Source organism: Mesoplodon densirostris, chromosome 16 (assembly GCF_025265405.1).
Source record: "Mesoplodon densirostris isolate mMesDen1 chromosome 16, mMesDen1 primary haplotype, whole genome shotgun sequence".
Lineage (NCBI taxonomy): Eukaryota > Metazoa > Chordata > Mammalia > Artiodactyla > Ziphiidae > Mesoplodon > Mesoplodon densirostris.
Window position 1 is genome coordinate 59,569,576 of NC_082676.1, and position 144,179 is coordinate 59,713,754.

Here is a 144,179-nt window from a genome sequence, read left to right on the forward strand (position 1 = left end):
AGGCAAAAAAAAAAAAAAAGAAAAGGTGCATCCTTCTTTGGGTCTCAAGGAACTGTCTTCTGGTCTCTAACCAGGATGAATGGGTGTAGCAGAACAAATGTGGTTTTGTACTCAGAAGAATTGGGATCTGTATTAATCACATCTTTTTTATTCTATATGTTTGATGCTTTGATATCTTAAAGCCTGGCTGCTCCAGGAAGGACTGCCCTTCCCAGGGTTAGCTGACACTTAAAGGAAGCAAACAGCTCCCTGGAAAATACAAGTTTCAGATGCAAACCAGCCAAGTCAGAGCCCACACCCCAATCACCTCCTGAGTCAGGGTCTTACCTGCCCTCTGGGCCACTCTCCCCTTGCCCGAATTGCCCCAGCGCCAGGCACCGGACTACTAGGGGCTGCAGAGCCCACTGAAATTATTCCAACTAGCCAACCGTAAGCCTGCTTAGCCTGCCTCGAAACCACAATAAAGGCTCACGCCCACACTCTCCCCTCACTCCCTCTGCCTCCTGACCAACCCTGGTGCTTCCCTATGTGGCCCTGCATGACATGCCCTGCTTCCAGTTTCTAGGGAGTATAAAAAAATTCTTCCTTTGTGCAAGTCATTTCTGTGTCTGTGTATCTTACCATACTGGATTCAAACAAATCCCAGATACCCTTAAAACCAGTTCTAGGGCTTCCCTGGTGGCGCAGTGGTTGAGAGTCCGCCTGCCGATGCAGGGGACACGGGTTCGTGTCCCGGTCCGGGAAGATCCCACATGCCACGGAGCGGCTGGGCCCGTAAGCCATGGCCGCTGAGCCTGTGCTCCACAACGGGAGAGGCCACAGCAGTGAGAGGCCCGCGTACCGCAAAAAAAAAAACCGGTTCTAATCCAGTCAAGTGACTGGACAAGCACCTTCTTCTACAGCTGCCTCAATCTCCCATCTACAAATTAGAAATAACAGCTCCTTCCTGTTGTTGATGTGCTGAGGTTTCACATGGAAATGAAGTGTTATGCATGGGCCTGGCACACGGGGGATTGGGGTGGGTAATTCCCCAGAGCCCCACTAAGGGAAGGGATGTGAGGAGGTGTGGAAGAAAAAAAAAAAAAGGTGGTAAGAAAAAAATGAAGAGCTGCTTTGACAGGGGGTGCTGACTGGCTGGAAAGAGGTACCTGAAATGTGATGCCAACACAGGAAGTGATCCTCCTGCCAGGGCAGCCCTGGAATGCCCTGAATCTGTGACAAAGAGGGGTCCTCCCTGTGAGCCCAATCTGAGAGCCACAATTGACACCTCTTACCACTCTGGAAGAAGGAGCCCCAGGCCCACAATTACGGCATGGAAAGGAGGACCCCTGGGCTCGCCGCTTGGCTCTGGAGTAAATGCCCCAGAGAATCACTTAGAGAAGTCCTAACATTCTACAACATCGCCTCTCTGGGTCTCAGTTTTCTCGTCCCTGGAGTGAATCATAAAATATGCAACTACTTATATTGCAGAGATGCTGCAGGGCTCAAGGGGAGAATGTGCAAAATCGATGTCTTTGTCATCCTCCAAATGCCATACAGATGGGGGCAAATGCCAGTGCCTTGTTGTCAAACACTCTGCTTCCCCCAGATGATCCTCAGGTTTGAAAAGTTCCAGCCACTTGACTCAACACTCCAAAGGCAACTATCTTTTCTATGCACTGTCTCAGGCCCATAAATGCTCCAGAAACTATCTACCCATGCTTGGAACTCATTTACTTTCAGGCCATCTGAATCACTTTGCTGTACACCTGAAACTAACAAAACATTGTAAATCAACTATACTTCAATTTTTAAAAAAAATCATTGCAATGACAACTATACCTCAATTAAAAAAAAAAAAAAAAAGCAAAACCAAAACAAGAACTCATGCGCTTGAAACTTAGAAAGCCAACAAATGTCTCCCTGTGCCTTCAAACTAGAATGGTGACATTTAGAGCAGAACAGAAGCAAAACTTATAAAGTACAGGTTTGCATACATACATACATGTTTACATAAGTGTACACATGTGTATGTACAAAAGTATGTACATACGCAAGGGATGGAGAGGGGCATCCTGGGGAAAAAAATTCTTGAACTCTTAAGAGTTATTGCCGATGTCATTAGTTATATTAAGATAAGGTTATTCTGGAGGAGGGTGGGCCCTTAATCAAATATGACTGGTGTCCTCATTAAAAGAGGAGAAGAGATACAGAGACACACAGGGACAAGGTGGCCAGGTGATGACAGAGGCAGACTGGAGTGAAGCAGCTACAAGCCAAGGAACTCCAAGGATTGCTGGTCGGAAAAACAACGAGGCATTCTCTCCTGCAGGGGGCGCAGGGGCTGCTGACACCTTGCCTTTGGACTTCTAGCCTCCAGAACTGTGAGACTATAAATTTCTGTCGCTTTAAGCTACTGGCTTTGTGGTACTTTGTTCCGGACGCTGTAGGAAATAGATGCAACATCCCACAGTCCAAAAGGTCAGGCAGAAGTTGCACACATAATCCGAACATCATAATCCCAGTTCACATACCCTTTCCGACCTCCCTGCCCTTGCATATGCTGTTCCCTCCACCTGGAAAGCCTATTTCTCCTATTCCAAGCCAACAAAATTCTACTTCATTTTTTAAGGTACAGCTCAGATGTCACTTCCCCCAGGAAACCCCTGACCACCCACGTGCCTCAACACCACCACTGTTCTTGTGCTTTTCACATGGGACAGTTGTCTGTTCATGGGTGTGCCTCGCCTGCCGGCCTGTGAGTCCATGGAAGAGGAAGCTCTCTTATTCCTATCACTGCCCCCAGCATCCACAAAGGACCTGGCACAGAACCACCCATCAGAACCAAAATTCAACTGCATTTGTGATTAAATAGCTTCGCCTTAGCTGTAACTGTAATAGTTTCTTCCTCCTGTAAAGAAGAGATGTGAAGAAAATATGACAAAATGTTAACTGTCAACTCCAGAGGGTGAGCACGCGGGTGTCATGTTATTTCCTGTACCTTTCTGAAGATTTGAAATAGTTCATAATGGAAAGGTTTTCAACCTGAAAAACAGAACGTAACGGGCTATCTTGGGACACGACCAGTCCATCGGAGCATGGTTTACATTGGGAAAGGCATTTCTAATTCAAAACATGTCCTGTGAACACATTTTTAGAGCTCAGCCCACTCATGTTTTTGGGGCAGAGTAAAATGTCTTAAGGACCCACCACACACTCCGTAATTACGCTAGTCTTGTTTTCATCGTTACTGCAATCCTATGAGATTATATGATTATTCGTTCTTTTCAAAAGAGGGAACTAAAGCTCTGGGATTTGCCGAAGGTTGTACAGCTAATTCATTTTGGATCTAGGATTGAAACCAAGTCTATGTTTTTCCAAAGCTAAATAACAGTAGCAGTAATTCACACGGTCTTAACCGTGTGCTGGGACATACTAGCTTATTTCAGCCTCAGAACAACCTTGAGAGGACCCTCATACACAGTTGGTGGGACTGTAAGTTGATGCAGACACTATGGAAATCAGTATGGAGGTTACTCAAAAAATTAAAAACAGAACTACCATATGATTCAACAATTCCAGTCCTGGTAATATCCAAAAATACCAAAAACACTAATTCGAAAAGATACATGCACCCCAATGTTCACAGCAGCATTATTTACAATAGCCATGCACAGCACCATGCACAGCACCATGCACAGCACCATGCACAGCACAAGAGGGCCAGAGCCCTAGTTTTTGCCATCATATCACAGGTGTAATGCATTCACATCCACATGGTCTGCAGGAAAATGCCCTCTCTGGTCCCTTTGTAAGTCTACAGCAGCCCTGAGGATCACACAGCTGTAAATAAGAATAACAACCAATACATATCCTGTGTTTGCTTTGTGCCGGGGCAATCAGGTAAGATGTTACAATAATCCAGGAGAGAAAGAAGGGTTGTTTGCTTTACGGTGTAGCAGTAAAGGAGGTGCCTTGAAGTCGTGGCATCCCAGGTGGATTCTGTTGTAGGAAGGTCTGAAAGGATTCACTAATGGACTGGCTTTGGATGAGAAAAGAGGGAAATCAAGGATGAATCCCAGATTTGGGATCTTCTCACGTACATGAGTGGCATTTTTTCAGATACAGGGATGGTTTGTGGGAGCAGTGGAGTGGGACGAGATGAGAAATCCAAAATCCTGTTTGGGCCATGTTAAGCCTGAGATGCTGATTCGACTTTGAAGCAGAGAAGGCAATTGAATTCACGAGTTTTGTGCTGTAGATAAAACATTGGAGTCACCAATCTAGAAAAGGCATTTAAAGATGAGGTTGTAAAGGCATTCTAGAGGACTGGGGGATGCACACAGGCAGAGGGCTGGCAGGAGAGAAGGAGTCGGCAAAAAGAGATTGAGGGGCTTCCCTGGTGGCGCAGTGGTTGAGAGTCCGCCTGCCGATGCAGAGGACACGGGTTCGTGCCCCGGTCTGGGAAGATCCCACATGCCGCGGAGCGGCTGGGCCCGTGAGCCATGGCCGCTGAGCCTGAGCGTCCGGAGCCTGTGCTCTGCAACCGGAGAGGTCACAACAGTGAGAGGCCCGCGTACCGCAAAAAAAAAAGAAGAAGAAACGACAAAGCATCACTGAGTGGGAGCCGGTTCAGACTTGCTTACTCCACCCTAACCTCTTTACATGTCACTGATCTGTCTCACTTCACCAGCTTAAAGTACAAAAGGAGGTCAGAGTCCTTTTTAATATTCAAATTCAATTACTCTGGGGGCAGAAATTGGTTCAACCTTTTTGGTGGGCAGTTGGATAGCACCTCCCCAAATTTGAAATGTGCTTCCCTTTGAACTCAGGAATTCTCCCTCCAGGAATTCCTCCTACAGAAAGACTTGCCCAAATACATAAAGACCTAAGAGTTTGTTAAAATGTGTTTGTTGCAGCACTGTATGGGAAAGCTGGGAAAGAAATGGGAGCAACTTGATTGCCAATTCACAGAATGAGGTGGGTATAAGTGTGCTTGGTCCAGAAAACTTTCTAGACCATCATCTAGGGATAAGAGAAAGCCACATAACCACCCAGACAACACAATGGCATTCGTATTTAAAAATACACTCTCTGTATCTATTTATACCTATAGATATGTCTACACCTTTATCTATGTCTGTGTCTTTATCCAAATCTGTATCTACATATATAGAGATGTCCACACCTAAGCTATAGCTATCTATCTATATCTACATCTGTTTATATCTATCTGTGTCTAGATCTATATTCACACTTATATAATAGTCTGAGATAGAAAATACCAATAAGGGACAAAGTGAAAGGAAACGTTCATGGATCACTCAAAATATTTCTGTGTTGTTGGAGTTTTTTCATCTATTTGTATGTTACTGGTGTAATTTTCAAATTCACATGGCCCTGAGTCATGTCCTGTATCCCAGTGAGGGGTCTTTCTTCTTGCCCCAGGGACCCCCAGCCACGATTGCACCGGGAATGCCAGTCCTGGTCAGTGTCACGGGAGAGGGAAATGGGGCCACGCGGCGGCCTGTCCAGGGGCACACTGCCATGAGGCCAGCCATGCGCAGCCCAGGGCCAGCTCCATCTCCTCAAGGAAGATACCCACCAGGGGCACAGAGCACGTGGCAGCTCTGCTCATGCTCCTGGAAGGAGCTCAGAAGTGGGGGACCCCTTCAGAGAGCAACAGGCCTCTCCGTGCCGCGACGGAGCTGCTGAGGTTGGCCCCTGCAGTGACCAAGACAAGCTGGACCAGAAAAACGTTGCCACCTTGACTTGCAGGAACCAGACCCAAGGACCAGAAAAACCAGGTCATCTCAGCCAGGAAAGGTGGTGGCACACAGCCGTGACCCCATCAGGTCTCATCTCACAGAGGCCCCAGTCCCAGGGGGAGGAGCTGGTGAGGACGCCACAGACGAAGGTGATGGCCAGTCTACAAGGCAACAGGCTGAGGGCTCAATTCAGGCATGAAGTTACCTTGCTCACACAGCAGAAATTGTGAGCCGAGATCTTTACACTGCACAATGCACACACACACACACACACGTGCACATGTGCGTGCCAGTGGTCAAGACTCGCTCGCCAAGCCCTGTCTCAGAAGCAGATCCTGAGATGGAAATTCAAGTGCCAGGTGCTTACCTGGGACAGGATCCCAGGAAACACAGGCAGGGCATGAGAAATGAGACCGGGCAGGGCAGCCAGTATAGGATGTGCTTGTCACAGGTGATCACCATGGCAAACCGGGCCCCACCTCGCCAGCGCCCTCTGGGAGACAGGGTACACCACCAGGGAGCCAGGGGACTTATCCACCAGCTCCCATCAATCACCGGTGGAAGGATGTTCCCTGCACGTGGGAGTGTGTGTTAGCCCCCTGTGTTAGTTTCCTGTGGCTGCTGAACAAAGTAGCACACACTGGGCAGTTTCAACAACAGACACTTACTGTCTCCCAGTCCTGGAGGCTGGATGTCCAGGGTCAAAGTGTCAGCAGAGTTGGTTGCTTCTGAGGGTCGGGAGGGAGACTGCATGCCATAAGTCTCTCCTAGCCTCTGGGGGGTTTGTTGGTGATCGTTGGCATTCCTTGGCTCATAGGTGCATCATCTTGATCTCTGCCTTCATCTTCACAAAGTGTTTTTCCCATGTGCATGTCCAAATTTCCCGTTTTTCATAAGATCAAAATTGTATTGAATGAGGGCCCACCCTAATGACCTCATCTTAACTTGGTTACCTGCAAAGTCCCTATTTCCAACAGTCATAGGTACGGGGATAGGACTTCAACACAATTCAACTCATAACATCCCCCCAGCTCTCCCAGCCATGCAAAGGCCAGCAAGGAAAGCCCTAGGCAGAGTCTCAGGTGTCACAGGTGCTCAAAGATTGAAGATCCTGGGACCAAGGGGACATGGGCAGGACACCAAGAGCATCTGCTCCAGCCTTGAAGCTTGTGAGGCATATTCTCCTGGCTGCATTTACAAAGCAGAGCAAATTGGGTTAGAGCCGAAAAGGCCATCAAGCCCTCAAGCATGACTAAAAGAGTAAGCGTAGTGCCTTAAAACCAAAACCCAAGTGTTTGTTCAGCTCAGCTGCCAAGCGGTTATCTGCCCAGTGACGGGAAGTGTCTCCTAATGGCCCTTCAAATCATTTTATTAAAAGTTGCAGTGATGTCTACAGCTGAATCCGAGTCGTGCCGGGAAGGCCATTAGGTTAATCAAAGTACGAGGACAGCTCACCGTCTACTCTTAATTAACAAATTAGGTCCCACTGCCAACTCAGCAAAACGGAGAGCTGGCCAACGACCCTTGGGGCGGTCAAGATGCTCAGAGCATCCTTCCATCACTGACAGCCAGTCAGAATGTAAAGGGGGACCTCAGTGCCTGGGCAGGTGAGTTGGAAGACCCCCAAGACAGCTTTTTTACCACCAAATACCTACCACACTCTAATATTTGTTTATCTGTCTCCCCCATGCTAAAATGCAAGCTCCAGAGGGTGACCACCCATCTTAGTTTGCACAGGACTAGGGAGTTTCCTGCAACAATGGAACTTCAACGCTAAAACCAGGGCACTCCAGGGCACACACCAGGACACTTGGTCACTCCAGCTGCATGAAAGAGCAATTTAGTCTGTTTTGTTCAGGGCTGTATCCCCAGGGCTACAATGCCTGACACGTAGCAGACCTTAAATCAATATTAATTGAATGAAAACATGAATGAGCAAATGAATGAATGACATTATGAATAAACAAATGAATGAATGAGTTTCTCCCACTCACCAATCCCACAAAGAAACCAATTCAAACAGCCTGGAATGTATTCTTTCACACTTTGCTTTTCTTTATGCACACAGACACACACACACACACACAGATGGGTACACATATTATAGTGTTAGGGAACTGTTGACCAAAACCACCTGCTGTGGCCAGGCCTGCTTGCCTGAGTTGTCTCACAGCAGGAGGTCCTGATAAGGAATAGGGTGCTGCTGAAAACTAACCAGGAGAATTCAGGAGAGGCCAAAAGAGGGAGGAGATGACCAACCTCCCAGAAGCCCTCACCCTGGAATCCATCTTGGCTGAGAGATGCTCGCGCCACCAGGAAGGACCCTGAGTCAGACTATGGGCCAAGCAAGACAACTGGCCAGAGACAACCCGGAAACGAACCTCATCACCAGAAAACCCAAGACTGCGAGCCACATGGCAGAGCAGGTCTCCTGGGTTCCCTTACCTGCTGCTCTCCGCTCAGGCGTCCCTTCCCAATAAAGTCTCTTGCTTTGTCAGCACGTGTGTCTCTTCGGACGATTCATTTCCGAGTGCTAGACAAGAGTCCACTCTGGGGCCCTGGAAGGGGTCCCCCTTCCTGCAACAATAGGAGGGCTTTTTCCTAAAAAGAAAAACAAAAAGAAATCACGTCACAGGCATGAATCAGCAATTTGCTTTTTCACTTAATAATGTATAGTACAACTCTCTCCAGATCAATACATACAGATCTACCTAATTCTTTTTAACGGTTTGTGATGCACCATAATACTGAATGCACAATACTTTATTCTATTATTCACCTATTGGAAAAGTTACGTTTCCAATTTTTTCCAGGGCAAACAATGCACCAATAAACATCTTTGCACCCATATCCTAGCATGCTGGCAATTTTTTTGTATTGGGATAGAGTCCTAAAGGTCAAGGGGACGGTGCATTTAAACAGACATCAGGGCTGACCTGGGTTAAGACAAAGCAGAGAAAGGTCACCCCAGCCTGGTCCCAGCAAGAGTGTAAGATAAGAAATCCCGTAGCTAAACCTCTCGGATGTTCACTTCCCCCGCCCTCATGCAGGACCGAGGTATACATAAGGGATTGATAATGCCCTGGGGATGCAAATAAAATATAATGTGGTCCTTGCTCTAAAAAACTCCACTGTCCAAGAAAAGGGAGCAGGGAGGGAGAGCTATCATGTGCTGAACCTCCACTGGGAGCCGGTGCTTGTTCTAGGTGCTTCTATACATAGGATGCTTACTGCAACATTCATTCCATCTTTAAACAATCCTGCAAGGGAGGGAAGATTATCTCAATTCTACAGACTAGGAACTGTGGGCCAGAGAAGTGATATGCCTTGTCCAGGGACAAACAGCTAGTAAGTGATAAAGCTGAGATTTGAACTTGGGTCTGGCTAACCCCAGAACTACTTTAGACTACACCAGTGGGCGCGACCTTGGATATACTGGAATCACCTGGGGAGTCTTAACAAACCATAAAAGCTGGTTCCAACCCTAAGGGGCCTGATGTCATGGGTCTGGGCTGTGGTGCCCACTTCAAGGCTTTAAAAAACCAGGTGAACGATTCCAATGTGTGGCTGAGGCTGAAAACAGCTACGGGACCCCACTGGTCCTCACACTTGGGCATGCATCACACCCACCTGGAGGGCTTGTTAAGGGCCAACTGCAACCCTCAACCCCAGTGTCTGATTCAGGGGATTGGGGGTGGCTCCCCAGAATATGCATTTCTAAGAAGCTTCCAGGTGATGCTGCTGCTGCTGGTCTGAAGTCCATGCTTTGGAAACACTGCCCTGCACCATGGACCGGTCTGTGATATTTCTCCATCCCGTCTTCACGGATGGAATCATCACTGATCAAGACAACACGGGCAGCCGTTGGGGGCAGTCATACAGTCTCGCCTCGCAGGTTTCTTTGAGGTTTTAGAGGCTAAGAGAGTGTCATTTGTAGGTCCTTGGTGCCCACTCACGGCTCAGTCTTACCATTTTCTTTCTGCCTGGTATCTGTCGTGCACTTAACGGGCCTGCCTTTAATTAAAGAAAGCCCTGGCTTTTTTTTCACCATTAATTCCTCTATAAACACATACGTTTTTTCTTTATCACTCCTAACCACAAGGAGTGATAAAGGGAACACGCTGAAACTCCAGAATGACAGCCACCGCAACGAGGGGAAGATTTTCATTTTATTTCATCTCCAGGGAAAGGGGGCTGCTCTACCAAACTCCCGGCTGCTGCCTGCTAGTTCCGGGCAGCTCATCCCCGAGTCTCCCTCTGCAAAAAAGAGCTGAGATTCACCGGGCAGAAAAGACCCTCGGAAGTCATCTCGTCCATCTCCCCAACGTCTCCCATCTCCTGGCAGGACGCAGCTGCACCACTTCCCGCCACCCAGACGAAAGCGGTCCCCGGCGCGCCCTGCTGGCTGAGTTGGGAATGGCTGCACAGCCGAAATTAACAGGGACTTCCAAGCTCTCTGCTACCCGGGCTCCCAGCTCTCCCTGCCACCTCTTGAAGGACGCAAATTCCCCTGGAAGGGGCTTCAATCTTTCCAAAAGCACCTTGAGCACCTGCAATATGCCTGCGTGATCACATACCTATTTACAACTATTTCCCACAATTGTATCTCTAAGAGAGAGATAGACATTCATTATCTCACTGGAGGCTACAAAGGTCCAGCCTTCCGTGAGGCACTCAGAATATAAAGGAAATAACACATGTTTTGGAGACATTCACAGTCCAACACAGAGGTTGGAAAACTATGGCCAACTGGCCACATCCAGCCAGTTGTGTTTTTGTGCAACCCACAAGTAAGAATTGTTTTTACATCTTCAATTTGTTTTAAAAATCAAAAGAATATTTTGTGACATGAAAATGATAGGAAATTCAACTCTCCAAGTGCACACTGTTGAATCGGATGAACACAGCACATTCATTTGTTTGCATACTGTCTGTGGCTGTTTTCCTGCTGCAACAGCAGAGTTGAACAGCTGCAGCAGAGACTGTGTGGCCCGCAGAGCCTAAAATATTTACTCTCTGTCCCTTTCCAGAAAAAGTGTGCCAATCCCTGGCATACTAGAAAGAAAGGAGAGTTAAGAGAGAACTGGGTTTAGTTGAGCACCTGCTATATGTCAGTTTTTGGGCCAGGCGCTCGCTCTACAGATATGATCTTCTGAATCCCCAGTATAGCCAAGCAGGACCCTATGAGGTCTTCCCAGAATAGACCTCCCCCCATGTCCTCTGCCTGCCTTTTGTCTGTAGAAAAACTTTAGTCAAAGAATAAATTTAATCAGAGAAGTGAGAAAATGCAGAAAGAAAGAAAACAGTCAAGCAAGACAAAATGATACTTTAGCCATTAAACCAAGTCAAGGACCTTTAGTTCCTCCTCAAGGACTATAGATAATATTCTGAGCCATGTCCTTTGAGCTGTTTTGCAGATACTGAAACCCAGGTGGAAGAAGTTAACTGCATGCTGCCCACCAGCACATAGACCCCAGACCGGTTGGAACCAGTAGGTTGATGATAACTCCTGATTACCTCACTACGAACCAGTCAGAAGAATATGCACGAGCAGGTCACGCGCTGCTCCTTGAACACTCTAAGACTCCTCACTACTCCCCTCCAGGGCGGGACACACAGGATTGAGGGCATTAGCCCGCTGTGGCCTCCTTTGCCTGGCAAAGCAATAAGGCTATTTTCTTTCTACTTCACCCAAAACTCTGCCTCCGAGAATTAATCTGGCACCAAATTTTGGCAACAGCAGGACAACCTTAGAGGCTGCCCTGATTACCCACATGTTACAGGTAAGGAAACTGAGAGAGGCGACTCCAGGTACCCAAGGCCACACAGCTAAGAGGTGGCAGAGCTGAATTCACACTCAGGTCTCTCTGACTCCAAAACTCGTGTTTATTCTACTCCCCTAAGCTGTCTCCCAGCTCACAAATCTTAGCATCGATTCCCACTTTATGGATGAGAAATCTGTGGCTCACAGAGGTCAGGGGACTTGCTCGCAGGGCACCCAGCTAGTGGTGGAGGAAGGCCTTGAACCCCAGCATCCGACTGCAATCCAGCGCTCCATCCTAGACTGAGTCTCTGAACATGTGATTGGTAATCAGTATATCAAGAATATTACAGATTCTCTGTAATAATGAAAACTTGAAACATAAGAGTAGGCACCAAGATGGAAACAAGTGACGGATTTCACATTATTACTGCCAGCCCCAGACAGACGGTTCTTCTGCAAAATGGGTATAACCCTCCGGTGCCGTGGTTCATAACCTGTGCTCTAGGGAAAGCACCAAGGGCCGACAGGTTAGGTGAGAATAAGGATGTCAAAATAGTGGAAGCAAGCGGCTCCTCCCTCCCCTTCAATCAACTGGAATAATCCTGATTTTCTGTTTGGTCCACTAAGCTGTCAGATAAGCCTTCATTTGGAAAAGACAGCTGGGTGGTTAAGGAAATAAAGCTTGAAAAGGACCATTTGCACGAGTCATTCTGAGCTGGCTCAGGGGTCCCGGAGCAGAGTGGGGGTGCGCATTAGTCTCAGGGGCTCACAGCAAGGTACTGCTGACTACGGGGCAGCTTCAGCAACAGATATGTATCCTCTCACAGTCCTGGAGGCTGGATGTCCACGATCAAGGTGTTGGCTGGTTGGTTTCTTCTGAGGTCTCTCTCTCTTCGGCTTGCAGGTGGCCGCCTGTGTGTTTACATGGTGTTTTCCCTCTCTCCGTGTCTATGTCCAAATCTCCTCTTCTCATAAGGACACCAGTCATATTAGATCAGGGCCCACTCTTATGACCTCATTTTAGCGTAATTCCCTCTCCACAGACCCCATCTCCAAATAGAGTCACATTCTGAGGTTCTGGGGTGGGGAGGACATTTTAGCTCATAACAGAGTATATTAGGGCAATCAGGGTCACCTGACTCCTCTCTCCCACAGGGTCCATCCAAAGGGACAGGAGGGATTGCAAAGCAGGGGAAAGGCCCAGAGGGTCCACTTAGCGGGCAGGGCTGCTAATGGCCAGAGCAGGGTCCAGCATGGCTGCATCTGATGCTCAGCCTCCCAGGCACCCAGACTTAGGTGAATAGGATTTATTACCACAGTCACCAGGGTCATTAGAGAGAAGCAGGCTGTCAGGGGCAGGTCCCAAGGACAGTATTTCAGCCACGACTCCCTTGCCCAAGCCCCTCCATGCTCCATGAGGTATCACCCCGCACCCTCAGGCCTCACCTCCCACCCCAGGCTGTGCAGAGATGGGTATATGTCTTTATGAAGGGCTTTTCAAGGTCGTCTGAGCAGCCTGCCCTGGTCACTCTCTCTGAGGGGAGCCCCTACCTGACGGGCCTCCAGCTCAGCTGCACCTCCACAGGTCTGATTCAATGGATCTGGGGTACGGGGCTAAGAGTGCCACAGCCGTTCTCCCAGGACCCCAACTCCAGATCTGAGCAGAGAACTGCCCAAGTTCAGATCCCGCCTAGCTGGCTCCAAGTTCTCTCTCTCTCTGTCTCTCTCTCATCGCAAGCAGGAAGCCACATTAAAAAGTGTCTTCGCGGGCTTCCCTGGTGGCGCAGTGGTTGGGAGTTCGCCTGCCGATGCAGGGGACACGGGTTCGTGCCCCGGTCTGGGAAGATCCCACATGCCGCGGAGCAGCTAGGCCCGTGAGCCATGGTCGCTGAGCCTGCGCATCCAGAACCTGTGCTCCGCAACGGGAAAGGCCACAACAGTGAGAGGCCCGCGTACTGCAAAAAAAAAAAAAAAAAAAGTGTCTTCGCCTCCCCTGCTGGGCTCCCATCCTAGCCCTGGACCCCCTCCCCCTCCCCCAACCTCTCCTTTTTTGTATCCCCTCCCCAGGTGAGAGGCCACCTCTCAAGCCTCTGGCTTCCATCCCTGGTCCCGTGCTCCACAAGACTCAGACAGCCCCTCTGGGAAGATATCTCATCCGGGCCCTTCACCCTGATGGGTCACCAAGAAGATGTGAGCTGTGAATCAGGAAGAGATGGGGGCCCTCATGTCCACCTGGAACCTCAAAGGGTGACCTTATGTAGAAATAGTGTCTTTACAGATGCAATAGTTAAGATGAGGTCATATTGGATTGGGGGGAGGGGAAGGCCCTCAATCAAATGATTGGTTTCTTTATAAGAAAAGGGATATTTGGACACAGAACACAGGGAGAGCACCACGTGAGAACGGGCAGAGATGGAGCGAGGCCACTACCAGTCCAGGAGCACCCAGGATCGCTGGCACCCCCGGAAGCCGGGAGCGAGCCGGGGGATAGATTCTCCCTCAGAGCCCCCCAGAAGGAACCCACCCTGTGGACACGCTGATTTTGATTTTCTGGCCTCCAGAACTGCAAGAGAATGAACTCCTGTTGTTTGAAGCCCCTCAGTCTGTGGTCTTTTGTTACGGCAGCGCCAGGAAACTGATACAGGGCCCAAGAGGAGGTGCAGCCAGAAAACCCCAAACAGACCGGGAACAAAGCTGACCTCAGACTTTGACAGCCAAGGGGTGGGGAACAGTCCCAGAGAAACTGGCCTGCGTGCTACCAAGTGAGAGGTACCAGGGATGCACCCCCAACAAAAAGACACATGATTCAGGGGAGTCCTGGTGTCCAAACGCGGGGCTAAGAAGGATGTGGCGGCTGGGAGGTTTGCATGAGATCCGGATGCTCGCTCAGCCCCAGGTCCTCCTCCCCGAATTGGGGTGTGAGCATCTGCCTCACCGGCTGCGGCATGGTTGGCAGGCAGGTCAGCGTGTAGTTGATGCCCAGACCTCAAGGATGATGTGAGGTGCAGCTCTGGGACCGGGGAGGAGGGGTTGGGAGGTCAGTGTCAGGATTTCATCCGGTATTAAATCACTCTAAGACACAGCTAACACGGGAACCCTCTGCCCCCAGCCCATCTTTAAATACCTGGCAGTTCCGTTACTGTCTGTACCAGGCGGACACCTCATAGGTAGAATTTACTTTGAGGGTTTTAATAAAAAGGGATCTTATGTGAGCTTCAACTGATATCCCCAAAGCAGAAGGCTCAGAGCAACGTGGGTTACCCAGAAAATTACATAGAAAAATGTCATGAAGTTCGATTGCTGGACTTCCCTGGTGGTCCAGTGGTTAAGAATCTGCCTGCCAATGCGGGGGACAAGGGTTCAATCCCTAGTCGGGGAAGATCCCACATGCCATGGAGCAACTAAGCCCGTGCAACACCGCTAGTGAGCCTACACGCCGCAACAACTGAAGCCCGCGTGCTCTAGGGCCCACATGCTGCAACAAGAGAAGCTACTGCAATGAGAAGCCGGAGCACAGCAACGAAGAGTAGCCCCCGCTCACCGCAACTGGAGAAAGCCCGCACGCAGCTACAAAGCCCCAGCTCAGCCAAAAATCATAAATAAATAAATAAAAAGCTCGATTGCTGACAATTCCATATTCCTTGGCCTCTTGGAGAAGAGTTTCAGTGGGAACACAGTGATTTATGCCTGAGTGAGAGCCACACCCCGGATTAGAAAAATTCCTAAGTGTGAGGTAGAGACCTGTCAGTGGCAAGAGCAGCATCGGCCTGTATCGATCATGATGGGGCATCAGGTAGGTATCAGAGCCCACGATGCAGGACGTGCTGGAGAGCGCGCTGGGTTCTTCCTGCACCTGAACTCTAAGGCTCGTCCACAGCCCAGCGGGTCGGGGAGCAGCTGCCCTGATGGAGGCAATAAGAGGCTGTATCTCATCTGTACAGAGCTGAAGCCGAGAACGAAATCGACCACAAGGTGGACTGCTTTTTATCCTCACCATCGCAGTACTCTTCCCCCAAAATATCTTCCTTGGCCTAAGTTCCAAACAGTTGCTGCCGTTAGCTACCGCTGAGTTTTCATAATATACACATACACTTCAAAGCAGCATGTTTTTATTACTGATACTTGTCCCTTCATAAACATTGTATTCTAAATGGCAATTCATTCTGAGAACACCCAGCCACACAGCCAGACAGACTCAGCTCCCCACATTTGTTTTGGGAGTAAATTCCTAGATGCTGGGCGTCACCCTCTCCGGATGCAGGTCGAGTCACTGACGCCCCCCTGGTGTTTAGTACGGCTGCGTGCGAACAGCAGAGTCCATGTAAACAAGGGGGGCCCCAAGACGAGGACGCCAAGCTGGAGTTACTTCCTAAAATCTTGGCATTTTGATGTGTGTGGACAGTTTTGGTTTTGGTTTTGGTTTTGGTTTTTGGCCGCGTGGATCGTCATGTGGGATCTAGTTCCCTGACCGGGGATTGAACTCGTGCCCCCTGCATTGGGAGCTTGGAGTCTTAACCACTGGACCACCAGGGAAGTCCCTGTGTGGACAGTTTAGGACAGTGAGACGGGGGAAACCTTGAGGTGTCCTATTTTTGTTTCAATACGTGCAAATTCTATTTCACACATGAAACACCTTACTGAATTCAGATAACATCTTTAAAAATGAAACATTTGTTTCTCTTTTAGTTGTTACTCACTTGTTTTAAAACCAAAGAACCAATCCAGAAGATGATGATTGTTACCGACTTCACAGAAGATCATCTTGTCATAAAGAGGAGGTGCTAGTGTCATTAAGGCCACTTAAAAATGGTCAAAATGCTAAATCATGCAATATATATTTCATCACGTTTTTAAATTACTATGCCAAAAAACATTGAATTGTACTTTCAATGGGTGAATTATATAGAATGTGGATTATATCTGAATAAAGCCATTTCTAATAAGGTAGGGGGGAAGGAGTATTTTTTTTTTTTAAATGACCCACTCCAGGCATCATATAAGCTAGATATGCCACTAGGTGGTGGTATTGCTGTTTTATAGAAGAGGAAACAGAGGCTCAGAAAGGTGAAGTGACTTGCTCAAGGTCCCACAGCTGGTAAGTGGCAGAATCTGGATTCCAAGTCAGGTCTGTGTGAGCCCTTTCTGCTCTCCCATCCCGCAGCCTTCTTTTTTTTCTTTTTTTTTTTGAATTTTTGAATTTTATTTTATTTTTTTATACAGCAGGTTCTTATTAGTCATCCCTTTTATACATATTAGTGTATATATGTCAATCCCAATCTCCCAATTCATCCCACCACCACCCACTCCCCGCCACTTTCCCCCCCTTGGTGTCCATACGTTTGTTCTCTCCATCTGTGTCACTATTATCCTGCAGACTTCTGCACCTGCCGTGGCCCCCTCCCACAGAGACCTTGACAGTGGGGGGGGGGGTAGCCAAAGCAGCTACTCCACAGCTCACCTGGAGAAGGGAGTCAGGGCCAAGCATGGCAACTGAGGGAACAGGAGGTGATGTGCCATGGAGATGCGCATCCAGGACAGGGAGTGGGCCCACACTTGGGTTTCTGGGGCAGCACCTGATAGCTTAGAATTTAGACGTGACTGACACCAGGTACATCAGCCCCCTTGGCCAGAGTCCAAGCCATGGAGAATTCAGGAGACCCTTGGCACTTAGTTTGTTCACTGGGTTCCAGGGAGAGACAGGAAGGCCGAGGATACGCAGTAGTTACCCATCTGCTGAGGCAGCTTTTGGAAGCCGAGACACAGGCCATAGGCCGCTGTCACTTGTGTTTATCCAAAGCCCAAAAGAAGGGGTCTCAATGAGAGGAACCTCCAGGTTTAACAAGCACCCACCCTGTGATCTTGCAGGTGCTCTGAGACCCACACGGGCAGAACAGGCCAACATTCTTCTTGGCCTCGGTGCCCATTCCCACTCTTCTGCCAGCTCACGGTTCAACCCCATGGAAACTGAGAAGGGGGCGGAGTACAGGCCAGAAGAAATGCGGGTGATGTGGTGCAGCCTGGCTTCCCAGCCCTGGGGACAGTCAGCCCTGATTACTTGCTCGTGTTGGCCAGAGACAGAGAGAGACAGTTGATGAGAGAGACTGAGGGATGAAGAAGGGGACAGGCCAGAGGTTCTCCAGGCTCCTGTGTCCCCCAGGGGGCAGCTAGCAGTGTCTGGAGACAATCTGTGTTGTCACATCTGGGGAGGGGGTGCTATTGGCATCTAGTGGGTGGAGGCCAGGGATGCTGCTCAACATCCCAAAGTGCCCAGGACGGCCCCACAGCAAAGAAGGATGCAGCCCCAAATGTCAATATTGCTGGAGTCAAGACAGGGATAGGGAGACAGAACAGAGAAACAGCAAGTGACACAGAGACACAGACACAGGAACTGGCATCATTTGGGGAGAACAAAACCAGGAAGGAACTCAGGGTTGGGGGTGGGGGGCCGTGAGGAGGGGAAGAACTGGAGAAGGAGGGATGGGGAAGGGAGGGATGGGGGAGAGATGGGCGTGAGGAAAAGAATTTGGTCCAAAGGCCCCATCGGATTCAAGTTCCATATTCAACAGACTAATGTTTCAAAGATTTAACTAATAATAAGAATGCCTGCTCTTCAACAGAATATATTATCTGTATCCAACCCAAAGGCTGGCAGAGATATGCCAGCAGCAGTGCAGGAGAAGGCAAATGAACTAAATTCAGCCACCGGTGGGCACAGGAGAAAATGAGACCCAGGCGAACAGTGGGTTTCAATCACCCCTAGGAAAAAAAGTTTTAAGTCATGTCTAATAAATAAGACTCTAGATGTTGAAAGGGTGTATCTGTCTGCTTCCAAAAGCTTTCAGAGCACCCATTTCTGGTCCCAAACTAAGAAGACCCAGATACAACCCCAAGAACTCCCCAGATCTGGCCCCTTTGCAAAGCCCCAACATCCCCCAAGTACAGGGTTGAGCTCTTTGAGGTCTGGACTGTCCCCAGTACCAGACAGTTCCTGGGACAAGGCAGAGCCCAAAAAATATGAGTGGAATGTTTGCAATGGCTAAACTTGAACTCTTTGTAAGTCCAAGATCCTTCCAGCAGCCTCTGTCCCTCTCTGCCTTCACTTCCGCCTCTTTTCTCTGCTCCCCTGCTCTCCTCCAGCCACACTGGCTTCCATCCTGTCCCTCAAACCCACCAGGCACCCTCCTGCCCCAGGGCCTTTGCACGTTCTGTGCCCTCATGGCTCACTCCCTCCTCCCCTTCAGGTCTTTAAATTGCCACCCCCTCTCTTTCCCTTTCTACCTCCTTCCCATTCTTTGCTTTGTTTTCCCTGCAGCACTTACATCCTTCCCACTTGCTAAATAAGTCCCTCATTCATTTGTTTAATGTTTATCTCTAGATAGACTCCTGCAGTAAAAGACCGCAATATATATTTGTTGAATGAATAAATGGGCTTTAAGCCTCATAATGACTCTCTGTGACGGGGAATATCATTCACCCCATTTAAAGATGGGAAAACTGTAGCTCGGGGACCTGAAGTTGGTCACCCAAGATCACACATCCAAGAAGTGAAGTCAGGATTCTGACTACAAGCCAAGCCTCGGTGCAGGACAAGGGTCACAGCCACCCTCGGAGGAATGGCCTTGAGATGGACAACAATTGGCTGACCCTTCGTGAACACTCGCTGCTCTCCAGGCACAGTCCTGAGCACCCGGTAAATGGCCCTTCTTTTTTAAAAAAAAATTTTTTTAAATAGGATGATTATTTATTTATTTATTTTGGCTGCGCCGCACGGGCATGCGGGATCCTAGTTCCCTGACCAGGGATGGAACCCGTGCCCCCTGCAGTGGAAGTGCAGAGTCTTAACCACTGGACCGCCAGGGAAGTCCCCAATATGGCCCTTCCTCTGATCCTCGTGATTGGGAGGAAACTGAGGCTCAGAGAGGTCATGCGACCTGCTCAAGGTCACGAAGCTAGCGAGTTCCACAGCCAGATTCCAGCTTAGGCAGGTGACCCAAGGTTTTCCTTCACAACCTGTGGCTATGGGGCCTCCCAGGCAAAGCCTTTCCCCAGAGTCCTGTTCTGTCCCTGGACCGGGACCTTGGGCAGGTTCCTTGCCCTGGGCCTCCTCACCTGGAAAGGGGGCCGTCTGGATTCTTCAAAGATCCTTCAATGATTCCCGCACTAGAGATTTCGTAAGATTCACGTGCATCCGGCAGCCCCCTTTCACATGGGTAAATACAGAGCTCTAGAGAGATGTGATGTGGAATGTGGAAAGTTAGAGAGAGCTGGGTGCTAGTCCCCGCTGGCCAGCCATACACTGTGGGACCTCCTTTGAGGAGGGTGGATGCTTGGGCCCCCTCCCCAAAAGATGTCAAAGTCCTCACTCTCAGGACCTTGGAATGTGACTATATTTGAAGATATCAGATTAACCGAGATAATCAATTTCAAATGAGGTCATTAGGGTGGGCCCTAATCCAATATGATTGATGTCTTTATAAAAAGGGGAAATTTGGACATAAAGACACAAAGGGAAGACAATGCAAAGACACAGGGAGAAGACGGCCATAAGTCAAGAAACACCTCAGGCCACCAGAAGTTGGAAGCAAGGCCTGGAGCCGTTTCTCCCTCTTTTCCCCCATAGGGAGCCCCACTCAGCACCTGGATTTTAGCCTCCCAGCCTCCTGAACTGTGAGAATAAATGTCTTTTCTTCCAGCCAGCCAGTTTGTGGTCATGTGTTACAGCAGCCCTAATCCAGTGGATACCCCAATAAATTTTGGGTTCTGCGGAAAGTGAAGAAAAAGAGAAGGGGGTCACTGCATACGTGCTGAAATCACACACAGTCAGGGACTTCTCTGGCTGTCCAGTGGTTAGGACTCGGTGCTTCCACTGCAGGGGGTACAGGTTCAATCCCTGGTTGGGAATTAAGATCCCGCATGCCACACAGTGCAGCCAAAATAAAATAAAATAAAATAGAATTTACAGCATGAGAAAGAAATATTATTCACACACACACAAAAAAAAAACCCCACAGTCAACTTGACTCAAATTCTTAAGGCAAAGTCCTTGTTCTATTTGAACTTCAATTCTATCCTTGACTCCTGGCTGGATGGTTCCTGCACTCTGTTCTCAGAAATTCTCTTGGCTTTTAGCTCTAGATCCACTCTTCTGATTCTTCATGGTTTCCCATTAAGACACAAGGCAGGGACTAACCTGGTGGTGCAGTGGTTAAGAATCTGCCTGCCAATGCAGGGGACACGGGTTCGAGCCCTGGTCTAGGAAGATCCCACATACCTTGGAGCAACTAAGCCCATGCACCACAACTACTGAACCTGCGCTCTAGAGCCCGTGCACCACAACTACTGAGCCTGCACTCTAGAGCCCACGAGCCACAACTATTGAGCCCGCGTGCCACAACTACTGCAGCCCATGCGCCTAGAGCCTGTGCTCTGCAACAAGAGAAGCCACCGCAATGAGAAGCGCGCACACCGTAACGAAGAGTAGCCTCCGCTCGACACAACTAGAGAAAACCCATGCGCAGCAACGAAAACCCAACCCAGCCAAAAAAATAAATAAATAAAAATTAAAAATCCCTTAAAAAAAAAAAAAAACACACAAGGCAAGGTGTCTGATCACAAGCGACTTACGGAACATGACTTACTAGATTTATTCTTGCCCAGATACTGGGGATGCTTTAATAACAACCAAAAGACTTCATAAATAGGGATGGGTGCCTTATCAAGCACATTAAAAGGATTCGGTACCTGTCCTTCAGGGAAGGGCAGCTAAAACCTTGATATGGATTTTTGGCCTAAAGAAAAGTAATCAGACAAAAGACAAGAACAAGAGGGACGACGAATAGGAATTTCACTTCACACAACTTAATTTTAAGAAAAGCATGGTTATCTCAATAAATGAAGCTAAAGTTTCTCCTGGACCCCAGAACTCGAACCATATTTATAAGTATATAATTCAGCTACCATTTAGTTTAAATGGGCCTGTTGGGCTAGCTTGGGAAATGTTATTATTTTACTATTTTCTACAGAGAATATAGTTTCCAATTTACCTACCAAACAATTGATGGGCTGTTAAAATACAACCCATTTAAAAATGGAGTTAACAGGGCTTCCCTGATGGTGCAGTGGTTGAGAGTCCGCCTGCCGACGCACAGGACACGGGTTCGTGCCCCGGTCCACGAAGATCCCACATGCCGCAGAGCGGCTGGATCCGTGAGCCATGGCTGCTGAGCCTGCACGTCCGGAGCCTGTGCTCCGCAACGGGAGAGGCCACAGCAGTGAGAGAGGCCCGCGTACAGCAAAAAAAAAAAAAAAAAAAAAAAAAAAAAAAAATTGAGTTAACATATAAAATACTGCTTTATGCCATAATAAAAATATTAGTACTTACAGGTTTTTAAAAAATTATATCAATGTAGACTATTAATAGGCTTTATCCACTCCCCCAAATGGTACATTTAATATTGTTGATTTTGAAGGGTTTTTTTAAACATTAAAGAGTAACCATCTTGATTTTTATCTTCTCTTTCCTTTCATCCATTGATAACAAATCTTGTTACAATTTTCTTCCTTCAGTTTTACTCTGCTTGTGCTTTTTCCCTTGGGATTCCTTAGGAATCAAGGTTTGCATTCTAAAGACTCGCAGTATTTTGCAGAATCAAAATACTGAAAACGTGAGAGCTAAACGGGATCTTAGAAACAGCTGAGTCAAACAAATGTTAATTGGACACAGTAGATATCACTGAATATTTGATAAATAGACCACCCATAGGTTACAAAGCACAAAGCTGAACTGCGGCCATTGACTCTGGGAAAACATTCCAACATGTTTTCTAAAACAGAGAAAGCCAAGGAGAAGAATACACCTAAATTGTTTTGAAAGGCTGGGTTTCAAATGTGGAATAATGGAGCTATGTGTTTGTAAACACAGCTCTTTAAAAGAATGTATGCTGCCTGCCAATGCAGGGGACACGGGTTCGAGCCCTGATCCGGGAAGATCCCACATGCCATGAAGCAACTAAGCCCATGCGCCACAACTACTGAAGTCCACACCCCTAAAGCCTGTGCTTCACAACAAGAGAAGCCACCGAAGACCCAATGCAGCCAAAAATAAATAAATAAATAATAAAATTTTAAAAATAAAAGAATGTATGACTTACCTTGCAATTAAAATACCATGCAAACTTGGGAAAGCTGAGCTTTGTCAGCTAAAACTAGTCAACAGAAGAGCGCAAATGAAATCATTTCTAACTGAATTCGTTGTTTATGATGATGATACTGTTGGGGTTTTTTTGGTTGTTTATTTTGTTTTGTTTTTGGCCGCACCACGTGGCTTGCGGGGTCTTAGTTCCCCAACCAAGGATTGAACCCAGGCCCTTGGCAGTGAAAGCGCAGAGTCCTAACCACTAGACCGCCAGGGAATTCCCAGATACTATTTATTGTTTGGAGCCAACACAGTCCTGATCATGTTTCTTTCCGGAAGGACTCCCCTCTAGAGCTCTCATTGGAGATGAGGGACAGCTATTATAATTAGATGCTAGAGAAGTTACAACAAGAAGCTAACATTTACTGAGTGTTGATGATGTGCTAGCTCTTGCAATAAGCAAGTTGTACATAGTCTCTCATTTAATCTTTCCAAGAACTCTATGAGGTCATGCATTTAATAGGCCTAAATTCAGTTACAAGTAACAGAGACCCAAAATGACAGTGGCCTAAACCAGATAGAAGTTTACTTTTCTGTGACATAAAAATCTGTTATGGAGTGGTCCAGGGCTGGTGTGGCAGCTCCACAGTATCAGAGAAACAACTTTCTTCTGTCTTGTCCATCTACTATGCATGCCCTCCATTCTCCATTCCTAAAACGACTTCATGTTCCAGACGGCTGCTCCATCTCCAGCCATTGCACCTGCAGTCCAGCTCAGGGGAAGGAGGAAAGGGGAGGAGAAGGGCAACAACCCGTCCCAGAAGTTCCCCACATCACTTAACGCCCTATTGGTCAGAACTTGGTCACAAGGCTAAACATAGCTGCAAAGGAAACAGAAATGTAGTCTTCATTTGGCATAGCCCTGGCTAAAATTCAGGGGAGAAAGGATCTTGGGGGAAAATGAGCAGTCTTTGCCACAGGTAAGATATTCTTGTGAATCCTCTTTCACAGATGAGCAAACTTAGAAGTTAGTAACTTGACCAAGGTCACAGCATTAATAGGTCATGAGCTAGGATTTGCAAAATCCTATTTTGTGACACTTCTTCTCATGTACCTGGCAATGGTAAGGTATTAGTTACTAACTTTACTATGTTGCTGAGAAGAGAGAAGTTATACAAACACAGTGCATTTAGAATTTTACTCTATTACACTCAAATCACTGCTTATTTTATCAATCAGAAATTTTTAAAGTGCAGCTATCCCCATGACAGAGAATAGTGAACAGACTAACAAAAAATAGGGTTTCCCCCTTCTCCAGGGTATGTGGGCGCAAGAGCCAGCCCCACTCATGCCCCAGAGGGTTTATGAGCAGCAGATCAGCACTCTCTCTCTCCAGGGCTCACTGTGGCTATGGCTGCAGCATCTCACACCCTTCACAAAAATTAACCCAAAATGGATCATACACCTAAATGTAAAATGTAAAACTCTTAAAACTCCTAGAAGATAACACAGGAGAAAACCTAGATAGATGATATTGGGCATAGTAATAACTTTAAAAATATAACACCAAAGGCACAATCCATGAAAGAAATAATTGATAAGCTAGACTTCATTAAAATTAAAGACTTCTGCTCTACAAAAGACAGTGTCAAGAGAATTAGAAGACAAGCCACAGACTGGGAGAAACTGCAAATGACACATCTGATAAAGGTCTGTTATCCAAAATATACAAAGAACTCCTAAAACTCAACAATAAGGAAATAAATAACCTTATTAAAAAATGGGCCAGGACTTCCCTGGTGACACAGAGGTTAAGGATCTGCCTACCATTGCAGGGGACATGGGTTCAATCCCTGGTCCAGGAAGATCCCACATGCCACGGAGCAACTAAAGCCATGCGCCACAACTACTAAGCCTGTGCTCTAGAGCCCGTGAGCCACAACTACTGAGCCCATGCGTCACAACTACTGAAGCTCACGCACCTACAGCCCGTGCTCCACAGCAAGAGAAGCCACCGCAATGAGAAGCCCGCGCACCACAACGAAGAGTAGCCCCTGGGGCTTCCCTGGTGGCGCAGTGGTTGAGAGTCTGCCTGCCAATGCAGGGGACACAGGTTCGTGCCCCGGTCCGGGAGGATCCCACATGGCGCGGAGTGGCTAGGCCCGTGAGCCATGGCCGCTGAGCCTGCGCGTCCGGAGCCTGTGCTCCGCAATGGGAGAGGCCACAACAGTGAGAGGCCCGCGTACTGCAAAAAAAAAAAAAACAAAAGAGTAGCCCCTGCTCGCCGCATCTAGAGAAAGCCTGCGAGAAGCAACAAAGCAACAATGCAGCCAAAAATAAATAAATAGGGCTTCCCTGGTGGCGCAGTGGTTGAGAGTCTGCCTGCCAATGCAGGGGACACAGGTTCGTGCCCCGGTCCGGGAGGATCCCACATGGCGCGGAGTGGCTAGGCCCGTGAGCCATGGCCGCTGAGCCTGCGCGTCCGGAGCCTGTGCTCCGCAATGGGAGAGGCCACAACAGTGAGAGGCCCGCGTACTGCAAAAAAAAAAAAAAAAAAAAGAGTAGCCCCTGCTCGCCACATCTAGAGAAAGCCTGCGAGAAGCAACAAAGCAACAATGCAGCCAAAAATAAATAAATAGGGCTTCCCTGGTGGCGCAGTGGTTGAGAATCTGCCTGCTAATGCAGGGGACACGGGTTTGAGCCCTGGTCTGGGAGGATCCCACATGCTGCAGAGCAACTAGGCCCGTGAGCCACAACTACTGAGCCTGCGCGTCTGGAGCCTGTACTCCGCAACAAGAGAGGCCGCCATAGTGAGAGGCCCACGCACCGCGATGAAGAGTGGCCCCCGCTTGCCACAACTAGAGAAAGCCCTCGCACAGAAATGAAGACCCAACACAGCAAAAATAAATAAATTAATTAATAAACCCCTACCCCCAACATCTTCTTTAAAAAAAAAAAAGAAAGAAAGAAAGAAAGAAATTTATATTAAATAAATGGGCCAAAGATCTTAATAGACACCTCACCAAAGAAGAAACACAGATGGCAAATAAGCATATGAAAAAATGCTCCACATCATATGTCATCAGGGAAATGCAAATTACAACAACAGTGAATACCATTACATACTTACTTAAATGGCCAAGATCTGAAATATTGACAGCATTAAATGCTGGTGAGGATGTGGAGCAACAGGAATTCTCATACATTGTTGTTGGGAATGCAAAATGGTACACAGCTACTTTGGAAGACAGTCTGGTGGTTTCTTACAAAACTGAACATACTCTTACCATTCAATATCCAGAATCTTGCTCCTTGGTATTTACCCAAAGGAACTAAACACTTAGATCCCCACAAAAACCTGCACGTGGATGTTTACAGTAGCTTTATTTATAAGCTGTGGTACATCCGGACAATAGGATATTATTCGGCACTAAAAAGAAATGAGCTATCAAGCCATGAAAAGACATGGAGAAATCTTAAATGCATATTATTAAGTGAGAGGAGCCAGTCTGGAAAGGCTATGTACTATATGACCTTCTGGAAAAAGCAAAATTAGGGAGACAGTAAAAAGATCAGTGTTTTCCAGGGGTTGTGGTGGAGGGAGGAATGAATAGGTGGAGCACAGGGGATTTGGGGGGCAGCAAAATACTCTGTATGATACTATAATGATGGATACCTGTCATTATTCTTATGTCCAAACCCATAGAATATACACCACCAGATGAACCTGAATGTAAACTATAGACTTTGGACAATTATGATGTGTCAGTCTAAGTTCATAAGATGTACCACTCTGTAGGGGATGTTGATAATGGGAAAGGCTACCTGGTGGTGGGGGGTGGGTATAATATGGGAATCTCTGTACTTGCTCTCAATTTTGCTTACCTAAAACTGCTCTTTAAAACGTCTTAAAATGGAGTCAAGGAACCTCCTAAAATATATCTATCCATATGTATGTTTCTAGGATCAAAGGCTCTATGCCAAGCTCTGACCCCCATTAAATTATAAAATATCAATGGTCTATCGATAGTTCTCAAACTTCAATGTGCCACAGACGTAGAGAACAAACGTATGGATACCAAGGGGGAAAGGGGCGGGCGGGATGAACTGGGAGATTGGGATTGACATATATACACTATTGATACTACGTATAAATAGATAACTAATGAGAACCTACTGTGTAGCACGGGGAACTCTACTCACTGCTCTGTGGTGACCTAAATGGGAAGGAAATCCAAAAAGGAGGGGATATATGTATGCATATAGCTGATTTACTCTGCTGTACAGTAGAAACTAACACAACATTGTAAAGCAACTACACTCTAATAAAAATTAAAAACAAAAACACACTTCAATGTGCATCAGAATCACCTAAGGAGCATGTTAAAATTCTAGCTATTCAGCACCCCTGCCCACCACCTCCCCCCAGCAAGGTCTGATTCAGGGGGATTGGGAAGTACCCTGGATCTTTACTATTAAGTCTCCCACCAGCTGACACTGATGCAGGTTCAAGGGCCACATTTTAAGAAACGCGGCCCCAAAGGCTTCCTTGATCCCTGTAAGGATCTTGACCTAAGAGTCTTTCTAGCACTGACCAAGCAGACCTCCCATGGGGCGGGGTGCAGGGTTGACTGGGCCCTCTCCACCCCTGGGGCTGGAGCCCAGTGTCAGAGGGAGGGGCTGCAAGGGACCGCTGCCCTGTGGGCCAGGGGCCTCTAGATGGCAGTGCTCAGCCAGAAACAGAGCCAGCTGATGGTCCAGGGACCCCCCGCAGGGGAAAGGAGCCTGGGACCACTGCTCTACAACCTTCCCCAAATGGCTCACACAGGGTGGACCAGGCAAGGAGCCGGAACACTGATACGTGTGCAACTGAGCGATGAATGAATGAATGATCATTTGAGGGTCTGACATCATCAGTAATGATAGTAGCTCACATTTACTGAAAACTAGCTGCCAGGCACTGTTCTAGCCAAATTAAGATCGTGCTGCATACATTTCCCATTATATTATGAGCATTTCCTCATTTCTTGAAATAGTCAAGAGCATGCTTTATAAAGACTTCATAATTTTCCACCTAATGAAACTAATAAGATGTGTCTATCAGTCCCCTATCACTAGGTTTTTGTATTATTTCTTTGTGTCTTCTATTCCAAATAATACTACACTTCATATTGTTGCATAAGAAGCAGTTTCCACAACTCTGATTATTCCCCTCTTGGGGTAAATGTTTAGAAGTGGAATTATAGGATCAAAAGCTAGGACCATTTTTAAAGATCTTGATACAGATGGCCAACTAAGTTTTTGGAATATTGGAAGTTTGCCTTCTCAGGAGCAGCATGTATGAAGGTACATCATCCCGGACTTCCCAGTGCTGAGTAGTACCCACTTACCATTTCAAAACTGTATTCAAAACGCAGTATCTCTTTTTAAAATTTGGATTTCACAAAGTAAGGTTGAACTTTCTATTCATATATTGATTCGTCATTTGTATTTCTGCCTGTGAATTCCCTGTTCCTATTTCTCCTTTCTGGTGTATTACATGTCACAGTCCCATTTTCCTTTCAATTTTGTTCATATTGGTGATGAACAAGAGTTTAAATTTATGCTCACAATCAATTTTTTATTTTAAAATAATATTGTCCATTTCTTTACGCTTATAAGGTTAAGCATTCACAAACATTTTCCTTGTTTATGTTTTACATTTAACTTTTTAATCTCTCAATATATCTGGGAGCATGAGATGATGTTCTAACAATTTTCCCCCCAAATATTGTTTTCCCTGACACCACCTGTTGACTAATCCATCCCTTCCATCATTTGTGGTATTTTCTGATGGAATACCAAGTATATTTTCTGGAGTATCTATCCTGTTTCATTGTGCCAACACCTAACCTTTTTTTTTTTTTTTGCCATGCCTCCCAGCTTGCTGGATCTTAGTTCCCTAACCAGGGATCGAACCCGCGCTCTCAGCAGTGAAAGTGCGGAGTCCTAACCACTGGACCGCCAGGGAATTCCCAACACCTAACTTTTAATTATTACCATTTTATAAGTTTTAAATTCTTTTATTTCAAAATTTCCTTAGCTAATCTCAGCTGTGAATTCTTTCAGCTGAACTTAAATAGCAATATTTCTGATGCGTTTCCAAAAATCCCTTCAGACTTTTATGAGAACTATAAATTCAACTTTGTACCATAAATTCAAAGTTAATTTGGCAAGATTCAACCTTCAAGTGTGGAGACAATATGGGAAAATGGGTGCTTGCAGACATTGCTGGGGGTAGTATAAAATGGGCTTTAAAAAAAATCTTTATTGGAGTATAATTGCTTTACAACATTCTGTTAGTTTCTGCTGTACAACAAAGTGAATCAGCTAGACGTATACATATATCCCCATATCCCCTCCCTCTTGCGTCTCCTTCCCACCCTCCCTTTCCCACCCCTCTAGGTGGTCACAAAGCACCGAGCTGATCTCCCTGTGCTATGCAGCAGCTTCCCACTAGCCATCCATTTCACATTTGGTAGTGTATATATGTCAATGCTACTCTCTCACTTCGTCCCAGCTTACCCTTCCCCGCTGTGTCCTCAAGTCTGCTCTCTACGTCTGCATCTTTATTCCTGCCCTGCCCCTAGGTTCATTAGTACCGTTTTTTTTAGATTCCATATATGTGCATTAATATACGGTATTTGTTTTCCTCTTTCTGACTTACTTCACTCTGTATGACAGACTCTAGGTCCATCCACCTCATTACAAATAACTCAATTTTGTTCCTTTTTATGGTTGAGTAATATTCCATTGTATACATGTGCCACATCTTCTTTATCCATTCATCTGTTGATGGACACTTAGGTTGCTTCCATGTCCTGGCTATTGTAAGTAATGCTGCAGTGAACACTGTGGTACATGTATCTTTTTCAATTATGGTAAACTGGCCTTTTGAGAAGATTTGATAGTCTCCATCCAACTCTTAAACGTATGTATGCTTTGACCCAGAATTTCTATTTCTTGGTATCTAGAAATCTCACACATATACACAAAAGGATCACTGCAGCACTTTTTGCAATAGACTACAGGGAAATAAACTAAATGACCTCACAGAGATGGGCTAATAAATTATGGGATGGCCAAATTCTGAAATACTAGCAGCAGGCTGGTCTGCGTGCAGAGAGATCTTTTTTTTCCTTCTTTTTTTTTTTTTGGCCATGCCACGCGGCTTGAGGGATCTTAGTTCCCCAACCAGGGATTGAACCCGGGCCCTCTGCAGTGAATGCACCGAGTCCCAACCACTGGACCACCAGGGAATTCCCAAGGAGGTCCTTGATTTAATATTAAGTGAAGAAAAGCAAACTGCTAAACAAATGCCTACAATATAATTCCTTTTTTTTTTTTTTTAATGATAAATGGTCTAGAGCAGAGGTCAGCTTTCTGTAAAGGACCAGAGAGTAAACATTTTGGGTTTTGTGAACCATAAGGTCACAACTATCCAACTCTGCAAATGCAGCCCTAGACCATATGTAAGCAAACGAATGTAAATAAAACTTTATTCACAAAACCAGGTGGGGGCAGAATTTGGCCCTTAGTCTACATACAGGCTGTAGTTACTGATTCCTGGTCCAGAAATATAGGTACCAAAATAATGTCAAAACTATTGCCTCTGCGATAAAAGTGGGAGGGGGTGGAGGAGGGTTCTTAGGGAAAAAGAGCAGGACTGCGGGATCTGGTGGCAGACTCCCTGGACCCAAATCCTGACTCCAGGGTTCCTGGGCCCACTCATCAGTACCCACTCACCACCATGAATCCCCAAGACAAGCCTGCCCTAGGGGTTTGAGGGACCAAGGGGGCTATTAACTCTATCTGTTATGGGTGAGGACCCTTCCTTTTTTGGGGGGGCTATGACACGCGGCTTGTGGGATCTTAGTTTACCGCCCAGGAATCGAACCTGCCTCCACCCCCGGCAGTGCTAATGTGAAGCCTCAACCACTGGACCGCCAGGGAATTCCCCCTTCCATAGTATATTTATCCATTCTATCACAGTAAAAAAAAAACCACTACTATAGTGCTTACTAAGTGGCAAATGCTACTATAAGAACTTTAGATTATTAAGTCATTAACTCCATTTAAGCCTCATAACAACTTATCCACATTTTAGATGAGAAAACTGAGGCACAGAGCAGTTAAGTGGGTTTGCTCAAGGTCACACAGCTCATCAGTGGTGGAGCCAGGATATTCAAATCCTGTGTCCAGAGATTGTACATCAGCATTACTTTTTTTAGTCCTGCTATGTTGTTCTGTTTCTTTAAATAGTGTGCCAGCCATTCTAATAAAGAATTCCATTTTTATACTAAAGAAAAGGCATGATTGAGTGGAAAAGAAGCTATTCTCTCTCTTTATGCTGAGACCACGAAACATCACCATTTAACTGGAGTGAATATAAACCAAAGTTAAACACATAAAATGATCCTGAATGACACACTCCCCACCAGATCACAGGTTCCATGGCAACAAGGATTGTGCCTTGATCAGGTAAAGGAAAGTCACACAGATGAAGTCTGGACTAGAGAGATGAAATTCCAAGTTTGAGTGCCAGCTGGGTATCCTCAGACAAGTCACTCAACCTTTCTGAGCAGCAGCTTCTCCACTGGAAAAACAGACACATACACATGCCTTAGGAGTTGCAATAACCTTGCAATGGGATATATGCACGTAAAGCACCCAAGAGACAGTGGAGAAATGGGGTTACCAGCACAACTGGCCTTTCATCTCCCTGTGAGCACAGCACAAATTCCTGCAGGATTGGCGGACTTCCTGTTTGTTTTGGCCAAGAAGCCCAAGCCTGCTTTGCCCACAGCCATGTGTTTGTCTCCTGCACAGGCTAATGGAAGGATTACAGCCACAGCTGGGACTAGGAAGGACTTCTGAGGCAAAGCCCTGGAGGGCAGACCCAAGGAACTACCAGAACCCTGGCACAGTCTGGGGATGGGAGGGAGTTTGCAGGGGCAGGGTTGGGGGGGGAGGCGTGTGGTCCAGGAGCAGGGACTAAACCCCGAGAATAAGGAAGTGCAAGTTACAGTTCATGGATTCCTGAGTATCCCAAGCCAGGACCCCAAATCCAGGGCCGGTGAGAGGGCCCATTTTAGAGGTGGGCAAGGTGAGGAGCCTGAAGGAACCTGGAAGGGCATCCACCCATTCTCCCAGGCGCCCTGACCCAAGGGAAGCCAAAGCCAGCCCCACCCACAGAAGGTGCTCAGTTGGGCCAACAGCCTGTGTTGAACTCAAGCTTCCTTAAACAGTTGTGCATTCTGCAATTCACCTTCATCCTGGGGATGCCAGCTTCACTCATGGATCTGACCCCGTCAGCATCTGAATGGACCACCCCCAACAAACAGGACTTCATGGAATTTTCACAGTCAGCCTAGGGTACTGTTACCCAGTTTGACAATGAAGGCCCAGACCAAAGTTCAACAGAATTAGGGAGTGAGGTCCTGGCAGTGTGGGTCCCTCCAAAATAGTCCGGCAGTTGGACTGGGCACTGGGAGGTGGTGCAGGGTGGGAGGGGGCTTGGGGTGGTGTTCTTAGGGGAAAAGAGCAGCACTGCGGGATCTGGCGGCAGGCTCCCTGGGCTCAAATCCAGACACCAGGGTCGCTGGGCCCATTCATCAGCACCCACTCAGAGCCAGGAATCCCCGGTACAAGCCCTGCCCTAGGAGGACTGTCCCTTTAAGGCTCTGGTGGGCGGGCCCAGCCATTTCCAAGGAGCTGACCCTGGCTGTTTTTCAACCTTCCAAACTCCAGGCCCAAACAGGAAGTGAGTCGCTGCAGGAGAATGCCAGGCTCCCAGCCTTAAGGGGATATTCAAGGACGACCCTAGGTGCCCCCGGGGGAGGGGTGGGGGCCCAGGACTTTGCGGGGTGCATGGCTCTGCAGGTGAGGGAACACGATTTCAGCATCTGCTTGCATCACTGAATGGTGTGTGTCTGAAGGAAGTTCTCAAACTCAATCCAAGTTCGTCCAGTTGACCGGGTCATGCAGCTCACATGGGCATCCTCCAGTCCCTGGCCAGGCCCCCAAAACAAGAAGTTGTTGCCTACAACCCCAGGAGGTAGTTAACCAGTGTCATCCCTATTTTGCATGAGGAAACTGAGGCTCAGGTTAAGGTAACCTGCTCAAGGTCCCAATCCTCTTGAATTTGAACCCGAGCTTCAGCTGGACAAGGAATGCTCACAAGTACATTCTAGACAGGGCAGAAGCAGGCAGATATGGGTTCAGCTCCTGGTTTGGGCACCCCCTTAACCTTTCAGTGCCTCTGTCTTCTCATATGTAAAATGGGGATCCCCTCATCCCATCAACTATGGTTAAGGATTTCCACTCGGTGACAGGCACAATGACAGTGAATAACACACATGGCCTCCAGGAAAGGCAGACACAGCACAAAAGTAAACCAGTAAATAAAATCACGACGGGATGAGAAACAAGGGGCAGAGAGGATGATGGGCGAGGAGAGCGTCCTATGAGATGACATGGAAGACGAACCAAAAAGAATAAAGTGACAGCCTTCTCAACAGTGGGTGAAAGGGCACCCCAGGGGGCAGACATAAATCAAAAGAATTCCAGTATTTGCACAACTTGGAGCAAATGTTCACAAGGAGAGGCCTCTGGGGAAGGTTCCAGTGGGGTGGCCCCCGAGCCCTGCTAGGTCATGCCCAAGAAGGGAAACCCTCATCGCTGGCACCTGCTGAGAACACCAGCTGGGGTGACAGCTGACCCCAGCCTCAGACGGGGCCACCTCGGCGCCCAGGGCCTGGAAATAACTCCCTCGGCCTTCAAGCCCCCCACCCCTGCCTGCCGTGAGCCTGTACCGGCGGTGACCCCGCTGGTCGCCTACCCAAGCCGGGACATCTGGAGGGGAGCCCACTATGTGGGGTCGCGGGCAGCCGCCAGGCGCGCAGAGCCAGCCAATTTAAAACGGGTTTCATTGGACAGTTTAGTCTCCGGGACGTCAGGTCTCAGGACGTCGGGCCCCAGGCGGCTCCGCGGAGTCCACCTGCCGCGCTCGTGCTGTCCTTGGGTGGAGGCCCAGGCCTTACCTTCGGGGCAGGTCCGTCGTCCCAGTGCCTCTCTCCGCCGCCCTCGGCGGCCCCCTCCTCCCCCAGAGCGCCCTCCTCTGGCCTGGGGGCCTCAGCGTCCCCCGCTGTCACCACCTTCCGTCCTCAGGACAGCCGCTCTGGCTCCCCTGGAGAAATGGAGAACGCTCTCTTGCGGCCCCGGTACCAGGATGAAGAACTCGGTGCTCACCGTGAGGCAGGTATCCTTCCATGAGGCGGATATCCTTCCGTGTGAGGCGGATATCCTTCCGTGTGAGGCGGGTATCCTTCCGTGTGAGGCGGGTATCCTTCCGTGAGGCGGGTATCCTTCCGTGTGAGGCGGATATCCTTCCGTGTGAGGCGGATATCCTTCCGTGAGGCGGGTATCCTTCCGTGTGAGGCGGATATCCTTCCGTGTGAGGCGGGTATCCTTCCGTGTGAGGCGGATATCCTTCCGTGAGGCGGGTATCCTTCCGTGTGAGGCATCACACCATTTCATCCTCCCTTACGGACGGGGAGACCGAGGCAGAGTGGCCAACACTTGCCCAGGTGAGTGGGTGACTATACCCACGAGGCTCCATGTTGTCCAAGCACAGTGGCCAGCGCAGCCCCGAGGGCTCCCCAGGAGCCCGCTGCGCACCCAGCCCTGCACAGGGCAGTGGCCACAATGCCAGGCACCCAAGCTCCACTCTCCTCATCCGGAAAATGGAGCTGGCGGACCTGCCCCACAAGCTGGCAGGTATCCTCACCCTTTTTCATTACAGTATTCATTACTAATACAAGGTACAGATCTGTACAGGCTAGCAAGGGAAGAGCTCCAACTTACTTTTTTATAAATTTATTTACTTATGGCTGCATTGGGTCTTCGTTGCTGTGTGTGGGCTTTTCTCTAGTTGCGAGGAGCGGGGGCTACTCTTCCTCGCAGTGTGTGGGCTTCTCATTGCGGTGGCTTCTCTTGTCGCGGAGCACGGGCTCTAGGCGCGCAGGCTCAGTAGTTGTGGCTCACGGGCTCTATAGAGCGCAGGCTCAGTAGTTGTGGCACATGGGCTCAGTAGTTGTGGCTCATGGGCTCTAGAGAGCGCAGGCTCAGTAGTTGTGGTGCACGGCTTAGTTGCTCCACGGCATGTGGGATCTTCCCGGGCTAGGGATCGAACCCATGTCCCCCTGCATTGGCAGGCGGATTCTTAACCCTTGCGCCACCAGGGAAGCCCTCCAACTTATTTTAACTGAAGACAAAAATTGCAGTTGAAAGTTTATGTGACCCTTTTTGTATAGTTTTCAGGAATACGTATTTTTAAGTACATGTACAGCAATTCTCTTTAAAGTGCGCCCAGTAACTCTTGACAAGGTAGGGAGACTGGGGGTCTGCACCCCACCCTGATTTCCTGCAACGAGGAACTGCTCCTTGAAACAGGATTCCAAGCTGAGTGAATGCAATGGCTGGCATGCTCTGGGACCAAGGTCCTTCGTTTCCTGCTGTGCCCATCAGCCCCGGCCTTGGTCCAGCTTCCCTCAGTGGCAGGAGGCCGCACAACTCCAGGCTCAACTCCACACACGACAACATCCCGGAGGAGACAGCTCAGGAAGACTTGTCACCTTGAAACCTTTCTGTACTATTTCCCCAAGTGCATGTGTTATCAATAAAAATTTTTTTAATGTAAACAGAGGTAACCAGGTAGTAGGACTTAGGACCCACTTTTATTTTTTAATTTGCCTTCTTTTAAAAATAGAAACCCTGGGCTTCCCTGGTGGCGCAGTGGTTGAGAGTCCACCTGCCGATGCAGGGGACACGGGTTCGTGCCCCGATCCCGGAAGATCCCACATGCCGCGGAGCAGCTGGGCCCATGAGCCATGGCTGCTGAGCCTGCGCTCCGCAACGGGAGAGGCCGTAACAGTGAGAGGCCCACGTACCACAAAAAAAAAAAAAAAAAAAAAAAAATTAGAAACCATGTCCCCACCCCAGAACTTTGGATTGTGTGTGTAGGTGGGGAGTCCAGCAATCTGTATTTTTAAACCTCTCCCAAGGTGACACAGCCCCACCAGGTGCAGGAGAGTCATCTCCTGGGGCAGGACAGCTGGGTCACTCTGGCGAGTCATGATTCACAGCGCCCTGGGGCCTTGTGAGTGCAAACTTCCCCCTGCCATGCCCAGTAAAACAGCTTTCCCCAGAAGAATGCACTGGTTATGTCCAGACTTCCTAAAGGCCTAAGGGACTGAAGGTGGCTGGGCAGGCAGCTAAGGGGAGGGGCGGGGTCTTCTGACAGGACCAGCTGCCCTCAGCCTCAGGGCTGGTCTGAGAGCCCGGTGCTCCTGGCCACCTGCCCAATAAACAATCTGGAAAGGGCCAAAGAACCATTCCCCTCTGGATTCTCTGAAGAACCCACCAGAGGTCCTTGGACAGTTGGTTCTCACTAGAGGAGCTTGAAAAATCCTAGTGCCTGGGTCCCACCCCAAGGAGTCTCATCTAGTGTGTCTGGGGCACACCTGACCATGGCTGATTCTAATGTTCAGGTAAGTTGAGAACCACGGAATTGGCGAGGAGAGGAAATAGTGAAAGGAGCTGGAGGCGAGCGTAGAACCCAGGAGAGATCCTTCTCACACTCTGAAAGGGGATTTTATCCAGCCAGGTGGACAGTGGAGGTGACCATATTGAGCGGCTCCTGGGTGTGCTTCCCACGTGCAGCTGTCGTCCCAGGCATCTTCACCTCACCTTGGACAGGAGACAGCGCTCACCTCACTGACCACCATACCCTGGTTCTTGACAGACTGTGAAGGTCCATAGGGAAAAAGAGGGACTTTTCATGAAAATCTAGAAAACTTCAAGCCACCTTTATCTACTCACTCATTCAAGAAATGTCCAAGTTCCTACACTTTGTGCCAGGCGCTGATATCCAGAGCTCCCAGGTTTTCAAACTGGGTGGGAAATCAGTGTAGTAGTTCACAGACAGCATACTGTTCAGAGAAATAGCAAGAAACCATAAAGTCAAGTGCACCAGACACAAAAAGGTAACAATTCTCTACAACTTGTTTCAGTTGTGGGGTGTGTGTGTGTCCATGTGTGTCCACACTAGGTCTTGAAGGGAAAGGTGTTTCTTACTGTGGATCACAGTCCAAACGCTCGAGAAACACTGAGACGGGCAAGAGACAAGCCTTAACGTACCAAATATAACTGTGTAAGCAAACACAGTTCTGTAGACATTTATGTTAACCCAAGAAGCCCCCAACAGCACATCAGAACTTCGTGGTAGTTACAAACTTCTAGATACACCTTGAAATCAACACTGCCTTTGTGGTCGGGAGACTCACTGTAGAAGAGATAGGTGAAAAGAACAATCAACCTCCTCCATGATTTGATGAATGTTCTCCTCTCCCCCAGGAATTTCAGCCCAGCATCACCACCACCCCTAAGGAACAGATACCAATGGTCTGAGAATCCTTCCACAAATCCCAAAGGTACAGTGGCACATACCTTGGTGGACTTACGGGGGTCATCTGGATTAGGAGCCCATCGGGCCCGGGGGGCTGAAAGCACCCCAGGGAAACCAGTGGGGGCGGGCTGCCCCAGCACCCCCAGCCCTTCTTCCTCAGGCTGCACACCTGCTGAGCCTTCCTCATTGCTGCAGCTGGATAAAGCCTAGGACTCCTGGCGCTGTCAATGACAACTCCATGAATGACCAGAACCCTAAACACTTCAGGCAGCTCAAAGCACACACCCACCAGATCCACAGGAGAGGACTACCCCAGCCCTACCAAGTGCTGCTGTGCTGCAACCAAGCACAACTGGGACCTGCACTGAACGCAGAGCGGACACGCCCACCCAGCACCCGGTCCCCTGGATTCTGAAGGCCTGGCTCCCCAACTCGAGGATTAAGGACTCATAAAGGAAGGCCACCTGTACTTGCTGGCCTGTGGCATCCTAGGTAGGCATTCAACTTCATTCTTGAAAGTAGGATCTCGCGAACATGTGGACAAGCTTTTGCCCTAAAATCTAGTCATTACACAGACCGCAAGCTTCACCTTGTGCTTGGTACCTACCCCTCTGGTCTCAAACTGTCCCAGGACATGGTGAAATCAGCCCATTTTCAAGCCTGGAGCTTCCACGTTCCAGTCTCTCACATCACTCAAATGTGTCCAGCACAGCTGAGTGGCCACACGCATGAAGGACTTATAAACCGACAGAAAATTGTTTGGAAGGTTACTCTCCAAAACTATCCAGTTTTTACCTTTGGAGAGGGCTGAAAAGCCTTTACACTAATGTTTGACATTTTAATTTTCTTTATAAAAACGCGTATGTTAATCTTTTCAATGGCACATTAAAAAAAAAAAACAAAACTATCAGCCACATTCCAGAGTTAATAAGGGCTCCACTGATGGAAGGCAGATTATAAATGCAGATGTAAATGTATCCACAGAATTCAAGTCACTAAGCTTCGCATCATTTTTTTCTATTTCACAGATGATGAAACTGAGCCCAGAGTGGCAAACTTACCCAGGCTCCCACACCTAGTGAGTGGAGGGGTCAGCATTCAAATCCACATGATTTCAAGCAAAGGTTCCTCCTTCATACAAGGGGGCAAAAGGCAATGGAAATCGTGAGATCATTTCCCTCTGCAAGTAGTACAGCTACCCAACACTGGCTAAGATGTAGGAGGAAAGGCACTCTTATAACCATGTTGATGGAAGTATTAGCCGATCCTCCTTCTTTGTTAGGACATATCAATATTTTAATATTGAATTTTAATATGAAATTTAATATGAATTCCTTTGAACCAACAACTTTACCTGCAGAAATTTATCCCATAGGAACCTAAAAAAAACTTGACTGTTCACTGCTACTAACTATGGAAAAAACTGGGACCCACCATAAAGGCCCAGACATACCATGGAATTCTAGTCACAAAATATCACCATATATATTCTTATGCAGCTGGACTTTGGCAGTTAAAAAAAATTTTTTTAAGCATTAACTCCACACAAATAAAATGAGGGGCCATCAGAAATTTGGAATAACATCAATGAAACTTCCCAGTTTTGCTGAGGGCCACAAAATTTGTGCTGGACTCTCAAAACCCTCTTGCATCACAGGCTACTCTGTGCTGGACTCCACAGAGAACATGCAGGTCCCATCACAGGAAGTAAAACCCTGTCAAGTGCATCAGTACAACACAAAGTGACCCCACTAAAACATCGCACACCTCACAAACATTCCAGCGTGGGGTGTGGAAGCAAGACATACCAGGTGAGGTCATCTGAACTGATCAAAGTTGTAACAGCTTTCAAGGAGGGAGCAGGTACTTTAACAACATCTGATCAGAATAACCTCCTAAACTTAGCTAAATTAAACATATGAATCTTAAGTTTAAAATAAACAAGGGTTTCTTCTGGTGGAAGCTTTCACGTCACTGCACTCCAAGAGTCCAGAACCTATGAAAGATTCCCAGCCTCCTAACTAGACACCTAAATAATCAATCTAATGGATGAAGTGGCAGGTAGTAGCAAGCTATACAAAATAAAATGTCATGAGACTGATCTGCTAACAGTCACTATACCCCTCAAAAAGTTCAGGTAGTAATGGTGCCAAAAACTTACTGATCCACTCATAATCATTTTCTGAAATTAACTGTGCTGCCTGTGTCCCCAGCTAAAGGCCCATTTCCAAATCATCTCTTGGCATCTTTCACCTTCACTGCACTGAGGCTACTAGCTCACCCTCTTGGCCAGGCCTTGGCGACCGCCCTTACTGTTCAGCAAATTAAATTAGCCCAGCTTTCACTGCTGTACGGCAACCTTAAGGCCCAAAAGCTACAGTGACTCAAGTTTAATGAGTTCCAGCAGCCCTTGGGAAAAATATTTCGGCTAGTTATTTTTTAAGCCTGAACTTCATTTGATTATGTCAAAGTTGTTCAGATGTGATGACCAAAACAAAACTGCAGACAAGGGCCTCCCTGGTGGCGCAAGTGGTTGAGAGTCCGCCTGCCGATGCAGGGGATACGGGTTCGTGCCCCGGTCTGGGAGGATCCCATATGCCGCGGAGCGGCTGGGCCCGTGAGCCATGGCCGCTGAGCCTGCGCGTCCGGAGCCTGCGCGTCCAGAGCCTGTGCTCCGCAACGGGGGAGGCCACAACAGTGAGAGGCCCGCATACCGCAAAAAAAAAAAAAAAAAAAAAAAAAACTGCAGACAAGCCCCATAGTTTTTCGTTTTTTTAAATTATTTATTCATTGAATGATTTAAGGTGTGTACCACTACTCCAGTTGGGTAAACCACATTGAAGAATTTGACTGCAGGTCTTTAGATTCAGCCAAATGCTTTCCATTAATTTTGCTCTATAAAATACCAAACATTATATACTTAAGTTTTTAATGCTTCAGCCATGCTCAGAACACTGCAGTTTAAGGATAACTCAACCCACTCATGCCAAGTTAGGGTAACAGGAACAGAACTCATGAGCTATGACGTCTAAAAGAATCAGAGAATCTAGCTTAAGATGAAAAGAGGTTCTGTTCCCCCAAAGTAAACTGTCAGCCTACACTGTTCTCAAGAGACTGAAAAAAAAAATTATTAAAAAGTATCACACAAATATGCAATCTTCTATGATTTGTTTTGCATCTAAAATGGCACAAAGAAAGGCTGCAAAAATCTAGCAGTCAGAACTAAGTTTTCCTAAGAGAAATCATTTCCCTTTCTACTCCTAGGTCTTGGTTTATTCTGTGCTCGGGTGGCACAGGAGAGCAACGGGACGGAGATGGGGGGAAGAGTTACTGCTGGGTGACAGAGCATTTAGAATTCAATGCAATGGAAAAAAATAACAAATGCTAAAGTTTTCAAAAAGTTTAATGGAGCCAATAAGATATATAACTTGTGTTCTGGCAGACGTGAAGAACTGCTTTCTCTTACCAAAGAAAATGGCACGTGTTTTATCAAAATTTGACAATCGAGAGTAAAGGGTATTGAGATTAAGCTTCAGAGCACCAACTAAAACAAAAACCACCAAAAAAATTTTTTGTTGTTGTTACTAACTTGGAAAGAGGAACTAGAACCAAGGCATAAAGGGGAGATTAAATATGTGTTCCTCAGCCTCAAAATCCTTTAGGAAGAGTTCTGGCTGCTTGTGAGCAACGCTTCACACCACCAAACCCAATTCCAGAATCTAAATTTACAACGATAGAAAAACAAAGATAACTCCAGATTCATTTCTTGATGTATTCCAAAGGGAAGCCTGAAAGTATTCATAATACATAGGCTCACCCGTTTCCGGTAAAATGATACATTGCTATAATTCTTCCTATCATATTCAAACAAAAAAAATGATCTACTTTTGCAAAAATTTAGAAATGCCTCACTTTCATTCCTAGGTTTAGTATGGAATTGACTTTTTTCAAATAAGGGCTGTATCTATAGTGAATACAGAACTTCTTCAGTTCACACATTACATTCACATCCCACCCAGTCAATGAATATTATGGTTAACTTAGCAAAGTTTCTTCACAGAAAGATTATTAAATGGCTGAAGAAATTGCAAACTTTAACAAAGTGCTGTGAGTAATTACTGGAAAAACCCTTACACTGATTTGCAATGGTCTTTTAAGGATAAAAACAGAAAGTAACTGATACTGAGCTACAAGTTTGCAAGGAAACATTTTCACTGTCCTACCTGATACATTTATAATAATATGATAGAATAAATTACAGTACCTGGCAGGCTGACATCAGTTCTTCATCTAAAAAAAGACTACCATTCAGTTCAAGATATTAAAAATGAAGATGAAACATGCTCTAAAACATTGTAGGTACAAGAGGTCTTATATTTACTCAAAAGAGGAATCTATTGAGAACTTTTATTTAAGTCTACCTAACAACTAGAGAACCTCCATGCGATTCCATCTTTTCCAGAATGAGATTCCAAACTGCATTTTATGAGAGGGATTGGAGAGTTGGGTTTTGCTGTTTAAGGTGTGATCACATTATTAGCAGATAAAAGACCTTTATCTTCCACCCATTCCAATGGAAACTGCACAAAGTAGAACATTCATGAAAAATGTTAAACAGAATATAACAGACTAGAATACCTACCCTCCCACCATCCATCTTGCTCTAATACTGAACCAAAAAGGAAGCCCATAAAGTTCATGACCTCTCTACTTTAGGTCACCATGAATGCAGTCTACATGTTTACATTTACCATAAGGACAGTACCCTGCATGGGAAGTAGTACTTGTCTTAAAAATGAGTATTTTAATCCTACAAGGTTAATCTGGGGGCAATTTAATAATATTGCTACTTTTAGAGCACTAACACACACAAAGTGAATCCAATAAAGTTGTGTATTGATTCGATATTAAGTATTAATTGCATGATCATCATAGCACCTCTTTACATCACACAATCACCAGAATTAGAAACTGCTTTGAAAGCTAAAAATAGGGCACAGCTCAATAATCAGAAGTTGCACACTGTTACTAGAGAGAAACCAGGTGCATGGTACAGTGCTGCTGCAAAAATGGAAGCCTGGGGCTTCCCTGGTGGCGCAGTGGTTGGGAGTCCATCTGCCGATTCAGGGGACGCGGGTTCGTGCCCTGGTCCGGGAGGATCCCACGTGTCGTGGAGCGGCTGGGCCTGTGAGCCATGGCCGCTGAGCCTGCGCATCTGGAGCCTGTGCTCCGCAGCGGGAGAGGCCACAGCAGTGAGAGGCCCGCGTACCACAAAAAAAAAAAAAAAGGAAGCCTGGCAATTTGACGAGGAAGCCGAATCACGTGTTTTAGACAATTTTAGGAACCTGGCAATACTGTTGAAGCAAAATACTCAACACAGCAAGAAATGGAGCCCCCCCCCAAAAAAAGCGTTCTATAACCAAATAAACATCTGATACTTCCTTTCCCTTTGAGAATAAATACAGTTAAGGTCACTTTTAGCCTTGAAACGGATATATGTTTGCCTATGATGATCTTGCTAACGACTACACGATATCTGATGTCCTCTGCTAGGACTATAGTTTTAAGAAAGCCATAGTTACAAGAGTCATCTACTGTTAATACCTAGAACTTCCTTTTATGGCAACCACTATAGAATTCACTTGTCTTAAAACAGTGAACAAGGGAAGATGGCCTCATGTTTCCTTTGCAATAATAGTATATGTTGAGGATCAAGTGGCTTTCAAGCAGCATGGTGGGTGTGAAAATGTTTGCAGTTTAGATCATTCTGTTGCGTTTATGGGTTGGTGAGTCTGTAATGACATCGCCACACTGGGCTGAGGTACGCTTTCTAGTTCCACCATTGTCCAAGTGGAGTGCCATTTCTTCTGATATGAAAGTGTTCAAATCGACATCATGGAGTCCATTTCTCCTTCGACTAGCATTCGATCCACTGCTTACATGTGTAGGAGAGCCTGGGGTACTCGAACGCACGCTTATACTAGCCATTGCACCACTAAGACCTAGGAAGAAGAAAAAAGGTTTTAGAGTTGCTCGATTATTTAACCCTCTTGAAAGCAACCCAACTTTACTTTCAACGTTGTCATGGCGTCAAAGGATGTCTGCCTATTTTCCTTGCAAGGGGGGTCACCAGGCAGCAGTTTTTTCCTGGAAGAACGAATCATCTGGCTTTGACACAGATGTTCGCTGGTAATACTACCAATATTTACAATATCGGTTACTACCAATTACTGGAAGCTTTTTATGCGGCAGGCACCGTGCTAGGTGTTCGACTCCATTATGAAATCCTGCCGTCTACTCTACTAGGTACGGACTACATGTAACTTAGAGCTGAGGAAGGAGGTGCTTGCTTTAACAGGAGAACATTTTGGTTATCCAAAGTCACCGTTCCAATAGATCCCTGTGCTGTGTGTGTGTGCAAACAGGGGAGCATGCAGTCACTTGCAGGCCTGAGTGGGCTTATTCTGACATTTCTATAGATAAGGTGACTTTTTAATTTAGCATCTAAAACAGTACACTACTGAACGTGAAAAAGGGTCACTATTAAAAATGATCCTGGGACATCAAATACAAAGTGATTCTGCTCTGGACAAATCAGGCTATATGATCACCCCAAGGTCTGGACTATACTATACTTGGTAGATACTCCTTAGGGCAGCCTCACTCAGCATCATCTCTAATCCTTTGGGAGGCGGGAGAACAAGGGTGGTGTAAAAAATCCTGCTGCCTTGCCTTCAAGGTTAAGAGTTACTAAATCCAGAGTATTCCAGCACTCATGGTCGGACACTCATTCCTTAGACCCCTGAACAGTTAAAGGAGACCAATGTATGTTCTGCTTCTAAATGTTCAGGATACACCTGTGAAAGGCATGAGAGAGGCCTGAAAACAAACCACAGCATTAAATTTAATAACCTGACATCACTGCCTGTGGATTTTCCTTCTTACGGATTCCCCCTTGGGCTATCCTAGCCTCATATATGGATTTTGTTAGTGCTTGACTAAACTGATATGATCTAGTGTAATCAGTGTTTCCCAAGAATAGGACTTGTACCTTAAAGTAAGCTTAGAGAGGTTGGTTTCGTAGGGGCCCATTCTCATTTACTCCATAAACGTACTTTAAATTTGAACATTAAGTTGAAAAAGGATTCTCTGCTTCCTACCACACCGAAGCTATTGAATTCCCTTTGACATTGTTCTCACTCTACAAATACTGTGAACATTCCCAAACCCTTGGCCTCAACCACCTCCCATATACGCTGATCAAGTTCTGCAGTCCACACTTCCTTTCTGAACTGCTCTCAACTCCCTACACTAGGAACCAACCAGTCCCCTCACTGCTCTCCCTGTACAAGATGCATTCTTCTCTCCCTTCCGCCAGAGGAAATCTGATCTCACTCCTTTCCAAGGCTAGTGACTACTATTAAAAATAAATAGGGCCTCCCTGGTGGCGCAAGTGGTTGAGAGTCCGCCTGCCGATGCAGGGGATACGGGTTCGTGCCCCGGTCTGGGAGGATCCCATATGCCGCGGAGCGGCTGGGCCCGTGAGCCATGGCCGCTGAGCCTGCGCGTCCGGAGCCTGCGCGTCCGGAGCCTGTGCTCCGCAACGGGGGAGGCCACAACAGTGAGAGGCCCGCATACCACACACACAAAAAATAATAAATAAATAAATAAATAAATAAATAAATAAATAAATAAAAGCACGAATACTGGGATACTTCCTATGTCAGGCACTGTATTAATAAGCACTTTTTAATTTCATCCTCAAACTAAGCCTATGATATTTGTTATCTCCTTCTTTGCAGATGAAAAGCCAAGGTTAAATGGTTGAGTAAGGCACTCAAGGTCACAGAGCTAGTAAGCAAGAGCTGGGACCCAAGACTCAAACAGAATTTAAATTCCTACTCATGTTATGCTACCCACCTCTTCGGGCCTAAATTATTTCAGCCTCAGGATCTAGGGCCCGGCCTGCCTCGCAGCTCTGTCTCTGGACAACTAAAGCTAACTCTCTCCCTTCTGCCCTCTTCACTCCCATCCTAAGGCTTTATAATCATGCACTGCCAATATCAACTCATCTGCAGTTCCTAAAAATGGCCCGGGCTGCACCTGCCTCCCAACATCTGCTCCTCACTGCCTGAGGCCCTAGTTCCTCCAGCACCGCCTCCCAGTCTGGGGCTACTTTCCTGGTTCTCCTCCCTCTCCTTTGAAACTCTCCTCTTTGCTGTTCTCCAGCCTGCCTGCTCCTTCCTCACTGGTCTTTGCAGGCTTCTCTTCTGCCCCTCACAGGCTGATGTCACCCAGGTGAGAGCCTTGCCCTCTTAGCTTACCCACAGGCATCATTTTCCACATCCGTGCCACAGGAGCAGACATTTTTCCTGAGATCAAGGGCCCATCCATATTTCTAACTGCCTGTTGGCCCTCTCAAACCAAACATCTTCAGAAAAAAACCATGCTGCTTCTTCCCCAGCCCACACAACTTTATTAAAAGTTAAAAAGAAGGGAAAGAAACGCCTCGGGCTGATTTCACATAGCACAGCACCATTGCTCATCTCTTCCTATAGACACTGTGTCTTTACATCTGTCTCATGGACACAGTGCCTGGCACATAACAGAACGCTTCAGAGCCCTATCCGTCACTCTGAAATCCAAAGCTGTTGATGTTTATTCACCTCTCCAATGCCAGGAAATAAATACCCAGGTGGCTCTCTTCACTTAAATCTTTGCCATGAAGTTAAAACTCAATTATTCCCAACTTGCTGGGTTTGGTTTTTTCTTTTTCTAAGTTCTCCACCAAGACTGTAAACTCCTTGAGGGGAGAGCTGTGCCTTTTTTCCTAATCTCGCAGCCTGTAACATACTGAAAGGTGTCTGCATACTTGAGACCACCTCTTCGTACCTGTTTCATAATGCAGGAGATTCTACGGTAATTATGCTGCCAAATGTGGGCCCTCAGCAATAAAGCGGGCTACTTCAGTAATTAAACTCAGGATCCCCTAAGCATTTGATACCCAAAAAAGAACTCAACAAACCCTGCTCCAATGCCCCTCTTGTTAATGTAGGAGCCATGTAGCTGTATGTTTAACACCCAAGGCTCAAAACGCTCCATCAGAAGTGAAGAGGCACCTCAAGCAAATCCTTCAACTGCTATCCTCCATAAAAAAAGAAGAGAGATTAAACATCAATTTGGTCAATTTGAAAATTCCCCAGTAACTTCCAGAAAACCACAATCTTTTTTCTGTTGGGTGTGTGACTCTGGGCTTAGTTTGACAGCTAAAGCAAAATCACAATGTGCAACATTACCTATTTATTATTATCTACTCTCAGCAGTGAAAATTCTTTTCAAAGTTTAACTATCTAATCTTCCCCCAAAAGACTTTTCACAAGTGTCAAAAAAAATTAAGATTAACAACCAAAAAATATATATTTTCAACAACCCAAATTTTATTTTATAAACCAATGACAGCTACTAGAAGATGCTTTAGGAAACCTTAGCTAAGCCACATGAACAATCAGGCCTATACAAGTACAGAGAATCTAAACATGCTTCAGAACTAAAAACTAAGTTGTATGGCCCAAGGGCATACAACTTAATTTCTACCAAAAACACTTTTTCAAAAGGGCTATGGGAATATCAATTGACAAAAAGCAGTAGAACAAGTAGTATGATTAGACAGAAAAGTCTCCATTGCTTAATACAAGATAAACTTATCAGTTTTAAAAGTTTCTGCATTCATTTTAAAGGATTAGTGCAGGGGTGGGAAAAAGATCAGGAGGATTTAATCATACTTTGAAAAGAAAGCTCCCACATGAGCTAAAACAAAGTTACAGTCCAAGTTATAGGAATCTAGGTTACATGGCAAATTGTTAAAAAGTAGCACAGAACTATTATTTTCATACCAAGGTCATGCTTAGGGTCATAAGAAAATCCTGTTTTCAGAATTAATTACATGTAATTCCAGTTTACCAGCACATAGTTAGGTCACACAGGAAGAGCAAATGCAGAGCCCAGCCAGCCTCCCTTCCTCCATCCGGCAGCCCTGGAAGTGGCCTAGAGGCCGCCTCTACCCTTTCTGAGACTCGCCCTGGAGGAGACAAGGCAGACTGTTTACTGTGGTTCCACTCAGCACAGGTCCAGGACCCTCTGCAGGTCTGCGCCACCAGCTCTCTCATCTCCGGCAGAAGGGGGATGTGAAATCCCCGCAACTTGGACAAAGTGATTAACATTCTGACTGGAAACCCTAAGAAACAGGCATTCTTGCATTTGAAATGAATTGCACTATTCAAATGGACATACACTCCCTTTGCACAAAGTTGTATTCTGAGGTTTTAAGCAAGCAAGCACTTGTGTGTAAATGTCGTGGTTTTAAGTGCACCAGGGGAGGAGTTCAATCCTGGAAAAGTGAATTCTACTAGGAAAATTTGGGTAATTTGAAGTAGATACCACTCCCCACCCCAATCTGTAAATTGTAATACTGAACTTTTATTGAAGTAAAGCACACTAAATCAAACCAATTACAAAGATACATGTGTCACACCAAGAAAACATTTTCAGTTATGCTGACAGCCCAAAATGCTTTCAATTTTTCAAAGACAGTTTTAATGCCATGGGAAAAATGCTCACGACGTTAAAATGAAAAAAGCAAGATACAGTACCATATATGCATGATCTCAACTATGAAATAATTTTAATATTTATACATTGAAAAAAAAGACTGGAAGAAAATGCACCAAACATTTAACTGCAGTTATCTCTGTATAGTGAGAAAACAAGATACTGAATTTTTTACTTTTTGGAAATTTTCAAATTTCCCAAGAAAGTAGTATTTATAAATCAGAAAACTAGTGAAAAAAAATAAAACTTAAATGTTAAACTACCAATGGATTATTAAGGAAGTACTAGGTGAGTAAACTGGCTTTGAGGCATGGCTACATGGACTTCTTCACCTCAATGAAAAAAATGTCCAAGAAAATTTTACTGCAAATTCGTAACAGTTTTGTATTATTAATGTTGGAAGCTTTAGTTAAGTCCTACCCACAGAAACTTCAGTAGCTAATATCTAATCTTAATATACAGAAAATGCCAACTTTTCATCAAAAATTTAATGCTATCTTAATTGCCTTAATTGTTCTTGTTCTTCGAGGCTGGTCTGAACAAAGGGTATAATTTAAAAATTCCAGCCTTCACAAGAGTTTCCATTAAAGAAGATTACTTGAAATAATCAAGCTTAAGCAATTAAGAGATGAGATTTGCTTTTGGTGCATTAATCTCTTACATCTTGATTTCCAAATAAGTTTTTAAAACATTTTACTGTTAAATGACTATTGACAGTTCTGTTATTTCAAGAAGATGCAGAATGCAACATTCAACAAGCATTTATTAAGAATCTACTGTGTTCCGCACTTTGTGCTAGGAGTGTGGGCAAGAGGAGGACAAGGGATTCTGACAGGTGGCTGGATATAAATCCCCCACAGGTCAGTTCTAATTAATTCTCTACAACAGAAAATTGCCAAGAAGTTTCTTTCATACTGTACCATCGGGTTAAAAGCACTTAACCTAAGTATCTGTGTGGCTGTCAATGTTTGTTTCTATATATTTAGCTTTATCAACGGAAGGAATCAAGAGTGATAGAAAAGGGGAGAGACACAGAACCAAGCATAAATAATCAAATTTCTTCTTAAATGTACAGATCTCAATTTTATCAGGAAGATTTGTACTCACCAAAATTTGGTAACTTCTCTACTACACACAGGCCAAAGAATGTTCTGACAAAATAACAAAAGCTACAAAACCTGTGGCTCGAAGGAGCAAGAAAATCCTATTGGTCCATGCTGCCTCAAATCACAGCTTTCCAAAACTCTAGAAGAAGGGATCCATTTTATGACAAATTCGGAATCTGCCTTACATTTTTTTCTAAGTAAAAATTCCTAGCTGACCTTACACCCCTGAATATGGCATCAAATGAATGCATTTTTCTTATATGGCCCTATACCCAGTCTCTCCAGATCCAAGAATCTTGTCAAGCAATTTAATGATTTAAGAGACTAAGGATCACCACATATGCCAGAAAAAGACTTTGTTAGACAAAAGAGAGGCCAGATATAGATGTAGAGCCTATTAACTCCTAAAGTGATGGCACTGTGCCTCAATCTGATTGGCTGGGATTACGCTTCAAACTGTCTAATAATACAATTCTATTGGGCTAGAAACTCCTTGAGAGATTATGTGATTCATCTTTGTATCACCTGCCCCTATCACTAGCCTCTAATAAATAGAATGCTTGGCTGTTTACTGTGTTCAGTAAATGTTGGGCAATAGGAAAGGCTACAGAATGCAAGATACACTTGCATTTTTAAATGACCGCACCTTCCACAGAAGGAGTTGCAGAAATCAGAACTCATAACACCACAGCCAGCCAAAAACAAACACACACACACACACACACACACACACACACACACGTTTCCAGACTAAAAAGCTTCAGACTTTAACCCTAGCTAAAAAAAAACTATCTTTTAACACACACAGTGTTTTCTGAAAAACAGACAAACAAAACAAAACAAAACACCTTTTCTTTTGTTACTTTCCTTTTTCAGGGGAAATTCTCCAATATCATATTAAAGGCTAGACTGCCTGAATTTGCTTAAGACCCTTTCAGTACTTACAAATGTAGTAGCCCACTGTCTTTTTTTACCTTTTGTTGTTTAAACACAAAAGGAACTTGAACTTGAGCAAGGAGATACCTTAAAGCCAAATGCCAATGACGGCAATGGCTCCCAGCAGTGACTAGTTTAACACCCAGACCCTGTGTGAACTGATGAATTTTACAGAGGGTCAACCCAGTCCCAATGGGGTTTTAGTTCCCTGTACTACAGTCAAGAATGCCATCAAAATGACTTTTAGAACTACCAATAAAACCAAGCGTCTCCAATTTCTATGGAACAGTCTGAACCAGGGCCAAAAACCTACGAAGTCCACCGATGAAATGACTGAGTGAGAGCAGGTTTTTTTTTTTTTTTTTTTTGTGGTATGCGGGCCTCTCACTGTTGTGGCCTCCCCCGTTGCGGAGCACAGGCTCCGGACGCGCAGGCTCCGGACGCGCAGGCTCAGCGGCCATGGCTCACGGGCCCAGCCGCTCCGCGGCATATGGGATCCTCCCAGACCGGGGCACGAACCCGTATCCCCTGCATCGGCAGGCGGACTCTCAACCACTTGCGCCACCAGGGAGGCCCTAGAGCAGGTTTTTAATAAAGTTAGCAAATGAGTGAAGTCTGACTTGGCATCTGGCTTCCTCCTCCCATCGAGGTCTCTATCTTCCACATATGTGCCCCATTCTAGCTCTGGACCCTTTTTACCTAATCCCTATGATGACAAACAGAACTCAAAATGAGGAAACCAGATTTCAATCTAAGGCTTTCTAGACACAGCACTAGATTGGGCAAGTCAGCTCAGAATCTCTCCACCCAGTAGACAGAGAGAACATCACCAACTTCACCAGTTTATACCAACATAAATGAAGCTCAAGATCTTAGCAAGCAATATAAGTAGGTAGTTAACACTATGTTTTAAATTATCCCTTCCTCTGGAATGATTATCTGCAATTTAAAAAGCCACCCTTCCTGAAAAGGGAGAAAAACTATCCTCAAAGGCCACCTGACCTCCAGGTCTGTTTTTGCAGTAATGCCATCCAGAGGCAAAGAAGGCACTCAGGACTGAGAACTAACCAGAAGTCCTCTTTCTCTCAAGGCAAAGAACACTTTGTTGAAGGGTGGGTACTTTGCTTCTCACTTTATGTATCTCCTTTTCACAGAGGAGACTGCCTTGGAGAGGTTAGCCATCTTGCCCAAGGTCATGCTGGGAACGCAGCCTACATACAAAGCCTAAATACTCTTCCTGCTAAAATGAACCAGAAATACAGGTCAAAAGCCATTCATCTTCAAGCCTACTTATCCAGATTCACTTATGGGGAAAAACCCCAGCAAGAAATACCAAACTTATGTATACAGTCTGATGTCTTTAGGGAAGAAAAATAAGCCTAGAGACCTTTCCCACGCCACCCACCAGCCCTACTAAAGGGGGGAAGGAAAGAAACCCCAATGTACCCATGTAGAGGTACTGAATTGGGGAGCCAGACAGATCTGGAATATCTGTTCTACCATTTACTGACCTGGTCTATTTTAGCCAAATAAGCCTCCTTCATCAATAAGACGGCAATAATCCAGGGGAAATAGTAGTTTTAAATGAGACCCTCCTCAGCAGGATGCTGAGGTGAAGTAAACACTGAAAGAACCGCTCTAAAGGTACATCACCCTCAGGCCCCACTCCAAGACTCAGCTGTCCAGCGTGAAGAGCTGACTTTGCAGCACTCCTAATATACACCCGCTCTGTTCTCCATTCTCCTCACCCTCCTCATCCTGCAGTCACCTGGGGATCTATAAGCCTCAACTCTTTGGAAAGGTTCTCTGCCCCAACTGTGTTGACTTAGCAGACCTCTGAACCCCTGTGTTAAGCTCAGAACACATCTATGCCAGGTTCTGTTAAAGCCAGAAGCTCCAAGACACGGCCCCTGCACCACTGTAGCCCCTGTCTATGGGAAGGGATAGCTATGGAAGCAAAGCAAAAGGGGAGAGCAGATACCCAGCTCAGGGAAGGTTGGAGAAAATGGGGAGAACTGAAGGAAAGCTTCGTCACAGATGATCGATCAGTCTGAAGGGATGAACAGGCAGAAGGAAAAGCTTAGAAAAGAGCATGAAGGTATTCAAAAGATTACACAGTACAGCTATGATATCTGACCCAAGGTCAGATCAAATCTCAAGGGCCTTACAATGTGCTCAGTTCAGACTTCACCCTAGAGGACACAGGGATACAAAGGTTATTTTTCAGTGAAGCAACAAAATCAGAAAGATCACTCCAGTGGTCCCAGAAAAGATGGACTGGTGAATGGGTCAACTCAGGACTGGGAAGCAAGAGCAGGAAGATTATTCCAAGCGCCCGGAACTCACCTCCTCCAGAATAGCCTTCTCTGAACCCATGGCCAGGTCGCACTGTGAAATGTCCTTGTCTGACCCCAGAACACCTTACATATGACATCAAAATAAATTATCCAAGTATGCATTGGCCTCAACAGAAAAGGAAGCACCCTATTCAACCATATATTCCCTAGAAACTGCACAGAATCTGCCACGTACGCATCTGCTGAGTGGCAAGGTGAAGAAAAGATCTGTTTTTGCCGTTGTTGAGGCTGGAAAGATGAGTCCGCTCTGAACGCCTGCAGGAGATGTCCACCAGGGGACAATGGGGCATACGTGTTTAGCAGTCAGGAGACAGGGTCTAAACTATAAGGACCAATTTTGGAAATTAAGACTGAAGTGGCCCTTAAAGGGATTGCAGGAAAAGGTGGCTAAGGGCTAAATCCTGGGGAATGTAACCTAAGTCACTGAAAGGTCAGAGGTCAAAGTAGCCTAAAGAGAAGACAAGAAAAGTCTCTAGAAGAGAAAGGATGACTAAGAGGAATAATCAGAAAGGCAGGCAGGGAACCACAAAATGGTCCAGATGATTTTTGGTCTATCTGAAATTTGTTTACATAAAAACAAGGTGCCAGCTATTAATCCAGTTCTCAGTAAATTTTCGATCATGTTCTTATTTTAAGACAAGGATGAATAAGGAAAGGACAGAAATCAACTTAGCACATGCATACGCATTTCTCTGATTACTCTGTTGAGTTTTAACATCCAGATGAGGAGATATCATGTTACACAGAAAATAAACAACATATGTTGCAAACAAGTGCCAAAATAAAGCACTGGATTATATTCCTTAAACCTCCATAACCATTAGTTGACAATTTTGATTGAAACTGATAATCATTAATTGATGTGCTTTTAATTGCAATACTTAAGTCTAAGGCTCATGAGGGTACTGATCAAAGGATCTTATCACACCCTCACTGTCTACATGAAAAACTCTACAATTATCTTATATCTTGCCATCTGTCTTCATATAAGGAACATATTTTAAGCACATATGGGTGGCATTTGGTGGAAGTGAGAATTTAGGAGCCGATAAAGAAAAAAAGAAAAAATTACAGGGGTAACTGTCCTCTTTTAAGGACGTGAGGTTGTTTATGGATAAGAATAAATCATGTGACTCCTACACTAATGTTTGCTTTGATTATAAACTTAAGTCAGCCTCAGTATACCAATTCTTTTCCTGTCTCCCCCTGGCACCCCAAAACTTCATGAATTTAGACTCTCCCTCCAACGTAGAACCCCAAGAACTTCAATTTGACCTCACATTCCATAGATCTGGCTAAGCAAGTTCTATGCAAAACCAAATTCTGACTAGTATGTACCCTGATTAAGATGAATTTCCAAATATTTTTTATTTTTTAGCGGTACGAGGGCCTCTCACTGCCGTGGCCTCTCCCATCGCGGAGCACAGGCTCCGGACGCGCAGGCTCAGCGGCCATGGCTCACGGGCCCAGCCGCTCCGTGGCATGTGGGATCCTCCCAGACCGGGGCACGAACCCATGTCCCCTGCATCGGCAGGCGGACTCTCAACTACTGAGCCACCAGGGAAGCCCCCAAATATATTTTAAAAGATCTGAACAGTTTTGACTTCAATTTACAGCTATTCAATAAATCAGATCATGAGGACACCTGGTTACAAAGTTAGTCATTAATCTGCTTTACAATTCAGTTAACAATGCCCTATTATTAGAAATCATTCAAATTACTAAAAATACTCAAGTCAGACTAGCATTCCCAACACAGAACACAAAACTCAGTATGTAATTTGTTTCTGTGTACTCTTTTCAAGGGGCCCTATTACTGCATAGCAACTTCATGTTTTAACTACATGAATTCAGTTTATGAACCCTAGGAATCCAATGTATTCTGGATTGGCACTACTTCGTAAGTTTATTGAAGGGAAAGGTTATTTTTCTATAGCTTTATAATTAAACTTTTTTAAACCCTCACAATTTAAACGTAAGTCAAAATTATAAATAGTACCTTCCTAAATCTACATCACCACTAAAACTCCCAAAGTTCAGTAAAATAATAAATCACAAGTTGAATAAACTCAATTTAAGAAAATGTAATGGGATTTGGAGAATATAGTAGTTGCAGCGGGGAGGGCTGCTGGCTTTGCCCTTTTTACAATGTATACAACTGCATTAAGATTTTATAACAAGAGTGGCATTTATGTTTCTTAAAACTACCTTCTATAGTAGAGTATAATACAGAAAAAAAGACACTTTAACAAGAGAAATATGGAATGAATCATAAATCCACTTGATGACAAAGGAAATCAAAATGCTTAAGGAAAACACAACTACATCAAATACTACCATGCACTAAAATTAATCTGACAAACTATGTACACTTCTAGTAATTTTTTTCAAACAATGGTAAAAGATGTGAAACTCTAGTTCAGTAGGAACAGATCAATCTCTATTTTGCCTGAGTTTCAAACTTCTGACAGCATCAACTATTCCACTACATTAGAAACAGCAAGCAGTCTTACGTACTGCATCCATACATCATGGACTTTCTTGCAATAAAATGCTTTTGTGTTTTAACTTATCGTAAACAAACTCACAATCAGGAGGGGGAAAAAAACAACACTTTTCCCAACTCCCATGTTCTGAATGGGGTTTTAGATAAAGAATCAATGTTTGCCAAAGAGAACAAGAATCTCTGAAGTATTATAGTTTCGATGATATAGAAGCCCTTTGTATACATACCAGTTTTTATCACCAGGTTATTTTATTTTAGATGACCTACACTATGGCTCAGAAATATGTTAACTTTTAACAGGACTCATGACCTAACTCACGAATTACTTCTATCTGTTTAGTCACTTGTACAATCCATGTTTTCATCTTGGCTTCCACCAAGTCTCATTATTTTGTTGTTTTATTTTTACAGCAGTATTGAATGTCCTATAAGTACCTCTCCCAGTTCTATCTGGAAGCCTGTATTAGAGAACAAGCAACAACAAACTTACTGACTACATACCCCAGGCTTCTCGAATAATACTTAAACCCCTCAGCCAAGAATGTCTTTTTATGGCAGGTCTGGCCTGGGGAGATGGTGATGGACCTGTTCTCTAACAGTCCTGACTATCAAAGTAAGGCCCTAAGGGACAACAGACATAAGGAAAGTCAATTTAATTATCCTTACATCTGTCCACTCCCTCTTGGGCCATCAACGCTCAGGTTCTACAGGCACACTCAATAACTTAAGGTGTCAAAGGGAGTTCCCATGAGAACTAGCCCAACAGTTATCTGCCTCACTTGTCCATAACTGACTAGGCTCTCCAGGTAATTACAAATGCAATAGAATTCTTAAGACACAAGAACTTCCTCTTTGACTCAGAAGAGTAAGGAAACATGTACAGTATAAGTGTGTAAAGCAATAAATTCTAATCAATGTTGCAAAAAATGCTGTTATTGTAACACCAATCAGCTCAAACTAACTTTCTAAAAACATTTTTTTAGGATAGGCTGGCTAACATTCAAAAATTGCCCATATAAGTTCTTAGCTTACATTCTATTTAAACATTTCTAGAGCAAGTAGTAACTAGAATAGACACAAAACAGACAATATATCTGGACCTAAACCTAAATGTGAAATTGGGTCCACAGGCACATTCTTAACCATTTTTCCAAAGAAATATGTTTAAACGGCTTTACCATGCAGAGCTATGGCTTCCCGGAAGGGTTGCAAATCAGTCTCTACAGATGAGCTAGTTTCCGTTGAAGTAGCTCGGTTAGGGGACACTACAGTCAGTCTTGGGGGAGCTCTAGAGTTTCGCGGTGGAGGAACTTTTCCACACAGGAAGCTGATCAAATCTTCTCTACGAATAGTTCTTCTGCGCTTTTTAACCCAAGCCAACACATCCTTATTGCGTCGCTGATAGCCAATTTGAATTCCAATATCAAAACTTCGCTGATGGGTATCCACGCTTTCTGTTAGGAAAAAAGAAGAAGAAGAAGATACATGATGATCAGTAGAGCCAAGCTGCATTCTCTCCTAAAGAAAAACACCATTTTACAAGTTCACCAAAATGAATATCATGAAGTACGGGGCTCTTTAAGTCTATCAGTAATCTATTAAACTGAACTTCATTCATGTTTAAAATATCATACCTGACACCTAATCATAATGTTCTAAATTCAGTAAACACATCACATAATCCTAGAGCTTCTGCCTTGTTCTTTAAAAAAAAAACTCAATAGATAAAAAACAGAGGGACTACTTATTGTTAACCGAAAAATTACATTTTAATAATGCTATTTCGAGCTAGTTTATTTAGTAATGCTAACAATAGGTGAATTATTTTGTGTGTGTGAATAGGTGAATTATTAAATGCTTATTGGTACTATACCCAGCTTCCCCTGAGAAAAAAGGTACACGAATACCTTGAGAGCAGTACTACTGTCCCCTCATTACAACTGAGCAAACAGACACTGAGTAACTCTACCACAGTATTCAAGAGCTGGAATTTTTGTTCCAGAGTCTGTGGTTCTTAACCACTAAGCTTTGAGAAAAAAAGGAATTCTCAGGAGTTCTGAACAGGAGCATTCACATCATTCACCAGATGACTATACACCACAACAAATCACTCAGGCGGTGCTCACCTTGCATGTACCATGTCATTTCGGAGGTGTACTCCTACTGACAGGTTCAGAACCAAGAACTGGAAACACACTAAATAAAAGCAGTAGCAAACATTTTAGAAATAATAAGGGAAAATTAATTCTGACTGACTGCTCAACAAAGCCAAACAGCACTGTGGAAACAAGAAGCTTCATTCATTTTCCCAGGCACGTTTTCAATCCCAGGCACGTTTTCAATCTGCTTCCAGTTCCCAACAGTTTTCTGTAACTTATAACCATTTCCAAAAGACCCTGTCTTAAAATCTCTCAGACTGGTCTCCTATTCTCCCTGTAGATACTGCCCCCTGTACATACTGAACCCAGATTTTCAATAAAATGATGCCTGCCCCTTTAGTGGCTTTACACGGTTGAAAACAATATCAATACCTGGAAACTTAAGTCACTGCAATTTATTTTTAGTTGAGCTGCTGTGCTAGCAGGAAAATCACCAATATATCATCATTCCTCTATTACTTTTCCTGACCTGGATTTTAATTGTCTGCGACATCTAAAGTAGATGCTGAAAGGATAAACCAGTGAATGAAGACCTGTGTCCCAGAAAGACAATAATCCAGACATCACAGAGGCTCCCAAGCTGCATGAATTTGCATTATTAAAAAAGATGGCAGGGCTTCCCTGGTGGCGCAGTGGTTGAGAGTCCGCCTGCCGATGCAGGGGACACGGGTTCGTGCCCCGGTCTGGGAAGATCCCACATGCCGCCGAGCGGCTAGGCCCGTGAGCCATGGCCGCTGAGCCTGTGCGTCCAGAGCCTGTGCTCCACAACGGGAGAGGCCACAACAGTGAGAGGCCCACGTACCACAAAAAAAAAAAAAAAAAAGATGGCAAGAGGGCAGCACAAACAGAACTTTACAACAAGGCCTATTCCTTAGATGATCAGTTCTTATTGCTAAAAAGTTTAAAAAAAAATGAAAGAAGTTACCCACAGGAGTACTCTTAAATATTAAACTCCATCACAACTTTCTAATTTTACAAATATCAAAAAAGCTACTCGTGGGACTTCCCTGGTGGCGCAGTGGTTAATAAGACACCGCCTTCCAATGCAGGGGGCCCAGGGTTTGATCCCTGATCAGGGAACTAGATCCCACGTGCATGCCTCAACTAAGAGTTCGCATGCCACAGCTAAGGAGCCCGCCTGCCACAGCTAAGACCCGGTGCAACCTAAATAAATAAATAAATAAATAAATAAATGCGTCTAAAAGAAAAAGCTACTCATGAATGAAGCACCAGTGTCTCACTACTAGAATGCCCAAGTTACAATGTGAATCAATGTGTTCTGATTTCTCATTTCATCATAAACAAAACAAGCAAGAACCCCATTTCAAAGGTAAATAGCATTTAAGAGGCTAATACAGCGCTTTCCCATCTCTTAGTCTTAAAGACTTAGATGAAGCCAACCTTAAAGGATGCATAATCTCTAAGATGACCTTGTAAAGTTATATGTAGACCTTAAGTGATTCTGAAAGAGCTGGAAGCATTTTAAGAGAAATCAAATCATTGAGTAAACTAAGCCCATCCCATGGGACCACAGAAAGGAGGATAACCGTCCACTGTTATGGATCTACAAGGAACTAGGTTTCTACAAAGCTGCCCTACCGGAGAGCTGTTAAAAATCAAGCTCTTAACCAGAGAAGTTTGTTTCCAAAAAGAATAACTCAGGAAATTTTATTTTTCGAGAACCAAATGGAGGCAGGTCCAGAATTGGAAGTATAGAGAGAGAAAAAAAAGTTGAAAGGGGTACAAGAAACAAGTTTGAAGCAAGCATGGATAGTGCAAAGTAAGATGAAGCAGGCATGTAAATGTACACCTAGCAAACCAGACAGCAAATAAGAAAAGCTGAACTTGATACAAAACTCAAGAGCCAAAGGGAAGGAACCAGATGAGGCAGTTAAAAAAACAAACCAAAAAAACCCTGACAATCCTGGGAGGAAAGAGCTTTGATTTGTTTTGATTGAGGACACAAGGAAAGCCCAAAAGTCAGATCGGCAACAGGCTGATGCTTTAATCACAGAGTTGAACAAAGTTGGAAAACTCAATATTCATACTTTAGAAGGAAGGCAGTTATATAAGTAGTTGTGAACCTCTTTTAAAATGTATGCAACTGACCAGTCATTTCACCTCAAAAATTCTGCACAAGTCTCAACAACACAACCAACCAAGAACACGCTAAAAATCAAGTATTTTGTAAACAGACTTTTACAGACTAAGAAGTACAGGAGGAGAAAAGCAGATTTAACATTTAAGGTCTTCGGGTACATACATGCTTTTGCACTGTCTGGGCATAATTTGGTCTTATACCATTAACATATCCTGAAAGCCAAATCCAATTACTTTACCGCCCAGATTAATCCAATCTCAGTTATTTCCTTAAACAGAGAATCTCATATTGACACTAAAACATAGTTTAAAATATAGTTCTTATGTTTGAGAACTTTCAAGAGTTACTTGGTTGAAAATAAAACCCTCCTATCACATCTTGCACTAAGTAGAAGAGATCTAAATGCTTATTGAAGAATCTTAGGAATGACCAGACTAGATTTTAATCACTGGTTAATTTAGTGTCCAGTAAAATAATAAACGTACAAAGATGGCCTCCAGAAGGCTCTCTGCCAAAGACTGCTTTGAATACTCCTGAACCTTCCAATTAGACACCCAAATTCTAGAAATGCAGAGCACAGAAAACTGTGGGGACAGTCTTGTGTCCAACACTTTTACTGATGCCAAAGCCACTGTGGAAAACGGCCATGATCTCGAAGGTTAGGCAAAGCCCAAGGGCATCAAAATGTCAATCTAACCTTTAATCACAACACATTCATTTCCTTATTCAAGAAATAAACTGATTCATACAACTCACAGTAGACATCTATGTTTCCTATTTTTTTAAAACCGTTTTTATATAAATACCTGAAATTGAATTCAAGGGATTTTTATTAGTCTCATTTTCCCACTGCTGGCAAGGGGCAGTAGGCAAAGAACCATATTGATTTCTGAAAGGAAGACCAAATGCAGAACTTTCTTACATCAAACAAACACGATCAGATTTCACTATCTATAGTTTTTTGATACTCACAAACCTTATGTGAGTTAGCCAAAGCAGGTATCTCAATTTCATAAACAAGGAATTGGAACTGAGGCTCAAAGGGCCTTGCCCTAAAAAGTTACTAAACAGCAAAAGTTCTTTCTACAATCGATTTCTTCCTCAACAATAGAGAAGTCATCTCCCATTCTCCTTAGAGGATCTACAAACCAGAAAATCACACTGCTAGATCAGGGTACATTTCCAAGGAATACTAGGAACTACAAAACATTTGAACTTAGAACTCAATTTGCACTAACCAACTAGTCTGCTGTAGGAAAAAATACGTATTTTAACTGTTTAATTAGAAACAAATATCTAGGGACTTTCCTGGTGGCGCAGTGGTTAAGAATGGGCCTGCCAATGCAGGAGACACGGGTTCGAGCCCTGGTCCGGGAAAATCCCACATGTCGCAGAGCAACTAAGCCCATCTGCCACAACTACTGAGCCCACATGCCACAACTACTGAAGCCCGCAAGCCTAGAGCCTGTGCTCCGCAACAAGAGAAGCCACCACAACGAGAAGCCCACGCACCACAACAAAGAGTAGCCCCCGCGCGCTGCAACCAGAGAAAGCCTGCACACAGCAACGAAGACCCAAAGCAGCCAAAAATAATAATAATAAATTTTAAAAAAAGGAGAAGATATGAATCATGATCAAAATAAAACTGCTTGGGCCTCCCTGGTGGCGCAGTGGTTGGGAGTCCGCCTGCCAATGCAGGGGATGCGGGTTCGTGCCCCGGTCTGGGAGGATCCCGTATGCCGCGGAGCGGCTGGGCCCGTGGGCCGTGGCCGCTGGGCCTGCGCGTCCGGAGCCTGTGCTCCGCAGCGGGAGAGGCCACAACAGTGAGAGGCCCACATACCGCAAAAAGAAAAAAAAAAAGAAAAAAAAAAAAAAATAAAACTGCTTTTCAACTGTTTTGGTTTTTTAAATATTTACTTATTTATTTATATTTTATTTGGCAGTGTCGGATCTTAGTTGAGGCACGTGGGATCTTCACTGTGGCATGCGGGATCTTTAGATGCAGCATGCTAACTCTTAGTTGCTGTACGTGGGATCTAATTCCCTGACCGGAGATTGAACCGGGACCCCCTGCATTGGGAGTGCAGAGTCTTAGCCACTGGACCACCAGGGAAGCCCATTTTTCAATTGATTTAAGAAAATAATTTCTATCTTCTTTAAGAAAGTGGTATCCAAAGATAAACACACAAACTTCTAGGTAACTTACACACTGACTTAAATCTTCACCTAGCACATACAAACAGCAGGAACCAGGGAAGGATCAGAGTGGCCACGGTTCCCTACCATCCAGTCCTGGTCCTCCCTTTCCTAAAGGTACTCCCAAGTTTTTGTTTGGATAGCTCTGAAGAAAAGCTTCCTCCACATTTGCTCAAGTGGTGAAACTTGTAATTTAGTCCCAAACAAATCTGCATAACCCCAAAACTGTGGCTACGATACTGGTTCTGAATAACCATGTGACCCAATTCTGGCCCAGAGACATAAGTCCTTTACTGGTAGCTCCTGGGAAAGAAGCTTCTGGGCTCTTCTAACCTTCCGTGAGTGACCCTAAGATGTGAGGTGTGAGCTGCCAACACACTGAAACTAGCCTAATGACAAAGCTGGTATGTGCAGGCCCACACATGGAGTACAGAGAGCTGCAGAGCAGGGAGGCCTGAGCCACTGGATTCAATCAAGCCCACCTTCAGGCTTCAAGGCAGAGAGCAGCCAATCCATGTCCAGCCTGACTTGTGTTTTCTGCTATTTGCAGCCAAAACATCCTTTTACAGAGAAGTTCCACATCAGAAACTGACCGTCTTCTATAAAAATTCACAAAAAATCTATAAATGGTATTAGTAATGACTGAGGCTGCTGCTTAGTAAAATAAAACTGAGGGTATTCAACTGCAATCCATACTAAGGTTTTTTGAACACTCTCAAAGTTCAATAGTTTTCTGCAGCAGGAGTCACAAACCAACCCCAGAAAGCCAAAACATAAACTGAAATTTCATTATTTGCCTCCAGGTAGAACATGCTTTCTCTGACCAGCTGTTTATACACCAATCACTCATCCACAAATTTTCAGTATGTTCCGTTCACTTTCAGTTCACAGAGAAGCCCAAGAAGGCCACAATGAAGTGACTACACACTATAAAGAGGATCTGGCATCAAGATGTCTCAAAAATAAGGACTTTAAAGGGCATCACACTATTTTTCTCCTGTCAATGCTATTTACTTTCAGTCCTTTCAGGGAAACATGAAGACACACCACAAAGGTTATTCCGACAGAAATTTTAAAAAAAGACAAAAAATAATAAGAATTTCTTCCCTTCATCTTAAGCACTGCCCATAGCCAAAAACATCATCTGAAAAACAGAACCTGACCACCAACACAGTCCATGCTTGAAGACTCACTGCATGACACACTAAGAGCCTGCACTCTAAGTTGTGCGTACTTACTCCTACTTCCAATTGAGAAAATGAAGGCTTACAATAGTGAAATATTTTTTGTTCCATTATCTGTCTCCAGGACCATACAACTAAGAAAAAGTAACAGTCTAAAATCTGAACTAGAACAATCTATCAGACGACTCCATGATAATGATGCTGCTGGCCTTCTCCAAGTACTGCTAGAGTCACACCTTGGGGCAAATGCTGTTCAAGGAGAAAACCAGAAACATCTTAAACATAAACAGTATCAAAAGAAAGCTCTTAACATACGTGGGAGAAATCGGTATGCAACTAAAGTTTCAGACAGTTTTAAAATGCAGAGGAGCTTAGCATAAAACAACAAAAAAATTGGAGCTTAACATAAAACAAAAATCAAAAAAGAAAAATACTACAAAGTTGAGGGAAATGACAATGAGAGAAGCAGTGAGAAGTGGCTCTGGGGGATGTGGGTGAGCACTGGCTCCCAGGCAGCTGCTGCAGACCAAGCAGGGCCCCAGCGCCCACCTCCGCTGACCACGAGACTCCAAAGGACGGCTAGCCTCTACTGAGCAAGTAACCCCACACAGTAGAAGGAATTTAGAATTATTTTCCTAATGAGGAGTCAGGAGAGAGGTTGAAACCAGTCACCCAAGGAAATGGGAGGTGGATTTAAGAGGCAGAAAGAGATGAGCTTGACAAAGCATTTTTCAGATAAGCATCAAGCAGGCTAGTTAAAACCACCTCAATAACTTCACTCCCTTTGCTGCAGACATCAAAAAACGTACTAAGCCAAGGGACACAACACCACTGAATATTTAACAAACATTACTTCCTTTAGAGTTATCAAAGCAAAGTAAAAACAAAAACCAGCCATCAGAATTTTCTTCCCTTCCAAAAAAGGATGCCAATGTCTGACTAAACTTACTATGTGGAGTAGAAGGAACTCCATTTTGCCGAATTCTGCCCACACTGAGGACATCCCAATTCACTCTCCTCCAAGTCTCCAGCCACCTTCAACCAAACCAACTGCATCGTTCAATGTTTCAAAACGCCACAGGCAATCAAAAGGGGCCCTCTTCTAGACTTTTACCTCAATTCTGACCTTCCTATGTGCTCATCTTAGGTGTTATCAGGAAGCTGGTAAAAGTACCAACCTCTCCCCAGGCTGGGTGAGGCAAAATGAGCCATCTTTAGCTTGTCAGTTAAGTGCTTAATCATACAAACTGCAAGAGCATTGCCCATTTACAAGGATCCTCCAAAAACTCCCCCCATCCCCGCCCCCATAAATTACATTTAGACACTGAATAAGAACTGTGAACACTCTAAATTTACCACTACTTACAGCTGCATGCACTGTGACACTACCTTGCTAATTTTATTGGCTCTATTTAAGGTGCCCAATTATTCCTACAGCTGCATTCTTGCTCTCTAAAGACCACACCCCGAAAAGGAGGAAGAATGTGAGGATCTGCAGAGCTTATCCACAGTTAGCTAGGAACAGAATAATGTTGCTATACTACCAAATTCCACAAACCACAATTAACCATTCCTCAGGTAAAAGGGGATATATTTCATTTTACAGAAATAGGACACAAAATAAAACTAAGGTTGTACTGACAATCCAGCTTTGCCATAATGCAAGAACTTCATGTTTATTTAAATAGAAATTTAATGTCTTTCATTACATTTTCTGAATAAAGAAAACTAATACATTATAAGAAGCATTTTCAAATCAAGAAATCAAATTAGGGATTATTTCAGAGTTCAGCTTCTGAGCCCACTTTTTTATATGAAGAATTAAAACTAAAGAAAACCGTCAGCTACAGTCCTAAAGAGATGCATTCCAGGGGCGCACAACAGCACCAAAAACTGAGAAGTCAGAGAACATTCATATTTTTCTACGGCCTAGTCGAAGAGCCCGGCACACAGACGGACTAAAAATATGTGTTGCCTTCCCCTTAAAGCAAAAAATAATTGCAAAACCTGAATGGATAAACCGTGATACCTCCACACACCACAACACTAGTCAGAAAAAAAAAAAAAAAAGAATAGCACTGAACTATTTATTAATACCTGCAATGTGAACTGAATGGATCAATCTCAGAAACATTATGAAAAGTGGATAGAAGAACCCAAACACAAAAGGCTACCTACTATAAAGTTCTATTTATTACATTGTGGAAACACAAAAACCATATATACAGAAATCAGATCAGCGGTTGCCCGGGGTGGTGGTGGGGAACAGATATATTCCATTTACTAACAATGTATGTTTGTTAAATTCACGCCATACACCTTAAAACGGTGATTTTACTGTATGTAAATTTTAGTCCAAGAATGCAGAGTTTTCCAAAAATATGAGTTTCAAGTATTATTTCAAAATTCCCTGTCTGGGTGAAACCAAGAGCCATTCCTGAGAATGTTAAAACCCTCAAGCAGTAATGAATGTTAGAGTCAAAATTTAAGGAACTCAGCTACATAAAATCAAAGCTGACCACTGGGGCACCATTTCATTAGGTTTCCCTTTTCTCAGTAAGCCTAGACTATTAGTTCCTCATTCCCTGAAATTAACATTCTATTCACCAGGTTCAGTTTACGTTCTCAAATTACCATCCCAAAAAACTGCAAGGTCTACCAAGGAAATCCAAAATAAGGGATTTTGTCCCCTGAAGAATGCTATCTTAATTTGCTCACTCTCATGCAGATAAGAATCTGAGAATCAAGTCACTCCACAGCCTGTTTCAACCTATTTAGATAATTCTGAAAAACACAAAGCTCTACTGCAACTATCAACAGCTTCTAGCAGTTTAAAAGCATTTATTTAAATTACATTTTCACTAAAATTAACACTCAAATTCAAATCCTTTTCCCACAGAAACCTTGCCAAAAATCAAACCCAAATTTCCAAATCTTCAAAACAAATAAAGTACAAAATCTAAACCCACTGTTGCTGAGAGAACACGATGGGCAAGAACATTTACTCACATATCTTCACATGGGGGGCGGGGATTAACTGCAGAAAAGCACTGCCATGAAACACAAATCTTGATTATCAACTCAAACTGATCAGATTTCCTGCCAACAATGTACGGTCAGGCAGAAAGTAGCTTGGAAGGCAAATATTTGATGGAGTTGTAGGGAAGAGCAACTCCATCAAATATCTGCACGTTAATAATATGCGTACAGATTATTCCAATTAGCTAGTTTTCGACGCACTTAAATTATGCTGTGCCACCATCATGCTCGAAATTGCCTAACTCAAGAAAACCTATTCCAAGAGGTGCTTTTCCACAAACAAGCTGTCCCTCCCACCTCTGTGCGAGACACTCCTCTTCCCTGGGTGCCTAAGAAGCACATCTCACGGTCTGGAGCTCTGGGTCTCTCAACCTCGGCACTACTGACATTTGGGGGGTGGGGAGGCTGTCTCGTGCACCGAGGACAGTTAGCGGCCTCCTCTCAGTGATGACACTCTGGAGTGCCCCAGACATTGTCAAATATCGCCATGGGTGAGGGAACCAAACGCCCCCGGCTGAGAACCCGTTGTCTAGATATAACATCACACCGCCAGAATTCTCAAGTTGCAAGGTACTGAGAGTTAGTGGCTGGATTCAGAAGCAGAAAACACTCGGGAGATACCTCCAGGTCAAGGTGGCCAATGCACTAAAGAACGCAGGAATTAAACATTGACGCAGGCCGCCCTTCCCCTTAACCGGCAATGCAGCAAAGTTGTCCTTACCTTTGTAAAGGTTGGTGACGGCAGTGGCTGCATTTTGGAAGGGAACCCAGAGAGAAAGTCCTGGCTGCTGACACACTCGGTCTGAAAAACGACGAAAGGAAGGGGGAAAAACAAAAAAGGAGAAAGAAACACACAAAGACAAGAAAAGAAAATGAAAAAGCAATGTTATTTGGGCGTCAATCACTCCGGAACGGCCATATTAGGTTTCGCCATTTTGTTCAAGGGTTCCGGGATCCCGCGCTAGGTGGGGAGCGGGCAAGAAGGGGATCGCGGCGGAGCCGGAGGGGGAGCCGCGGGGCCCCCGGGCGCAGCCGGGGCAGAGGCGCGGCAGAGGGAGGCACCCCTTCGCAGTCCCCGCCCCGAGGCCGGCTCCGGCACAATAGGGCCCCCGGGCCGCCTCCCTTCGCCATTTTGTGAACGGGGGCTCCTCCCCTGCCCTCCCCGGCCCGGAGGCACCCAGCGGCCCGGCCCCAGGAGCGGGAGGGCCCCCCGGGCGGCCCCAAGCCCGGCCGCCCCCCGCGCCGGCCCCCGGCCGCCCCCCGAGGGCCCGCCTCCCGCGGCGCCATCTTGCGGGAAGGGGGCGGTAGGGCCGCGTTGCGACCCGGAGCCCAGCCAACCGGCCCCCGGGCTCTCCGCCGACGGCCGGGCGCGAGGCGGGGGCGGCGGCGCAAAATGGCGTCGGCGGCGGCCCTCACCTTTGTAGAGCTGGGCCACGGCGGTGGCCGAGTTCTGGAAGAGGTGCCACAGCTTCTGCTGCTTGTGCTCGGGCTGCGCGGCCGCTGCCGCCTCCTCCTGCAGCTCAGGGGGCAACTGCTCGTCCTGCTCGGCCTCGGCCAGGCACTGCCGCTCCCACTTCGAGAACCAGTGCTCGGGCCCGTGCTCCTGGATCTCGGCCTCGCCCTCCTCCTTCCGCTCCTCCATCCTCCGCGGCCTCCCGCGGCCTCGCAGCCGCCGCGGCCGCGTCCTGCTCAGGCGGGGCCCCCGCGGGAGCGTCGTCGTCAAGCGGCCCGGCGGCGGAGCCCAGCGGCCTGCGGCGGCTCCTCGCGGCGGCCCAGGCCTCCTGCACCCCGACGGCCTGCGAGCCCCGCCCCGCGGCCCCGCGTTGCCCGCGACGACCCCCGCCCCGGTCCTCCCCACCCCAGGCCCCTGCCGAAGGGTGCTGCGGACCGGATGAACACCGCCGCCTCTCGCCTCGCCGGCCTGAGCACGTCTACCGCCCCGCCATGGCGCCGCGGCCTCCCTAGGGCCACCGCCGACCGCTCCACGAAGCCCTGCCGGCGCCGCCGAGCCTACCCCGATGACTGAGGAACGTCGTAGTCGCTACCGCTGTCGTCAACGCCTCTGCACTGCTGGTCCCCACCCACATGCTGACGCAGAAGCACCGCCCACTCGGTCCCGCCTCCCTTGCCCGGTTGGGGCGCGCCGAATCCGAGGGCTCCTATTGGTCCAACCCGACCGGTTCCGCTTGCCGGCCTCTAAACGCAGCGCCGTGATTGGCTCATCGGCGTGTCCGCCTGACGTAACCAAAGGGCGAGGGGAAGGGAGTGAAAGGAAGGGTGAAGATGGGGGAGGAGCTGACAGTGGTTGCGTCCGAGCCAACCTAAGGAGGGAGGGGTGGGGGGGGAGGGAGAGAGAGAGAGAGAGAGAGAGAGAGAGAGAGAGAGAGAGAGGAAGGCAGGGGGAGGGAGGGAGAGAAAGAAGGGGAGGGAGGGAGAGAAAAAGGGGGAGGGAGGGAGAGGGAGGGAGAGAAAGAGGGAGAGGGAGGGAGAGGGAGAGAGGGAGAGGTAAAGAGCTAGAGAGGAAGGGAGGGGGGAGAGAGAGAGAGAGAGGGGAGAGAGAGAGAGGAGAGGAGAGAGGAGAGAGAGAGAGAGAGAGACAGGTAAAGAGCTAGAGAGGAAGGGAGGGGGAGGGAGGGGGGAGAGAGGGAGAGAGGAGAGAGAGGAGAGAGAGAGGGAGGGGAGAAGGAGGGGAGGGGGGAGGGAGAGGGAGGGGAGAGGGAGATGGAGGGAGGGAGAGGGAGGGAGGGATGGGGGGGAGAGAGAGAGAGAGAGAGAGAGAGAGAGAGAGAGAGAGAGAGAGAGAGAGAAATTGCGCATGCGCACTTGCTCGCTGGCCAGAGGCAGCGGGCAGGAGTCACGTGACCCGGGGCTCCGAGACCGCACCCCACAGGAGGGCTGTTTCAGTGCTTCCAGGCCGCAGGGGACGCAAAATCAACTCCCGTGACCACTCTGCGGGGACGGAAGGGTGTGGTGGGTGGCATCCCGCTACTCCAGCCCCTTGGGCTTCCAAAGGGAGGAGGGAATTGAAGAAAGTGAATTAAACGCCCAACTTGAATGCAAGTTGGCAAAGTGCTTCGCCAGCTGTTTATTTCAGGCCCATTTCTTAGATTGGCAAGTTGAGCCTCAGAGTCCAAAGAAAAAATTCCGAGATGCGAGGCCCGCGGGCTCGCACCAGCCTTCTGGGCAAACAGCAGGCACGCGGCTCGCTGCGCGTTGCGCGTGGGGGACCCTCAGGCCCCCCCCCGAAGCCGCCCTGGCGCCCTCCGAGGACACCGTCCCTTGACTAGACCGCAGCAGCCGCGAAACTGAAAATAAAACTGAGTGGGAGACGGGGTGCCGAGGCCCGGCTGCGTCTGCGCCTTCGCGAACTTTGCGGCCCCCGCACCTGTCCCGAAAAGCACACTCCTGGGCCACGTGCGGCCGCCTGCCTCACGTGCCAGCCCCCGCCCCCCCCACCACTGCCGGAATCCGCGTAGCCGCGCCGAGTGGGAGGCCCCGCTTCCAGGGGTAAAGTTATGCGCCGACTTCTTGTTCAGTCTCCGTGCGCAATCGTCTGGTCATCCTCCGCAGACCCGGGCTGCGCGACTGCTGTGGGCCAGGCGCGGGAATGCGCGCTGCGGTCACCCAGCCGGGCGTGTCCCCAGGGGCTCAGGGTCTGAGGAGGAAGCCGCCACTTAAAGGGGCGATGACTGCACAGAGGCAAAACTGGCCGTCACAGGCTGGCAGCGGAGGCATGAGCCACTGGGGCTTGGAGAAGTCCCACGAGCTGCAAGAAAACCCTTCTACAAAGCAATTTGGCTGTAAAGCAATCACCTTGGGAATAAAATCTGACCTCCTCTCTGTGGGCTACAAGTCCCTGCAGGACCTGGCCCCGCCTCCTCTGTGTTCATCTCAACGCGTCTCTGCTTGGCTTGGGCTGACCAGCCACACTGGCCTTCTTTCTGTTTCCTCGGAAACTGCCTTTGCCCTCGCAGTTCCCTCTCTCTCTGGAATCTTTTCCTTCTCGTCGTCATTCTTCAAGGTTCCTCTCAAATGGCCCGCGAGCAGAGAGCCTTTGTCAGACCAGCCTCGTTAAAGCACCACCCTCTACACTCTCCTATTGCCTGTTTTGTTTTTTCATAGCCTGTATCAGTATCTGAAATGATTACTTATGTGTCTCCTTTCACCAAAAAGTAAGTTCTTAGAGGGCAGGGATCTTGGCAGTCTTGTTCCTGGTTGAATCTTAAAAAGATAAGGTTTAGAAAGAAAGGGGGCCATGGCAGGAAGGACATGCCAGGCAAAAGTAGGGCTTATAGGGGCGTCCCTGGTGGCGCAGTGGTTGAGAGTCCGCTTGCCGATGCAGGGGACACGTGTTCGTGCCCCGGTCCGGGAAGATCCCACATGCCGCGGAGCAGCTGGGCCCGGGAGCCTTGGCCGCGGAGCCTGTGCTCTGCAACGGGAGAGGCCACAACAGTGAGAGGCCCGCGTACCAAAAAAAAAAAAAAAAAGTAGGAATCCCAAGTTCTTTAGGTCGACCAGAATGCGAGGGAGCAGCAGGCAGGGCACTTGCCCACTCAGTATTAGAGGAACACAGCCTAGGGTCTGTTTTGTACAGGCACTACAAAAACAATTTATTGATTCTATAACATGAAAATGTTTTTTCAATACAATAGGAAAAATCTTCAGTTATTTTTACAACAAATAATTATCATCGTCATCATCATCATCTGAATGCATTGTAACATTTTCTGTGGTAAGTGAGATTCTTCTGGGAGCTACCAAGGTCTTAAATGAATCTCTCTCTCTCTCTCTCTCTCTCTCTCTCTCTCTCTCTCTTTTTCTCCGTCCCACACAAACACACACACACATACACACAAAATGACTGGAGACCAGGCTACTGGCTACTGGCAAATGAGTTTTGTTTTTTTCATTCTAAACTGCCTTTCTTAAAACCTAAGCAACATTATTACACATCAACACCTGGTGGGTGCTCATAGCCAACCTGCAAAAGCTGTGGGGTGAGTCTCACAAGTGGCCACCGTGAAAAGCAGCGTGAGCATATGCCAAATGGTATTTCCCAGTGATGAGAATCAGAGAGGGCTTCCTGGGGGAGGAAGCGTTGTAGCTAAGCCGTGAAGCACAGGCAAGGCTCCCTGAAGGGAGAGGCCCCTCAGAGTGGAGGGACCCATAGATTCAAAGGCACAGAAGTAGAAAGGGCTCCAGGAACCAGGAATGATCTGGTCTGACTTGAACTACATTCTCTTTCTGATGATGGTGAGATGGTGCCATCTCATTTGGCTTTCTAAATAATTGTACAGGCACTTCCCAGCTGAGTGTCCTTGGGCTAATTACTAAGCCTCTCTGAGCATAATAAATGGAGATGATGTTATAAAGTCATAGGGTTAAAAAAAGGGGTTAAAAGTCTCAGGATTGAATGGTAAAAAGTGAGGAGAGAACCAACTCCTACAATCCCAGCACACAAAATCACTCAACAAAGACTAGCACTCAAGGGGCCTGGGAAAATGCTCCTGGATTAGCCTCCAGCCTTGGAATTGGGAGGCTGTATGAGCCACAGTGACTATAACACCTTTCAGCTAAGATCTGGAAACTTCAATCCATTTAAAGTAACCAGAAGGATTTCCCTGGCAGTCCAGTGGTTAGGACTCGGTGCTTTCACTGCTGAGGGCCCGGGTTCAATCCCTGGTCGGGTAACTAAGATCCTGCAAGCCTCAAGGTGTGGCCAAAAAAAAATTTTTTTTTAATAAATAAAGCTTCTGAGTTTTGCATCAAGCTTAAAAAGGCCTTCCCCACTCCAAGATTGTTAATGTGATTGAATTAAAACCACAATGGCAGCCCATCTTTTTCCTCACCTATTTGACTACCGAGCAGAAATGTCAAGAGAATAAAGGATACCAATAGCTTCTCACGATACATAATGCATGCATTCATCACAGTGGGCAGCAAAAGTGGTCTCATGGATTAATTACTGCTAGAAAGGTCAAAGTTAGACTCAAGGACATGAGACAAAAGACATAAGAAAAGTCAAATCATATTCTAAGCACAAAAGGCAATACTAATAACAAGATAAAATAAAACATCTTTTATTTAACATTTAACAGCATACAGGGACTTCCCTGGTGGTCCAGTGGCTAAGACTCCTTGCTTCCACTGAAGGAGGCATGGGTTCGATCCCTGGTCAGGGAACTAAGATCCCACTTGACACAGCCAAAATAAATAAATAAATAAATAAATTTAAACAGTAAATAAATTAAAAAGTGAGTTAAAATTCACATCACATGAAATTAGCCATCTTGCATACATTTTAAAAAATAATTTTGTCACAAAAATGCAAACAGCATCTTAAAAAAAAAACACCTAGCAAAAACATTGCTGAAATCTAATATTGTTGCAATCAGAAGAGAGAAAAATAATCATGATGATCATTTCTCGAGTGCTGACTAAGCACCATGCACAGAACTAAATGACTTAGGTCAGCAGTTCTCAACTGGGGGTGATATTGCCCCCTCACGGGACATTTGCTAATGTCTAGGAACAGTTTGGTTGTTGTAACTGGATAGGGGAGACATTGTTACTGGCATCTAGTGGGTAGAGACCAGGGATGCTGCTAAACATCCTACAATGTACAGGACAGCCCCACAACAAAGGATATCTGGCCCAAATGTCAGTAATGCTGAGGTTGAGAAACCCTGATGTATATCCATCAATTGTCTGATTTTACAGATGAGGAGACTGAGGCTTAGAGAGGTTAAATAACTCATATAAAACCACCCAGCTCGGACTTCCCTGGTGGTGCAGTGGTTAAGAATCTGCCTGCCAATGCAAGAGACAGGGTTCAAGCCCTGGTCTGGGAAGATCTCACATGCCACGGAGAAACTAAGCCCGTGCGCCACAACTACTGAAGCCCACGTGCCTAGAGCCCGTGCTCCTCAACAAGAGAAGCCACCACAAAGAGAAGCCTGCCACTGCAACAAAGAGTAGCCCGGCTCTCCACAACTGGAGAAAGCCCACACACAGCAACAAAGATCCAACACAGCCATAAATAAATAAATAAATAAATTTTTAAAAAGCAAAAAAACCCACTTGGCTTGTAGGCAGTAGAACCAGGATTGAAACTCAGGCAGCCTGTCTCCAGAATCACCATCCTTTGCTGAAGCAAAGACAGCAGGAGGGGGATGACTTAGTGAGAAGATCTCTTGGAGAAGAAGGAATCCAAACATCTCACTGAGAAGACACATATTCCCAGTCCACAGTCTGATCTTTCAATGAACCAGGATGGTGAAATGAACAGATGAGGAGCCTCAGGCTCTCCACAGGCTGCTTGAGTGTCCTTAAGACATGGCTTCCCCAAAAGTGAGTGAGTTGAGAATACCAGGCAGAAGTTACCCTTTTCATGACCTAGCCTCAAAAGCCGCACACCATCATTCTGTCACATTCTATTCCTTAGAAACAACACACTAAGTCTGGGCCACATTCAAGGGGACCGGGGAATTAGACCCCATCTTTTGAAGAGAGGAGTGTCATAGATTTGGAGGACATGTTTTATTTTATTTTTTTAAGAGTTCTTTGATGCGCACCATTTTTAAAGTCTTTATTGAATTTGTCACAATATTGTTCTGCTTTATGTTTTGGTTTTTTGGCCACAAGGCATGTGGGATCTTAGCTCCCTGACTAGGGATTGAACCTGCACCCCCTGCATTGGAAGGCGAAGTCTTAACCACTGGACCACCAGGGAAGTCCATGGAGAACATGCTTTAAAACCACCAGATCTAGATTTCACCCAGGCTGCATTCAGCTCTCTAATGAAGGTGGGATTCTCTGATTGTTCAAAAAGTCTTAGGGCTTCCCTGGTGGCGCAGTGGTTGAGAGTCCGCCTGCCGATGCAGGGGACACAGGTTCGTGTCCCGGTCCGGGAAGATCCCACATGCCGCGGAGTGGCTGGGCCCGTGAGCCATGGCCGCTGAGCCTGTGCGTCTGGAGCCTGTGCTCTGCAATGGGAGAGGCCACAACAGTGAGAGGCCTGTGTACCGCCAAAAAAAAAAAAAAAAAAGTCTTAGACTCCAAGGGTGACCCAGAAGGCCCACAACTCACCTTCCAAAGTCATCTTGTACAGGAACAGGAGGTGAGTGTTCCAGCAAGTAGGGAAGGAAGGTGGAAGAGGTGTGTTCTGATTCCCCTTTTTGGTGCCTTTCTGAGAGCAGAAATGGCATGCTCCTGATTGGATCCAGTTATAACCCACTTACCTCATTTGGTAAATTGAAGGTAAACTCTTGTTTTAAACAGTAACACAGATTGAAAACAAAGTTAAGTTTTAAAGAAAGAAATTTTTAACAGAAATTGGAAGCCTTATATGTTCTCCTCCCCTTGTTATGAAATACAGCTAACCTAGGGCAAGTAAATTCTACCTGCCTTAACAAACAATAGAAAATAGTGCTGCTAGTCTGTTATCTATGAGTCAAAAAATCTTTGACCCAGACGTGTCACAGAATCTCAGACCTCGTGGGGGAAATGGTGGATTTTCCTAAGGATCTCTCAAAACTGAGCACGGAATGGGATAATATATATAACAGAGTCTGCTAGCTCCTTTCCCAATTATCATTCCACAGTTGTTCTTTGCTAACAGAGCCTAAATGTTATTCAAGTGGGCAATGTGCCCTTTTTTTTTTTTTTTCAGGTATGAAAACACAACATTTTATTGGGATAATGGTTCAGATGGCTCCTTTTGAGTCATTATTATGTCCAAGGCCATTTTATTTTGGAGGAGAGCTTTTTTTATTAGAGTCATTCCAGTGTTCAAGAAGAATGGGCTTTGTTGGCCATCATTTAAGCTTTTTTGGGTGAATTTAGCAAGAGCTATCAAGTCCTCCAGGCCAATGGAGGGAACAAAGATGGCAACCAAATGATCGTACCTGTGGGAAACCGAACGTGCCCAGTTGGCCTTAAAGAGAAGGGGGTTGGCAGCTTTAGGAACTTAATGTGTCTGTCTTAAGAACTACATTTCCCAGCATCCCTTGAAATTAAGGGAGGATGATGAAATAATAAGAGGAAGTCATTGGGTGGGGCTTCCAGGAAAGCTATTTAGAGGGAACTGACTTAACTTGCCCACTTGCTACTTCCTTCTTCCTTCTACCTGGAACACAAGCAAGATTGCAAGGGCTGCACCAGCCATCTTTGACCATGAGGTAACCTTAAGGAAGGAAGCTATATGATAAGGATGGTGGAACAGAAAGGAGGAAATCACTGATGAATTTGTGGGTGTCCCTGGGCTATCCCTAGACATTTTTTTAAAATAAATTTATTTATTTATTTTACTTTTTGGCTGCGTTGGGCCTTCGTTGCCGCACACCGGACTCTCTCTAATTGTGGCAAGCGGGAGCTACTCTTCGTTGCGGTGCACGGGCTTCTCATTGCAGTGGCTTCTCTTGTTGCAGAGCATGGGCTCTAAGCATGCGGGCTTCAGTAGTTGTGGCACGTGGGCTCTAGTTGTGGCTCGTGGGCTCTAGAGCGCAGGCTCAGTAGTTGTTGTGCACGGGCTTAGTTGCTCCGCGGCATGTGGGATCTTCCTGGACCAGGGCTCGAACCTGTGTCCCCTACATTGGCAGGCGGATTCTTAACCATTGCACCACCATGGAAGTCCTAAACTTTTTTTTTAAGTAAAGAAAGAAACCCTGTAGTTTATATAAGCAACTGTAGTCAGGTCTCTGTACTAACAGCCAAACACAATCCATTACCCATTACAGTTTGTAAAGCTCATGGTAATTTGCACAGTGCAAAAATAATGATATTTGGGGACGTTTGTGCTTTTGCTTTGCTTTCACCCACTGTTTATGCAACTTTTCTCCATTGCAAGGATATGTTCCTTCCATGGCTGGTCCTCAGCCTGGATCTGTAGTTGCAAGTTGCTGCCGGTTATGAGATCATAGTCAGGTTAAGAATATGATCCCGGGGCTTCCCTGGTGGCGCAGTGGTTAAGAATCCGCCTGCCAATGCAGTGGACATGGGTTCTAGCCCTGGTCCGGGAAGATCCCATATGCCACAGAGCAACTAAGCCTGTGCACCACAACTACTGAGCCTGTGCTCTAGAGCCTGTGAGCCACAAATGCTGAAGCCTGCGCACCTAGAGCCCGTGCTCCGCAACAAGAGAAGCCACCGCAATGAGAAGCTCGCGCACCGCAACAAAGAGTAGCCCTGCTCGCTACAACTAGAGAAAGCCGGCGCACAGCAACGAAGACCCAACACAACCAAAAATAAGTAAATAAAATAAATTAAAAAAAAAAAAAGAATATGATCCCTCATTCTGAATTGCAGGCAATTAAATGAGTTTTCAGAAAGACGGCCTGTGGCCTTCCCGACTAGCCTCAACTTTACAGGCAGTACCCAGGCCTGGATTGGAGGCACTCTTCAGCACAATGGTGATATTACCTTATAAGATGCCTCATAATAGACTGTGTTTCTCAGGTCTCTTGCTTCTGACTGCTAAATGATTCCTTGATTTTCCCAAAAACTATGACACTGCTCTAAAAACAAAAACAAAGGCTCAGGTCCCTTTGCCAATGTGGGTAGCACAAGAGAACCAGCTTCTCACTGAGACAAGATGTTTACACATCAGTCGCACTGTCTGACCACAGCCTGCATCCTGAAACAGCAGTAACTCCGGCCTTCTTATGCAATCTACTACCCGACACAAATCACCTGGCAGTTGCATTCAAATGCAGAATCCGGTTCTGTGGAGCTGGGGTGGGCCTGAGAGCCTGCATTTCTAACAAGCACCCAGGTGATGCTGCTGCTGCTGGTCCTCAGACTGCATCTTCAGTAGGAAGGCACTTCCTGGCTGTTCTCACAGCACAGGTCCCAGGTTCTCTCAGGCTCCCTCTTGTCAATCAAGTCTCAGTTCAAATGTCACTTCCTTCAGGCAGCCCTCCCTGACCAGCCAGTCCAAAAATGGAGCTCCTCAACCTCCCTTTCCCAACCCCATCACTTTGAGCACTTCACCCAGATTTCTCTTTATGGTGCTTATCAAACTTGGGGTGAACGAGGCATATTCATTCTCTCACTCCCACTAGAATGTTCCACAGGAGCAGAGGCCACGTCTGTTTGCTGCCCTGTTCACCTATATCTCCGGTGCCTAGAACAGTGCCTGGCACACAGTAGGCACTTGATAAATACCTTCAACCTCTCCTTCAGCCAGAATCTGCTTCCAGAGGTGAGGTGATCATTCTCAGATATCTCAAGACATGAAAAAAATGTTTATTTTTCTGATGAGGAAAATACTGTGTCAACTATGAAACTATTTCACAAAGTGGGAAAAAGAGACAGTTACCTAGTTGGGTTCTCCCAGAAGCAGAACCTGACACAAGGATGAGAGAGCAAGTCGTTGGTTTGGGAGGCGACCCAAGGACAGGGAAGGAAGGCAGAGACAGGGAGGACCCAATCTGTGGTGTATTAATGAGCAGGTTACTGTTGTGGGCAACTGGGGTTCAGTCCCGCTGGGGACCTCCAGGAGTCAGGAAGCTGGGGTCCAGGCTGTCATTGGTCAAGGTCCGGTGAGTGGTGGTAATGCCACCCATTGGGTCAAGCCCACTTCCACAGAGCAAGTCTTCACCAAGGAATCACAGGTGCTAGAAGAGAGATGATGTCACAGGCAAGGTGAAAGCCAAGGAGTTAGAGGTGGGTGCCAGCAGGGTCTCAGAGAGTCTATCCAGTATAGAACCTTCTTGTCTTTTCCAGGAACTGCCTGCCCACCACCCCATCCCCAGGCCACCAAGATGAAACCCTAGAAGCCTTATTTTGGAGACCACTGCCAACCCATACATTTGCAGGCTGTGTGCAAACTAGGACAGAGGACACCTTCCAAAAATTAATTTTTTTATTGAGATATAATTCACAGACCATTAAATCCACCGTTTTAAAGTGTACAGTTCAGTGGTTTTAGTATATTCATTGTATTGTACAACCATCACCACCGTCTAATTCCAGAACATTTTCATGACCCTTATAAGAAGCCCTACACTCATTGGCACTCACTCCCAGTTTGCCCTCTCCTCCCAGCCCCTGGCCACCACTAATCTACTTTCTGTCTATGGATTTGCCTATTCTGGACATTTCATAGAAAAGGGATGATAGGATGATACCATATGTGGCCTTTTGTGTCTGGTTTCTTTCATTTACCTTAATGTTTCCAAGGTTCATCCCCATTGCAGCATGTATCACTACTTCAAATTTTTATGGCTGAATAATATTCCATTGTATGGAGAGACCACAATTTGTTTATCCATTCATCCATTTGTGGACATTTGGGTTGTTTCCATTTTTTGGCTACTATGAATAATGCTGCTATGAATATTTGTGTACAAGTTTTTGTGTGAACATATGTTTTCAATTCTCTTGAGTGTCTCAAATGATTTTTGGGCCTCTCGCTGTTGTGGCCTCTCCCGTTGCGGAGCACAGGCTCCAGACGCGCAGGCTCAGCAGCCATGGCTCACGGGCCCAGCCACTCCACGGCATGTGGGATCTTCCCAGACCAGGACACGAACCCGTGTCCCCTGCATCGGCAGGCGGACTCTCAACTGCTGCGCCACCAGGGAAGCCGAAGCCCCTCAAAGGATTATTTATTTATTTATTTATTTTACTTTTGGCTGCGTTGGGTCCCTGTTGCTGCATGTGGACTTTCTCTAGTTGCAGTGAACGGGGGTTACTCTTTGTTGCGGTGCATGGGCTTCTCATTGCAGTGGCTTCTCTTGTTGCAGAGCATGGGCTCTAGGCAAGCGGGCTTCAGTAGTTGTGGCACATGGGCTCAGTAGTTGTCGCTCGCGGGCTCAGTAGCTGTGGCACACGGGCTTAGTTGCTCCACGGCACGTGGGATCTTCCTGGACCAGGGAGCGAAACCGTGTCCCCTGCATTGGCAGGCGGACCCTCAACCACTGCGCTACCAGGGAAGTCCTCAAATGATTTTTTTTAAACAGTTTTAAGTACATTCCTGTAGCCAGGTGGACAGCAGCCCTGGTTGAGGGTCAAATACTTTTACCCACTTGAAGGCGTCCCAGGACATATATGTATCACCAGCAGTGGTGATACCCCACTGCCCTCTCCCCCAGGTGGAACCATCATGTCAGCTTCAGAGTCAGGGTTGAGGGGGCGGAATTGGGCCTCTGAGAAAGGTGGAGCTTAGGGGATGCCCAGCCACGTATGTGCATATATAACAGGACCACGTGTGTCTGTGTGCTCTCCAGAATGTGTACATGGGCAGCAGTCCATGGGGTTTATAAAGGAGGGTATACCCCCCCTGCCTCAGGACTCAGAAGACCAGAATCTCTGAGCCTGCCTGCGTTCTTTCATACAAGCTCACGTGTGTCTGTGATGTAAATGGCACATGCCCCAGATGTGCCACCTTCATGCAGTTCACCGCCTGAACACCTACACTTTATGGGTCCCCAATACCCAGAATGTTTCTATGCACCATTCCCCAGACTCCTGCCACAATTAACATAACATTTCTTCAACTGATGCTCTCAGTCAGGAATCTGGAAGCTGGACTGAGACCGGAAATTGGGAGCTGCATCATATTAATAGCCAGGTTATTCTACTCATCCTTGGAGGACATCAACTAGCCCAGGAGCTAGCCCTCTAATTCATCTCTTCTTAAGCTGGAGGTAGCTTGAAATCAGCCACCATGGAAACTGGCACATGTGACAAATCAGAGATTTTCTTTTCTGAGAGTTGGTTGTTAAACATTTACCAGCACACCACTGATTTTACTTACATTTACTTATTCACGTGCTCAGCAACTATTTAATGCTCTTCTAAAGAATACCAGGAGCTTACAACCTAGTAAATGGAGACAGACGATATATAAGTATACATATAAACAAACCAGATAATTCTAGGTAGTGGTAAAGTACAAAGACAATTAAATGAAACAGCTGATATGTTGAATATACTTCTTTTATACTTTTTTTTCCTGTACATCATATCATGAACAATTCCCCAAGTTATAAAAAGGTCTAAGGACCATTCTTTTTTTTTTCTCATTTAGTTGATTTACAATGTTGTGTTTACCTTCAGGTATACAGCAAAGTGATTCTGATATTTCAGATATATATAAATATATATATATATATCTGAAAAAGAATATATATATTATTTTCCAGATTCTTTCCATTATAGGTTATTACAAGATATTGAATATAGTTCCCTGTGCTATACAGTAGGTCCTTGTTATCTCTTTTATGTATAGTATAAGGAGCATTCTTCTTTTTTTTGAAAAAATTTTTTTATATTTTATACAATTTTTAAAGGTTACTTTCATTTACAGAATATTGACTATTGTTGTACAAGGAGCATTCTTCTTAATGGCTGCATAATATTTATTCCTTGTGGGAATCTTCTAATTTATTTAACCATTCTCCTATAGTGCTGGGTTTGTCAACACTGGCACTACTGACATTTTGGGTCAAATAATTATTTCTAATTAATTTCTAATAATCATACCTGTCCTATGCATCATAGGATATTGAGCAGCATCCCTGACTTCTACTCACTAATGGCCAGAACCAGTTATGACAATCAAAAATGTCTCCGGATTTTGTCCCCTAGGGGGAAAAATCACATCAGTGGAAAAATCACATCAGTTGAAAAATCACTGCCATGGTTGAACTTCCCATTGTCAAATAAAAGGTTCCAATCCGGAGGTGAGTCTCAGAGTGTGACCCTTGGCCCAGCATCATCAGCACCACGTGGGAACTTGTTAGAAATGAAAATTCTCAGGTACCTCTCCAGATAGAAGAATTCAGATAGAAGAAATCAGAATCGCTAGGGGTGGGACCAGGCACACTGGGTCTTAACAAGCCCTCAGGGGATTCTGATGCACTCTTCAGTTTAGTAGGGGGCAGGGGATGAAGGTTTTAGAAATCAAAATAGTGTTTGAGGTGGGAAGCTCCCACAATGCGTGTTTGTGGTTGCATCGTGAGGACGGTTTCCTCTCTGGCTGATCCGCGGCTGGCATAGGCGATTAGTGCAAATTAGCTGAGTTCAGGTGTACTTTTGACTTAAGTACCCCCTTTCAGCGCAGGATTACCAAACACCGCTTATTTTTTTCCCCAGGGAGGCTCTGGGAGGCTCCAGGACCAAAGACAAAATTAAGAATAGAAAGCAAATGGGTCAGCTGACTCTAGGCTCTAACCACCACTTGGGTTTCACCACTGCATGTAAACCTTAGTTCTTTAAATAAAGACCATTTTGGTCTTTTCAGATACTGAAGAACCACAGAATGCAAGGCCAAGCCAAGATGTGCTACTAGCAGTTACCTCTCGCTCTTGTGATCATCTTGGACCTCAGGCTACCGTGAATTCAGTTCAGAAATATGGGGGTTTATAGGTTTTCTTCCATGGTTCCTAAATGGGGATGGATCCTTGCCTAGCGCTGGAACCAAAGAACCTCTGGTCCAGTGGGTCTCAATAGTGACAGCACTGCCCCATCCCAGGGGACATTTGTAAAGGGGGCTGGGGGCTGGGGGCTGGGTTATCACAATGAGAGGGACCTCTGGCATTTAGTGAGTTAGTGCAGTGATTGTTAAACATCCTGTTAGAGTGCTTGTGGGAATGTAAACTGGTGTAATCACTTTGAAAAATAATTCAAGAGTTTCTTTTAAAATTCAACATATGGGGGGAATTCCCTGGTGGCGCAGTGGTTAAGAGTCCGCCTGCCAATGCAGGGGACACAGGTTAGAGCCCTGGTCTGGGAAGATCCCACATGCCGCGGAGCAACTAAGCCCGTGCTCCACAACTACTGAGCCTGCGCTCTGGAGACTGAGAGCCACAGCTACAAGCCCACGAGCCGCAACTACTGAAGACCGCACGCCTAGAGCCCGTGCTCCGCAACAAGAGAATCCACTGCAGTGAGAAGCCCGCGCACCGCAAGGAAGAGTAGCCCCCGCTCGCCGCAACTGGAGAAACCTCACGCACAGCAACCAAAGACCCAACACAGCCAAAAATTATAAATAAATAAATAAATTTATAAAAAATAAAATAAAATTCAACATACACTTATGATATGACCTAGCCACTCCTAGATATTTATCAGAGAGAAAAGAAAGCCTACGTGCACATTTATACACAAATGTTTATACCAGCTCTATTTGTAACAGCCCCAAATTGGAGGCAACCTTAATGTCCATCAACAGGTGAAAGATACAGGGGCTATTGTACATCCGTACAGTGGACCCGGCGATCCACAGCGATATGAAGGATGGACTATTGGTGCCTAATACGACGCGGATGAATCTCAAGATAATTGTGTTGAGTGAAAGAAGCCAGACAAAAAAGAGTACGTGCTTTATGATTCATTTCCTTTACATACAGTTTTGAAAAAATGCAAGCTAATCTATAGTCACAGAATACAGATCAAAAGTTGCTGGGGGGGCTTCCCTGGTGGCGCAGTGGTTGAGAGTCCGCCTGCCGATGCAGGGCACACGAGTTCGTGCACCAGTCCGGGAAGATCCCACATGCCGCGGAGCGGCTGGGCCCGTGAGCCATGGCCGCTGAGCCTGCGCGTCCGGAGCCTGTGCTCCGCAACGGGAGAGGCCACAACAGTGAGAGGCCCGCGTACAGCAAAAAAAAAAAAAAAAAAAAAAAAAAAAAAAAAAAAAAAAAAAAAAAAAAAAAAAAAGTTGCTGGGGGGCTTCCCTGGTGGCGCAGTGGTTGAGAGTCCGCCTGCCGCTGCAGGGGACACGGGTTCGTGCCCCGGTCCGGGAGGATCCCACATGCCGCGGAACGGCTGGGTCCGTGGGCCATGGCCACTGAGCATGCGCGTCCGGAGCCTGTGCTCCGCAACGGGAGAGGCCACAACAGTGAGAGGCCCGCGTACTGCAAAAAAAAAAGTTGCTGGGGACGTGGAAGGGGGAGGGGTATGTATGACGGGAGGGCTTACAGCGGGGATCCCATTGTAATCTCCTTTGAGAAAGGAAACAGTTTGGGTGATAATTATGTTAATTAACTCCCCGTGGCGCAACTCGAGACCTGGCAGCTGGTTTCTTTCAACGGAGGGAGAGAGAGAAAGAGGGTGTTGTTCAAGACTTTTGATAGCGCTAAAATCCCCAGCTTCCCTCCACCCCTTCCTGGAGGTCGACGGTTGGATGCTAAGAGTTCTAACCCTCCCACCACTTGGTCTTTTTGGTGAGCAACCCCATCCTGAGGCTGTCTAGAGGCCCCACGCTAAGCCGCCTCATTAGCCTAAACTCAGGTGTGATTGCAAGGGGCTTCTTGTGAATAACAGAAGCCACCCCTGTCACTCAGGAAATTCCAAGGGCTTTAGATCTGTGCCAGGAAGCAGGGATGAAGACCAAATATATTTCTTATTATACTATAGAGGTTAAACAACTGAAACAAGCTCCCGTGGCCCTTGGCTGGCTGTCCTCTGGCCACCCTTCCAGGTCCACTCTGCACATTCTTCTCTCGGCTCCCAGCACAGGAAGGTTAACCAGTGTAGCCCATGTCCACAAACTGGGATATGCCCTGTCATCTCCAGTAGTCTAGACGACGGGAGCCCAAAAAGAGAGCAGAGGGAGGGACATGAGTCAGGGTACTTATGCCCCCAGCTCTTTACCGGTGGGGTGGCAGCAGGCTACCCATTCTGACTACTGGTGACCACTCCCTCTCCTTGCCTTTCCAGCACAGGAGAGGTAACTCAGCTGTCATTGGCCTCCAAGTACAACATGATCCCCTGTACTGCTCTCTCCTCAACTCACCCGATTTGAGCGGCCACCTCTCTGGTGCAGGGACCCTGGCTGATACAGAAAATAAGCAGTAGGGACTTCCCTGTCAGTCCAGTGGTTAAGACTCCACACTTCCACTGGGTGGAGGCCGGGGGGGGGGGGGGGGGTTCTGATCCCTGGTCCCCGGTCATGGAACTAAGAACTAAGATCCTGCATGCCTCGGGGTGTGGAAAAAAGAAAAAAGCAGTAGACCTGGGATTGGCCTAGTGTGATGATATAATTATTTGTCAGGTTCCTTTCTAAAGTGCACTTTGATGGCTAAATACATAGAAATCACATTATTCAATGTAGTAGATCAAAAATAACTTTAAAAATTAAAACTGATTTTTTCTTATGACAAAATCAAAACCTAGTCATTGTAAGGAAATGTAAAAATACAAATAAATGGAAAGAAACCAAACTCTTGGCCCACAACTCAAAAAACAAATGTAATATTTTCATACATATCTTTCCATTATTTTTTCTATGCAAATACATATATACATTTGTTTTACAAAATTAGAATTTTCCTATCAGCTCTGTTTTTCATCTTCTTTTCCCTGCCATAAATTGTGATTAGCTACTCACACCTTTACATCCTTTTAAATGGTTGGTTGGCATTGGGTTCTGGGGTTATGTCATCGATTTTAAAGCTAATTTTCTATTTGGGGCACTTAGGTTATTTTCGATTTTTGGTTCCTACAAATATACCATACTGAGTTGGATTGAGGATTTTTCTTTGTTTTGGTCAAATCTTGGCATATGTATTTGTTTTCTTCATATAAATTTCTAAACGTAGAACTGATGGATTCAGGTGGCACATTTTAAGACTTTGGGTGTGAAATGTCAAACTTCCTCCCCATCTTGACCCTAACTCCAGACGGCCTATGAAATGTCTGTTTCTCTACATCCCCACCAACACTGCATATTAAATATTTGCTTAAAAATCTCTACAAATCACTTCAGTGTGATATTTTAATGTAATTAAATGTCTTCTATCTGAAAAAAATAAAAGGTCTCTCTTTAAAGCATGAATTCAAATCAAATAAGTTAAAACCAGCCTTCCTTTGAATAGATCTATGCAGCAAAAATTAATGTCAGAATTACAACCACACAGCCAAAGAGGAAATTGATGCAACAGTCTATTAAAATTAGGGCACATTACAGTGTGGAAATCTGACAGACACCATCTCCGCCAGGTGATCAAAGTTCACATCAAGTGTGAGAAATCATACTGGTAGCATACACCTTCAACGCGGGCAATGAGAAGATACTTTACCTCTATGGTTTTCCTCCCCAGAACCCATAACAGTAGCATTGTCATGAGAAACACGTGAAGGACATTCTACAAAATACCTAAGCAGTACTCCTTAAAGTTATTAAGGAAAGTCATAGCAGCCAAAAGTGAGTATGTCCATCATTGATAAATCCACATTTTGGATAACCAAAATGTGCTATATCCCTTCAGTGGAATATTATTCAGTCATGAAAAAGGAACAAAGGGTTGATACCTGCTACAACACAGATGAACCTTGAAGACGTCATTCTTAGAGAAAGAAGCCAGACACAAAAGGCCACCTGTTGTATGATTCCACTTATATGAAATTTCCAGAATAGGCAAATCCATAGAGACAGAAAGTAGATTAGTGGTTGCTGGGAGCTGGGGGCTGGGGCCATGCAGATTGAGTGCTACGTGGGTGTGTGTTTTCTTACAGAGGTGAAGAAAATGTTCAGGGACTAGTAGTGATGACTGCACAGTTTTTGAAGATACTAAAACCCACTGAAGTGTACACTTTGAAAGAATGGATATTGTAGTATATGAATTACATCTCAAATGGAAAAAACAAAAAACCAAGAAAGTCTGAGAAACTGTCACAACCAAGAGGCATCTAGGGAGCCATGATGCCTCCATGTAATTATGTGTGTCCTGTGTGGGATTCTGGACCAGAAAAAGTGCATTTGGTAAAAACTAAGGAAATCTGAACACAGTATAGACTTAAGTAAAAATGTATCAATATTGGTCCATTAACTGTAGCATATATATGGGAATAATGTAAGACGTTTATAATGCAGGAAAATCATAGAGTAAAGTGGATGTGGGTTATACGGGAAATCTCTACTATCTTTGCAACTTTGCTGTAAATCTAAAAGAGTTGTAACTTTAAGAGTTTATTTTAAAAAAAACAATCAAGTCATACCCAATGGTGATAATTTGGGCCACTTTAAAAAAACACAAGGGTTCTTGCCTCTGGCTTTGAGGACTCAGTATATTCTGATTTTGTCATCAGGAAAACTGCCCATTTGGTAACTGAACCCAGCGTTGGCACATCAGGTCACCAGGGAAGCTGTTGGCTGAGCTAAGGATAAACACCAGTGATTCTATTCTCAGTAAGTGGTTCTCACCACTAACCATCCTTCCTTTCCCTTCGGTTTGTCTGTATCATGTCCGGGCCTGAGGGTAAGTCCTGATTCTGGTGATTTTTGGTTTGAAAAATATTGGGAGATTTCAGTGGATTTGCCTAAAAATAAAATCTTACTTTAAAAAAAAAAAAAAACAGGTGGCTAACTTCAACATTAATGCCAATGCTTATGACCAAGGAAATCAGATGATGCAAAGCTAAGCAGAATTTTCAAATGACATGAGACTCTAGGTGACATCCAGGACACTTGTTTGCAAGGGTGCCCTGGTGCACAGCCCTGAGAAGCAAGCTACTCTTGCAGAAACACCCAGGATATTGAAATATTAAATAGAAAATAACCCCCCCAAACTTGGAAGTTAGGGTCTTGTAAAAGTTTATATTAGGAGAAATTGTACTCAAAGTCTATGGAAAAACAGTGTTGTGGACTTCACATCTGTGAACATTCTGAGAAATCACTTAAATTCACTAAAATTATTATTTGAACAACAATAAAAATAGTCCTGGGTAACATTTTCTGCACATGCAGCAATGCTATGTTTGTTCCCTTTTTAAAAGAAATCCTGTGACCTCTCTCTCCACAAAACCAAGTATTGAGGCTGAGGCCTGAATCATTCTGGATACACCCCTTGGAGAAGCTTGACCCAAAGCAATTCAAAAAACAGAAAGTGCCAAAGAGCTAAATTCTTGGCTTTTATGAGTTCCTAAGCAGGCTTTTGAAATTCATGGCAGAGACAATAATCTTGAAAGCCAAGGCTTTTGATTTGCAGGATTTGTAAAAGAGAGGCTTTTTTTTTTTAAAGGTCTCTAAACTTTCGTTTTGAGTATCAAAACTTTGGATTCAAAAGCAAATCCCTGATGAAATTTTGGAATAAAGTTTATGCCATAACAAACAATATGTTTGCAGGGGAATTGATGAAAAGTCAGATTATCCTGTCCTTGAGGTTGAAATTCTTCAACAAAAAAAAAAAAAGAAAAGAAATCCTGGAGTGGAGGAATTAAAAATCCCAGGGGTCCGGGGAGTGGGTAAAACTGGATTGGCCATAAGCTGATTAGCTGATTGTTGTTGAAATTATGTTCATTATTTTCTTCTCTCTACTTTTGTCTATTTTTTGAAATTTTTCCACAATAAAAATTTTGCTCTTGTGAGTTTTAATGTGGAAGCTGGGAGACCAGCCATCAGTTTACTGATACACCTGAAACTAACACAACACTGTTAATCAACTATACTCCAATATAAAATAAAAACAATTTCAAATAAAAAAATTAATTATGTAATTTTTTTAAAAAAAGAGGGACTTCCCTGGCGGTCCAGTGGTTAACACTGGGCACTTCCACTGCAGTGGGCATGGGTTTGATCCAAGTTGGGGAATTAAGATCCCACATGCTGCCTGGTGCAGCCCCAAAATTTTTTTTAAATTAAAATAAATTAAATTTAAAAAAAGAAGTTTATTTAAATTATGTAGGCAGGACTTCCTTAGTGGCTCAGTGGTTAAGAATGCGCCTGCCAATGCAGGGCACGTGGGTTTGAGCCCTGGGCGGGGAAGATCCCACATGCCTCGGAGCAACTAAGCCTGTGCACCACAACTACTGAGCCTGCGCTCTAGAGATCACGAGCCACAGCTACTGAGCTGACATGCCACAACTACTGAAGCCCATGCGCCTAGAGCCTGTGCTCTGCAACAAGAGAAGCCACCGCAATGAGAAGTCCGTGCACCGCAATGAAGAGTAAGCTCCGTTCTCTTGCAACTAGAGAAAAACCCGTGCACAGCAATGAAGACCCAATGCAGCCAAAAAGAAATAAACAAACAAACAAATAAATAAATAATACAGGCAAGAGGTGGTGGTGCCTGGATAGGGCAGCCGTGATAGAGAGGAGAAAAGAGGCTGGAGAGAGGCGTTTGGATTCAAAATATATCTGGTGGGGTCACACTGGATTATTGCAACATCTCACGCCCTAAATCCCCCGTGCATTTTCCCTCCTCCTTCATGCTGAGAGCTTACTGTCCCAGGCACTTGACTTTGGGGAGAGAAGATGGGTTGCGAGAGAAACGATATGGATGGGGCTAGCCCCTGGGCTGGGTTCCTGAGAAGGGTCTCTGTCCTGGATACCATCTACAGCCTGCGGGACTTTAGAAAACATCCAGGTGCCTGTGGGCTTTAGTCTAGGAGCTGTGGGAACCTCAAAGGGTCTTCAGTAGGCTGTGGCCTGAGCTGATTTTAAAAGTCCCTCAACCTCAGCTACTGCATGGAGCAGTTTGGAGTGGGCTGTCTGTGGAAATGGACCAGTTATGAAAGGCTGAAGCATTCTGAGTACTTTACATAAAGGTGCTCTTTCACTCCTCTGAGCAATCTTGTGAAATGGGGATCATTATCCTCATTTTGAACACAGGAAATCTGAGATCAGACAGATTGAGTGAGTACTCATGGTCACAAAGCAATTACCTGTAAGGTTGCCAGATAAAATACAACAAAACCTGGCATGGAACACGGTGATACTAAAAAATTATTCACTGTTTATCTGAAATTTAAATATAACTGGGTGACCTATATTTTTATTTGCTAAATCTGGCAACCTTAATTACTGACCAAGCCAAGATTTGAGTCCAGGATCTGGCTCCAAAATCCTGGTCCTTCCCCCAAACTACCCAGATTCTATGGCAAGAGTTTACACTGGTTCATCTCCATACCCTGCTCATGGCCTCACTGGGGCCTTGTCAACAGACAGAGAGTCCCTGGCAAATGTTTACTGAGTGAATATATAGAAGGACATGCAATGTCAGAGAACCTGGGGGGCTTTCTGGGCAATCAAAAATTCCAGTATAGTGAGTCTCCTATAGTGGGTAAGAGCGTAGGTTCTGATATCAACCCCCTGGGTTCAGATCCTGCTACCATTATTTACCCACCAGCAGCATGATTTAGGACAAATCACTTAAGCCCTGGGCCTCAGTTTCCTCATCTGTAAAATGGGGATGATAAAAATAGCACTAATAATAGTATTTTGCTCAGAGGTCTGTTTTGAGGATTAAATTAGCAATGCCAGTGCCATGCTTCACAGAGAGTAAGACCTCGGGAAATGTTGGCTATGATAGAGGTCAAGAGGAAGATAAAGAAGTAAGTTAAATGCTGCAAACCCTCCTCACACTTCCAGAAATACTCAGTGTTTTCTTTCAGGGTGGGAACTGAGTTTCCTTCCCCATCTTCCCTGGTGTGGTCACAGAGCCCTGCTCCTGGTAGGGGGTGCAGTAAATACTGATTCAATCAATAAATGAGCCAGGAGCAGAGTTTGTAAGGGGATCAGAATTGACCTCTAAAAATAACCCAAAACTGCACAGAGAACTATATTCAATATCTTGTAATAACCTATAATGGAAAAGAATCTGAAAAAGAATAGAATCACTTTGCTGTACACCTGAAACATGGCAAATAAATCAGACTTCAATTTAAAAAAAATTTTTTTAATCCAAAAACAAAAAGAGAAAAACAAAAACTATATTAGAGGGAAGTAATTTGAGGGACAGTTCCAGAATGTGACAGTGAGTGAGTCAAAGCATCTATTATTGAAAAGTTTGTATTTTGAGAGAAACATTTTCTTTTTAATAAATTTTATTTATTTATTTATTTATTTGGCTGAGTTGGGTTTTCGTTTCTGTGCGAGGGCTTTCTCTAGTTGCGGTGAGTGGGGGCCACTCTTCATCGCAGTGCGCGGGACTCTCACTGTCGTGGCCTCTCCTGTTGAAGAGCACAGGCTCCAGGTGCACAGGCTCAGTAGTTGTGGCTCATGGGCCCAGTTGCTCCGCGGCATGTGGGATCTTCCCAGACCAGGGCTCGAACCCATGTCCCCTGCATTGGCAGGCAGATTCTCAACCACTGCACCACCAGGGAGCCCGAGAGAAACATTTTGATCGCTCAGAAAAAGCAAAAATGTTTTGGGGGTGGCAAGTCACAGCTGACCCTGTCATTAAAGCAAAATTAGTAAAGATATTAAATTCCAAGGGTTATAAAACAGCCTGGCTGAGGACATTTATGCCTAGATAATTGTGCCTAACAATTACCTTGACTAATTAGAACAAAGGTTTTGGAGTACATTTCTATTTCCAGACATTGTCATCAGTGACCCAGAATAAATCATTTCACTCTATTTGCGTCTTGGATCATCCACATGGAAGCACTCTTGGCCAACCCCTCACAGAAATTCCAAAGGCTTCATTAATTATTATTTGGAAACAGTATAATTTGTATACGTCAGGAGTATAGAAATATGATATCAGTATGTTTTGTACGGTGGGTTCATTTATTTAATTACACAGCTCTTATTAGCCTCCTATTCTGAGCCACGCCCTGAGGTAGGAACTGGGAGTGCAATAGTAAACAAGACAGATGGACTGCTGTCCTCATGAAGCTGGAGTCTAGTGGTGGAGACAGATGATAAATCAGTAAAGCAACAAATAAAATAATTGCAAACTGTTAAGTGCTATGAGGAAAGCTAATAGAATTCTGCCATACATAGCAGCAGGAGGCGTCTACTTTTGATGGATGGTCATGGAAGGTTTCTTAGGGGAGGTGATCCCCAAGCTGAGACCAGCCAGGTTGAGTTGGTGCTCAGTAAGTATGGAAGGCACGAAAGGAAGCAAAACAGAGTGGGCAAGAGTAGTAAGTGGTCGTGACAAGCATAGACTTTCTGGGTTTGAATCCTGCACTGCTAGGACTTGCTGTGTCGTCTTGTGCAAGCTGTTTGCCGTTCTCCCATGCCTCAGTTTCTCCATCTGTAAAATGGGGGTGACAGCAACACTTGCTTCATGGGGCTGTCATGAGGAATCCATGAATTGATATTTATAAGGCACGTGCATGTTTGCCCAGCCTGAATCAAGCATCACGCACGTAAGCGTCCCAGAGGCTGTTGACTCTTGTTACATCCTCTCCTTCACCTGAGCTCTAAACTGCACCTCTCCTCTTCTCTACCTGAGGGCGCTCTCCAACTCAACCCAACACAGGCTCACCCTGGAAACGTGGGGGGAGTTCAAGTCCTGAGGGCTTCCCTCAACCAGGAAGGACAGACGGTGAATAAATGCCTCAGGCTCTCTGCTCTCCATTGGAGTCACAGTGACCTGCACCCCACACAGACTCTCAGGGGACCCCCAGGGAAACAGGCCCTGTTGTCCAACATGGTACCCTGCCCATTAACACACCCTTTATTGGTTCTTCTCCCTTCCCTGTCTCACTTCTCTCCCTCTCGGTGCTTCCTGGAATCAGCTCCCAGGGCTGGGATGGGGCATGCGATGTGTCTAGAGGGTAAAGCATAAGAATGCAGTTCAACTGATGAAGGGATAAACACATTTGGTCTATCCCTATGATGGAATAATATTCTGCCATAAAAAGGAATGAAGTTCTGATGCATGCCACAATGTGGATGAACCTCAAAAACATCACAATAAGTGAAAGAAGCCAGACACAAAAGGTCACATATTGTATGCTTCCATTTATATGAAATGTCTGGAAGAGGTAAATCTATAGACAGAAGGCAGACTAGTGGTTTTCAGGGGTTTGGGAGGAGGAGGAATGAGGAGTGAGTGCTTAGTGGGTACAGGAATTTTTTGGGGTGCTGAAAATGTCTTGAAACTAGATAGAGGTGATGGTTGTACAACACTGTGAATGTATTAAACGTCACTGAATTGGGACTTCCCTGGTGGTGCAGTGGTTGGGACTCCACGCTCCCGATGCAGGGGGCCCAGGTTCAATCCCTGGTGGGGGAACTAGATCCCACATGCATGCCGAAACTAAGAGTTCGCATGCCACAACTAAGGAGCCAGCGAGCTGCAACTAAGGCGCCTGCCTGCCGCAACTATGACCCAGCGCAACCAAATAAATAAATTAAATAAATAATAAATAAAATAAATATTAAGAAAAAAAAGTCACTGAATTGTTGGGACTTCGCTGGTGCTCCAGTGGGTAAGACTCTGCTCTCCCAATGCAGGGGGCAACTAGATCCCGCCTGCCTGACACAACTAAGACCCAGCGAAGCCAAAATAAATAATAATAAATAAATATTTTTTTTAAAAAGAGTTACTTTCTATTAAAAAAAAGTCACTGAATTTTTCACTTTTTCTTTTTTTTAATTGGCTGAGATGCATGCTGCATCTTAAGTTCCATGTCCCCTGCAATGGAAGCTCAGATTCCTAGCCACTGGATCGCCAGGGAATTCCCTGAACTGTTCACTTTTAAATGGTTAATGGTAACTTTATGTTGTATGAACTTCACCTCAATTAAAAAATATATTAAACGCACACACACGCACACCCTGAACAGCTTTCCCCTCCACTGCTCCGAGGCGGGGAATCCTCAGCCAGTCCTGGGACCCTGTGTGGGAATTGTCACCTGGCATCTCCTCCAGGGAGGGGAAGCCTCTTCAGGGCTGAAAACCATGTGGTCCTTCCTTCCTAAACCTGCAAGAAAGGGAATTCATATTTCTTCACTGAGGCTCTACTATGTGCAGGCCCCGTGCTAGACACTGGAAACTGTTTCCTTCAACCCTCTTTTTTTTTTTTTTTTCTTCAATTTGGCTGCATCGGGTCCTAGTTGTGACACGTGGGATCCTTGTTGCAGCATGTGGGATCCTTCACTGCGGCATACGGACTTCTCTCTAGTTGTGGCGTGCGGGCTCAGTAGTTGCAGCACGAGGGCTTAGTTGCCCCATGGCATGTGGGATCCTAGTTCCCCGACCAGGGATCCAACCCGCGTCCCCTGCATTGGAAGGCGGATTCTTACCTACTGGACCACCAGGGAAGTACTCCTTCAACCCTCTTGACCCTCTCTTGCCTCATCCATTTAATTTTTCTTAACACCAACTGACATTACATTATATATACATGTTTTCTCCCACTAGGACGTAAGTTTCACAGGTGCCAGAAGTTTGTCTGTCTTGTTTATTACCATATCCCTCTCACCTGGCACATAGTAGGTGCGCAATAAATACTGATCAGGTGAAGGAACCTAGCAAGATAGGCATTAGCATCTCCAGGTTACAGGTGGGGAAATGCAGGCTCAGTGATTTGTCAAAATCCCATGACTAGTAAGTAAGAGATTGAATTTGAACTCAAGGCCATCTGGGGGCACAGCCCATGTGGCAGGGAGCGGTCAGTCCTTCATCAGCTTTCTATGCATGGCTGGGATGAGTTAGAAGTCTGAAAATTAAAGGCATCAAGGTGATGACTCATCTCTTAGGCAAAGAAGCAGGGAATGGTGACCCGGAGCTGAGTCACTGTTTCCGCTTCCCTTTGTGCTGACTTGCTCAAACCTCCAGTTCTTGGCCGCCCTGAGCTCTTTGTGGGGATGAGGCCAGGGACTGAACATAGCCTGGGCCTCCATTCTCATCTTGCCTCTGCCCTCTTGCCTGGGACCGTCTGACCCAGATGAAACCACAGATGAGGGCCCAGGCCAGCAGTCCCTATACAGCTATGGCAAGCTCTGAACGCTGGCAGTGATGAAACCTTGAAGACATTCCTGCTATGAGGTTTTCTTGGATGGACGGCACCAGCTGTAACCCCTTCCATACCTGACTTATTTAAAACAATTATTTAATCTAACTGTTAAAAAAGAAAAGAAGCCTTAACATCAGAAAGAGATGGGTTTGAAGCCCAGATCTGTCATTTATTAGCTGTGTGACCTAGGGCTCCCTACTTAACCACTCTGTTCTTCAATTTTCTCACCTGGAAAATGAGGTAATAATAGTATCTGCTTCCAAGTGTTGGCAGGAGGATGGAACAGGACTTTTTTGAGTGGGGATGATTTGTACAGCCTAAAGAAGGAGGAAAAGGTGCTGAAGACTGAACCCCACGGTAGGGACAGGAGTGGGGTGGGGTTGGAGGTGATCAGGGTTCTGGGTGTGGGCCCCAGGGTGACCAGTTAGTCAAAGGTTGAGACTGGCCAAGTGGCTTAATCCCTGGCAACTTCCCCTTCTCCAACTATACAAGAGTGGGGGATATATCATGCTAAGCCGTGCCCTGTGCCACACAGAATTAGAATACGAGTTCACACAGAATGAGAACATCCCACAAAAGGAAGAATGTTAATCAAACTCATGGCTGGGGATTTCAGGGTGAGGGATATTAAAACTATTACCCTGGTAATCCTTGAATGTAATTTTGTTGTGAAAGATTCTAACACTCCAGATCTATATAGAGCAAACTATGAAGTCCCTCTTCATCCGCTTCCACTATCAACAGTTTGGAGCACACTCTTTCTGTCTTTTTTCTTTGCATTTATGTAGATAATGTGCACAGGGCTAATAGCTAACACTAACTGGGCATTTACCACATATCAGGCACTGCCCCAAGCAATCTACATAGCGTAATGTATTTAATCTTCACAACAGCCACATGAGGCAAATTCTTTTATCATCTCTCTTTTACAGAGGGGGAAACTCAGACCCAGAGAAGTGTAGTAACTTCCCCAAAGTCACGCAGCTTTGGAGAGGAGGAGTTGGGATTCAAACTCAGGCAGCCTGGCCCCAGAGTCTATACATGTAACCATGGCATTCTGTTGTCTCTCGTATATTTTCTTTTTCCATAAACGGGGTCATACCTTGTGCATCTTTTGCATCTTGTTTTTTACATTTGATATATTTTAGAGAACATCCCATGTCAGTTCTCATAGGACTGCTCCTCTCACTTTAATGGTGGCACAGAACTGCATGGTATTCCACAGACAAAGATGCTATAATATATTTGTTGATTCCTTGTTGATGGACTGTTAGTGTGTTTCCACAATCTCATTTTTACAAACAACCCTTTCACCGTCATCACTTGAACATGTATCTTTGGATCTTTGGGAACTCATAGCTATTTCTAGAGATTTCTAGAAGTGAGGATTTAAATTTTCAGAAAATATTGTTAGATTGTCTTCCCAAAAGGAAGCCCCAGTTTGCACCCCATCATCAGTGTATAAGTCCCTGATCCCCACACTCTTGCCAACACTGGATGGATATAGCTTTCATTTATTTTGTCACTGGATGGAGGAGATGGGAAAGTCATGTCTCACTGGATGTTTTCCTTAGCATTTCCCAGATTACCGGTGAGCTCAGCATCTTTTCTTGCTTTTTTTTTTTTTTTTTTGATTGAAGTATAGTTGATTTACAATGTTCTGTTAATTTCTGCTGTACAGCAAAGTGACTCAGTTATACACACACACACACACACACACACACACATATATATGTATATTCTTTTCCATTATGGTTTACCCCAGGAGATTGGATATAGTTCCCTGCACCATACAGTAGGACCTTGTTGTTTTCAGCATCTTTCCAAATGTGTATAATGACCATTTCTGTATTACCTTCTGTGAATGCCCTGACAGAGTTAATAGGGCTGTGGATATTTAACGTTTCTTTCTCTGTGTACCCCAACTCCACCCTGTAGTCACCGTTTATGGCTATCCAAATCCTCCTCTTTCCTGTGATAACAGTCCCTGTGTCCCCCTTTTCACCAATCTCCTGTGTGGTCAAATTCACAGCCTTTGACCCAAAGGGAGCCAACAGGTCCATCTCCAGGTCATGATGATTGGTTCAGGGCAGAGCTCACGACCCAAGAAGGGCCAACCAGAGAAAACAAGGCTCCAACCTTGACTTCTTTTCCAGCTCTTAGACAGAGAAACTCTGTCTTCCTCTGCATTTGGATCAGTGACATGAGGAATCCAAAGTTGCCAGGGAACCCCAAGAGAAGCAGGAAAATGAAGAAACCACAGAGAAGGCAAAGTGAAGGAAGGCAGAGATTCTGAGTCTGGATGGTATTATTACCTGATCCCCTGGATCCAGCTTCATCCGAAGTCAAACCATGCCCGAACTTCCCCATTATGTAAGGGAATGGATTTCTTTGTTTTAATTATTATTATTTTTTAAAACAGCTTAGGTTGAGATTGTTGGGTTTTTTGGTTTTGGTTTTTTTCATTTTCACCTTGCAGTGACTGCTAACTGATCCCCATGTCCAGAAGAAAGAAAACACAGATTTGTATTGAAATGGAGCAGGACCCTATTGTCCTTCCCCCTGGCCCCATGTCCTCAGCTTGCCTTTTGTCTGTGGAAAAACTTTAGCCAAAGAATAAGTTTAATCAGAGAAGTGAGAAAACGTAGACACAAAGGAAAACAGTCCAACAAGAATAAATAATAATAGTTGAGTCATTAAGCATAGTCAAGGACCTTTAGTTCCTTCTCAAGAGCTATAGATAATATTCTGAGCCATATCCTGTGAGCTGTCTTACAGATACTGAAACCCCCACCAGGTGGAGAAGTTAACTACATGATGACCACCCATGACATAAGCTGCCACAATTCTGAAAACTGGCCTCAAGAAATGGATACAGAGGTAGCCTCATCCACCAGAGGGCAGACAGCAGAAGCAAGAAGAACTACAATTCTGCAGCCTGTGGAAGGAAAACCACATTCACAGAAAGACAGACAAAATGAAAAGGCAGAGGACTTTGTACCAGATGAAGGAACAAGATAAACCTCCAGAAAAACAACTAAATGAAGTGGAGATAGGCAACCTTCCACAAAAAGAATTCAGAATAAAGATAATGAAGATGATCCATGACCTCAGAAAAATAATGGAGGCAAAGATCTAGAAGATGCAAGAAATGTTTAACAAATACCTAGAAGAATTAAAAAATAAACAAACAGAGATGAACAATACAATAACTGAAATGAAAAATACACTAGAAGGAATCAATAGCAGAATAACTGAGGCAGAAGAACAGATAAGTGACCTGGAAGGCAGAATGGTGGAATTCACTGCTGCAGAACAGAATAAAGAAAAAAGAAGTTAGAACACTCCCTAACACCATACACAAAAATAAACTCAAAATGGATTAGAGACCTAAATGTAAGACTGGACACTATAAAACTCTTAGAGGAAACATAGGAAAGACACTCTTTGACATAAATCACATCAAGATTTTTTTTGATCCACCTCCTAGAGTCATGGAAATAAAAATAAAAATAAACAAATGGGACCTAATGAAACTTAAAAGCTTTTGCAAAGCAAAGGAAACTACAAACAAAACGAAAAGACAACCCTCAGAATGGGAGAAAATATTTGCAAACAAATCAATGGACAAAGGACTAATCTCCAAAATATATAAATAGCTCATGCAGCTCAATATCAAAAAAAACAAACAACCCAGTTCAAAGAAGACCTAAATAGACATTTCTCCAAAGAAGACATACAGATGGCCAAGAAGCACATGAAAAGCTGCTCAACATCACTAATTATTAGAGAAATGCAAATCAAAACTACAATGAGGTATCACCTCACACCAGTTAGAATGGGCATCATCAGAAAATCTACAAACAACAAATGCTGGGGAGGGTGTGGAGAAAAGGGAGCCATCCTGCACTGTTGGTGGGAATGTAAATTGATACAGCCACTATGGAGAACAGTATGGAGGTTCCTTAAAAAACAAAAAATAGAACTACCATGTGACTCAGCAATCCCACTACTGGGCATATACCCAGAGAAAACCATAATTCAAAAAGACACATGCACCCCAATGTTCACTGCAACACTATTTATAATAGCCAGGTCATGGAAGCAACCTAAATGCCCATCAACAGATGAATGGATAAAGAAGATGTGGCACATATATACAATGGAATATTACTCAGCCATAAAAAGGAACGAATTTGGGTCATTTGTAGAGACGTGGATGGACCTAGAGTCTGTCACACAGAGTGAAGTAAGTCAGAAAGAGGAAAACAAATATCGTGTATTAACGCATATATGTGGAACCTAGAAAAATGCTACAGATGAACCGGTTTGCAGGGCAGAAATAGAGACACAGATGTAGAGAACAAACATGTGGACACCAAGGGGGGAAAGTGGCAGGGGTGGGGAGGTGTGTGGGATGAATTGGGAGATTGGGATTGACATATATACACTAATATGTATAAAATAGATAACTAATAAGAACCTGCTGTATAAAAATAAATAAAATTCAAAAATTCAGAAAAAAATAAAGAAATGGAAACAAACCAACCCTGGAACTGAAGATTAACTGTACTTTTAACAGTCAAGATGACACTGGTCAGACCACCAATGACCAATTTCAAGATGACTGTCAGAGCCGACTGTGCTGTTTCTGCATGTAGCCCTCTCCCTTCACCTATAAAAGCTCTTACCCCCAGATTGTCACAGGGGAGGGATGGGGGAGGAGTCGGCCTTTGGACAGGCATCCACTGCCCCCACCCCCAGTTGCCGGCATCCAAAATAAAAAATAAAGCAGTTTCCTTTCCACCACTATTGCCTTTTTATTGGCTTTTGGGCGACGAGCAGCCTGACCCCACGTTTAGTTACAATATTCAGCCAGACTTGGCTCTCAAGCCTCAAGGCCCATAGATGTGCTTCTAGACCTGCCCATGTGTTAAGTATGATTTTTTTTTTAATGCTAAAGCAGACGAGCTTGAGCCGTCGCCCCGCCCTCTCCCTCTCTCTGTTTCTGGTGGTGGATTCTGGAGAAGATGCACAGAAATGGCAGCTTGCAAGGGGAAAGAAAACAAGGAAGAACAGGTCATCATCCTCAGCCCTCAGGTGGCTAAGGGAGGAAATGTATTTGGTGTGTGCCACATTTTTGCATCCTTCAATGACCCTTTTGTCCATGTCACCGACCTTTCTGGCAAGGAAACTTTCTGCCGTGTAACTGGTGGGATGAAGGTGAAGGCTGACTGAGATGAGTCATCTCCATACGCTGCCATGTTGGCTGCCCAGGATGTAGCCCAGAGGTGCAAGGAGCTGGGCATCACTGCCCTCCACATCAAACTCTGGGCCACAGGAGGAAATAGGACCAAGACTCCTGGACCCGGGGCCCAGCCAGCCCTCAGAGCCCTCGCCCACTCAGGAACAAAGATTGGGCGGATTGAGGATGTCACCCCCATCCCCTCCGACAGCACTCGCAGGAAGGGGGGTCGCCGTGGTCACTCTTCGTGAGAAGGGCTCCTCAAATTATTGTTTTCTGTTAATAAATTGCCTTGATGTAAGCTCCAAAAAAGAAAATGCTAAAGCAAATGGAAGGCATAAGTCCCACTGTTTTGGAAGGAAGCAAGGTAGGCACAGAAAAGACAATGCCTGGCTCTCAGATCCTTGGAGACTTTTATTTTTTAATTTTTTTGCAGTACGCGGGCCTCTCACTGTTGTGGCCTCTCCCGTTGCAGAACACAGGCTCCGGACGCGCAGGCTCAGCGGCCATGGTTCACGGGCCTAGCCGCTCCGCGGCATGTGGGATCTTCCTGGACCGGGGCACAAACCCGTGTCCCCTGCATCGGCAGGCGGACTCTCAACCACTGCGCCACCAGGGAAGCCCAGAGACTTCATTTTAAAAGAAGAAGGAGGAGGAGGAAGCTTTGTGATCTGAGCAAACGGCATGGGCGGCAGGAAGGAACAGACGACCTCATTACTTTTTGTTTGACTCAGGTTTTCTTGCGTGGGGGGGCGCGCGGGCAGGGGTGGTAAGTGGGCTGGTGGCTCTCCTTTGTGGAAAGAACCACAGCTGTCATCGAGAGAGGCTTTTACACACTCTGTGAACAATTGCCTTTGAATTCTAATTTTTATTTTCCATATAAAAATAACTGCTCTTGAGATTAGTCAGAGGTCCCCAGACTGGGAGAGAAGAGGCTGCTAGCCACTGGTAACGCTGGAGTTTCACCAGAGAGCGAGAGCGGGGAAGGGTGGAGGGCGAGTGAAAAGAGGTTGGGACTCCCAATGTCAAACCCTGACTCTCCCACTTAACCAGCTGCTCTGGTTGCTATGACTGCAACACAAAGTACTCCCCAAACTTAGTGCCATAAAACAACCATTTATTTTGCTTACAGATGCCATGGATCAGGAATTCAGGCAGAGCACATCAGTCAGGATGGCTTGTCTCTGCTCATCCTTATCTGGGGCCTCATCTGGAAGATCCAAATGTCAGAAGCTGGATCATCTGAAGGCTCCCTCCCTCACACATGGGGAGGTTCATGCTGCTTGTAGGCTGGGCCTCTCCAAGTGCTTGGCTTGGGCTTCCTCACAGCATGGCCGCTGGGTTCCAGGACCAAGCATCCTCAAAGACAGAGGCAGCTGGAAGTTGTATCACCATTCATGACCTAGTTTTGGGAGTTACCTAGAGTCACTTCCCCCATATCCTATTCATTGAGACAGTCACAAGGTCCTGCCCAAATTCAGATAGAGGAGAAATAGATTCTGCTTCTTGATGGGGAACAACACCGTTCTGGAGAGGCACATGGGGCTGGAAATATTTCTGTGACCCCTTTTGGCAATTACAATCAGCCTCACTAACTGCATGAGATACCAGGCAAGTTGCTTCACCTCTCTGGGCTTCAGTTTCCTCATCAGTAAAATGGGGATAATAATAGTGTCTACAGTGTAGACACATGAAATAATGTCTATAAAGTACTCAGCACAGTGCCTGCTGCATGGCAAGTGGTCAGTGAGAATGAGAAGGTATTGCTAAGAACGGTTATGATTGAACATCGAGGCATCTTGGTATGTCTGAAATGGGGTGTTATGGGTTGAACTGTGTCCCCTCCAAAAGATATATGTTCAAGTGTTGACCCGTGATACCTGTGAATGTGACTTTATTTGGAAATTAGATTTTTGCAGATGTAATTAAGATGTAGATTAAAATGAGGTCATACTAGATTAGGGTGGGCCCTAAATCCAATCATGGGGATTCTTATTAAAAAAAAAAAAAAAAAAAGGCAGGACTTCCCTGGTAGAGTAGTGGTTAAGAATCCACCTGCCAATGCAGGGGACATGGTACAGTCCCTGGTCCAGGAAGATCCCACATGCCACGGAGCAACTAAGCCCGTGCGCCGTAACTACTGAGCCTGCGCTCTAGAGCCCGTGAGCCACAACTACTGAGCCCACACCCCACAACTACAGAAGTCTGCGTGCCTAGAGCCCGTGCTCCACAACAAGAGAAGCCACCACAATTAAAAGCCTGCGCACTGCAACGAAGAGTAGCCCCTGCTCGCCGCAACTAGAGAAAGCCCGCGCACAGCAACGAAGACCCAACGCAGCCAAAAATAAATAAATACATTAATTAACGAAAACGAAAAAGGTACAGACACACCCAGGGAGAAGGCCATGTGACAACAGGCAGGAATTCGAGTGAAGTGTCTGCAAGCCGAAGGACTCCAAGGATCGCTGGCCACCCCCAGAAGCCAGGAAGCAGTAAAGAAGGATCCTTCCCAAGAGCCTTCAGAGGCAGCATGGCCCTGTGGATGCCTTGATTTTAGACTTCAGTCCCCCAGAACCATGAGAGAATAAATTTCTATTGTTTTAAGCTGCTCAGTATGTGGTACCTTATTATGGCAGCCCGAGGAAATTGATACATGGGAAGGAAGCCAGGAGGATGTGAGTTCTAATCCCAGAGCTGCCTCTGATTAGCAAGTGTTGTTGGCTTCTTCCCTTCCACTCCCTGAGTTTGTTTTGTCATCTGTAAAATGAGGGGGCTGGATTTGCTGGTTTCTAACCTCCTTTCTCTCTGGTGATGCTTTGATACATACACATAAGAAAACATCAAAATCCATGGTCTTCTGAATGTTCTGGGACTGTGATGCTGATATAAACATATGAAAGTTAATTATGAAACTGATCTTTTTGCCTTTGGACCCTGAAGGTGGTTCCCAAACCTTCTTTGTGCAGTTTCTCCCAACTAACGGTGTTTTCTTTAAAAAAATTTTTTTAGAGTATAGTTGATTTACAATGTTGTGTTAGTTTCTGGTGTACAGCAAATTGACTCAGTTATACATATATCCATTCTTTTTCAGATTCTTCTCTCATATAGGTTATTACAGAATATTGAGTAGAGTTCCCTGTGCTCTACAGTAGGTCCTTGTTGGTTATCTATCTTCTATATAGTAGTGTGTTATCCCAAGCTCCTGATTTATCCCTCCCCATATGTTTTCCCTTTGGTAACCATAAGTTTGTTTTCAATATCTGTAAGTCTGAAAAATATGGAACGTTTCATGAATTTGCGAGTTATCCTTGCTCAGAGGCCATGCTAATCTTCTCCATGTCATTCCAATTTTACTGTATTGCTGCTTAAGCGAGCACCTAACTGGTTTTCTGGTTAAACATTATTTTCAAATTAATTTGACAAAGATAAAGTAGGGGTTATTGTTAAAACAAACAAAAATACCAAAAAGAATAAGTTAAAAAAAAGCAATCCCCTTGCAGTGACCAATCCCACCATAATGTGATAAGACCATTAACTGTTTGGTATATATTCTTCTTCTATACATGTTTGATAATTTGTACACAATATATGCTCTACAAAAATGAATGCATGGACAGGTTGTGTTTTCCAACAGTGAGTTCATGTGGTATGAACCCTTTTACTACCTGCCATATTCAGTTAACATAGCTGGGAGATGAGATGAGAGCTGATGCCAAGACCGCTATCGTGAGCAACTCCAGAGGGCATCTTCATAGAGGACAGTGTGAATAGGTTGGAGAGGAAGAATCACAAGGAATGCCCAGGCCGTGAAGCTTCAGCACTGTGGACAGGGGCACAGCTCTCCCCTCCACCCCTGGTAGTAAGCATTTAGGTTTATGGTAGATGCAAAGATGACTAAGACATAGACATTGCCCTCAGGCTATTCACAGTCCCATGGGAGAGTCAGCCTTGCGGTTGAACAATAACTTAATACTGACATATCAAGATAAAACAGAAATAACAATTATCATTAACATTCACTGAGGACTTCCCTGGTGACGCAGTGGTTAAGAATCTGCCTGCCAGTGCAGGGGACACGGGTTCGATCCCTGGTCCGGGAAGATTCCACGTGCCGCGGAGCAACTAAGCCCAAGCGCCACAACTACGGAGCCTGAGCTCTAGAGCCCTCTAGCCACAACTAATAAGCCTGCGTGCCCGTACTCCACAACAAGAGAAGCCACCGCAATGAGAAGCCCGCGCACTGCAACAAAGAGTAGCCCCCGCTCGCCAAAACTAGAGGAAGCCCGCACGCAGCAGTGAAGACCCAAAACAGCCAAAAAATAAAAATAAAAAAAATTCACTGAGCGCCCTGTGCTAAGCACTTTGCTTGCGTTATCCCAGTTAATCCTCATCACCACACTGTGATGGAGATAATCATATGATCCTGTTTTACAGATGAAGATGCTGAAGCCCAGAAAGATGAACTGACAGGAGTGCATGGTCATGACCTTACAAATGCACAGGGAAAACCTCTAGAAGTGGTGTTTGGGTGGCAAAAGCCTGTGGCTGGGTATGACTTTCAGCTAACTGGCCTTGGGGGGTAAAGCACATGCTCAGAGAGGGTGTGCCTTGCTGTTGGGCTGTTTATTTATTCACGCCAAAATAAGGAGGTGCTGCTAAATCTCACTCACCTACTTACTGCACACGAGAACAGCAAACGTGTGTCTCCTGGCCGGCCAGACGTGGCTGTAATGTTCCAGAGGGCCACGGCCACGTCTTGTATTGCCTTTGTGTCTGTGGAAGTGTCTAGAGCAGGACCGGAACTTGTTCAGAGGTGCCCCTAGGGCTTGCTGCTTTACTTCCCAGACAGGACTTCTGCTGTCTTCCTCCCGCCCCCTGCTGTCTGCTTTCCATACTACAGCCAGCATCCTCTAACAAATGCGTATCTGACCCTCCTTGGATGCCCCTTTGAGGCAGCCCACCGTTCTTGGGGTGTGGTGAATGCTTCTCGATGCCCCCCACCTGGCTTCCAGTCCCCTCTTTGTGCATGGACCCTGCTGACCACCTCAGTTCCCATTTTTGCTCTGATAAACTGCACTTTACAGCGTGGCCATGACAAGCGGCTGTAGGCACCCCCTTCCTCCTCGGGTCAGCCTGTCTCCTGAGAGGGAGGCATGCTCCACAGGAAGGAGGGCTGCTCTCTGCGGCTCCTGGCAGGTCTCCCGCTCATCACACTGAGGATCTTTCGTCATCCTCACCATCCGCATCAATAGTGGTAGGACATTACTCTGCAGATGCCTTCCCAGAGCTACAAATCATTCCCCAGGAGGCTGTGAAACACAGCTTTGCTTACTTTGTTGAATCAGTTCCCTGGAGGAACTGGGGGTGCCTCAGGACTCTGGAGACTCCAGTCTCCCATCCTTCCTTTCTTCTCCCCCTTGCAAAAGTGTCTCCCAGCCTGTCTCTAGAAAGCCAATCCTTGGAGACCTCAGGCTGTCGTCTAGGGCCTGCAGCATGGCTGTGAAGAGCTGAGCCCAAGTCCAGGGTGGAGAGAACCACAGCAAATAGCAGACCTATCCCTACCTAAGCAAGAAAACAAGCAGGACAGCATTGGAACTACATGCACCGTCTTAATCTGTCTGGGCTCTTGTAACAAAAATACCATAGACTGGGGGTTTAAACAACAATCATTTATTTCTCACAGTACTAGAGGCTGGAAGTCCAAGGTCAAGGTGTTAGCAGATCTGCTATCTCGTGAGGCCCTGCTTCCTGGTTTGCAGATGGCTGTCTTCTCACTGTGTCCTCACATGGGCAGGAATAGTGAACACTCTGGGGTCTCTCTCTTTTTTTAAAAAATATTTACTTATTTGGTTGCGCTGGGTCTTAGTTGCTACAGGCGGGCTCCTTAGTTGCAGCTCACTGGTTCCTTAGTTGCAGCACACAGGCTCCTTAGTCGTGGCATGCAAACTCTTAGTTGAGGCATGAGTGTGGGATCTAGTTCCCTGACCAGGGATCAAACCCAGGCCCCCTGCATTGGGAGCACGGAGTCTTAACCACTGCACCAGCAGGGAAGTCCTTGGGCTTCTTTAATAAGGACACTAATCCCACTCTGTGAGGGCTCCACCCACATGACCTAATCACCTCCCAAATGCCCCATCTCCAAATACCATCACATTGTGGGGGAGGATTTCAACATATTAATCTGCGAGGGTGGAGTGGTTGGGCACAAACATTCAGTCCCTACCAGGCACCTTGGAGAATCTCTTGTCTCTTTGTGGAAGATAAAGGCCTGTTTCCTGAAGGGACTTGTTAAACTTTGTCATCAAAAAGATATAGTCAGGGCTTCCCTGGTGGCTCAGTGGTTGAGAGTCCGCCTGCCGATGCAGGGGACATGGGTTCGTGCCCCAGTCCGGGAAGATCCCACATGCCACGGAGTGGCTGGGCCCGTGAGCCATGGTCACTGAGCCTGCGCGTCTGGAACCTGTGCTCTGCAACAGGAGAGGCCACAACAGTGAGAGGCTGGTGTACCGCAAAAAAAAAAAAAAAAAAGCTATAGTCAGATGCTCCACATCATCAGACATCAGGGAACTGCAACCCCAAAGCACAATGAGATGCCACTTCACACCCACTAGGATGGCTATAATAAAAAATGTTTAGGGAATTCCCTGGTGGTCCAGTGGTTAGGACTTGAGGATTTCACTGCCAAGGACGCAAGTTCAAGCCTGGTTGGGGAGCTAAGATCCCACTAGCCATGTGGCATGGCCAAAAAGAAAAAGAAAATTAATTAATTAATTAAAGAACAGGTTTTTGTGTGTGTGTATCATTTCAACAAATACTTGGTTTTTTTAAAGTTATTAATGAGATATTTTATGTTCTTTTTTTTCATATCAAGTCTTGAAATCCTATGAATATTTTACACTGTCAATTTTACATCTCAATTCGGGGACCGCACATATTTCATTATTTATTTATTTGTTTGTTTTAATTTTTTTTTTTTTTTTTTGTCTGGACTGTGCAGCACATGGGATCTTAGGTCCCCAACCAGGGATCGAACTCCACTCTCCCTGCCGTGGAAGCGCGGAGTCTTAACCACTGGACCAACCAGGGAAGTCACACACACACACACTTTTTTTTTTTTTTTTTTTTTTTGCTGTATGCGGGCCTCTCACTGTTGTGGCCTCTCCCGTTGCGGAGCACAGGCTCCGGACGCGCAGGCTCAGCGGCCATGGCTCATGGGCCCAGCCGCTCCATGGCATGTGGGATCCTCCCGGACCAGGGCACGAACCCGCGTCCCCTGCATCGGCAGGCAGACCCTCAACCACTGCGCCACCAGGGAAGCCCTCCACCCGCCAAACACATTTTACAGCACTATATTAACCACATGTGACTGACCGCTCCCATATTAGTTCTCAACATGATGTTACCGCCCTCCCAGGGAAACATTTGGGACATTTAAGGAGCTCTTTTTGTTTCCACAATTATTGGGGAGCTCCTGGAATTGAGTGGGCAACAGACAAGCATGCTAACTCTCCTGCAATGCATGGGACAGTGCTGTCAAAAGAAGAATTGTCCCGTGTCCCCGCTGTGACTTTTGAATCTTCCACTGAACATTCACAAAGGTGGTAAAACAAACAAACAAAAACTTGTAGGCTCTGAACCTACCTCTCTGTTTTATGTATAATCACAAAGTGCCTTTTGTACTATTTTGTTATACACTGAATATTCCAAGAAGTTAGCTACCCTGTAAATCCTAGGAAAATCATAATTTGCTTGGTTCGGAATTTTACCAAGAGTCATGTACCATCTGGGAAATTCACATCCTCAAATGTGATATCTGTGTGGCTACACAACACAACCATATCAATTTGCATTTTTAGCATCTGCCTGCTAAAGTCTCCCAGAGTACTTGTGCCTAAGCATTTACTTATAGAAATGGATGTTATTTTATTATACATGACTTTCTTTATATTTTTCCTCTTTAAAATACAGTTGGAGAGGGGGGATCTTCCCTGGTGAGCCAGTGGTTAAGACTCCGAGCTTCCACTGCAAGTGGCACAGGTTCGACCCTTTGTTGGGGAACTAATATCCTGCATGTCACACAGTGCAGCCAAAAAAAAAAAAGAAGAAGAAGAATAAATAAAATACAGTTGGGGCATGGTATTCACTTTTGTAAATTATGTGCGGAAAGAGGCTACATTGTCCATGAATTTTCTTTCAGTAAAGTGAGGTCATGAAATTTTTGTATTAAAAGGGAGCTTTGGGTGTAATAGTTTGTCTGCAGGACCCAGGCCCTGACCCAGCCCAGCTCTCATGTTGCTTTGAGGGATTGAACTGTCTTTTCACCACCTGGCGTTTCTAGGGCATCTCCTGATGACACACTTTGATTGTGTGTCCCAAACCCTAAAGGATCTGGGAAAAGTAGCCAGAACCAGGTCAAGAAGGGCCTTAAATGCCATCCTAAGGGCTTTGAACTTAATCCTAAAGGCAAAGGAAGCCAGCGAATGGTGGCTATTTGTTCTTTGTTTTATTTCAAAACTTCCACGCCCAAAGTAGCTCTTCAATTTTTCCCACATATTTAATAAAGCCTTCATCTTGAAATAATTTTAGAGTTCCAAGAGTTTGCAGACATAGTATAGAGAGCTCTCATCCACCTTTCACCCGGCTTCCCCTAGTGACATTTTACATAAATAAATAGAACCCATTATCAAAATCAGGAAATTAACATTGGTATAGTGCTATTCGCTAAACTCCAAGCCCTATTCACTTTCACCAGTTTTTACAGGCACTGGGTGTGAGTGTGTGTGTGTGTGTAATACTATGAAATTTTATTATATGTGTCTAGATTCGTGTAACCACCACCACAACAGGATACAAAAAGGTCTCAACACTACAGTGTGTGTTTAACAACTGTGTACTTTACTAATGTGAAGGTAATTTTGCATTATTTGGTAAGTATTCACAGTGGATCATTGTATAGATTATACAAACAAGGAAGGGGAAAAAATGACAGGACACTTCCCTATTTATTTCCTTTTGACCATGAAATTGATCAATGTAGTTTTTAGGGTTAGAAGTATTGTTTCCACATTTTAGGTAGCTAACGTTCCATAACTGCTCAGTCATATAACGTTGTTTCATCAACGTTTTTTATCTTTGTCAAAGGACCTCAAACTAGAAACCAAAACACGTGGGATGGCATGACATATCCTCTTTGCTGTATCTTTTTTTAAAGGAATCTTAAGAATAATTTGTGAAATAATTTTAATAATGATTCAGTATCTAGACAGTGAATCTCAATCTTGACTGCAAATTAGAAACACAAGACTAAAAAGATTCTTACGGACACAGAGAACAGACTGGTGGTTGCCAAGGGGGATGGTGTTGGGGGAGGGATGGAGTGGGAGGTTGGGGTTAGCAGATGGAAGCTTTTATATACAGAATGGATAAACAACAAGGTCCTGCTGTAGAGCAGAGAAGTATATTCAACTTCCTATGATAAACCATAATGGAAAGAATATTTTTAAAAAAGAATATATATATATATATATATATATATATGTATATATATATATATATGTATAACTGAATCAATTTGCTGTATAGGGACTTCCTGGTGGCGCAGAGGTTAAGAATCGTCTACCAACGCAGGGGACATGGGTTCGAGCCCTGGTCCGGGAAGATCCCACATGCCGCGGAGCAACTAAGCCCGTGAGCCACAACTACTGAGCCTGTGCTCTAGAGCCCGTGAGCCACAACTACTGAGCCCGCGTGCCACAACTACTGAAACCCGCGCGCCTAGAGCCCATGCTCCACAACGAGAAAAGCCACCACAATGAGAAGCCCGCGCACCACAACGAAGAGTAGCCCCCCGTCGCCACAATTAGAGAAAGCCCGTGCTCAGCAACAAAGACCCAACGCAGCCAAATATAAATAAATAAATTTATATTAAAAAAATTTGCTGTATAGCAGTAATTAACACAACATTGTAAATCAACTATACTTCAATTTAAAAAGTAATTAAAAAAAAAAAGACAAGGGGAGCTCCTTGGTGGTCCAGTGGTTAGGACTCTGCGTTTTCACTACCGAGGGCCTGGCTTCAATTCCTGGTCGAGAAGCTAAGTTCCCACAAGCCATGGGGTATGGCCAAAAAATATATAAAAAAGTAAAAAATCCCTACATCCAGGCTCTAATTTAGACCAATCAAATCAGAATCTATTAGGATAGGGAACAAGCATCAGTAATTTTTTAAAACTTTTAATTTTGAGATTATTTTAGATTTATAGAAAAGTTGTAAAAATAGCCCAAAGAGTTCCTATATACCCCTTATAATCATAAGGCAATAGGGTTATTTGTTATGTAGCCATAAGCAACTAATATATGTGTCTACCTCACAATTTTGTAAAGATTAAATTTAATAATGTATGTAAGGGCTTATATAGTACCTTATATAAGTGCTTGTTAATGTGTGTAAAAAAAATGATACATACACATGCACAGAGATTACAGACTGATAGAGATCCCTGGGACAGCAGCAGCAGAGGGATAGAGGTCATCAGAATGTCTTGAGGAGAGAAAAGTACAGTGGCTATTGCTCAACGTCTAGAGAGATTGCTCAGGAAACTTAAGGAAAGAGGATTGCAAAGTGGTGGCCTGAAATCAGGATTTAGCCCAGGAATGAGGGCTGAAAAAAATGCTTTATAAAAAAAAAATCAAGTTACTATATAAAACTCCAAAAATTGTTTTAACATCAAATTCCACATTTCCAGTTTCTCTTGAAAAATCCTAACCTATGGCAACACTGTGCCTACACTTACCCTGGCAACAAGCAACTGGAGTTCAGCAGTAGCTGCCCCTTTAAAAAGGGAAGGGTTGGGATTCCAGTTTGCCACGGTCTCTACTCCTCCTTATTGCCCTCCAGCGCTGAGGATGAAATCCAAACACACTTATCATTTGAGCATTTGAGTTACTGTTTTTCTTCCAGCAGAGCCACATTTCTCAGTACCCACTTCTCTATCAAAAATGGGAAAGTTAGAGAGAAGACTTTTTGGCATTTGAAAAATAAACCTAAGTACTGTATCATGCAAAGAAAGATTACTCAACTCTCCCTGGCATTTAGTTGCATGAACTTACCCTTTTGAACTTTAGATTCTTGCTAGCACTTGTCAGAAGCTGACAAGCCGAGGAGGGAGGGGGTCGGGTGTGGTGGGCGGGGGATGGAGAACACAGGAGATTCTAGGACTCAGATTGCATCATCGCTAAAATCACAAATGTTAGGGAATGAAAGAGAGCTCTGGGAGGCTCTTAAAAACAGGAGATGGACAAACTGCTGTTTTCTTCAAATCCCCAAACAACCAGCATTCTTGGCATGCACTGAATTGTATGAGACTAGAGAAGGAATTTCTCAGCAATATGCATTAAAATCTAACTACAGATTTGGTTCAGTGCATTTCCCCCTCACCAATAAGAAGTTGTTGTGTTAATACTCCTAAGAATTATTGGATTGAAAGGTATATTTTTAAAGATATGAGGAAAGAACGAATAAGAAGGATGAGGTTAATCATTTATCTGATCACCTAATGTGCCATGAGCTTTTACGTACTCTGAGTTTTCTCCCCATGTCTTTCCCTTCCTTTTCCCCGAATTCACACTGAAGTCAGCCTAGTACTCATTGTCTCAGGGGAGAGACGTAGCAGGGGATAAAGTATTGGGTGGGCCAAAAAGTGCCTTTGGTTTTTTAAGTAAAAATAAAAGACACATTTTTCATTTTCACCAAGAACTTTATTGAACAACATATTCACCCTTTTGTTCCACTACCTTCTGCCTTTTTTCAGGCAACTTCATAATTCCATCTTCCCAAAACATTTTATCTTTTTGAGCAAAGAACTGTTCCAGGTGCCTTTTACAGTCTTCCAGGGAATTGAAATTTCTTCCATTAAGAGAATTTTGTAAAGACCGAAGTAAATGGAGATCCAAAGGTGCAATGTCTGGTGAATACGGCAGATGAATCAGAACTTCCCAGCCAAGCTGTAACAGTTTTTGCCTGGCTGTCACAGAAACATGCAGTCTTCCATTATCCTGATGGAAGATTATGTGTTTTCTATTGACAAATTCTGGATGCTTTTCATCGAGTGCTGCTTTCAGTTGGTCTAGTTGGGAGCAGTACTTGTTGGAATTAATCGTTTGGTTTTCCGGAAGGAGCTCACAATAGAGGACTCCCTTCCAATCCCACCATATACACAACGTCACCTTCTTCGGATGAAGACCGGCCTTTGGTGTGGTTGGTGGTGGTCCATTTCACTTGCCCCATGATCTCTTCTGTTCCACATTGTTGTACGGTATCCACTTTTCATCACCCATCACAACTTGTTTTAAAAACAGAACGTTTTAATCACGTTTCAGTAGAGAATCACATGCGGAAATATGGTCAAGAAGGTTTTTTTGCTTAACTTATGTGGAACCCAAACATCAAAGCGCTTCACATAACCAAGCTGGTGCAAATGATTTTCAATGCTTGGTTTGGTTATTTTGAGTATGTCGGCTATCTCCTGCGTGGTATAACATTGATTGTTCTCAATTATTATTTCGATTTGATCGCTATCCACTTCAACTGGTCTACCCGACCGTGGAGCATCATCCAGCAAGAAATCTCCAGCACGAAACTTCACAAACCACTTTTGACATGTTAGATCAGTCACTGCACAAATCTTTTTGTGCGTTTCAGTTGCATTTTCACCTTTCTTGAAATAATAAAGCATGATATGCTGAAAATGTTGCTTTTTTCTTCCATCTTCAATATTAAAATGGCTACACAAAAATTCACCAATTTTGATGTCTTTTTTTAAATGCACGCTGATATGACAGCTATCACATACAATCTAACAAAATTGTTTCAAATGAAATTAAAGACAACTAAGTGCTACTAGAGCCATCTTATGGAAAAAACTGAATGAACCTTTTGGCCCACCCAATAGAAATAATCTTGGAGGCTTTTGTTTTCAAAAGTTGAAAGCACATTATGTGGAATAACATCCAAGATATACTGTGATGTGAAGAAGATACAGAATGCCTTGATTCATTTGCCAAAGTTTGTGCTGGGAAAAAAGAAAGAAAGAAAGAAAAAGAAAGGAAGAAAGAAAGAAAGAAAGAAAGAAAAAGAAAGGAAGGAAGGAAGGAAGGAAAGAAAAAAAGAAAGAAAGAAAAAGAAAGAAAGTAAGAAAGAAAGAAAAAGAAAGTAAGTATGTAAGAAAGAAAGAAAGAAAGAAGGAAAGAAAGCTGTGTAACCCTAGTGTCAAGAGGGCTCCTGAGAGAAATGGCTGATTTTAGACCTTGAGCAGGAAATGTAGGAGGTGAGCATGGCAGCTATCAAAGACTACCAGGGTCATATCAAATGATATCAGGTGTCAAGTTCAAGAGTGTCTCATAGGCCAAAAAGGGGATAATTTGAGTGTTAATAAAGATAACTGAAATGGGTTGAAATATAATAAATATATTTAAATCCATAAACTCATAATCATACTTTTTTTAGAAAGCCTCGCCTTGGAGGATGCTAATGAACCAACTCATTGTTTTGAAATTTAGTAAACAAAGGGAAAGAAACAAGCATTTGTTCTTCCTTCCTTCTCCAAATGGTACCTCAGGATAACCAGAGAGTTGATTGAGGGAAGATTCCACCTAATACAGGAAGAAAGAATAGATAGAATCAGAACGTTGCCACTTTGCACCTTTTAATAAGTTAATAGTCAAGGCAATGAGCATTACTCACCTCCAACACAACAAAAAGAGAGACAACCTGAGATTGTGTGCCTCCCAATATAAATACACACACCACCCTGATGAAGTAGTCTTGCCAAAAATGGAATCTGATACTAAAGGAATAAGAGGAGAATGGGTATTAGGGGACAGTTAGTGGTCTGTGCCACAAGCAACAGGAAGAGCGTTGCAGGCAGGGGGAACTGGATGTGGATACAAAGGCTTTCAGAGTGATTGATACTTGAGCTGGGTATTAAAGACTGAGTAGGTGTGGGCCTATCAAAGAGGACAGCCTGGGTAGAAGCATGGAGCCCTGAAAGATGTCAGCCATGGGGTACATGAAGTCTAGGGTGGCTGGAGAATTAAGAGCAAGAGAAGTATCAGGAAAGGAGGCAGCTGCCCCACCCTCCCTGTGTTATGTGAAATTAAAGATCAGGGAGGTTAGGAAACTTGGTCAGGGTCAGAGTCTGTGAAGTGACGACTCAAACCCAGGTTTATAGGATGCTTCCTGGCTTAAAGTTTCCTTTTGCTCAGTAGGATTTTTGTTTGTTTTCTTCTCTGCGTTAAATCCTGAGCATGGAATCCAGGCATCAGTTTTTGTTTTTGTTTTTGTTTTTAAAGCTTCCAGGTAATTCCAACATGCAGTCAGGATCGAGAACAACTGCGGGTGGGGGGGTGGCGGGTGATCCTCCTATATCCCAGCACACTTTCCGGTGACTCTGAATTCCTTATTCCTCCTGTCCAGGTGGATGGGATTTCATCATACCTACTTAACTGCGAGCATCAGAAGTTTCTCTAAGGGGACTTCCCTGGACTCTGCGATTCCACTGCAGGGGGCATGGGTTTGATCCCTGGTGGGGGAACTTAGATTCCTCATGCTGCATGGCAGGGTCAAAAAAAAAAAAAAAGAAGTTTCTGGAAGGTGGGGAGTGGTGGTGATGCAGAAGCCAAAGCAGATCAGTTCTGCTAGTTCCTCAGCAGCAGGAGGCCTGGGAGACTTATTCCCACATCTCTGCATCCCATATGCAAGAAAAGGAGCTGAGAGCATTCTCCCTCCTGTTGTTTGCTTTTCGTTGTCGTTGGTCTTTTGTTTTTCCCACCTCGACTCCCATCAGGTGAGAAACAACAGTCCGGCTTGGCTGGGCAGGAGGGCAGGCAGCTGCTGCAGCTGCCCCCTCGCGCCTGAGCACCGCCCCCTCACCTCCTCCGCACCCCGCCCCCAGCCCACCACGTGCCCCTGGGAGGGGTGAGGGGAAGGGGCGAGAGGGAGAACCAACAAACTGGCTCCCAGCTGCCGTGTGCGCATGTGTCAGTTCCGCATCCCAGGGAGCGCAGGTGGCCCCAAGGGCTCTCCTCTTCTGGACTCACCCTTTCCTTTTAACATCCGAATAAGGATGTCCCCATCTCAGGCAGTGTGGGGCTCCCATCTCAGATTTAAGGTTTGGCAAGCTGCAGCCTGCTTCTTCAGGAGCTGGGGGTTCCTGTGCCTGATGCCCCTTCTCATGTACCCAGGGACCCCGTCTCTCTCTTTTCCTTCCCACATCACCCCATAAACCCAAGATGATGGTGTGGAGCAGAATGTTACACAGGCTTTGAGAGTGCTCTGAGGTAACAGCAACCCACGGCAGGTAACTTCCTATTCAATGTGAGCAAGCACCCTTAAGCAGTAATGCCCTTCTGTGTTAGCTAGGAACCTTTTGTTTTTTGTTTTTTCTTTTGTTTTTGTTTTGTTTTGGGCTGCTCCGGGTCTTAGTTGCAGCACGTGGGATCTTTTTAGTTGCAGCATGCGAACTTCTCAGTTGTGGCATGCATGCGGGATGTAGTTCCCCGACTAGGTGTCAAACACAGGCCCCCTGCATTGGGAGCTCGGAGTCTCACCGACTGGACCACCAGGGAAGTCCCTAGGAGCCTTTTGGATACAAATGAGTGAAACCCGTCTGAAAGGAGCTTAAGCTAATAGGGAAGCGATTGATTCACATCACTGGAAAGTCCAGGGGGAGATGTCAGGTCGGCGGGATCCAGCACCTGTGTGAGGCTTGGTGCCTTTCCTGTCCCGTCTCTTCCCTCTTCGCCTGTCTCATTTTGTGTTCCCTCTCATCTCTTTTCTAGCTACAGTTACCCTCCTCCTCCTCCTCTCCATCTCTCTCTCTCCCTCCTCCCTCCCCCATCACCTCCTCTACCCACTAGAAACCAATAGCACGCACACACACAGCACTTGTGACAACCCAAAATGTATCTAAACATTGTCAAAATGTGTGTATCACCCCTCTCCTGCCTCATTTGAGAACCACTGGCCTAAAGGAAGAAACCTTTAGCTGTGAGATAATTGTGGGCTGGAGCAGTGGGGAAATGGAGCCGGTGGGTCCTGAATCTGTTTTTTTCTGAAGATAAGATTCCCATTGCCATGTCTTTAGCTGATTTGGGGAGAGCCTGCATGAAATTGATTCTTATCAGTCCCTGAAGCTTTCTGCGTCTATGTCATTGTTTGTTTATGTTTTAATGATGTGAGAATAAAAGAGTTATTTATTTGAAAATGTAAAGCATGGAGCAGAACTGACAAGTTTATTTTAAGGTCAAGCAAACCAGCCATGAGAGCAGGGTTTGATTGCCACCTCTGCATCAAATTAGTGGCCTTTAAAGATGCATTAAATTGTCGCTTTGATCTAATAATTGCCTTTTACTATGGTGATGCCTCCCAGCTGAAACCAAAAGCCACTGTTAACTCCTCCAACTTAAAGAAAAATGTGATTTTCTCAGGAATGAGGTTTAGGAGATGACGACTCACCCAGACTTGACCTTTTTCTTCCCAGATCTGGGCTGAGAATGACATCTGGCTTCCCTTCTGAACTTAGTTCCTTTTATCTGACAGCAAAAAGCTTACACTCTGTGTTTCGCTTTTCACCCCAGATTCCTGGAAACAGCTAAACTTAAGTACAGTACAATGACTATCAAGTTCATTGACTGCTTCCTCCCTGGTTCCTGATGCAATTAACCTGTCTTCCTTTTAAGTGGTTAGAGGTGAGTCTTTTTTCTTTGTTTTAACATTTTTGCTTGCTCTGGGTCATAATATTTCAGGAAGGAATCTCTGTAGATCCCATTGGGGAAATGAATAAGTAAACACATGAATTGTTGGATTTTAAGCTGAATCATATGAAATCGACGTTTTGTGGCTCAAAAATAGCTGAATATCAACAACTTCATATCCTACAATTTAGTATTTATGAGACCCTGGAAAAGCCACAGAAGGAACAATGCACCCAGATTCGGGGCACAGATGGTCAGGAGTGTCATTAGGTTAGAAATGGTTCCCAAGGGGCTTCCCTGCTAGCACAGTGATTAAGAATCTGCCTGCCGACTCAGGGCACACGGGTTCGTGCCCCGGTCCAGGAAGATCCCACATGCCGCGGAGTGGCTGGGCCCGTGAGCCATGGCTGCTGAGCCTGCGTGTCCGGAGACTGTGCTCCGCGATGGGAGAGACCACAGCAGTGAGAGGCCCGCGTACCGCAAAAAAAAAAAAAAAAGTTAAGATGGTAAATTTTTACCACAATAAGAAAATGATTTTTTAATAACCTCAAACTGGAAACAACCCAAATGTTCATCATTGGGAGAATGGATAAATAAATCGTGGCACACCCATACAAAGGAATACTACTCAGTAATAAAAATGAATGAACTACTGAGACATGCGACAGCTTGGCTGAATCTCAAAATTATTATGCTGAATGAAAGCAGCCAGGCCACCCAAAGATCGAGCACATGATTCCTCTTACAGAAAACTTTTTAAAAATGCAGATGAATCTACAATGACAGAAAGCAGATCAGTGGTCACCCGGAGATGGGGGGGTGGGGGGTAAAGCAGAAGAAGAGAAAGGGAGGGAGGGAGGGTTACAAAAGCCACCAGCAAACATTTGGGGGTGATAGAGAGGTTCACTGTCTTGCTGGCCGTGATGGTGTTACAGGTGTATATGTACATCAAACTCATCAAAATGGACTCTTAAAATATGTGCCATTTATTATATGTCAATTATCCTTCAAAAAAGCTATAGTGAGACAACTACCATTTTTTCAATGTTCATGAAGCACTGTTCTCATTGCTTTATACACACTATCTCGATTACCTCCTACTGCAGCTCCACTTTACAGATAGAAAGACTGAAGCCCGGGAAACTGAAGGGACTGCCCACGCCCACGCAGCTGATAATAGGTCTGTCTGGCTTCCAAGTTCATTCTCTTTCTACTCTTATCCCCAAACAGTGTCCCTGCCATACATATTACAGCTAATCTTCATTATCGCTCACCATGAGCTAAATACTTCTCACACATTAATTTAATCCTGAGCCTTAGAGAGTTTGGATTTACCCAAGGACAGACAATGAGTAGAGTTGGGATTTGAACCCAGGAAATCTGAGGCCAGAATTACATGCCGAAGGCAGGTGCTCCCCACGGGACACCCTTACCAATTTCTCCTAGGAGCCCTTCTTGAATAAAATACTTATACACGAAACTTTGTCACGGCTTCTGCTTCTGGAGAATGGAACCTAAGACAGCATGAGGCTAAAAGGCTTTCTCCTGAGCATAAATATTCTAACCATCAAGAGGAGGGGGTATCTCTTTAGGGGTCAGAGTCACTGATGTATCAACAGAAGCTAGAAACTGCATTGGGGGCCAGAGGATGCCCCAAGATGTGGAATCCTGGGGTGAGGCAGGAGGGGGAGTGCTGCAAAGCCACCACGGATCCTGAGAGGAGGGGCTTTGCCTAGTCCCTCTGATGCCATATTCTTGCCCAAGGGGCCAGCTCTGACCCTGATCAATTTGTCAGTTTCAAGTTGCCCCCCCCAACTCAGTGTGGCTCAGCCATGGGGCAGGGAGGGGGCATCCCAATTACAAAGGAAGAGAGACCCATTCAATCATTCCCTGACATTCACCAGGCTTCCCAATCCCGGGCACTGGAGGGGTCTGATGGTGAACAAATGCAGCCCCCTGGTCTCACGGAGCCAAGGAGAAAGCCCCAGAAATGAGCCATCTCAGCTGCACAGCGATTTGATGGAGGAAAGCACAGAGCGCTGAGAAAGTGAGATGAGGGGCATCTAACTCTTTGCTGCTCCAAGTGTGCTCCATGGACCAGCAACATAGGCATCACCTTGGCAGGTGATAGAAATGTAGAATCCCAAGTCCCACCCCAGACCTACAGAATCAGAATCTGCATTTTAACAAAGGCCCACAGCGATTTGAATGCGCATTAAAGTTTGGGGAGCATTAATCTAACCGAATCAGTGGGGAGGCAGGCTGAGGTGTAGGTGGGGGTCAGAGAAGGCTGCCTGGAGGAGACGACACGGGAGCTGGACCAATGAGTAGAAGTCAACCAGGTGTGACAGAGATTGGCTGGCTGTTCTCCAAACCCGCTTCTTCCCTTCGGGCTGGACCGCATTCCAGCTCCTTACACTTCCGGGTGGCCACGTGACTGGCTTCTGGCTGGTGGAACTTGAAGAGGTGCCTTTGGCACCATTTGCAAGACTGACCTACAGAAACCTCCAATGTCTGATCCTCTTACTTTTTCCCTGTTCACCAACCAAATGGAGAGGACATTGAGGAAACCAGAGCCGTGGGACAGACCGAGCCTGGGTCCTTGACCGATGGGCTGGCTCACTAGCCAGGAGCTCCCACAAATGAAGTTCTGTTGTGTTAAGCCCCTGAGCTGTGGGGTTGATTTACAGCAGTTGGACTATCCCCATTAAGACAGCAGACAAAAGGGAGGGTGAGCTTTTGTTCACTTTTGTTTTATTTTTGGAAGGTGAACAGATGTAGGATCATGAGGGTGGCTGAGGCCATGCTAAGGAACAAGAATTTTCAGTGATTCATAAGTTTTTGGAGGGTTTGGAGTCAGAGACACCCTTAGTAGCCGATGAAAGTTATAGACCCTCTTTCTTCCCAAATACACACAAACAATTGAAGAGATTCTATTTCTGAGGCCTGTATGTGGAGACTCAAGTGGTCCGTGGGTTCCAGGTTAAGAAATCCTTCAGATGATGGGGAACCACTTAAAAAAAAAGAAAGTCATTGGGAATTCCCTGGCAGTCCAGTGGTTAGGACTCTGCGCTCTCATCACCGAAGGTCCCAGTTCAATCCCTGGTCAGGGAAATAAAAGCCCACAAGCCATGACGGTGCGGCCAAAAAAAAAAAAAGAAAAGTATTTCTGGTAGTCAACTAAGAGTTTTATTTCTTACTCATGAGAGTCCATCTTCAATTCTGTGTGAAAAACAACAATACAACAACAATGAGATACCACTACCCACCTATCAGAATTGCCAAAATCTAGAACACTAACAACACCAAATGCTGGCAAGGATGTGGAGCAACAGGAACTCTCATTCAGTGCTGGTGGGAATGCAAAATGGTACAGCCACTTTGGAAGACAGTTTGGTAGTTTCTTACAAAACTGAACATATTCTTACTATATGATCCAACAATCTCACTCCGTGGTACTTACCCAAAAAACCTGAAAACTTAAGTCTACACAAACACCTGCACACAGATTTTTATTTTTGTTAAAAAAAATTTTTTTTTGGCTGTGTTGAATCTTCATTGCTGCACACAGGCTTTCTCTAGTTGCGGCAAGCAGGGACTACTCTTCGTTGCAGTGTGCGGGCTTCTCATTGCAGTGGCTTCTCTTCTTACAAAGCACAGGCTCTAGGCACGTGGGCTTCAGTAGTTGTGGCACATGGGCTCAGTAGTTGTGGCTCGTGGGCTCTAGAGTGCAGGCTCAGTAGTTGTGGCACACAGGCTTAGTTGCTCCGCGGCATGTGGGATCTTCCCGGACCAGGACTCTAACCCGTGTCCCCTGCATTGGCAGGCAGATTCTTAACCACCTGCACAAAGATTTTTATAGCAGCTTTATTCATGAGTGCCAACACTTGGAAGCAACCAAGACGTCTGTCCTTCAATAGGTGACTGGATCAATAATATTCCAGACAATGAAATATTATTCAGCACTAAAAGGAAAGGAGCTATCAAGCCATGAAAAACCATGGAGGAAAATAAATAAGCTGCAAGGATATATTGTACAGCACAGGGAATAGATCCAATAATTTATGTTTCTTTCTTTCTTTCTTTCTTACCAGCATGATAAGCTTTATTTTTTAATTTTTTTAACATCTTTATTGGAGTATAATTGCTTTACAATGGTGTGTTAGTTTCTGCTTTGTAACAAGGTGAATCAGCTATACATATACATATATCACCATATCTCCTCCCTCTTGCGTCTCCCTCCCACCCTCCCTATCCCACCCCTCTAGGTGGTCACAAAGCACTGAGCTGATCTCTCTGTGCTATGTGGGAGAGGGTGTGGAGAAAAGGGAACCCTCTTGCACTGTTGATGGGAATGTAAATTGATACAGCCACTATGGAGAACAGTATGGAGGTTCCTTAAAACAACACAAATAGAACTACCGTATGACCCAGCAATCCCACTACTGGGCATATACCCTGAGAAAACCATAATTCAAAAAGTCATGTACCACAGTGTTCATTGCAGCTCTACAATAGCCAGGACATTGAAGCGACCTAAGTGTCCATCGACAAATGAATGGATAAAGAAGATGTGGCACATATATACAATGGAATATTACCCAGCCAAAAAAAGAAATGAAATTGAGTTATTTGTAGTGAGGTGGATGGACTAGAGTCTGTCATACAGAGTGAAGTAAGTCAGAAAGAGAAAAACAAATACCGTATGCTAACACATATATATGGAATCTTAAAAAAAAAAGTTTATTTTTTAAAATATTTATTTATTTATTTGGTTGCCCTGGGTGTTAGTTGTGGCTCTCAGGCTCCTTAGTTGCAGCATGTGGGCTCCTTAGTTGTGGCATGCGAACTCTTAGCTGCAGCATGCATGTGAGATCTAGTTCCCTGACCAGGGATCGAACCCGGGTCCACTGTGTTGGGAGTGTGGAGGCTTATCCACTGCCCCACCAGGGAAGTATCTATAATAAATTTAAGTGGAGTATAATCTATACAATTGGACTTCCCTGGTGGCACAGTGGTTAAGAATCCGCTTACCAATGCAGGGGACATGGGTTTGATCCCTGGTCCAGGAAGATCCCACATGCCACAGAGCAACTAAGCCCGAGCACCACAACTACTGAGCCTGTGCTCTAGGGCCTGCAAGCCACAACTACTGAAGCCTATGCGCCCTAGAGCCCGTGCAACAAGAGAAGCCACCATAATGAGAAGCCCTCGCACCACAGTGAAGAGTAGCCCCCGCTCACCACAACTAGAGAAAACCTGTGCACAGCAACAAAGACCCAACGCAGCCAAAAATAAATAAATAAATAATTTAAAAATCTATACAATTACTGAATCACTATGTTGTACCCCTGAAATATATAATATTGTAAATCAACTATACTTCAATAAAAAATAATAAAAAGAAAAAAATTTTAAAGACATGGAGGAAACTTAAATGCATATTATTAAGTGAAAGAAGACTGTGAAAAGGCTACATACTGTATGGTTCCAACTATATGACGTTCTGGAAAAGGCAAAACTATGAGGACCAAGAAGATGCGTGGTTGCCAGGGACTGGAGAGGGATGAGTAGGCGGAGCATAGAGGATATTTAAGGCAGTGAAAATACTTTGTATGATGGTATAATATGGATGCATGTCGTGAAACATTTGTCCAGACCCATAGAAAGGACAACAGTGAACCATAATGGGGACTTCCCTGGTGGTCCAGTGGGTAGGACTCCAAACTCCCAATGCTGGGGCCTGGGTTCGATCCCTGGTTGGAGAACTAGATCCTACACGCATGCCACGACTAAGAGTCCACATGCCACAACTAAACATGCCACAGCGAAGATCCCTTGTGCTGCAACTGGGACCTGGCACAGCCTAAATAAATAATATTTTTTTTAAAAAAGAGTGAACTATAATGTAAAGTATGGACTTTGGGTGATGATAATGTGTTCATGTCAGTTCAAATCTACCAGGGGCAGGGGCGGGGGGGTCTTGATAGTGGGAGAGGCCATGCATATGCAACAGGCCTCCACATATCCAGCAGGTCATGCATATGAACAGGGGGGATATGAGAAATCTACATACCTTTCCCTCAATTTTGCTGTGAACCTTTTTTTTTTCCCTGTGAGCTTTAAATGGCTTTAAGACACAATAAAGTCTTTTATTTTTAATGAGAAAACAAGATTCCTTTTATAACCAACATGGCTGGGGCACATTTATTTGATAAGGCCATGGACATGTGTGTTTATTTAGCACTATCATTCTTTTATTTTTTAAATTAATTTTTATTGGAGTAGAGTTGATTTACAATGTTCTGTTAGTTTCTGCTGTACAGCAAGGTGAATCCGTTATACATATACATGTACCCACTCTTTTTTAGATTCTTTTCCCATATAGGCCATTACAGAGTATTGAGTAGAGTTCCCTGTGCTACACAGTAGGTCCTTACTAGTTATCTACTTTATATATAATAGTGTGTATATATCAATCCCAATCTCCCAATTTATCCCTCCCCCCACCATCATTATTTTAAAAGAGATGTCTGACTGGGATCCGTTCTTCTGAGTTGTCTCTGTTATTTACCTGGTAGTGCAAGGACAGGAGAGTGTGTGTTTTCCGCACCAGCTGGGATCTAGCTCCCAAATCTCTGCTGAGCTGCTAAGCAGCTGTTTTCTCGCCGTGGCCACTAGAGGGTGCAAGAACCCGGAGCAGCTGCTGAACCTTGGCACAACTCAGGCAGCTGGGGTCAGGGCTGTGTCTAGTGATTCAGCACTGGAGGCCCTCCCTTCCCCCAACGGGCACGAACAGCAGGCTCTCCAAAGCCCCAGGGCTGCAGGTAACCCCACACACACACCCCGCCGTCAGCGTCAGAGGTTCTGTTGGGGTCCGATCCAGCCATGCTGATGGCAGTCTGGGGTGGTAGTGCCTGGAGACCCAGAGGAACACCCTCAGGGGTCTTTGCTCTCCCTCCCTCAGTTCTGCATTCCTGAGACTTGACCCCACGAAGCAGCCACAGGGCAGCTTGAAACCCTCTCAGCCCCTCTCCAGTCTGGCTGTGTCTGAGCGCACACAGGTACATTACAGGCTAGAATAACCCTGTAATGGATCAGGCTGCGCTTCCTGTACAAGTCTTGGTTTTCATTTACTGTAAGTAATACTGCTTCTCCGATGATACTTGAGAGCAAGAGGAGGAAAAGGGCAGGAGCGTAGCCATGAGTTTGCTTCAACCAACATGGCGGCCTCCAATGGCGGCCACGGCAGCAAGATGGACAAACCCAGGCCTCTGAGTATAATCTAAGGAGCCTTGAGGGCTTCCCTGGTGGCGCAGTGGTTGAGAGTCCGCTTGCCGATGCAGGGGACGTGGGCTCGTGCCCCGGTCTGGGAAGATCCCACATGCCGCGGAGCGGCTGGGCCCGTGAGCCATGGCCGCTGAGCCTGCGCGTCCGGAGCCTGTGCTCCGCAACGGGAGAGGCCACAGCAGTGAGAGGCCCGCGTACCGCAGAAAAAAAAAAGACAGTAAAAAAAAAAAAAAAATCTAAGGAGCCTTGAGGACAGGTGGCCCTGGGCAGTGCAAAGGGTCTGGGGCTCCAGAGTCAGTTTCTTCATTTTGAAAGTGGAGGTGATATTCAGGACAGTGGTATGAGATAATGATTCCCTCGTACCCGTCATAGTAGGACCTCATCTTGTATTAGATAAAATCGGACAGTGGCTTGAGACAACCATGTTATTATCCCCCCAGCTCTGCGGATGGGCTTGCTGGGCTATTCCAAGAGCTGGTCTTGCTCGGGGTCTCTCAGGCTGTTGCAGTCTGATGGATGGAGTCGTCTTGGAGGCTTCAGTGGGACCTGGGAAGTCTGGGACCTGCTCCACTCCAAGCCGCCTCAGGGTCTGTCTTCTCCATGTGCCCCTCCTCCAGCAGGACTGCCGAGCTTTATCTACTGCATCTTAGGACTCCCAAAAGCACAGAAGTGGAGCTGGCCAGTCTCCTGATGCTTGGGTATGGAGCTGACACAGCATCTCATAGATCATCATCTATTGGTAAGTCCCAGGTCACACAGTCTCAGTGTAGGAGGAAACTGCCCAGAGAGCAGATAACCAGAGGGGTGGCTCACAAGGAACCCTCGCTAGGGTCCAGACGTGAGATGGCATATTAGTGTCCTGTTGCTGCTGTAGCAAACTACCACAAACTTAATGACTTAAAACAACACACATTTATTATCTTACAGTCCTAGGGATCAGAAGTCCCAAATAGGTCTCCCTAAAGGGCTAAAATCAGGCTGTGCCAGGCTGCCTTCCTCTCTGGAGGCTCTGGGAGAGGATCCTTCTTCTTGCCGTGTCCAGCTTCTAGAGACACCATCCATGTTCCTTGACCTGTGGCTCCTCCCCATCCTCAAAGTACATTACTCCAACCCGTGCTTCCATCATCGCATCTCCTCTTTCTTCTATGACAGCCTGCCACCTGCCTTTATAAGTAAAGTTTTATTGGAACACGGCCAAACCCATTTATTTCAGATTGTCTTTGGTTACTCTTTGTGTGTGTGTGTGTGTGTGTGTGTGTTTGGCTGCACCACACAGGGCCTGCAGGATCTTAGTTCCCCAACCAGGGATCAAACCCACCGCCCCTGCAGTGGAAGCATGGAGTCTTAACCATTGGACTGCCAGGGAAGTCCCTGTCTTTGACTACTTTTGGACTACAGTGGCAGAGCTGACTAGTTGCAAGAAAGACCATGGCCCACAAAGCCAAAAATATTTACTGTCTGGCCTTTTGTAGAACAGTTTGCTGACCCTAGTTTATGTCAATGGTTCTCAACCCTGGCTGTACATTTAGAATCATTTGGGGAAGCTATCATTCTAATGGTGCCAAAACCCTGGGCCCCACTCAAAGACCTCATCATTTAATTGATCTGTGGGTGGGCTCAGGGCATCAGTATTTCTTGTTTGGTTTTCTTTTTTTAAAAATCTGGCTCCTTAATTAATTAATTTATTTATTTATTTTTGGCTGTGTTGGGTCTTGGTTTCTGTGCAAGGGCTTTCTCTAGTTGTGGCAAGTGGGGGCCACTCTTCATCGCGGTGCGTGGGCCTCTCACTATCGCGGCCTCTCTTGTTGCGGAGCACAGGCTCCAGACGCGCCGGCTCAGTAGTTGTGGCTCACGGGCCTAGTTGCTCTGCGGCATGTGGGATCTTCCCACACCAGGGCTCGAACCCATGTCCCCTGCATTAGCAGGCAGATTCTCAACTACTATGCCACCAGGGAAGCCCTGGTTGTTTTTTTAAATAAATTTATTTTTGGCTGCGTTGGGTCTTCATTGTTGGGTCTTCGTTGCTGCACGTGGGCTTTCTCTAGTTGTGGCGAGCAGGGGCTACTCTTCATTGTGGTGCATGGGCTTCTTATTGCAGTGGCTTCTCTTGTTTCAGAGCACGGGCTCTAGGCGTGTGAGCTTCAGTAGTTGTGGCACACGGGCTCAGTAGTTGTGGCGCACGGGCTTAGTTGCTCTGCAACATGTGGGATCTTTCCGGACCAGGGCTCTAACCTGTGTCCCCTGCATTGGCAGGCGGATTCTTAACCACTGCGCCAGGGAAGTCCCACAGGGCATCAGTATTTCTTGAAAGCTACCCAGGCAATTCTATTGGGCAGCTGTTGGGTTAGCCAAAAAGTTCGTTCGGGTTTTTCCATAATGTTGGCCAACCCAACAAGATTGAGGACTGCTTGTCTTAGCCAGTCATGGCAATTCTGTTCTCCTTTAACAGGAATTGACTTGGGGATGGGAGCCAACTCTGGCCAGTGAAACATAATGGGAAGTCCACTGGGGTGGGTGGGTGGCAGGGTCTGGGAAATCTTTCCCACCCTTGTATAAAGACAAGCATAAGGAGGAAGTGGATCTATTTGCTGCTAACTCTCCCTTCCTGCTGTGGATACTGTTGTGTAAGGGCCCATGGAAATAATTTATTTTAATATCAGAAGAAAAAAATGAATATAATCCTGTATTTGCCTTTGTACCAATAGAGTCACAAAATGTAGTCTTTTTAAACGGAGGAAAGTCCCACAAAAGTTAAAATGTGACTCTGACCATGCCTGGCACAGAGTAAGCCTCAATAAATGTGAGTTGTTTTTATCATCCTCATGATCGTTGCTATTATTGGCAAGAATGGGCATGGTCATCAGACCAGTTTAGCCAGGTTGAAGGGTAAATACGGCCAAAGTAATAATATGGACCAACAGTGGTGAGTGCTGAGTGGTGAGTTTACACACCCTGCTTTGTCCTTAAGACAATCATTGTGATCCACCCAACATCACTATCAGGTGGGTATTATTATCCCCATTCTACAGATGAGGAAATGGAGGCCAGAGCAGTTAAGTAATTTGCCTAGGATCACATAGCTGGTTAGAGGGGAGGCAGGATTTGAGTCCAGGTCTGTGGTATGCCACAGCCATATCCTCTATGTACTAATCAGAAAAGAGAGAAACCCTCCAATGACAGTCATTGGAATTTGGAGTGGATCAAACAGCTAACAACACTGGGAAGCTTTTGGAAAGGAGCTAGTGGCATATAGGGAGCTGGATTTGGCAGCAGTGCTTGAGGTCTAGGTCGGTTGTCATATTAATTCCAGGGAACATTTGAAGAGGTGTCTGAGATTGTTAAGGACCCTAGCCACCCAAAGGATTCATTCTCTCTGGAAACAGTCCACCTGGGTCATACACTGGTTTAGTATTAAAAGGAAGTTAGAGGTGCTGCCAGCCCAACCACCCGCCCAGTGATGATCTGCTAGAAAACTATCTCTTTTAATACCTTGACTTTGTGGTGGGAAAAATGCTACAAATCCCACTCATTACCTGCAGGATGGCTTTGTTCAAAATGATCTGGCTCTAACAAACATTGATCTATTAAACAAACATTTATTACATGCCTAGTTTGTGCCAGGTAGTCCATCAGATAGCGGGACGCAGAACTGAAAAGATTTACAGGGACTTCCCTGGTGGTCCAGTGGTTAAGACCATGTTCCCAATGAAGGGGGCCCGGGTTCAATCCCTGGTCAGGGAACTAGATCCCACATGCCACAACAAAGATCCTGCATTCAGCAACTAAGACCGGTGCAGCCAAATAAATAAATAACTATAAAGAAGAAGAAGAAGAAGAAGATACCAAGGCCCACCTAAAAAAAAAAAAAAGATTTACAAGTCTCTGTCCTCTCAGAGTTTATATTCAAAGAAGGGAGTGTGTCCCAAAGGAAAGAGACAAGCAACTAAAATAATAACAGACTATGACCAGTGGTTCTGGGAAGTAAAGAGGAGGCTGCTTACTGGAGATGGAACAGAGGTGACCGGTTGTCCTCCCATATCTCTTCTTTCTTTTAAAGTCATAGATCCCCCAGTTTGTAGCTGGGCACATGGCCATGCAGCACTTCCCAGGCTCCCTTGTAGCAGGCATGGCAATGTGACTGAGTCCTGGCCAATGGGATGGAAGCTGAAGTGATGTGTGCACCTTACAGGAAGTGTCCCAAAAGAGGGGGTGGATGGGAAAATGCCGGAGTACCCATCTTAACCGTATAATGAAAGTCATGCACTGCACAGCAACAAGGTAGAAGGAACCTGGGTTCCAGGCACCATGAAGCCCCGGCCCTACCCAGTATTGCCCACTTTCAGACTTTCAGGTGACAGAGAAATAAATACCTGTGGTTAGAACCCAGCTAAAGGGAGAGGGCTTACTCTGGATAGGGTAGTTCAGGAAGGCTTCCTGGACGAGGGGGCATTAAATGGATGCTATCCATTAGAAACATAATGCAAACCATATATGTGATTTCTAATTTCCTAGTAACCACATTTTCAAAGTAAGAAGATACAGGTGAAAATTAAAAATTATTGAGGGCTTCCCTGGTGGCGCAGTGGTTAAGAATCCGCCTGCCAATGCAGGGGACATGGGTTCAAGCCCTGGTCTGGGAAGATGCCACACGCTGAGGAGCAACTAAGCCCATGCGCCACCACTACTGAGCCTGCTCTCTAGAGCCCGCGAGCCACAACTACTGAAGCCCGCACGCCTAGAGCCCGTGCTCCACAGCAAGGGGAGCCACCGCAATGAGAAGCTAGCACACCAAAACGAAGAGTAGCCCCCGCTCGCTGCAACTAGAGAAAGCCCGCGTGCAGCATCAAAGACCCAACTCAGCCATAAATTAATTAATTAATTAATTTATTTATTTATTTATTTAGGGACTTCCTTGGTGGCGCAGTGGTTAAGAATCCACCTGCCAATGCAGGGGACACGGGTTCGGGCCCTGGTCCGGGAAGATCCCACATGCCACGGAGCAACAAAGCCCATGCCTCACAACTACTGAGCCTGCGCTCTAGAGCTCGTGAGCCACAACTACTGAAGCCCACATGCCAAGAGCCCGTGCTCCACAAGAGAAGCCACTGCAATGAGAAGTCCGCGCACTGCAACAGAGAGTAGCCCCCGCTCGCCGCAACTAGAGAAGGCACGCGCACAGCAACGAAGACGCAACACAGCCAAAAATACATAAATAAAGTTATTTTAAAAATTATTGATCAGATATTTTGCTTTTTTTTTTTTAATGCTAAGTCTTAAAAAACCAGTGTGCATTTGATGCTTATGGGACATCTCAATTTGGACTAGCCCCATTTCAAGTGCTTAGTAGCCATGTGCGACTGGCTGCTTCTGTGTTGGACAGCCCAGCTCTGGAGAAATGAAAGAGCCAAGGAGGAAGCCTACAAAGGGCATTTTATGCTAAGAAAACCAGGCTGAGTACAAGAGACCAGGGTGGGGAAGATCAGATCTGAGAAATATAAGTCCTCGCTTGATAGAATCTTCAGCAAACACAAAATTGGCCCAGTAGGGGGCTGGCATGCTTTAACTAATATCTTTTTTTTTTTTCTTTTTTTAGCTTTATTTCCCCTGACACTTTTAAAAAATTTTATTGACGTATAGTTGATTTACAATGTCATGTTAATTCCAGGTGTACGGCACAGTGATTCAGAGAGATACATAGATATTTTCTATTTCAGCTTCTTTTCCCTTATAGGTTATTACAAAATATTGAGTATAGTTCCCTGTGCTATACAGTAGATCCTTGTTGCTTATCTATTTTATTAACTAATATCTTGAAAGTGTCTTGATACCAGACAGATTTCCCTTCTCCCCCAGCAAGTGTAATGCCAGGATTCACCACAATGAGTGATGAGTCAGACTTTTATTGTCAAATCTTTGCTGTTTCATACTGCTGTGTGACCTTGGCACATTACTTAATCTCTCTGGGCCTCAGTTTTTTCATCCCTAAAGGGCGGATGATAATAATAGAACTTGTCTCAGAGGTTGTTGCGAGGGGTGTATGTTAAGCACTTGGAACAGTGCTGGGCCTGTGGTGTGTGTCCTTTAGGCACTGGCTATAGACTTGGAATGGATTTCAGCTCCTAAGTTAATGATGTGCAAGAAGAAACAAGTAGGAGATGAACCTATTGCCAGCTGGGTTTCCTGAGCTTCAGACAGGAGAGGTGAATGTTCCAAGAATGCAATTCATTTAAAGTCATAACATAAGGAAGTGGGTGGTGGTACAGATACAGAAGCAAGTTGGAAAAAGTTAGCCAGCAAGAAAAATAAGCCAGGAAATAAATGGGCACAGAAAAATAAGGGCCACTATTTTTTGCCTCCCTGCCATGCCCCAAGGTTTGTAAACCCTAATGAATGCCTAAAGGATCTAGGTTGATTTTGCAAATAAGTGAAGCAGCCTGAGCATAAGATGATAGAATACCGTGAGGTCTATGGCAGCAAGTTCCTAGGCTCAGCCAACTGAACTCGGTACTAAAGTGCATCTTCTCTATTTGGCAGAGTGAGTAAGAGCATTTACATTTGGAATTTCATCAGTTATGTGACCTTGGACAAGTAGCTTAAACCCTCCGTGCCTCAGTTTCTTCATCTGTTAAATGGGGAAAATGGTAACTATTTACGAGAATGAATGCAGGTGAATTTGAACAGTACTTGACATGTAGTATTAGATATTCAACAAGTATTATATATTATTATTATTGTTGTTGTTGTCATTAGTTGCATTGCAGAAACGGGGGTGGTGGGGCATTGGCGCACCAGCTAATCCTCACACCCGTGTGATTAAAGGTATTAGCATGTAAGTGAGACAGACCGAGATCTGCCACTTACTAGTTGAGTGACTCATTTACATTACATAACATCTGTGAATTCAGTTCTCTCAAATGTAAAATGAAGGTAAATGTCTACATGCATCAGCAAGATGTTTTTGTCTGTAAGGAACAGAAATTTATATCAACCATAAGAAAATGTATCACCTCACATAGCAAAAAGCCCAGAGGTAAGGTGGTCTTCAGAAACGGTTAATCTGGAAGATGAATCTGGTATCAAGGACCCAGAAACTTTCCATCTTTTTATCTGGGGTTCAGCTTCAGGCTAAGGTTGAGTTTCTTTTGTGGCTACTGGATGGCTTCTGGCTTCTCTTGGTAATTGAGGCCACATGCCTTGTTGTTCCTATCCAGTGAGCGACAAAGAGTCACCCCCTGATAGTAGAATAAAATTCCTTCCTTTCAATCTAGTTGGTCCAATTTAAGACTGAGAACCCATTCCCTGGGGAACGCCTGAAGATGACTGGCTTAGGCCTGGATACCTGAACCAATCATAGGCAGCAAAACGGGATTACCAAGTTTAGACCAATCAGAGCCCAGTCCTGGAGCTGGAGATGGGATTGGCTGGCCCTCAGTCACGTGGGCCACATGCATTTCTGTATTTCAAGAAAAGCCAGACTGGATGTGCCGAGTAGGAAATCCACGGTGCCCCCCACCCTGCCTCCCAGGGTTATCAAGAAGATTAAATAAGAAAATGTCTTTAAAGCACTTAGTACGGTGCCTCACCCCTATTATTAACCTTATCTGTGTTAGTGGGAGATGAATTGAGTGCAGGGAACTGCTAAATTGGTTTCCAAAGGAGAGGACAGAGAGTACTGGCAGGACTGATTTTTTTTTTTTTTTTTTTTTTTGGTACAGTTAAAAGAAAAAAGTATAAATATTCTTAACCGTTTGCCAGCTGTCAGGTGCCTTGTAGACAGACTGAGAGACTAATGCGGTCATGAGGCAACGCTTGAGTTTAATCTGATATAACATCCTGGAAAAAAAAATAATAGATGCAAACAAATGAAATGACTGATGCTAAGTGGGTGTGAGGGTAATGAGCTTGAGTTTTGGGGGCCCTTACTTATCTCTTCCTAAGCACTGAGTGTATGACATTAGAGTGTTTTAGGTGCTGTGTTTACAAGTCATACGTCCGCCTTTTTGGTGCATTAGATCAGGGGTAAGCAGGGACATCCCTGGCGGTCTGGTGGTTAAGACTCCACACTTCCACTGCAGGGGGCACGGGTTCCATCCCTGGTTAGGGGACTAAGATCCTGCATGCCACATGATGTGGCCAAAAAAACAAAACAAAAACAAAACAAATACAAAAAAAAGTCAGGGGTTAGCAAACTATAGCATTCGAGGCAAATCTGGCCTGCTGTTTGTTTCCTAACAATTTAAAAATCATAATTAATTTTTTTTTCTTGAGGAGGGCCACTCCAAAATCACATAAATTGGAGGCCCCAATGTGACTTTCTCTTTTGAATACAAACCCAAACTCATAGAGCTCAGCTTGGAGGTAGTTGATGGGTGAAAATCGCTGGGAACTTCAGAGATGGGTAAGAGCTTTCTCTTTCTCTTTCCTTTTCTCTCTCTCTTTCTCTGTCTGTTCTATGAGTTGCTGCCTGGCTTTATTTTGCATGGATATTCTTGCTATGTAGCAGAAACAATGACCTCTGGTGGCTTCAGACCCCCAGTTCAGTAGCCCCATTAGGAGAACTTTTGCCTCCAACATCTGTCAATCCATCCTAGAGAAGATTCTGATTGGCCCAGCTTGGGTCACATGCCTATGTCACGAGCCAATCCAATGGCCAAGGGAATGGTCTATTCTGACCAGCCTGCGCTACATGGAGAGAAGAAGGGAAGGGCAGCCCAGGACCTCATGAAGTTCTCCCAGAGGAACTTGGAGAAAGGGAGGTAGAAACATATAATGGTTAACTACACAGTGTTATACGGAGGAACTGCGACCATTCACTCCATCCCCGTCATGTTACCTCTGAGGGTACTGTGACCCAGAGAAGGGATATTTCAGTGTATACAAGGTTACCCTGTATTTGCATAGCAGATCAATCAGTATTATGAAATCACAGACCTGCTATAAAATAATCCTTCTCTGACATGCCCCGGGGGTGGTCGGGGTGAGGGAGGGAGAAAGTGCCACATTTATCATGTCGCTGGATATGGACTCATCACCTTGGGCCTTATAACCCAGAGAAAATGGGAAAGGCCTGGAGTCAGACTGTCTAGCAGGACTCGTCAAAGGGATTTCTTTCTTTCTTTCTTTTTTTTTTTTTTTTTTGCGGTACGCGGGCCTCTCACTGTTGTGGCCTCTCCCGTTGCGGAGCACAGGCTCTGGACGCGCAGGCTCAGCGGCCATGGCTCACGGGCCCAGCCGCTCCGCGGCATGTGGGATCCTCCCAGACCGGGGCACGAACCCGTGTCCCCTGCATCGGCAGGCAGACTCTCAACCACTGCGCCACCAGGGAAGCCCCAGGGATTTCTTTGAATAAACCCACAGAGGCTCCGCCTTGTGGAAGCTTCTCTGGGTGCTGCCAGTGCTGCTTTCCTAGAATAGCTACAGTTCAGGGGGTGGAGGTGGGTATCTTCTCATCCATCAAGTGCAGAGAATCCGACGTCATTTTTCATCACTACCTCAGGGACTCCAGCACCACCACACCACTCCCCTTTGTACACTGGGTGTCATCGGAATCTCACCTCCCAGCGGTGTTGGGCATAAAGGCCTCCCTGTCAACCCAGGAGAATGACAGCTGTAACCAAATGCTTCCTCTGCTGTCAGGAATCTGCTGGGTCAGGAGTGCAGCCAACTTGAGCAAAAGCGGGGGCCGGGGGCGGGGAGCTTGCTAGAAGGACATAGAGCGCCTCGCAGAACCTAAAGGCCTCAGGAGGGTCCAGAAATGGAAAGCCATCAGAAATGCAGACCAGATTTGCATTTCAAGAGCCTCTTGGCTCTGTTTCTCTCTGCAGGTTGCATTCTTTCTTTCTCTCTCCAGCCTGACTTTCTCTGCTCCTGGACCACTCCAAGGACTGGGGCAGCTTCAGAGCTCAGTCCTAGCCACACAACGTCTTTCTCTCTATCTCTCTATGTGGCTGGTAGAGGAGATAGTGTGGCCACAGGTGGTTAGGCAGGTTCCTCACTGCATAAGGGCCCCTGAGCAATGAAGCACCTGGAGAGTGAACCCCAGTCCCTCCTGTCCCTGTGCTCATCAAGCCTTTCATCCAGGCTGAGAGCTGCATCCGCCCACGGGGAAGGTCTTCCTCTAATTCTGCAGAGATGTTGGATGGATTAGTGATGCCTAGAGCAAACTGTTATCTGGGCTCATCCTCCAGCAGCAGCCCTTGATTTCCCTTCAAGGAACTTCTCTTTCTCAGCCACTTGCAGCTTGGCTAGGTTTGTTGATCAAGGTACCAAAGGGTAAGAATGTGCTGGAACTAGACCTGTCTTGGAATCTGAATCTTGGAGCCTGCTCACCCTGCAGCAGTGCTTAGAGAGACTGTTGGATCTTGCTTCCTGGGTCCCAGGGCTGCTCTTGTCCCTTACTGGGGTCTAGGTTGTTCAGCTTTTTCTTTAGTTCTCTGATCTATCCTCTCTCCTTCCAACAAATGCCTATTTTTTGCTTAAGATAGTCAGAGTAAAGTTGTATGTTGTCTAGAGCAGAAGAACTCTAATTTATAACAAGAACAAACATATTGAGCACTTACTATGTACCAGGCACTGTGCAAAGCACCTTACGTGTAAAATCATTTTCTCCTTACAACAGCCCTATGAGGTAGGTACTATTGTAATTATTCCCATTTCACAGATGTGAAAACTGAGGCCCCAGGAGGGGAAATAACTTGCTCAGCACTACCCAGGTGTTAAGGAGTGGAGCTTGGATTTGGATTCAGGCAGCCTGCCTCCAGAATCCACATTCTTATTTAGTCCCAATTCCAAATTCCCAAGGAAAGGATTCCCCTTTGCCCAAGATGAGTCAGATAGACAACCCTAGTCCAATAAGTGTGTGCATGCTGCACACACGGCTGCCAGAGACTCGTTGCTATGGGTGAGAAGGGTGGCATGAAGGTCCTTAGTGATGTTGTCCAGGTATTCCCTGTTCCCCCCTTCCTGGGCATACAGTGAGATGGCACTTCCTGCCCTCTAGTGGAAGTGTGGGGCTCTGTGATTAGTCTGGCCAATGAGTGGAAATGACTGTGTTCTTTTAGCATCCCCCATTCTCTTTGGCACTGAATCCGGCCATGTTAACCTGGGCCCCTGAGTCCCAGGAGCAGAGCCTCCAATACCTGGCAATGGATGTGTAGCATAAGCAGACCTTTGTTATCTTAGGCCACTGGGGTCACTGGGCTCTGGGGGTCATTTGTTACTGCAACAGAGCCCAACTTATCCTGACTTCAAGGAGTCACCTTCAAAAGATGCTTAACAGTGTTAGTCATCATGCTCAGCATAATGCTCTGTGCCAGTATTTTTTTTTTAATTAATTATTTTTGGCTGCACTGGGTCTTCGTTGCTACACATGGGCTTTCTCTAGCTGTGGCGAACAGGGGCTACTCTTCGTTGTGGTACACAGACTTCTCATTGCAGTGGCTTCTCTTGCTTTGGAGCACGGGCTCTAGGCCCATGGGCTTCAGTAGTTGTGGCATGCAGACTAACTAGTTGTGGTCGTGGGCTCTAGAGTGCAAGCTCAGTAGTCGTGGCGCATGGGCTTAGTTACTCCGCGGCATGTGGGATCTTCCCAGCCCAGGGCTTGAACCCGTGTCCCCTGCATTGGCAGGCGGATTCTTAACCACTGCGCCACCAGGGAAGCCCCTCTGTGCCAGTATTAGTTTCCAGTGGCTGCTGTTACAAATTACCAAAAATTTAGTGGCTTAAACAACACAAAATTATTATCTTACAGCTCTGCAGGTCAGAAGTCTGACGTGGGTCTCTTAAGCTAAAATGAACTTGTCAGCAGGGCCATGTGCCTTTTGGGGGGCTCTAGAGGAGAATCTGTTTTCTTGCCTTTTCCAGCTTCTCTCAGAGGGTGCCGCCCATTCCTTGACTCATGGCCCCTTCCATCTTCAAAGCCAGCGTTGGCGGGTCCAGTAATTCTCACCATGTCACATCCCCGGTTCTGAATCTTCTGCCTCCCTTGTCCTTCTTTTAAGGACTGTGATTACATTGGTCCCACCTGGGTAGTCCAGGATACTAATCCCTATTTTATTTTAATTTAAAAAAAATTTTTTTTTAGACGTTGGGGGTAGGAGTTTATTAATTTATTAATTTATTTTTTTTGCTGTGTTGGGTCTTTGTTTCTGTGCGAGGGCTTTCTCTAGTTGTGGTAAGCGGGGGCCACTCTTCATCGTGGTGCGCAGGCCTCTCACTATCGCGGCCTCTCTTGTTGCGGAGCACAGGCTCCAGACGCGCAGGCTCAGTAGTTGTGGCTCACGGGCCTAGTTGCTCTGCGGCATGTGGGATCCTCCCAGACCAGGGCTCGAACCCGTGTCCCCTGCATTAGCAGGCAGATTCTCAACCACTGCGCCACCAGGGAAGCCCTAAAAAAAATTTTTTTTTTAGGTTTATTTATTTATTTTTTTTGGTCGCGTGGCTTGTGGGATCTTAGTTTCCGGGTCAGGGACTGAACCTGGGCCACGGCAGAGAAAGCGCCGAGTCCTAACCACAGAACCACCAGGGACTTCCCCTTAATCCTTAAAGTCAGCTGATTAGCAACCTCAACTCCCCTTTGGCATGTAAGGTAACAGATTCACAGATTTCAGGGATCAGGATAGGACAATGTTGAGAGGTCATGATCCTGCCCACCACTTCCTTCTGAGGAAATCACTAACCGGGGTAGGTACACATCAGATCGCCTCCTTTCTATCCGTTTCGGACAGAGTCCAGGCTCTGTTGGCTACCATGAGCTGCCCCGCCACACACAATGCACGTGGCCGTCACAAACCGGAAGAGACCAAGATTAGTATGATCTCTCTGAGACGTCTCTGACCTCTGCAGAGGAGAGAGGGGCCACCAGGTAGCAATGCTGCTGTCCATATCGTCTTCCCACCCAGGCCAACCGGATCTATGTGTCTGAACATTTATAGCAATAAATCTACCCTCTTCTGGGTGGCGCCATGCTGAAAACAAACATAGTGCGTATTAGATCCAAACTGTGGTCCTGACCACCCCAGCCCCCAGCATCAAATTCCCAACCAGTTCCCCTTCCTACTGTCAACAGCATCCTTGGAACCAAAGGGACATCTGATAGAAGTCTCAGTTGCAGCTGGAGGAAAAGAGGTCTCGATACCAACTCCATGGCCTGGGAAACATCTGGCGGGGGGGGGGAGCGGGACAGACTTCCTGTTCATGGTCCGTTCTGAAACCTGCCGTTTATTTAGGGCATCTGGTGGATGAAGGCAGCATGGCTATGAAGCACTCAGACCAGCCTGAGTTCAAATCCCAGCTCTGCCTCTTATACCTGTGTGACTGGGGATGAGCTATTTTGTTTCCTACTCTGAAAAATAGAGATGATAATTATAGTACTGTCTCCTGGGAGTGTTAGGAGGATAAACATGCAAATGTGGATGCAAATGTCATGCAGATTTGCCTAGTAGGTCCTAAATAAATGTGTGCTCTTGCTTTTACTACTATCTCGATAGAAATGATAGGTAATGAAGAGCTCATACATTTTCTAGACCCAGGTGATCCTATCAACTGGTACAAACATGAATAAAGACAGAGAGATTTACACTTAGTTTAGCTATCCCCATTTATTTTATTTTATTTTATTTTATTTTATTTTATTTTATTTTTGGATGCACCGAGCAGCTTGCTGGATCTTAGTTCCCTGACCAGAGATTGAACCCATGCCCCCTGCAGTGGAAGCATGGAGTCCTAACCACTGGACAGCCAGGGAATTCTATACCAATCCCCATTTAAAATAAAAATACCTATTGTATTCCTATGGTTTCCCTAGGGGTGGTCCAAAACCCCGCTCTATCAGAACCATTGTGTGTATGTGTGTGTGTGTGTGTGTGTGTGTGTGTGTGTGTGTGTGGCTGGGAGGGGCCTGGTGGAAACAGCAGATGCTCAGGCCCCAGCCCAGTCTGACTGAAAGTGGGACCTAGGAATCTGCATTTTTAAAAACACCCCAGGAATTCTTGTGCTTATTACATTGAAAACTGCCCTCTCTTTGTACAGAGCCTCTGGAGAGAGAAGAAAATTGCAGTCTGTTGTTTGGATGTCACGAGCATCTCAGCATAAGGCAGGCTGGTGGGGACGGGCATGCCTGCTCTTTCTCCTTTCTGGCAACGCTGCCGCCTGGCATCCCTCTGATGGCAGATGTGCAGAGCAGAAGTTGAGGGCTGGGTGTGAATCAGCTCCTGGCCTTCCCAGGAGTAAATGGGTGCTTCATGGTTTCTACTCTGGCAGTTCAGCCCATCAAAGTCACAGCTGGTCCCTCTGGCCCCCGGTGAAAAGGCTGACCTGTCACCAGTCTGAAAAGATGACCGCTATGGTAGAAGAAGAATCAAAGAGAAGGCGGGCAGATGGAACAAGCATCCGCCCTACTTTCCTGCAAGCAGGAGGCTTGTGTCACCTACAGGTGGCACTTGGAGTGAGGGAAAACCCTGCCCCAGTTTTCCCCTGGGAAACTTTCCTTCCTTGACCCTCCCTGCTTCTGGGAAAACACCGACTGCTCTGGATTCGCCTGAGCTTGGCATTGCACGGAGGTCAGGAGCGTAGATTCTGGAGCCAGGTTCAATCCCTGGTTCTGCTGTGTGACATTGGGCAAGTTACTGAGCTGCTCTGTTCCCTCAGTTTCCTCATGTGTAAAATGGAGATCACAGAACCTGCACCTCCTTGGGTCAGGGTGAGAATTGAATGAGTTAAGGTATGTCCGGGCCCAGAGCACTCACTGCCTGTGATACAGCAAATGAGAAATAAGTGTTTCTTGGTACCATTGTCAATACTACTGCTAATAATAATTAATAATGTTCTCCAAGCGCTTCCCAAATCCATGAGCCTGTGTGAAATCTTTAGATGCATGATATAATCTTCATAAAACCCCAGTAGGTTCTGGAACTATTGGATAGTGGTGATGGTTGCACAACATTGTGAATGTGCTTAGTGCCAGCAAATTGTGAATGGTGCACTTTAAAATGGTTAAAATGGTAAATTTTTGTTATATATATTTCACCACACACACACACACACACAAAGTCCACTAGGGTAGAAGCTATTGTGTTCACTCGTTTATTACAAATGAGAAAAACTGAAGTCAAAGAGCCCCTGTGCTCGCCCCGGGGTCCCAGAGCTGGGAGTGGCTCAGCCTGGATTTTATCCCAGCATGTTTGGCACTGTTGTGAACACAAAGACCCAATGGGCTGTGCCATTTCCGCCCCCTCATCCCTTCCTCCTTTCCTCATTCTATTCTTTCATCCAATAAACTTGAGTTGTACCCCTACTATGTGCCAGGTCCTTTACCAAGTGCTGGGGATTCAACAGACAGCAAGGGAGACAGTCCTCAAACACTCTCCCAAAGGAACGTGCATTTACCACCTGAGCTAGTGCTGAGAAGGAAAGTATAGGGAGAGAAGATGATAACTGGTTTGAACCAGTCAGGGGAGCTTGGCGATGGCATCTTGGAGGAAGTGACAAAGTCAGGAGTGAGAGATGAAAGAAGTCCTGGAAGGGAGGTGGGAGGAGAAGAACATTCTTGGCAGAGGAAGCAGCCATTCGTGCAAAGGCCCTGGGGCTCGTGTGGCTGGTGAGGAGAGGCTGGGAGAGATGGAGGAAGCCAAGGGTGGAGAGGACCACAGGGGTCTGGCCACACAGGCTGCCCCTGGGGAAGTTTTGCCTTTGTCTTAAGAGTAATGGGGGGACTTCCCTGGTCGCGCAGTGGTTAAGAATCTGCCTGCCAATGCAGGAGACATGGGTTCGAGCCCTGGTCCTGGAAGATCCCACATGCCGCAGAGCAACTAAGCCCATGCGCCACAACTACTGAAACCTGCGCACCTAGAGCCCGTGCTCTGCAACAAGAGAAGCCACCACAACGAGAAGCCCGTGCACCGCAACGAAGAGTAGCCCCCGCTCGACACAACTAGAGAAAGCCCGCGTACAGCAGCAAAGACCCAATGTGGCCAAAAAAAAAAAAAAAAAAAAAAAAAAAAGTAATAGGGGCCTTTCAGGGGTTGAAGCCAGGAAACATGACCTAATTCACCACCCCCAGGAAAGCCCACCTCTCCCTAGCCTCGATATCCCACCAGCAGCAACAAGGATTCCAAGCAGTGCTCCTGCAAGACCTCTCCACACCCTCATCCTCCACACCATACAGGGCCTTACCTGCCCTGCAGCCCTCTACCTGTGCCCTCCCCCAGCCTGCCCTCCTCCCGGCTTTATTCCTCTCCAGAGACCCCCTGTGACCCTGTGTATTTCACTTCTCGGCTTGGCTCTCCCCCCAGGAAGGAAGGCTCCTCAAGCCAAAGACTTTTGTCTCCATAGTGCCCCAGCACCCAAACAGGGCTCACGAATCAGGCACCCAACCATTGAAAGGAGTCCGAATGCCACGTGCAGATGGGACAGGAACAAGAGTGGGGGGCCAGGTAGGGATCTGCTGCAGGAGTCTGCGTGGAGGTAGCGGTGCTTGGTCTGCAGAAAAACGGGAACGTTCCAGAGTGGTCGGGAGCAGACCTAGAAAGGCTTCTGAAGATCATCTTGTCCCAGGAGAGGGGGACAGGTTTCCTTCTCAGAGGAGAGACGGCCCAAGGTCAACCTGGGTGTGAGAGTAGCACTGAGATTAGAAGCCTAATCCAGTCTCCACCCAGCAGGCCAAATCTGATCGCACCCTCCCACCCAGACCCCTCCTGTCTTCCTGCTACTCAGAAAGCCAAAAGCCAGCCTCCAGGTCTTTGCCCTCCTGGTCTTTCCCTCCTTGATGTAGCCTCTGCCTTCTCCTCCCTCTTGGTCTAGCTTCAAGGCTCAGCTCCAATGCCAGTTGTCCCAGAAGTGTAGGGGAGGGGGGAAATGGGAGGGAGTGGAGGGGAAGGGAGAGAAGGTCAAAACACGGGAGTTCTTCGGATTCACTCATTCATTCACCAAACTGCTTTTGAGCCCCAAGTATATGCAGGCTTCGGGGTGACGGAAAGCAGGCTGAGGAAGCTCTTCTGCTTCGTGGAGCTGACAGTCAAGTGGGGAGATGGACATTAACTATTGGAACAAATTATTATGATTCTGGTCACTACTATTATTATTCTTTTGAACAGTCTGTATAGAGGCGAGCTGACCTCACTGGACATCAGAATCTGAAGGAGACGTCCTGGAAATACAGGGCTCCCTGCCCGGCCAGTGTCCTCATGACAGTGACAGCCAGCACTCGGGTTCTCTGTGCATTGCTTTGTTCCATCTTCAGAGTAACCCCAGGGGCTAGCATCCCTATCTCCATTGCTCAGAATCCAAACACTGAGGCACAGAGGGGCCTCCCCCTGACAGAGAGCAGGGCTGGCAGCCAGAGAAAGCTGGGCTGTTGAATGCTTACCTCCTACGGCCCCTCCTTAGAAGGCACTCCTGGACTACCCCGTCTTACCCTGCCTTGCTTCTCTTCCTGGCACATAGAGACGGATCTATTTTTTATCCGTCTCCTCCACGAGAATGTAGAACCAAAGGAAGCATACTGATGACTCATCCCCTGCTGGTGCACACACCCTAAATAATTGTATTTAGAAAGAAATGAGTGCAGTTGACTTTGATTAGCCCTTTAAAATCATACCAGGTCTGGGAGGTCTCCTATTGACAGAAATCCTTGCTAGACTTGCTTGGTTCACACTCTTGCTCCCAGGGCCGAGCACAATGCCAGGCACATAGTAGGTGCTCAGTAAAGACCTGTTGAGGAAATGAATGGATGAGCGAAATTATTGGGGTCTTTCCTTCCATCATGGCTAAATTATGGCCCCACTATCCACCCTTTCCTCCTCTCTCCTTCCCTCCTTCCTTCCTGCTCTCCGCAACGTTTGAGTCCCTACTAGCTGTCATGCACTTATGCAGAGCCTCGGATAAGAAACTAAAAGTGACACAAAGCTCACACTACTGGGTTCGATAGACACATTTTTTTAAATTCCCTTTAAGATAATTCCCTGATGGTCCAGTGATTAGGACTCCGTGCTTCCAATGAAGGGGGCCTGGGTTCGATCCCTGGTCGGGGAACTAGGATCCCACATGCCACACGGTGCAGCCAAAAAAAAAAAAAAAAAAAAGTAATGTACCAAACACTATTTAATTTATTTTTCTATCCCTTGCTTATTTTTTTCAGCTTTGGTATACTTAATATACAAAAATGGCACACCTTTAATGTATAAATTTTTGTGAATTCAGACGTACGCAGGTACCCGTGATGCCATTGCCACAGTCAAGGGAACAAGCATATCCATCACCCCTCGAAGATTCCTGTGTCCCTTGCTTTTCTTTTTCTTTTTCTTCTTTTGTAGTACAAACACTTACCCTGAAATGTACCTGCTCAACAAGTTTTTTTTGTTTGTTTGTTTGTTTTTGCAGTACGGGCCTCTCACTGTTGTGGCCTCTCCCGTTGCGGAGCAAGGCTCCGGGCACGCAGGCTCAGCGGCCATGGCTCATGGGCCCAGCCGCTCCGCGGCATGTGGGATCTTCCCGGACTGGGGCACAAACCCGTGTCCCCTGCATCGGCAGGCGGACTCTCAACCACTGCGCCACCAGGGAAGCCCCTCAACAAATTTTTAAGTGCATGACGCCACTGTGTTAACTACAGGACCTAGGTTGAAGAGCAAATCTCTGGAACTTTCTCATCTTGGAGTTAGACCAAAGCTAGAGGGGGAACAATCCATTCTTTGGGGGGTGGGGTCGGGGTAGAGTGTAGAGAGCGGGGTCAGTGGAGAAGGCTTCAGAAAGAGCAGAAGTCTGAGGAAGACTCTGAAAAATGTCCAGAATTTCATCTCTTGTGGGCCATGGAAACTGCTGGAACAAAAGTGTGGAGGCAGAGAGAGACAATTATTTTATGATATCACTTATACGTAGAATCTAAAAAATACAAAAAACTGGTGAGTGTAACAAAAAAGAAACAGAGGGCTTCCCTGGTGGCGCAGTGGTTGAGAGTCTGCCTGTGGATGCAGGGGACACGGGTTCATGCCCTGGTCCGGGAGGATCCCACATGCTGCGGAGTGGCTGGGCCTGTGAGCCATGGCCACTGAGCCTGCATGTCCGGAGCCTGAGCTCCGCAACGGGAGAGGCTGCAGCAGTGAGAGGCCCGCATACCAAAAAACAAACAAACAAACAAACAAATAAATAAATAAATAAATTTTTTGGCCTCAAGGCATGTGGGATCTCCGTTCCTCCACCAGCAATCAAAACTGCGCCCCCTGCATTGGAAGCACGGAGTCTTAACAACTGGATTGCCAGGCAAGTCCCTGTATAAAGTTTTCAAAAAATAATAGTAAAAAAATAAAATGCAAAAAAAAAAAAGTAAAGTGGCAGCTGACATCAGAGGAACCCCAGGGACCTAGGGTAGCTAAGTGTGAGGGGTTTTGTAGGGAGTAGCAGTTTGTCAAGCCAGTGAGGCCTTTTTAAAGTACTTATGACTCAAGTAGCTGCATATTTAACTAGCGGTTATATCTGCAGCAGATTTTACATCAACATTAGAAGGGTTTCATTTTTTACGTTTATTGAGGCATAATTTACACATCATAAAATTAACCCATTTAAAGAGCACCATCCAATGATTTTTAGTAAGTTTACCTGACTGTGCCACCTTCACTATAATCTAATTTTAGAATCTTTCCGTCACTCTCAAAGGATCCCTTGGGTCCATTTACAGTTAATCCCGTTTGCTCCATCAGCCCCAGGCAACCACTAATCCACTTTCTGTCTTGATGCATTTGCTCATTCTGGACATTTCATATAATTGGAACTCCTACTCTCTGTGGCCTTTTGCATCTGGCTTCTTTCACTGAGCATCATGTTTTCAAGATTCATCCGTATTGTAGCCTGTGTCAGTGCTTCCTTCCTTTTTATGGCTCAATAATATTCTGTGGTATGGCTAGACCATGTTTTATTTATCCATTTAGCTGATGGACATTCAATTCTTCCAGTTCTGGGCTATTGTGAATAACGCCCTTAGAAATGTTGACCCAAAGGTCTGTATGGCCGCATGTTTTCATGTCTTTTGGGTAGATACCAAAGAGTGGACTGGCAGGATGGATGAGAAATTTATGCTTGTTAAAAAACCGCCAGTACTGTTTTAGGGACTTCCTTGGAGGTCCAGTGGTTAAGATTCTGCACTTCCACTGCAGGGGGCACAGGTTCTAAGATCCCGAATGCTGCACAGCATGGCCAAAAACAAAAGCAAAACCCTGCCAGTATTGTTTTAGAAGTGGTTTTTAATTTTTATTTATTTATTTATTTTTGGCTGTGTTGGGTCTTTGTTGCTGCGTGCGGGCTTTCTCTAGTTGCAGTGAGCGGGGGCTACTCTTCGTTGCGGTATGCGGGCTTCTCATTGCGGTGGCTTCTCTTGTTGCGGAGCACAGGCTCTAGGTGCATGGGCTTCAGTAGTTGCAGCACGTGGGCTTCCGTAGTTGTGGCACGTGAGCTCAGTAGTTGTGGCTCGCAGGCTCTAGAGCACAGGCTCAGTAGTTGTGGTGCATGGCCTTAGTTGCTCCAGAGCATGTGGGATCTTCCCGGACCAGGGATCAAACCCATGTCCCCTGCATTGGCAGGCGGATTCTTAACCACTGTGCCACTAGGGAAGTCCTGAGAAGTGCTTTTTAAAAGGATGCAGAGGGTGTCTTGCCCAGGCCTCAAGGCCCCCCAGATAGATGGTGACCCCCCAGCTAGATGGCAGTGGAATCAGGATTGCAACGAAGCTGTCAGCCTGTACAGAGCATGTCCTTAACCACACACTCAGTCTCAGAAGCCCTTTGTTCATTTAGAAACTTGAAATCAACCGTCACTCACGTCCTTCTGGAAAAATCCCAGGCAATGAAATCTTTCCCCATTAAGCAGAATCTTTATTTTATTTTATTTATTTATTTATTTTTACTTTCTTTTGATTTTTTTTTTAGTTGAAATATAGTTGATTTACAATGTTGTGTTAATTTCAGGTGTACAGCAAAGTGATTCAGTTATACCTATATATGTGTATAAATTCTTTTTCAGATTCTTTTCCCTTATAGGTTATTACAAAATATTGAGTAGAGTTCCCCAGAATCTCTCTTTTAAAAGAATAGCCTCAGGGGCTTCCCTGGTGGCGCAGTGGTTGAGAATCCGCCTGCTGATGCAGGGGACACGGGTTCGTGTCCTGGTCCGGGAAGATCCCACATGCCGAGGAGGGGCTGGGCCCGTGAGCCATGGCCGCTGAGCCTGCGCGTGCGGAGCCTGTGCTCCGCAACGGGAGAGGCCACAGCAGTGAGAGGCCTGCGTACGGCAAAAAAAAAAAAAAAAAAAAAAAAAAAAAAGAATAGCCTCAGGAAGTGTTGAAAGAAATGACCAAAGTTTGCAAAACCCTCCTTTGTCATCTGGTACTAAAATTAAGGTAACTGGAGTTGGGGGAAAGAGCTCAATGCGTGCAAATTTTGATTAACCTGAACATTAGCCATTTAACATTTTTGAGCATTTTTCATGGTTTGTATAGAATATATAATTTGATCAGTAGATTTTTTTTTTTTAAAGAAAGCAGTTTCAGATCGGTAGTTTGGACTAAGATGGTGCAATCATGGCAAATTTTCTCTCTGTTCACCACCTGTCCCTGTATTAAGAGAACTATTGATGACAAATAATCATTGGGTGTTACCTGTATATGTAAAATTAGGCTGGAAGCTAAGCAAGGTGGGGATTAAAAACCTTTCATGTTTGTTTTCAGAAGACTTATTGTTCAGGGTCCTGTATATACAAGGTGCTGAATCAGTGCTTGTGGGAGGAGCAAACGTATGCATGAAAGTGTGGGAACTTAGCCCCTAGTATTATTAACCGTCAACCTTTGCTGAGGCCACCCTTCACATCAGGCATTGTGCTAGGCACTGGCTATAAACACAAACAGGTACTGTCCTGGCCTCCGGGGGGCCCTC

General features: G+C 45.6%; 1 protein-coding gene, 1 long non-coding RNA gene, 1 other non-coding gene and 1 pseudogene across 4 annotated transcripts; 2 read left to right on the forward strand and 2 right to left on the reverse strand.

Annotated features, from left to right (window-relative positions):
- Positions 1-39,925: 39,925 nt before the first annotated feature.
- Positions 39,926-67,947, reverse strand: HAPSTR1 (HUWE1 associated protein modifying stress responses). Of its 2 annotated transcripts, XM_060079400.1 has the most exons (5): positions 67,358-67,947; positions 66,760-67,028; positions 66,065-66,145; positions 55,843-56,118; positions 39,926-43,153 (listed from the first exon to the last, which is right to left on the reverse strand). In XM_060079400.1, exons 2-5 carry the CDS (start codon positions 66,983-66,985, stop codon positions 42,909-42,911), a joined length of 828 nt encoding a protein of 275 aa, XP_059935383.1. In that variant the 5' UTR covers positions 66,986-67,028; positions 67,358-67,947; the 3' UTR covers positions 39,926-42,908. The 2 variants fall into 2 exon arrangements, with proteins under 2 accessions (XP_059935383.1, XP_059935381.1); XM_060079398.1 differs by lacking the exons at positions 39,926-43,153; positions 55,843-56,118; positions 67,358-67,947 and adding an exon at positions 65,314-65,354 and having other exon boundaries at positions 66,760-67,075.
- Positions 67,948-74,451: 6,504 nt separating this feature from the next.
- Positions 74,452-77,231, forward strand: LOC132477125 (uncharacterized). Its single transcript, XR_009530188.1, has 3 exons — positions 74,452-74,522; positions 76,404-76,543; positions 77,068-77,231. It is a non-coding gene; the product is annotated as an uncharacterized LOC132477125 (long non-coding RNA).
- A 20,778-nt stretch (positions 77,232-98,009) lies between these two features.
- Positions 98,010-98,477, forward strand: LOC132476033 (small ribosomal subunit protein uS11-like; annotated as a pseudogene).
- Positions 98,478-101,497: 3,020 nt separating this feature from the next.
- LOC132477211 (U6 spliceosomal RNA) lies at positions 101,498-101,602 on the reverse strand. Its single transcript, XR_009530231.1, has one exon. It is a non-coding gene; the product is annotated as a U6 spliceosomal RNA (small nuclear RNA).
- Positions 101,603-144,179: the final 42,577 nt, after the last annotated feature.

Coding starts and splice junctions, on each gene's coding strand:
- HAPSTR1 (XM_060079400.1), bottom strand. CDS start 66,985: ATGGAGGAGCGGAAGGAGGAGGGCGAGGCCGAGATCCAGGAGCACGGG. Junction 66,146..66,759: donor CGTGGCCCAGCTCTACAAAG/GTGAGGGCCGCC, acceptor GTCGTTTTTCAG/ACCGAGTGTGTCAGCAGCCA. Junction 56,119..66,064: donor CGTCACCAACCTTTACAAAG/GTAAGGACAACT, acceptor TTTTCCTAACAG/AAAGCGTGGATACCCATCAG.